Source organism: Centruroides vittatus, unplaced genomic scaffold, assembly GCF_030686945.1.
Source record: "Centruroides vittatus isolate TY-2023 unplaced genomic scaffold, ASM3068694v2 contig_1799, whole genome shotgun sequence".
In the NCBI taxonomy this organism is placed as follows: domain Eukaryota; kingdom Metazoa; phylum Arthropoda; class Arachnida; order Scorpiones; family Buthidae; genus Centruroides; species Centruroides vittatus.
This window is the reverse complement of record NW_027121100.1, coordinates 17,681-138,447: the sequence shown is the minus strand read 5'-3', so window position 1 is coordinate 138,447 and position 120,767 is coordinate 17,681. Positions and strand designations below refer to the sequence as shown.

General features: G+C 32.3%; 7 protein-coding genes across 8 annotated transcripts; 4 read left to right on the top strand and 3 right to left on the bottom strand.

The window, feature by feature from the left end:
• Positions 1-4,299: 4,299 nt before the first annotated feature.
• LOC136969496 (clavesin-2-like) lies at positions 4,300-11,408 on the bottom strand. The gene is made up of 5 exons (XM_067263665.1): positions 11,254-11,408; positions 9,303-9,536; positions 9,024-9,217; positions 7,065-7,175; positions 4,300-4,516 (listed from the first exon to the last, which is right to left on the bottom strand). The coding sequence occupies exons 1-5, from the start codon at positions 11,336-11,338 to the stop codon at positions 4,334-4,336; spliced, it is 807 nt and encodes a 268-aa protein (XP_067119766.1). The 5' UTR covers positions 11,339-11,408; the 3' UTR covers positions 4,300-4,333.
• A 6,788-nt stretch (positions 11,409-18,196) lies between these two features.
• Positions 18,197-24,819, top strand: LOC136969494 (clavesin-2-like). Its single transcript, XM_067263661.1, has 5 exons — positions 18,197-18,347; positions 20,831-21,067; positions 21,151-21,344; positions 23,836-23,946; positions 24,611-24,819. The coding sequence occupies exons 1-5, from the start codon at positions 18,257-18,259 to the stop codon at positions 24,791-24,793; spliced, it is 816 nt and encodes a 271-aa protein (XP_067119762.1). The 5' UTR covers positions 18,197-18,256; the 3' UTR covers positions 24,794-24,819.
• Positions 24,820-28,747: 3,928 nt separating this feature from the next.
• LOC136969492 (clavesin-2-like) lies at positions 28,748-50,614 on the top strand. The gene is made up of 5 exons (XM_067263659.1): positions 28,748-28,944; positions 43,111-43,347; positions 43,431-43,624; positions 49,591-49,701; positions 50,411-50,614. Exons 1-5 carry the CDS (start codon positions 28,854-28,856, stop codon positions 50,591-50,593), a joined length of 816 nt encoding a protein of 271 aa, XP_067119760.1. The 5' UTR covers positions 28,748-28,853; the 3' UTR covers positions 50,594-50,614.
• LOC136969493 (alpha-tocopherol transfer protein-like) lies at positions 40,854-87,500 on the top strand. Its single transcript, XM_067263660.1, has 5 exons — positions 40,854-41,015; positions 82,003-82,239; positions 82,323-82,516; positions 86,487-86,597; positions 87,290-87,500. Exons 1-5 carry the CDS (start codon positions 40,925-40,927, stop codon positions 87,470-87,472), a joined length of 816 nt encoding a protein of 271 aa, XP_067119761.1. The 5' UTR covers positions 40,854-40,924; the 3' UTR covers positions 87,473-87,500.
• Positions 54,496-60,250, top strand: LOC136969490 (clavesin-1-like). The gene is made up of 5 exons (XM_067263656.1): positions 54,496-54,611; positions 57,555-57,788; positions 57,889-58,082; positions 58,574-58,684; positions 60,063-60,250. Exons 1-5 carry the CDS (start codon positions 54,512-54,514, stop codon positions 60,240-60,242), a joined length of 819 nt encoding a protein of 272 aa, XP_067119757.1. The 5' UTR covers positions 54,496-54,511; the 3' UTR covers positions 60,243-60,250.
• LOC136969495 (clavesin-2-like) lies at positions 67,532-75,295 on the bottom strand. Of its 2 annotated transcripts, XM_067263664.1 has the most exons (6): positions 75,257-75,295; positions 75,053-75,164; positions 72,228-72,464; positions 71,951-72,144; positions 68,174-68,284; positions 67,532-67,759 (listed from the first exon to the last, which is right to left on the bottom strand). In XM_067263664.1, the coding sequence occupies exons 2-6, from the start codon at positions 75,138-75,140 to the stop codon at positions 67,577-67,579; spliced, it is 813 nt and encodes a 270-aa protein (XP_067119765.1). In that variant the 5' UTR covers positions 75,141-75,164; positions 75,257-75,295; the 3' UTR covers positions 67,532-67,576. The 2 variants fall into 2 exon arrangements, with proteins under 2 accessions (XP_067119765.1, XP_067119764.1); XM_067263663.1 differs by lacking the exon at positions 75,257-75,295 and having other exon boundaries at positions 75,053-75,198.
• Positions 87,501-116,148: 28,648 nt separating the features above from the next.
• On the bottom strand, positions 116,149-116,904 carry LOC136969497 (uncharacterized). The gene has a single exon (XM_067263666.1). The coding sequence runs from the start codon at positions 116,902-116,904 to the stop codon at positions 116,149-116,151; it is 756 nt and encodes a 251-aa protein (XP_067119767.1).
• Between the last annotated feature and the right edge of the window lie 3,863 nt (positions 116,905-120,767).

Here is a 120,767-nt window from a genome sequence, read left to right as displayed (position 1 = left end):
TTCCAACGCTTATTAATACAGTTACGTGATTAATACCGCATTCATTGGTATAGCTTTAATTGTAACACAAATTACACTTACTTACGAAGTGGTTTATTTCACCTTCGCTCGATTACTAAATTTCACCTGGAATATATTAGCTTATTACTCAAATTTTAATCTTCCTCCTATATCATTAAACAAAATAAGCTATTGAGAAATACTTCGAATGTAATGTTCCTAAAAATATGTACGAATGTCCGAATGTCGAGCAGGGAGTCCTGTTTCGAGAGGTCTAAAAAGATGAATTATAAAACATATTGATTAAGCAGAAACAGACTAAACTTTCCATGAATAATTTTTCTGTTAGGAGCCTGTGTGCAAATATAATCCACAGACAATGTGTAAAATAAATTTACGAATGACAGATTAGATATTCTGTTTGTTAAGTCCACTATCTATTACTAATTTATCAGCAAGTCACATTTAATATTGATTTTATTATTAAAAGTATAATGTTTAAAGAACTAAAACATGCTTAGATCAAAACAATACGTAGAAAAAGTATAAAAATTAATTTTTTAAATGAAGAATATAAAGTTTTTGTGTGCGATGAATATTGTATTATATTGTATTAATACTATATAATTACAAATTTAAAAGATAAATATTTGCATGTTTTACTCCTAGATTTCGAAAAGTAAAAGACGAAAATGCAAACAAAAGATATAGAAAAAATAAATACAAAACAAATGATGAGTCATATGCAAAAGAATTATTGTATTTTAATGCAGATTTAATTAATTTTAAAATGATTTTCTTAAAATTGCATTAATGTGATACTGAAGGAGTGATAAATTTAATTATCAGACTGAATAATTTAAGTTAAAATCTTCTAGAATACGGTTAATTTTGTAGTTTTCCTAGGGATTTACTTTATCTCACTTTTTATTTTTAATTTTATATATAATATATAAGCATTTTGATATATCATATAACATAGTATTTTATCAGTCATTCCTATGTTCTAAACACTAGAATCTTTCAACTATTTTAATCTTACAGCACACTTGAACCTATAATTAAATTTCCGCGACAGAAATTTTCACGGAAAAAATCACGAGAATTAAAGTTTTGTTTGTAAACATTCCATCGCCATATTACTATAAAACAATATTGTTGTTCTTTAAATTAGAAGCATGTAACAATAATAGTTATTTAAAGTATTTTTTTTTTACATCAGAAAAGCAAATCATAATACATTAAATCTTAATTCGCATTTAAAAGTGGCACGATAATTGCCCTTAGAAACCACCCCAATATCTCTCTATTTCTAAGTTAAAATAATTTGAACTAAATATGGACAATTATACATACATTTTTGATTTTAAATAATTTCATTTTAAATATAAATAACCCGTTATTATTCACATACAATTTTGCGTATGAATAGATATACATTTTACTGTATTATGTATGCGTTTATTCATTATATCAATGAATAACTCGCATGATCAATTTAAGCAGGTTTTAATTTTGATATTTATACTTATTGTTTTTGGGCTTATTTCCTGGGTTTTTGGGCTTCTTAAAAAATTTTCTCTGCACCCCGATTGAAAATCACTGTTTCAGAGACTTGGACTGAATCTCTTACATGTCTATTATCACTACTAAATGGCTTGATTATCCAGTAAGTATTAAGTTTACTAGGTCAAGTATCTTCTTATAATTGCATATAGTTACAATTAAAAATTTTTGTAAATTTAATTAATCAAACTCGACCTATGAAGAAACAAATATACTGATTAATTCAAGTAAACGTTAACGTTTTATATAAAGCCACAATTGTAAGTATTCTATAATTGTCACCAATTATTTAAAAAAAAAGTCGATTTACGAAACATCTCACAAAAAAATATACCTTACACAACAGAGTAATCATGTGATATTCACCCACTTTATAATCACTCTCCAGTTTATAATTATTGGTTTAGAACAGATTAATTGAAATGATAATTTAATTTAAAATAGTAACACTATAACAAAATTTTGTTTATAATATTTTTCATTGATCACATGTAGATTTTGCAATAAATTTTTTTTCGGACTGTTAATACGTTACAAAGAATATCTGATACGGAAAAATTAACACGAGTATGTGTGATGAAACAAAAGTTTATCAAAAGCCCGGAATGAGGAAGTATGAGATAAATTTAGAGAAGATGTTCTCAGTAAGCATTTGATAATATTATTGTAAATTAGTTTAAAATAAAATTGGCATAATATAGGCCTATATATATATATATATATATATATATATATATATATAATATGGACGTTTGTTTGTTTGTTCGCTACGCTCGCCTATGCTGTTCGACCAATTGCTAAGAATTTCGGCAGTTAAATTAAAATACTTCCAACTTAGATAATGTCCTACAACCCCCACCCAAAATTTTCAATTTGATTTGTATGTATCCATCCATTTCTGTCTAAATTTGAATGCTGGCTTTACATGTAGCGCCATCTGTTGGAAAAAAGGAACAAATTAATAAACTAAATATAATTCTTACGAAAAAGAATATAATTTTAAAAGATGCATATTATAGTCACCGAATTACTGCGACAATGATATAGAGCGAAATAGACACCCCATTATGCTATTACTAAGAGGTAGCACATAGCAGTTGTCTGCCTAGAGCGTAGTAGTGTTTTACTCAAGTAAATCTTATTTTTCCTATTAGAAATAGAGTCGTGCCGATTATGTATCTAATTCATTTCAGGGCAAAATTTTTAAATTGAAATAACGTGATTTGCGGTACAAATCAAAAGTTCATATATAGTTAATCTGCTCTTATTTCTCTTACGATTTCACACGATTATCTAACAAAACATATCTAGCACTTTATTAAAAACTTACTTTTGATATTTATACTGTTTTTATATTAAATTAATAATTCATTGCTGAAAATGATTTATGCTATCGGCATTATGAAATTAATTGTTTAATTAAACCCATCTAAGAAATAAAGAATCAACCAACATAATTTTATTGGTTCAGAATATCGCAAAATCTCATCCTCTAAGAAAATGTCCGTTGATTTCTTATTGCATATGTACATCCAATATTGATATGCATTTAACTTTATAATATACTAACAACACTGAGAAAGAATTAATATATAATTTCATTCAATAATTTTTTTTTCAGATATATGATGCAATCATGTATATGTTACCGGCCGAACTAGATTTCAGGCCAAACTAGTTTGTCCTAGGCCGAACTGATTTAGAATTAATATTCAAGTATATTAATGGTTAAGATAAAATTAAAAGGCAATCAATTAGATAAACAATATTTATTCTAACATAGTCTACTTAATTATAAAAAAAACGGTAATGATTAGAAGTGACACTTGTACAAAACTATAAAATAAAAATAAGCTAATCAGTTCTTATCAGTTTGTATTTTTTTTAAGCCATGCAATTTTAAAAGTAATTAAATTTCGAAAATATTTTCAAAAATTCAAACGAAATAATAAAAATAACTTTTAAAGTCAAACTAAAATTAAAAATGAACTTGTTTGTGTTTCTTAGTGTAACATATAAAATATTTAATCTTTTTTTTATTTTTACAGGGTGGGTTAAAGTGTACGTAGGTAACCCCAATGGTGGCGCTTCTGACTGTTCGTGCTCCCGACGGACTCCTCCCGGAGAGGAGCCGCCGGCAGGTCTCCCAGTGTTTAACGTCACTAGTTATTGATTCACGGTAGCTCTTGAACAAAAGAAAAAAAAAAGGAAACGTTTACTAAAAATGTAGTTAACCTAACCAAACCAACCTAACCGAAGCACCGAAATTAACCACAGGGTGTACTGTCGTGGCATTTCGAATTACACAAAATCATTTTTTTTTTTACACTGGCGCCTATTTGTAGTACATAAATCAGTTCGGCCTAGGACAAACTAGTTTGTCCTAGGCTAAACTAGTATATCCTGACACGCGTAGGATAAACTAGTATATCCTGACACGCGTAGGATAAACTAGTTTCGCCTGAAATCGGGTTTGGCCAGTAACATATATAATGAATTCAAATGCTCATTTTTCTGGAATGTACTGTACATGATGCATTTAAATAAAAAAATTCAAATGTTAGAATAGACTTTCAGAGATGGCATAAATGCAACAGAAATGCACATATTTGGCTTTTAGGTAAAAATAAAATTAAATACATCGTAAATACCTTTATTTAGGATTAGAATATCAAATTTACATATACATTATTTAATAATTCACGATAATTATTTTTATGTAATTATGCAGCGCGCGAAATAAATTTTATTTTATCTACAAATATTCTTAACTATTGTCCTCTTCAGTCCAATATTTTTCGTTTTCTACAAAAAATTCTTCATTTTCTCTTAATCTTCGATTGCACTCAGCCGCATCAAAGGGAAGCAATTCTCCACCAAAGTCTGCTGGTAGATACTTAGGATCGATTAATTTATGAAGTTCTTTCATATCTGAACCATGAAAATTAATCTAGAAAGAAACAGTTTTTAATTCCTAAACAACATAAATATAAAATAATATAAAACGAAAATATTAATCTTTAATATTTGCTACATTGAATCGTTATCGTTGATTTATTTATTTATAATTAATTCAATCAAGATGTGCCTATAGAATAAAGTTGGTTCCTCACTTAAACATTAAAATGTAATGTTTAAAAAAAGTTTAGTGAGAACACAAAATAAACAATACGTAAAAGTTTAAATACCGTATAAATACAGTGTTTTGTGCTGAACTTATTACAAAAACCAAGTATTTGAAAAAAAAGCATTATACATCTGATTTTTGCAAAATTTTAAAATTGTTTACTTGAATTAATTTTCTAACTCCTAATACTTCTTTGCAGTGAAATTTTTATCGAAAATGTTAAGGAGCCAATTTAAATTTTTACGAATGTAGATTACAAGCATCAATTATTAGATTTTTTCAATTACTTCATTCAGTAAGAGATGAAAAAACAACACAACAAATTGTTGATTATCCATTAGGTTACTACTAGTATTTATTAGTTAATCTACTGTCTGATTTCATGTCATCTTTTTCCTAATACAGTCAAACCTGTTTTTATGCGGGGGATAGGGACCGCATTAAAAAAACGCATAAAAAAATCGCACGAAACTTCATGAGGGGCTATAAAAAATAGTTTTCGCAACACAATTAAAAAAATATTTTTTTATGCGGTCAATAGGGACCGCATAAAAGAAGTCTCACATAGAAAATAACTGAAAACCGTACAAAATAGAATTTATTGACAACAGATGTCAGCACTTGACTGCATCGTCTGGTCTATCGTCTGTTTTACATATTTTTGTCCAGGTGGTGTTTTGTTGACTTAAAAAGTAAATTATTTCATTTTTCGCATATTCATGCAATAATATTACTATAATAAGTTTATTTAGCTATAATAAGTCAACGTGAGACATGACGAATCGCACGAGACTAGTCGCCAACTATACCGCACAAATAAAAAATCGCACAAAAAAAACCGCGCAAATTAAAAATTCGCATTAAAAAAATCGCACAAATTAAAATCGCACATAAAAAGAGCGCATAAAAACAGGTTTGACTGTACTGTACATTTTATCATTTACAATAGGTATAAAAAACATTTCTAAACTGTTCTCTGAATGGTCAGATGCGCTGTAGGAGCCATATATCCAGAATACGCCAGTATGTGCGACCTACAGTTGTCATAGGAGCGTTTGCCATGGGATAATTGCAACTATATAATAGCAGAAATAAGAAAACGTTTACGTGGCCTGTTTGTTCAGGCGGAAACCCCTACTACCAGTAATTTGTTTCTTCCTGGCTCAACTGTTCAGTCATATGATATTGCTGAATTTTAATCTTATCCAAATAAAAACATGAGATGTAAAAATCTTGCACATAAATAAAAAGTCAATATATACATAACAGTTAAATTTTTAGTTGGAGTAAATTTGAGCTTTTCATAGTCTGGAGAACATTCTGAATGAAAATCATTCGTTTCGATGCAATTTTATAAATACAGGCATAAAATTAAAATTACTTTATAGAGAGCACAGTGAACGTTGACATATCGAGAAATTTCCGGGTCGATATGTCAACGACCCGGAAATTTCTCTAAACCTCAGTGATAAAGAAAAAGGCTTAGGTTTAAAATCTGAGCTTTCTACAGCAAGTAAATTTTTTCTTTAGGAATGTCTGCAGTGTCGAATGAAGAAGAACTAAATACAGCATTTTTGGCGAATTTCGCACTTTTCAATTATTTATATTTCGACAACCCCTTTATGTAAAATCCAGAAATTTTGCACTATACCCAAGAAAACAAGTGTCTTTCTAACGAGATATTCAGAATTACTATAAGCATTTAGGGTGCAGAAATTCACAACTATGGTTTATATATATATATATAAGTAGATCTAGATATTATGACAGAGTAGAGTAAATGATGGTGATAAATGCTTTGAAAGCTGTGTGTGTAAAAATAAGTTTCTTTAGAATATCCGACAAATCTGTTGTTTTCTTTTCATACCAAACAATAGTATAACCAGCAAAAAATAGCGTTTTCCGAAAAACAAATTCGAAAAAAAAAATATATAATTTTCTGTTAATTCACCATCTCGCCGTTACAGGTGTGGTTTAGTTTGTGAAGATTACACAGATGAGTCCTTTAATAGAGCTTACTTACTCTGTTACTTTTCACCAATTCTATGCTAGACTCATTATTATTCAAACCTCTAAAGTAATATATACAAAAAACAAAAATCGTCCGCTAATCATAACTATAGATTTTCGAGGCTTCAGTAAATATAAATATGGGTAAAACATTCTGCAAATCAGAAACAAAAACACTGGATTTCTTCACTTATTTTCTACAGCAATTGCGCCTAAACAACACACCCACAAAGCATGGCTTTTAACTAACACAAGGGCTGACTGCTATTTCAATCTCCGATTTTGACAAAAGTTTCTTCGATGAGTGGATTTTGGCCGGAAAATGTGTCATTAAAAGAGTAATAATAATAATAATACTTACGCGCTTTTTCAATTTGTAGGGTAGAAATGGATATAATATCGAATACAAGATTTTCATATACGTGTTAACGTTGACAAAATGAAGTGAATTGTACCGGAGAGGAATGCATTGCTGAAAACAGAAGAAAGTACATGTTTAATATAGTTGAAATATTTAAATGTGTATTAATATAATTTATTGATTCAGAATTTATAATAGATTTATTTCAGTAATAATTTGTAATATACCAATCTTTTGTAAGAACGTTGTTCGTAACTTGACAATAGTGAGAAAATCAAATGGTTAAAAAGTGAAAAAAATCTCAGTGAAATGACAACACATATTTGCGACTAATATCAAAAATATTAAAATGGAAAATTAATTTGAATTTAATATTTATTGTAATCTGATAATAAAGTGAATATTAAATGAATAGCAAGGAAAAATTTGAATAATTTTCACTTCTTCCATCATAAACATTTAGCTTAACAGCATAAGAAAATAGTAATGGCATTGTACAGTGAATAAATATGTCAATTTTTTACCTAATTATCCAACAAAACAACTCACTGCAATAAAAATCGTTATCTATTTAAATCCACTGGAACACTGAGACTTAATAATACTTTCATTGATAATAAAATGTTTGTTAGACAAGAAAATATGAAAAAATTACGATGAATTTCAATGATGGAATAAGAAACGAAATCATTTAACAATTTGCCAAGCGATTCATTCCTAGAAGACTTTGTATAAGATAATGACTTCTGTTTAGGAATTACACAGGTAAATAGAACCAAAGAAGTTTGGGAAAGGGCGAACTTGAGTGCAACTACCAGCGTGAATACTTGTGTTTACATACACAAGTGAGCAAGTGGGTGAGACCATCGCTCACCAGTGGCGATGAGAAAACCACTAGTCTAACGGTGAGTGAATATACAGCGATTAACTATATAAAATTTTCATTACTTTGCCTTTAATTTCAAATGTTGAAAACTTTCGTTGAAATAAATGTAAAATCAGTTTTCTACCTAAGAAAAATTTTGGCAATGAAACTTTTTACAAAAAATATCAAGGAACCAATGTCAAATTTTATGAAAGACTATAATACAAGGTTCAGTAGACTTTCTTTCAAAACTTCATTCAATGACAGAAACGGTAGAACAACACAACACTGTTAATGATGTGTTAGACTATTAATGTTAAATGTTAGACAATTATCAGCTATTTTATTGCCTGTACTTTGATTTACCTCTTCTAACATAATACTCCTTATCACTTTTTTAGTTATAACAACATTATCCAAACTCTTTACTACAGATAATTTTATCAATTTGTTCTCGCAATAAGTACAGGTTGATCACAATTAAACAATCTGTATTCACCGCCCCCTGGACAAATATGTAGCAGTTCAAACTGAACCTAGTAATCTCTGCTGATAGATAAAGATACGCGAATGAGAATATCGAGTGAGGAATTTAGTTTCAAGCGCACTGTTATAAGACTTGTGGCAATATGAACGTCAAAAGAAGCCTCGTAAGTATAAACTCCACGAAAGAAACGATAGAGCAATTGAAGCACACGTAAATACATACTGCGTTTAAGATATTTAATTAATGGTTGAATATTTTCAGTAAATGCATAATTAACAACAATAAAGTATCCTTTTGAATACAACTAACACAATAAGAAGTCATAAGAATTATGATTTAGAAAAAAATATACACGTATTGTATTCATACAATTACTTTGCTCTCAGTAAATAATTTTTGTGATATATAAAAGTACTTCGTCGTGCATAAAATGATCTACAGAAAATTATCACCACTACAATTCGTGGATAAGAAAATTTATCCACGTCTTACAGTACCATTTTCTCTCATAGTACGTATACAATTTTTCAATAACAATTTTTTTTTTACAATTTAATATATTTATGTCGTGTTTTAGTTTTTAGCTGTTCATAATTTCTATACTTACGAACATGTTCGAAACTGCTAAATACGCATTTCTTGGAGTGTACTGGATAATATGTCTCCAGGATAGTTCTTTCGTATCTATTAAAAGATGTTGTCCATATACTTGAATAGGATGGTCATTTAGTTGAAAATCAAACATGAGCAATATTCCTCTTAAAACATCTATTATTCCCACTTTAGATGGATCCCAATGACCTATATATAGATAAATTATAAATTAACGTATTGTGCACTTTAACAGCTAAAATAATAATAATGATAATAACAATTCGTAACTCACTGTATCTTCCCATTGAAATTACCATATTTTCAGTCTTTACACATGTCATCATGTTCTTCTCCATAACAAATTCTAACGCGGAAGGCTTAAGATTTTTATAAACGATTGGATTTTTTTTCCTTGTAGAATAATATGTTTTGAGTAATGTCAATGCCCTTTCTCTGTCGAATTTTCTTGCTCGTAAGAAACTCAGAAGAAATATGTCGTCAGTTCTACATTTCAGATGTTTTTCTTCTTTTATGTTGAAGAAATAAAATGAATCCATATTAGTTTTGTTAGTTTTGAATTTTAAAATAACGATGAACTAACATAAACAATAGTTAAATGTTAGTTTACATATGTATACAGTATGTACAAACACGCGAGGGATCGATCTTTCAAGAGCATGCTTCCCGGAGTGAATTCCTACGGGAAGCAGGAACCTACTTAATTGTTTGACACGAAAGACCGTAAAGATGTACCAATTCAACATCTAGAAATTTCATAAAACATACTTATTCATTCATTTTTCTTTTTCTGTTTTTCTTTTTACGTCACTATAGTCCGTGCATGGAAAGAGTAGACAAGTGTCAGCTTGAACTGGAAGGGTCTGTGGTGGGAGTGAAAGAAATAGACATGTGGAATTTGACACGTGGATCTAAATAATTATTTCCAGCATTTACATTTTGAAAACATATAATATTTTATTATATTATTACAAATATTATTTTACTATTACTATGTAAATAAACTTTTATTATATAATATATTTTACATTATACAAATTTAGATGTAAAGGTATAAACGCTTATAAAACAAAAAGTTATACGAGAAGCTATAAGCACAACCTTGACAAATCTACACACGATTAATAAAGTAGATGCATATTAATATATAACAAAAATTTATGTGGCTGTTGTACAGATTGCACCCTATGAATATCTTAACTCGGGGGAGCGAGACGAGTTCAACGATACTCTACTTTTGGACCGGAGACGAAAAATAAGAAAGTAATCATATTACGATAGCTTGCCTTTCTCAATGCATTCTACGTCATTTTAGCGTTTTCCACTAGGTGGCGTCTGATTGTTCTTGCTCTCGATAAACTCCTCCCAGAGGGCAACCACAGGCAGGCCGCCCAGTGTTTAACGTCACTAGTTATTGATTAACGGTAGTACTAGAACAAACGAAAAAAAAGGAAACATATACTAAACTACAAGCAGCGCCACCTAGTGGAAAACTCAAATCCCGAAACTCCATAGGTTGCAATCTATACAACTTCCATTTATGTTAACATGAATTATACATTAATATGCATTCACTATATTAACCGTGTGTTGAGTTATCAATATCGTGTTTATAGCCTGTTGTGTTTAAATTTTTGTACGCCTTTGCAATCTTAACCCATTCTTTTAAAATAATCGAAATATAAAAAGAAAAATGCGGTGCAAAATAACAAAATTCATTTCTGAAACGATTTTGATCCTTATTACATGTGATGCGTTTAAAAGATTACTGTCTCCTTTATTAGTAACAAAACGTGTTTAATACACAATCAAGTTTTTAGCCATGATTTAAGAGTCGGAAAAATAACTGAATTCTATTTTGAATGCAACACTAGCTAATGCAGCAAAACAGAAGATTTTCTTAATGCGAAGTGTATTTTTATCTGGAGTTTATGGAGAAATTTAATAACGTAGTTACATTATAATGCAAAGCTTTTCTAAATACTATAAATGTAAATAATTTCGCGTGAAATTAATTTCTGTTGTTATAATGTTTCACTGACTGTTTATAACTTTTAATTTATAAATGGACGTCAATGTTGACATGGAAAAAAGGTACCGACTCTCTTGTCTACTTGTTATATTATGAAATATGATTAACTATAATTATAACTTAAGCTCGAAAATTTAAAGTATTATGCCAAATATAATTTAACTGATTTAGAAAAATATAACTACATACTTACTTAGAACATCTTTCCTGAATTCCTCTAATATTTCCTCATTCCAATTGTAATCAAAATTTTGATTAACTTCATCAGATGTATTCATTGCGAATTTTAACTATTCTATACCTTGGAAAATGTTAAAATTCCAATTTTCGAAACAATTTAAATATCCTCGTTGAAAAGCTGACAATACTTAGCGTAATCCTTTACTTACGATAATTTTACACATAAAGACATACTCGTACTCTGTTTATTGTGTAAAGTGAATGTTTAAACTTACTATTGCGTTTTATATATTAATATTATCTCACTTTGATATTGATAACATCATTAGTTCAACTTTGTAACTAGAACACTGACCTTTACACATCTTTACATTTATTGCTTAGTAGCAGTCGACGTTTTTTTCACAACTATCAGTATTAGAGATAAATCGTACTTTTACGCCAATGAATTATTCGACAGAATAAAATTCGTAAATCAATTTAGAATTGTTAATAAAAGGTCATATCGGTAGTTAATATTTTGTCATTAAAGTAACAACTTGTGAATAATTCAGAAGAAGTTAATCACAAAATATATCCGTAATGAACTGTGTGCTACCTCGCGTGACAGGAAAGTGTAGGAAGAGTCAACCCGACTGGGAAAGTCGATGTCAGATGAAAGGGGTGGAGTGAAATGCGGATGTTAACACGATTTTCGGTTGTTTTATATGTATATATATATGTATATATATATAACAGACAAAATCTTTTTAATATATGAGCCAAAGAGAACTCCACATTTCGAATTTTTTAAAGTTTTAAAGTGTGAAAGCATTTTATATACTTCTAACTTTTTACATTCATAATAAGTTTTCCTAATAATAAGAATCAATACCACTTAATGAGAAAATTTTATTGGCCATCGAAAAACATTTTATTTATTTCAGAAGCCGTTCTAAGTAACTCCATACTGTAACGTTAATCCGCCAGCTCACACTGCGATTGTAATGCTGCAGTATGCGCTGACCAGTGTTTTGGACCAGTGTAGCATTACCAGTGTAGCATTAAATAATCTACTGTTTTCTCCAAAGAAAACAGTAAATTATTTAATGTTATCTCATCACAAAACGTAAGTGAAAGAAATTAATTAGTTACAGTCCAACTGCAGCAGATGTAAGTATACTTATGGAATATTATTTGTTTGAACCATTGTTTTAATTTTGGTGACAATTGCTTTTAGAAAAGAGAAAAGTTATACCGTTATATCAAAATGGATAAAAGTAATTTTTTTTTTAAATTCCTATTAAACATGATTCTTATAAAAATTTAACAACAAATCGACAGGATGGGACTCAAATACAGCTGACGTAAAAGACATCGTATATGTTTCTGAATAATCAATTTAAACAAAATTATTGCTATTCTGTTGCTGTTAACCGTAGTAACAGTAACAGAATAGTTATTATTCATTTGTGCAAAAAAATTTAATAAAAAAATGGGCGCTAATGTGAAGACTTAATTTGATGTTATTACGTTTTTCACTTGCCAAATCGATTCAGTGATGTTTAACATTAGCTGTAATTCTTATAAAGTTGTTTGCACTGATACAGTAGAGAATCGAAAATCGGAATCAATTGGGGACTGGGGTTGTTCAGATTAGTGATTTGTTCCGATTACCGATTATGTACGAAAAAATATATTAACCTGTCCGACGTTCAAATTTTTCTCCGTTGCGTGTTACTTCGTGTTAAATTTTTCTCCGTTGCGTGTCGCTTCGTGTTGAATTTTCAATCGACTTTAAGCCTAACGAAAATTTTTATAATAATAATCGAGGCTATCGTATCGTTAAAAATTATTTCTTCATTTTGTACAAACAAAATAAATATATTGAAGAATATAAAAAACATGAAAATTATAGTTTAGAAGTAAATCTAGTATCAAAAACGTTCGATTCAGCGCGACACAGTCCGACTGAAAATCGTTCCGATTACCGGGGTTCCGATTAACGAGTCTCTATTGTATTTGTAAAATCTGAACAAATAAAGAACTTTCAATGTAAAAATGCTGTTTTACCTCTTTACCAATGATTTCTAATTCACCCCTATCTGATGTATAGCTGTACCATAGAGCTCATTAGCAGGACTAAATCTGGTGTTTCATTTATGTACACGAGACATCATACAAGTGTAAACTGAAGCACAGTCTGACTTCTGAACAAGATAATCGGGATTCAATACCCTGGAGTAACCGAAAAAATAATTTCTGCTCATTATAATGAAGGCAGCGTGAACAGCCTATATCATAATGAGCAGAAATTAAAAGATAAGATCAGTCGAGAAGTTACTGTACACATTATAATAAGTACAGATATTTCTCAGCAAAATAAACAACTGGAAGACGACACAGACTGAACAAAGATAGCTTGCAGGATTTCCAGTTGTGATACCTCATAACAATACTGTCCGGTATCAATACAGATCCTGGTATAGATACTTTTGTGGTATTGGGACATCCCTACCCATACCAGTGTCCTTTCCTAATGAGTATAACCTTTCTCGTTATCTTCAGCGGGCTTGCCGAGTATCTGATATCTAAGTGCTATCTAGCTATATATAGCTCCAAGCTTCATTTTTTTCGACCCTTTTCCCAATTTAAATATCCTTTGGGAGTTAACTTGCTGACAAACCACAAAGGTTCGGTAACCGGAAGAAGAATTTTTACGTCCTCCTGACCGAATGCGGGTGGTTATCTTTATTTAATTGTACGTGTTTTTTGCAGCTGTAAGCGGTTTACGACCGCACCGCACCAGAATCGTATTTTTTTTTTTTTTTTTTTTTTAACTCTTTCCGCCCTGTGGGCACTAAGAGGGCCTCTTTTAGTAGGCCCATTATGGGTTCGGCCAGGCCCACAATGGGGCGACCGGGTGGTGAGGGACGGGGCCCGACATATCCGAACGGACCACCCCCCGAAAAATTCCTGGGGATTTCTCGACCCGTTCGGATTCGCAAGAATCGTATTTAATGGTCCACAAGATTCCTTTTTTTTTCTCTCGACTCTCAAAATAATATTTTAGAATGACAATTATTTTTCATATCATAGTGACATTCTCTCAGACAAACTCATTTCAAGTAATCAATCGCAATCTGAAACTCGAGTATTTACTACCCTCCTTAAAATTTATAAAATTTATAATAATAAATTTATATACTTACTGAGTATATCGTTTCTAAATTCCTGTAATATTTTTTCATCCCAATTGTAATCAATGTCTTGGATTACTTTCAACACATGTGCACATTCTATTCATACAGTATTCTTATCCTAACACATGCTAATTCATAATTTCTACAATTGAATTTAGAATCCTCTCTAATACTTAACTGAAAAGAACGTTCCAGATAACATATATAAAATATTTAAGTTAGATTCACGACATCGTACACTGAAATTTGCAGTCATTGTGTGTTTTCGATTTGTTCGTTTACCGATATAAACCTAGCCTCAATCTTTGTTACCCTTTCGATCTTATTTTTGTTTCGTAATTAAATATGTTGACAAGCGTATAAAAATTATATAAAATGAAAAACAGATAAGATTATTAAATTTTGAACCTTGAACTACTTGCAGTGGATATTCACTGTGAGGCGTAGGAGTTTATGTTTCACATTGACACGAAAATTAAAATGCAGTGATCTGCTTCTAACGTTCTGTTTAAAGCAGTTTAAAACCAGCAGGTTTTCATGAAGGATGTGCATCAATATAACTCACAAAATCGTGAAGTATTTCCGGCTTCCTCGAAATATCGGAATTGCTGAGTTGTACATATTTGAAAAACACATGTTTACATTTAGATGAGATAATTTAAATGCGTATGTGGCATGGCAGATTATTATTTGTTTGTAGAGAAAATAAAGCAATTGAATTTCAATGCAACTGTGGAAATGTTTTCAATGTGTGGAAACAAAGGAAATGTTTTCAATGTGTGGAAACAAAGGAAATGTTTTCAATGTGTGGACACAAAGGAAATGTTTTCAATGTGTGGACACAAAGGAAATGTTTTCAATGTGTGGAACAAAGGAAATGTTTTCAATGTGTGGAAACAAAGGAAATGTTTTCAATGTGTAGAACAAAGGAAATGTTTTCAATGTGTGTAACAAAGGAAATGTTTTCAATGTGTGGAAACAATAGAAATGTTTTCAATGTGTAGAAACTAAGAAAATGTTTTCAATGTGTGGAAACAAAGGAAAGTTTTCATTTGTTCGAATTATCATTTTTCAAATTTAAATTTTGATTCCCTAAGTTAAATCATATGATTATAACTTTTTGCTATAATAGAGAACTTTGAACTATATTTATCATTATTAATAATCAATACGAAAGTGCGATAAATGTGAAGATATAAAATAATCAACGGAGAATATGAAAAATATGCTTATCATTTACTGAATGAAAATTAATTAAAAAGTCGCTTACAATAGGCTCTATACTTTTCTGTTTGTGAAATTTTACAGAAGCTTGAATTATTTTAGCCCTGTTTACAACGAAAACAAAAGCGTTTAGTAAACAAGTGATGAATAATATTCAGAATGAGGATATCAATGGAGATAACAAATATGCATGGAACGAAAAGGAATTAGAGAATTTTAGAGATATGGTTCTTAGTGCGTATTCTCTAATTAGGTTTTTATTATTCTTTCTTTTTTAAATAGTACATTAAGTATATGAGACGATGAAATATTAGACTGTTTAAATGGATGATATTATATTATTATGAATTCTTATGCAGATAATTAAATAAATTGATTCTTTATTAGGATTTATAACTTTATAAATGAATTTATAAAAACTTTGTCACGTATTATTAGTATAAATTTTTGGAAAGTTTAAGAAATTTTATAATTAATATACTTTTATTATATTATGATAAAAATAATAGCAAAATTTTCGTTAAAAAGAAAGGTAAAGTAGAATTAAACATTTAGTATCGAATTAGTAATTTATTGGAAAATTTTAATTGTTTTTTTTTACTAGATAACGCCATTTTACTGTTATCTCGACAGCCGCAGTTTATATTAATGAATGCATCTTATCAGTTTATATGATAAATTATTTTTATGTAAAAAATATTTCATAAATTTTATTTGCAAAATAAAAGTCAATACCATTACAGATTTCTCTATTACATACCATCGTTTAAATATTTTTATACTAGTATATTTATTTTAATTGAATTATTCCATTCTAAGTACTGAACATTTCTTAAAAATTTCGATGAATTTTATACTCAACATGAGTGAATGTTCTGAATAGCATAAAATAAAAAACATTCATACTGTAATATTATTGTAACATAACGTAGGCCCAGGTGGACAAGTGGTCTTCGTACCCTGAACACTGGAGTTTGGTCGTGTGTTCGTCCCTCGCTCGGACGGGCTGGCCACGTGGAGCTTTGCAAATTTTCTCCGCGTCTGTACCGCCTGAATAGGGCTAGTTTCCTTACAAGACCAACCAGAAGTCACCCCTAGGCAAATCGCCCAAGTGTTGCGTTGCCATAATCTTAACAAACAAACAAATAACATAATGTTAAATTTTTCATAAATTTTATAAAATATATATCCACTTTTTCTATTAAAACAGCATATTTCATTTATATTATTTCTGTGAGAAATAAAATATACTTTAGTCATCTGGCGAGAACAGGCGGAAGGTGAAGCTGGACACGTAGAAGCATCAGACTTTTCTCCCCGCATGTTTATACCAAAATAGGGACCAGTATCTCATACAAAATCCCGGTTCGCTTAAAAATGTAAATATGAACATACAGGCGAAAAACGTAGTGAACTATATCCAATTCTATGGAACGAGTGAGGAGTAAGCTGATTTGACATGTAGCAAGCTCATATCTTCTCGCTGTAATTAGTCTCTTGTTGCTGAACTGTATTCATATTTTCCTATTTCGATGACAACTGCCGTTTCGACATTAGTAATTTTCGTTGATTCTGGTGAAACCGTGTTGTACTTTATATTGTTCTATACTGACACAATGAAGTGACGCAATTTGTAACTAGCGTTCTAAATGAATAAAAAGATAAAAACCTGCCAAGAGTTTCAAAGAAGTCACTTCATTATGTCAGTATTGAACAATCTTTAGAATTAGTTTGGTTTGTTTGGTTACGGCAATGGGACACGTGAGTAATCTGCCCAGAGGAATACATCCTGGAAAGACTTTTATGGGAAGCTGGATCCCAAGTGTTACTAACGTGAAGAAAACCCGTTAAACTGCACGAGGCTAGCCCAATGACAGCAGTTAGTAGGACAGCCTAGAAATGAGAATAACCAAACAAACAAACATACTCGTTATTAAATACTGTATACAGATATCAACTATTCAATAACAACAAGTAAAATTTCTTCGATCCCTTAAAAATATTTTTATGTTTAAGGAAAATTCTTTAAAATTGAGGAATATAAACTTTTCGTTTATCTAATTCGAATTACATTTAAATAAAAAACAAGTTAATAAGAAACAACAGAATTTGGATGCAATATTGTTTATTTATCACGGTAATTATTTTGTATTTCATTACTGATAGATCATGTGATAAAATTCTCTTAAATTATATAAACATATGTCAATTTTATTGCAAATTATTCTTCATTAAGATAAATGTGAAACACTCCATTGTTTAAACACGTTTACAATTTCATGCTCTGTTGTATAATGGATTGGTATAGAAGATCAGTATACTTTCTAATACCGATGTACTGTACATATGTGTTGTAAACATCGACTGCTACTTAGTTATATATACTATCAATGTTTGAGGCATTGTATTGCATTTTATCAAGTTAAACCAATGGAGTAATAGATAAAACAATATCAAATGAGTAAAGTCTAAAGATTTATCTGTAATACTTTCATAGTTAGATTATTAAATGCCAGTTTTCTCCAGTTGTAATCACGTATATATTTTAATTACGTACATTATTAAAACTGTCTACGTGTTACGAGGAATAATTAATACGGATAAATTACTATGAATACGTCTGATGAAACAAAAGTTCATCAAAAACCTGATTACAGTTGGGACGAGAAAGAGTTAGAGGAATTTCGAAAGGATGTTCTCAGTAAGAATTTCGTATTATTATTTTAAATCTGTTAAATTATACTTGGCATAATGCTATAAATTATCATACATCAATTATAAGTATACTTAACAATATTTCCATAATTTTAAAGGGTTCAGGTAAGACTCCAATAGTGTGATAGAATTTAATACAGATGAATTAAGAAAGTGTTAAAAAAATAGATAAATGTTAAAAAATATATATATATATATATTCATTAACATTCATCTATTTTATATATATATATATAATATATATATATATATATATATATATATATATATATAGAGAGAGAGAGAGAGAAAGAGATAGCGCACTTTAGTAACATGCACAGTGACAGAGTGATTAAAATCAGTGTCAGTGTTACTTGATTGTGGACTGGAGGGTGAAGTTTCCGAGTATTCATTTTAAATAAACCTAAATAAAATACCATAGAAGGTTCTCTGGCAGCTCAATGAAATATTACGTTGCTTTATTCGATCAATCCCATCAAATCCACTTTAGCCATTCTAATAATAATAATTATGTTACACAAAACTGTAATATTATGTCTTAATTTTTACGTCTTTAGGAAAGTCGAAAAGTAAGTAAAGAAGCAATATATATCAGCAACTAATTTCAAAACTAAGAAATCTGAGTTTTTCGAATATTCTTCCACAAAAAAAGCCATGTGATTTATACTGGATGTATTAGAATGAAGTTTTGGGGGATTGTAGAGAATGAAATTTTGAAGGTTTTGATATCAGGAACCCATAGCCGGAAATGTGATATAAAGTTTCTACAGCAGTTTGCACTCTGCGGTCGGTATGCTGAATGAAACAGCAGAATATAGTATTTATGACAAGGTCTATTGACAAAACAGTAGAGTACAATCAAACTGTACATCGAATCAGTGCCTGCACTACTTTTGAGTAAATTTTTCAATGTGACGACCACCAACTTTGTTACATCATGTGCAACGACGAACAATGTTTTGTCCGACTCCTGTGAGATGCCACGCTCCCCTCTGATGGTAGTAAATGCTGTAAAGATGCGCTGCATGAACTCGTGAACTGTTCCTACAGATATTGCGTACACAAGGGACTTTACATAACCTCAGAGGAAGAAGTCAAGAACAATAACATGACGTCAATGGACAGAAGGGTAGCTACCAAAGTGAAGGGCGGTCAAGCACTTCCCACCGTTGTAGAAACTTTATATCACATTTCCAGCAATGGGTTCCTTATATCAAAACGTTCAAAATTTCATCCTATACAATCTCCCAAATTTTTAAAACGTCATTCTGATACACCCTGTACAACTTTCAAGAAACCTCACATAATTATTTTATAAACACAAATTAAAATAACTTATAACTGATATATCAAAATTAAATTTATATTTAAAATATTAATAAGTTTTTCAAGGTTACATATCTACTTCTATCAGCACGCATTGTTCGTTTTATATGTTCGTATCAATAACTTTAATCATTGCATAAGATAACTCAATATATTAATTAAAAAAAAGTCAACCGAAAGTGAACTTTATAGTTCACTTTCGGTATTAATAATTGAATTTAAGCAGTGAATATTTCAAATATCACAAAAACACAAAATTTATTTCATGGTAACAAAAAGTCTTCAAATTATTCATTGATTGAGCTTTGTTTTTAAATATTATATCAGTATATATAATTTGAATTCTGATCAGAGATAAACGTTATCCTCATACACAATTAATAGAAGAAATATCAGAGATGACCCTGAAATTTTATGATAATTCAGAACAGCTTTCAACTAAAATTTAATATAACAGTAAAACAGCTCTTCGTCGTTAAAAATACTTCAAAGGATTTATCGTAATTATATCAGTAAGTAGAGTTTATAAATAATGTTATATTAAAATTTACAAAATATAGAACACTTGCCTTGAATCTGAATTATCTATGTTGAACTATTCACATGCAATACTTGTTGTTTAAAAATATCTAAAATTTATTTTGAAATATCTACACGCTACGAAACCTGAACGTAGTTCAGTTACAGAAAACTAAATGACGTAAAAGACAGTATATGTGAAACCAAACTGATTGACCCTTTTATGTCGAATACTTAACGGATTTCTACCTTGTCTACTAATAACCAAGTGGATTAAAGGACTAAACACTGATAGTCGCGAGTTTTGCTTAACCATCGGGACAGCCCCTTTAAACTTTCTGTATTTTCTTTACTTACTAAACACTTCAGTTAGAGTTTTATTCCTGGAAAGCTTCCTCCCTTCTTACGTCTTGCATATGTTGCGGTGGATTATTTCATAAAATGAAATCGACGGATTTTTAAAATTTTCTTCATTTACAATATTACATTATACAGGAAGTAATAACTAAATATTTAACATATAAGAAATTTACCGCCTTTTTGGTAAACATTTCACTATGTTTATTTTAATTTTTAAATTATTAATTCTAATATTAATATTGTTTCATTTCATGAATATAAAAGAGGAAAAAGAGCTGAAATGTAAAACTGACGACATATTTCTTCTGAGTTTCTTACGAGCAAGAAAATTCGACAAAGAAAGAGCATTGACATTGCTCAAAAACTATTGTTTGACAAGGAAGAAGAATCCCATTGTTTTCAAAAATCTTAAGCCTTCAGCTTTAGAAGAAATTCTACGTATGAACATGTATTCATCCGTAAAAACTGAAAATGATATGGTAATAACATTTTTTAGTTTCGGTAAGTCACAAATTGTAGCTGAAAAGGTACACCATACGTTGTTTTTTACGTAATTAATTAAACTACAATTCATTCGTATACAGGTCATTGGGATGCTGAAAAAGTGGAAATGCTGGATTTGTTAAAAATCATGTTGTTAATCCTTGACTTTGAACTAAACGATCATCCTATACAAGTAAATGGACACTATATTTTAACAGACGCCAAGGATATATCGTGGAGACATATTATTCAGTACACTCCAAGAAATATTCAGTTACTGGTTTCCAGCATGTTTGTAAGACTAAATTTATATATAATTATACATATAATCGAATACCAATATTCAAATTATAGAAAATAATTGCTATTGAATAATCGTATACGTATCATGAAAGAGAATAATACTGAGAGACTTTGAATAGTGTTGTTGTTCCACAAATGCAGTGGAGATATAGACGGCTAAGAGTTATATTGTCGTATCGCCAGTTTCGCAGGAAAACGATTGATTTAGCTGAGATTGCGCTGTTAACTGTACCCGTGTAACAGCAAATACGAAATAACAACAAAGTTAATACAAAACAGTTAATGGCGCTGCAATAGTACGTAACTATGACACCCCAATTTCTTTCGTACTAATTTTTTGTATATGCACTACCCATTTGAACTAATGAATTTCGTCACGTGTCTGATCTATCTTTTATTGTAATGAGATGCGTTTGAAATGTACCGATCCTGTTACCTCAGTAAGTGTAGTGGATTTGAATGACTTTTTACGATAATGTTTTATCTGTTTGGTTCATATCGCATTGGACATCATAATGTGACGAAATATATATTTTTCTAAATTATCTAATACGTAATTATGGGGAGGGTGTTTTGTTTACCGGAAAGATACGATATTAGATTAGAGAAGACACGTAGCTTAATACCACATATTGTTTAGTCTCAATGCATAGTGAGATCTACCGTGTTTTTTTTAATACTGTATTATCAGTACAAACAATACTATCTGTATAATCATTCTTTTTCTAGAAGTACTACCACGGAACATAACTATTCAGTTTCGTTGAAGGAAGCTGACATTATATTGCTTGTGTTAAACGAATCTGAGAAATATATGTTAAATTTAATTTATCTTTGCCATATAACAGTAAAACTTTTCGTCGATCGTTCTTGATAAATTTTAAACACAAAGCAGATGACACAGACGTGTCTATTTGTGCTATATATGTATGTATATATAGGCATTCATTCAATCACTTTTTGATAATAAATAAATGATTATAAAATCGTATTAACTAGTGAAATAAGCAAAGGTGCTTATGCCACTACTGAACATGATATTACAAATAAACTTTTATTTTATAACTAATTGATAAGAGACTCCAAAAGAGTCCGAAAGGAATTTCGGGTGTATTGTATACGTTTTAAATTCAATTATTGTAAAAAGTCTCTATTCGTATAATATAATCGAGATAGGGTGATAATAATAATGATAATAATAAGTTGAGAGCCCAAACGGTTTTAAATTGATAGTTGAAATTTGGTAATTAGTAAGGGTACGTCTTAAGAATGCACAGTAAGAAGGGATTTTTGGAAATGCTCTCCTGCGACGGGGAGGGAAAAGGTTAAGTATAACCTTAGATGCGGTTTTTTGCGTTTTGCAAGAAATCGAACACATTTTTAACTTCATCTAGAAATTCTCTAATTAACCTCAGCAGTGGGGGAGACCTAATTGTTTCACCCGATGGAAACTAGTACATCGGCTTTATTACCATAAAGGTTATCTTACATAAGGTGTTTATCACACCAAATGACCAATGTTACATATTTTTGAAATGATTTATTCTTCTATTGTACACAATTTAGAGGATTTTTAAAATATTACATTGAACATTGGGTATGATAATCTCTTACGTAAGATAACCTTTATAAATCATACAATATAATACAATAGATGGGTTAGAAGTACGAAATAATCTAATGAACTTTATATTTGCTGTTGTTATTACTTGCCCGAGCAACCCAGGGATCATCCGCTAGTTTAGACATAAAATAAAGTGAAAGTTTTCGCAAAGTCATATTCATTAGTGCGATAAACCTTAAAATTCTAATAACCGGTTGAGGTATCACAAAAATTTAATGTAACTAGGAACGAAAAGCAATGAGTAATTTTCTAATAAATCTCTAATGCAACAGCACTCGAAAATTCATTCTGACATTCGGATATATCGACTGAATTTTCAAAGGTTAAACCAATTTCCGCTGCAAGAAACGTACTATCAATAGAGAAGATAAATGTATTTAGGTCTGAGTGAAAGTTCCTGCCTGTTATTGATGTGGATTTTTATAAATTACTTCTGAAATTTTGTGGAAATCAATTTGGCTTTTATTACGGAGTAGTTTTCTGAATTTCATCTAAGAATAAACATTTGAACACTAAATTAAGACATGGATTCTCGCCTGTTAATAGATTACAAAGAAAATATTAGTAAATCTTACGCTATTCTTTATAATATTGCCGAATATAATCTATGAATCTTTGTAATTCGAACATATAAAGTTTTAAAGTGAAACACGGTTGCCTCGTTACTTTAAAACGAAAATATAAAAAGACATTTTGTAAAATAAACAGTAACTGGAATGGCATTTATCACTTACTTTATGCACAAAATTTCTGTGATACAGATATTTAATAATAAAAAGCTGTTAACAGTAATATGACTTATTGATCTGCATTTTATATTTTAAGAAATATTAAACATTTCTTTTGTTTTATTTTTTAGAAATGCATTCCTGTCCGTTACAAAGGAATTCACGTAGTCAACACTAACAAGATATTGATATTTTTGTATCAAATAATTTCTCCATTTTTACCTTACAAACTAAAAAAGCGAGTAAGTTTTTCTTAAAAAGTTTGATATTTTAAATATAGTATGAGCTAATGAATTAATCACAAGGGCTAAAATATATGTTTTGATTCTAATTGGTTTTGTATTATATATTATAATGTCTAATAACCATCCTACATTATACGGGTCACAAGCGAGGCTGAGTTAAAACAACCAATCAATACTGATAATTACTCGTAGGTTCGTGTCTCACTAACGCCTAGCAACATGGTGTTTCCGGGTTTTCTTCACCTGTCTAATACCTTAATAGCACCACTTTTTCATAGCCTGTCCTACTCTGGCAGTTTGCATCGTATTATCTTACTAAAATTAATTTATTTTGAAGAAAATTTGTAGAGATCTGATACAATTTTACGTTGTTTAAATGTTTGTTTCTTCTATAATAAATTAAGTTTAAACCTGCTTTATATACTTTAAATGTTTTGTAATGTTTATTTTACAATGTGTTTATTTATTTTTTTCATATTTCCGTTTTAAAGTAACGAGAGAACTTTTTCTGTTGCCAATGCATTACGTTAATTAATGATAATTACATAAATAACTAGTTACTCGATAATGATATTTGTCTATATGTATTAACATATATATACACTGTTGTTTTCTATTTGATTTGTTTTCGGAATAAATGTTACAAACTGTTTCTTTGTAGATACATCTTCATGGTTCAGATATGAAAGAACTTCACAAAGTAATCGATCCTAAGTATCTACCTGCAGAGTTTGGTGGCGAATTACCTCCCTTTGATTCAACTGAATACATTCAACAGTTAAAAGACAATGAAGAATTTTTTGTAGAAAACGAAAAATATTGGACAGAAGAAAATAATATTTAAAAATATTTGAAGAAAAAATTAAAAAATATTTTCTACGTCGCGTAATCAGTGAAGAATTAATTATTATAAATTATATATATGTATTTGATAAACATTAATTCGCTCTTCTGAGTTAACAATGAATGTTTGATAAGTTTTTGTTCTTTCAACGCGTGTACAAATTAGAAAAGCTTAGTATTATATGTAAGAAATTATTTTCGTATTTAAATAAAAGTACAAGTATTATTCATTGTAAGTAGTGCCATCATTATTTATTTACATACATACTTTTTCTATGTTCTGAATATTCTTCACAATTATGTCTTTCCTCAATATACATATATTCTGTAGTAAGAGGTAAGTGTAGATTGTACTTGAAATACATGTAATCCCCAATGATAAACATCGATAATGTTTATATTTCTGTAATAAGGTAATCTACAATTTAATTTTACCGCTAGTTGTTCAATCTATTAATAAGAAATCGATATGAACTGGTAGACAAAACATAAATTTAAAATAAATAATAAAAGTTAAGCAATGTTCAATGAAACTTTCAGCTTGTCATTAATGTTTCATTATTATCTAAATATGCCGTTTAGATTAGTAATGAGCAACCTTTTCTGGATGAGGATCGAAAGTTTACGTTTCCGGAAAAGATACACTCCGTATGGTCCCAGCATTTTTTAACGAAGTTGCAGCGTTTAAGTCTGCTAAGTAATAACATACAATAGAACCAGTACATTAAGAACTAAAACAAGTGACGATAACGATATGTAAATTATTACAATCACTCAAATTGGTTTTTTTTACTTTATAGCATTAGAATTCTATTTGATTTCTATACTTAGTTTATTTCTTTTACAATAATTATGTTTAAAATATGCTTTTCAGATACCGTTAAAGTGTAAAACATTTGTAAATATACTAGTAAATAAAAAAAAACACACAAAATAATTAACCCAACAAACATAAGAAATGATTTAATATTATTCTTTAATTTTCTGCTTGTTTCTTTCTATTTTTTTTACCTGCTTTTCGTTTTTGTTGCATTTTTTAAAAATTGTAATGGTGTATAATATTCATAATTTTATTTAGTGATGTCTTTTTATAGAAGTTTATACGCTAAATAGATTATATCTTGTTAATATATACATTTTTTACTACACTTTTGAATATGTATACCTTCGATATTTCTTAGAAGTGACTCTGTGATAAATTTATTATTTGATACATTGCTACATTACAGTTGTCTTTCTGATGATAGTTTATACCTTGGAACTAAACATTCTTTATTTCTATTTCGCGAATAATTTGTAGTTTGTCTATAATGTATGAAATACAGTTTTATTATTGTCGGAGCCCGGGCTTGACGAAAAATTTTATTGAAAAATTTGTCGAAAGGGAAAAATCAGAGATGATTAAAATTTTTCTCACTGACTTGCTTCCTTGTTTGAGATGACACATCGAATGTGTCACCTTGAATCAATGACTGAAATTCAACTATCGGACGTCTGTATGATAATTCCTATTGCTGTCATGGGAAAAATAATCCACGAAAGATCCCCGAGAAAAAAGAAGATTACGTATTCTTCTAGGGCCTCAACATATCGTTGCTTTTTCATTACTACCAAATGCTTGTTCTTATCTGCCCTGGTAACTATTAAACTATTGTCCGTCAACCATTTTTTCGCGTGTTTAATATCAGTCCCCTCTTTACGTTTCCCTGCGCACTTCTCACTTCTGAATGCCGCTTTCCATTTAAAATACTCTTTTTCGATCTCATCCATACCCAGGAGCCCCGTTTCAATCTCAGCTATCATGCCTCGCCAGTTTCTATTATTGTCAGAAGCATAATTAGGTCCTTTTTCAAGAAGGCGTTTGACATCTTGGGGGATTTGGACCTGGTCCCATAATATGTATGGGGTTGGCTTCATTTTATTCGATTTTTTATTCGGTTGCTTTAAACATAACCAATGTAGCTTCTTCCTGTACTTCATATTTAAACGCCTCTTTATCTGGTCAGTTAATTCGACCACCGTCAAATTGATATTTGTCATAGCATTCGGGTCCTCCGTAAACATTTGTCCTTCCAGGTCTACCAGATCCTTAATAACCCTATAATTCAAGTTTTTTGTATTCCTAATTGATTTATTCAAACAAACAATTCTTACTTTTCTCGCAAAGATATGCATTCTTCAGGAATCCTGATCCGAAATATCGACATTAGAAACATGCCGTTTATCCGACACTCTTTAAGAATTCTAACTTGGAGTTTAACTTCAAGTTAGAATAGTAATGGCGCCACCGGCCTGTTTTTATAAGAGATACAGAAAGTTAGCAGTGAAAATTGTGAAGTTAATTGTGAAGGTCTTTTCTAACAAATTCCCGCACTATTCTGGTAAGTTTGTGTTTGGCCACGGCCAGCATTTGGGCCTTTGACCAGGCTGCTACTTTAGTAACATCAGCTAACGAATAAAAAAAATCCGTTAATCTGAAACCTCCTGCTTCTCTTGTGAATAGAGGCAATAGAGGTATTATTCTGCCCAGTCCTCCAACGTAAGGGAATTCGGCGCTGGATTTGGGTTTGGGTTCGGGTTTCCTGCCCCAGTCGCCTCACGACAGTCGTCCTCCATTAGGTCTATTTAGCTAGGTCTATTAACTAGATCTATGTAGGTCTATTTAACTAGGTCTGATAGATTCTATTAGGTCCCTACTTCTACTACTCCTTAGTCGACTCAAATCGATCTTTCCTCGACTGTGGCCTTCTTCGCCTTATCGATATCTAGAAAAAGTCGAACCGCACTCCTGAAAAACCAATATGTGAGCTGCGGAAGGATCGGAAGAAGTCCGACTCCTCCTTCAGGCAACAGGTCGTTGGCCTACTCACTTGGCAAGAATGGCTGTTAGGTTTGTTAAACGTTACACGAGTGGAGAAGGGCTGGAGCCGTCGATAAGGCGTGGACGACCGTCGAGTAAAGACACCATTTTTAACAACAAACAAGATTTATTAAAATCGACGAAAAGTTTAATTACAATTCTAAGTTCTCTATGCTAAAATTCTAATTCTCAATTACGCGTAGGGAAAAATCGAGAGAGAGTTTACATAAATCATTTTCATAACTCTTGGCAAAGTCCGTAGACAACGGCATATCCAAAATGAAAGGCACTAGGTCAAAGTTTCTGTTCAACGTAGTTTAAAACCAACAGGTTTTCATGAAGGATGTGCATCGATATAACTCAAAAAATCGTCAAGTATTTCCGGCTTCCTCAAAATATCAGAATTGCTGAGTTGCACAGTACATATTTGCAAAACACATGTTTACTGAACACGCGGTTTTATAAACATACAAATGGCAATCGGTCCATACACTTTACAATTCCAAATTTAGCCTTTAATATACAAATATCAGAAAATATCCTCTTATATTCTTACCCTCAATATTAAAATTTTTGCCATTTTATAATAGATAAAAATATAAAAAGCTGTGCAGTGGGAGAGATTATTAAAAGATTGATCCCACCAACTTGAAAATACTGTAATTAAAAAATGAATTTAAACCATAATTAAATAATATACAATATAACTTATATTTATTTTTACATGTTAGTTTCTACTTCATTTACTGTATCCTGTTACTGTACTATTTCTGTGTTTAAGAATTAAGGACACCATCATGTTTACATTTAGATGAGATAATTTGAATGCGTATATGGCATAGGAGTTTATTATTTGTTTGTAGAAAAAATAAAGCAATTGAATTTAAATCAACAATAGCAAATGTTTTCATTTGTTCGAATTATCATTTTTCAAATTTAAATTTTGATGCTAGAAGCTAAATTATATGATTATAACTTTTTACTTTAATAGAGAACTTTGAACTATATTTATCATTATTAATAATCAATACGAAAGTGCGATAAATGTGAAGATATAAAATAATCAACGGAGAATATGAAAAATATATAAAAAGTCTCGCTTACAATCGTCCCTATACTTTTCTGTTTGTGAAATTTTACAGAAGCTTGAATTATTTTACCCCTGTTAACAACAAAAACAACGGCTTTTAGTAAACAAGTGATGAATAATATTCAGAATGAGGATATCAATAGAGGTAACAAATATGAATGGGACGAAAAGGAATTAGAGGAATTTAGAAAGATGGTGCTTAGTGAGTATTCTCTAGTTTGATTTTTATTATTTTTATTTTTAATAGTACATTAAGTATACAAGAAAATGAAATTGAAGAAATTTTATAATTAATATACTTTTATTATATTATGATTTTAAAAAATAATATCAGAATTTGCATTAAAAAGAACAGTAAAGTACAATTTTAGAAAATTTATTAATTAAACATTTAGTACCCAATTAGTAATTTATTGGAAAATTTTAAATGTATTTTTTTACTAGATAACGCCATTTTACTGTTATCTCTAGACAGCCGCAGTTTATATTAATGAATGCATCTTATCGGTTTATATGATAAATTATATATTATAATGTAGCCTTTGTTCGAAATTTAACCTTTAATATACCAATATCAGAAAATATCTCTTTTATCCTTACCCTCAAAATTAAAATTTTTGCAATTTTATAATAGTTAAAAATATAGAAAGCTGTGCAGCAGTATAAACCACTGGAAGACGACTCAGACTGAACAGCGATAGCTGGCCAGATTTCCAGTTTTGACACCTGATACCAATACTGTCCGGTATCAATACAGATCCTGGTATCGATACTTTTGTGGTATTGGGACATCCCTACCCATACCAATATCCGTTACGTTGCCATAACAAACAAACGAATAACATAATGTTAACATTTTTATAAATTTTATAAAATATATACCCAACTTTAGTATAAAAACAGCATATTTCATACATACTATTTCTATGAGAAGTAAAATATACTTTAGTCATCCGGCAAGAACAGGCAGAAAGTGAAGCTGAACACGTAGAAGTATCGGACTTTCTCCCCGCATGTTTATACAAAATTAGGGACCAGTATCGCATACAAAATCCTCCTAGGAAACACACCTCTTCGCAAATCCCCAAGTAATACGTTGCCTTTTACCAACAAACGAATTCAACCTTTAAATGTCATGGTAATAAATGTGGCGACCGTGGCACATGAGATAACTGAAATATCTCGCCTTCCCATATATCTTGCAATGTTTGTTTTATTGTAGTTAATGTTGCTATATTAGTTCAAACGTACTTTTCTCTTCTCAAAGAGAAGCAGCAAGTATATTTTACAAAATTAATAATGAATTCAGCCATTAGTGATCTAAACATTAGAGAGAAAAAATCTAGCAACGAGTTGCCTAACTTTACTGGCGACATTTGGTAGCGCCATCTGTTATCCATTTCATTTTTAAAATTTTTATATTTCTAACTATCATGAAATCGCAAAAAGCTTAATTTTGAGGGTGGGAAGAGTTTTACAAGAAAATGTAAATGCTAATAACGAGTAAAGTCGTCATTCAATTTCACCCTACTGGAGATACACACAACCCCCTTTATCTCCTGATTCCCTCGTCCTTTATCAACCGAAATTTAATATCATAAAACCCCATAATAAGTAAATTTTCCCACAAAATTTCAGAATTTTTTCGACTAAACACACAGGCGTCATTAAGCTTCAAAGAGGTCGAACAAAATCGTGCCCCACACACCACACATACACACACAAACACACTAACATCCATACATACAGAAATAACCCCCTACATTTTTGCACTTCTCGACGTTTCAAAGTGTCCTTGTAGAAAAATGTAAATAATTGCTTTATCTATCAAGTTTTTAATTTTTCTATGAAATGTTTTTCTTGATATGTACTGTACAGATGAAAAAGAATTCAATTATAAGACTGACGATATATTCCTCTTAAGTTTCCTGAGATCAAGAAATTACGACAAAAGAAGTGCTCTGAAATTACTGAAGAATTATTATGTAGTTAGAAGTAACGTAAATGAACTGAAAAATTTAACACCGTCATCATTAGAACATGTTCTTAAAGCTAATGCTCTCTCTCAAGTATTTACGGACAGTGGAAGATTGTTAGGATTCGTTAGAACAAGTAAGATCGTAGCATATTTTACCGGAAAATAAAAATTCTATTGAAATAATATTAAATGGGTTAGATTTACCTATGGTATACAAAATGGCCGAAATTACCAATCTCAAATTATTAGAATAGGTTAGGTTAGGTTAGAACGTGCATCCCCACTGTTTCTTTTCTTCTGTTTGCTGGAATCAGAGACGAGCCGTTATTCTGTATACCATAGGTAAATATAACCATTAAATATTATCTCCTGTGATAGCAATACAATGTATTCATTCTTTGATACACAGGCCACTGGGATATAAGAAAAATTTCTCCTATAGATTTAGGGAAATGCATCTTATTGCATTTCGATTACTATTTAAATGATCATCCTCTTCAAGTAAATGGAATTTCTGTGTTAGTGGATGTTAAAATGTTTTCGTGGAAGCATGCAATCTGCTTTACTCCAAGAGTACTGAATATTCTTGTAACATGTTTCCTTGTGAGTATATGTTTAAAATATTTAGTTACAATTTATGAATGTTAAAGAGTAATTATTTGGGTATTACTATGTATTTTTCGAAAACTTTCTGTTTCGGCTTAAAACGGAAACACAAATTTGGTGACATGCTTCTTACCTTCTGCCAAAGCAGTTTAAAAGACTTGCAAGTTCGGTGGAAGACTTGTACGTCCATCGCCATAATCGACAAAAACACTCGCATGCGTGTGTTGAACATTTGATTTCGCTACGATATCATGCCAGTTGTAAAAAATTTACTTTAAAAAATTGTCGTAGATATCAATGTAAATTAACAGCAATCGTAACGTCGAATGATATGTAGCGCAGGATCTGCTTACAGCATGCAATCTGCTCATTTACATAAAGAATTTGGACTTGAAATATCTCAGCACATGGCATAATTTTGAAATTATATCTATCTTCTTGAGACTGACCTTGCCGAGTTGTACATATTTTGCAAAATATCATATCTAGTGGTCATTCGGTTGCTTAACCTTACAGTTATAACGATATTTAATACCTGTCCACAATAACCATTAGTAAACTCTTAGTCGTTTTAAACTCATTATTTACAATGATTAATATAAACAATAAAATAGTGTCGTTGAGATTACGTGATAATCTCAATTTATTCGTTAATATGTTATAGTTTAGAGAAAATGTGGTTTCTGTAAACTACCACGACATGGTCAAGACTCCAATATTCCTTATGCAGCCGCCATTTTGGTTCGTTAGTTCCATGAAATGCCATAGCTTTCAGACATTTTACAGGCAATATATTGCACGTTCGTTCGGAATTACTTATATAATTCCTAATAGAGTTTTTTTCCATTCAGATGTTATTCTAACATTTACTTCAAGGCTCTAACTACATAACTTTGAAAATAAAAAGAAATGTCAATGGTTCGTATAATACAGTTTGGGTAACATATTAGTAGCAAAAGTAGGGAAAAAATACTAGGACCACACAAAAGTATTTCCTCATGTGGATGTAGTGTTTATAGACCTTAGTGAATACTTGCAATAACAGCGACCTCTGGAAACGATACTCGACTAACAATTTATAAAATTATAATAAAAATAGATTATCATTTTCATTTTAATTATGAAAACAAAAAGCCAATTTTATCTATTTTAATACCACTGATATTGTCATTCTACTTTCTTCAAGAATCTTAATTATTTCATGATATTCTTGCAAATTTCTTTCAGATGTTTAGATAAAACAAAATCCGTGCAATGGAATATAACACTAAATAAAAGGTATTTCATTAGAATGTAGTGAGGACGTACAGTACATAGGTAAACTATTATGCCAAAAAATATCTGTCAAATTGAAATTACCACAAATTGTCAATGAAGGGGGTCAGAGGGTCAATAACTGTGTTAAAATGTGTATAAAATAGAATAAATTCTCATTTTTAATTTTTTTCAGTAGCATAAACAGAGACTGGTACAAATTTTTAGGGAAGTAACTTTAATTCTAATACAACACTATTATATTGATACACTGTGGAGAACGTAAATGAATCACATAGGAGAAATGTTATACCTTATCAACGTTGATTTTCTCAGAAAATATAGACGTAACTGTAACTGTTTATTACACTATGTATTGTACTGTACATCATTGTGGTCTCTGTATTCATAACTCCCGCTTAATATAAAGATATAGAGGGTTGCAGATAGGATTGAAGGAAGCAAATTACATTCTTAGCTATCGATCTGTCATTCTTTTAAGAATAAGTGAAGCATGCTAATAAAATATGAAGATATTGCTAAAACGAGAATATAATGTAGGAGTTCACAAAATTTACAAAAAAAAAAAAAAAAAACAACTTACAGGAATTTAAGAAAGTCGCAGATACTCAACTGTTCATCAACATCCGCATATAACATGTTTCATTATACATTGATAAAACCGCCGAAGATATAATTAAAAAGAAAAATTGAAATACATTAAAATCTTCATTTATGTGACTACCTTCGGGTGCACATAAAAGCATACATATATTAATAAGTATTAAATAAAAGTAAACTATTAACAATAAATATGCAGTTTAGATGATATACTAGATAGTAAACTTAATATGAACTAAAAGTAAATTGTTTTGATGCAGGAAATAAAGAGTAATGTTTCTTTTCTTTTTTTTTTCTAGAAAGTCATGCCTGTGTCGTATAAAAGTATTCATTTTGTCAATGTCAACAAATATGTTTTGGCTATTGCAGCATGCATATTGCCGTTCATACCAAAGAAAATAAAAGAAAGAGTAAGTATCTTTTCGAATCTTGTTAAATAGCATTGAACTATTATCACCTTCCAAGAATAGTAGTTTAGCCTTAGTCAGTTACGTCACAAAAGACGGCAAGGCTGCAAGGGGTGCAGCTTTGTTTGAATGTTTGAAAACCAAAGACCAATTTTCAATTGTATGTATAAAAATCATATTATTATTGTGACATCGTTACAATGCCCAGCTCCAATGTTTAATCATATTTTAATTTAATAATTCGCGTGACATTTTTGTGTAATTAATCGGGCTCCCAGCCATTAAGTTTTTCATATGTGCATCGATATTTATTTACGTAAATTTGCTTGGACCAACAGTAAGGCTTTTGTGAAATTTGAATCATCAAAGTTATGTAACGAGAGGAAAATGATCTTTTATTATGGTCCTGCATGCCCGAGCAATTTTTTTGATTTTGCAGTTTCATTATTATAAATACTCAGGTCAATAAATGCACATTGTCGTTACTAAGACCATTGTTTTTATCACACTCTCTCAATTGTACGCCCAATGAAAAACCCGACCGCTCGGCTGGCCTGAAACTTCATTCATGATCCTGCTTAAAGATGTTCAGTCAAATTAATGTACGTGCAACGATTTTAAGGCCCAGAGTAGAGCTCGAAGCCTTTTTCTGGGACGATGCTTATTTTTTCGGCTTATTATCATGGTAACATTACTTCGTACAAAACATCCTAAAATTTCAATCTGTGTAATGTACACTTTATTCACATGTTGAGTCTTACTGTCAAATCTGCTTCCAGTAGCCTGGTATTATGCCACAACTTTTACTTATTACCCCACTACAAACCTAATTATTTTAATAGGTGGTAGGTGGTTGTCTAATTATTTTATAAATTTTATTCAATGTGGAAAAAGTTAGAATATAAAAGTAAAATTACAATTTTCTTTTAGTTACATTTTCACGGTTCGAATATGGAAGCTCTTCATAAAGAAATTGATCCAAAGTATCTTCCTGAGGAATTTGGAGGAACGTTAAATCCGTTTGATTGGTCTGAATCTTGGCAGATGTTAAAAGATAATGAAAAATTTTTTATAGAGAATGAAAAACACTGGAATAATAAAAAAGAAAATTAAATTTTATTTAGAAATTATAAAAAAAATATGTAACTAATTCGAACTCTCATTTTACACTTCTTATAAAAATTATTTCAGCTTTGGCTCATTCTTATGTACTGTATTTTATGTTACAAAATTTAAAAAATTAAAAAGTGCTCCTGTAATTTGTACTAATTAACATTTGACTAATTTCATCATTATTAGATTTTACGAGGTGTGGCATAAAAGTAATGAGATTGGCATCATGATAGCGATTTGGCAACTTGTATATAAAAGCTTAGTAGAAGATGCAAATCGAGACCAAATATGAAAAGCTTAAGACAGGTAGTACAGATTAATATTTATCAGTGGCGTGCCGTCATTGGAAGCGGTGGAAGCGCTGCTTCCACCTTCCAATGACCTTCCCTTGTAGTTTCTAAAATGTAAATTTTCATATTTTAACGTACAATACTTTGAATTAATTAAAATTAATATTTTATTATAACTGCATCATGTATCTTATTAGAAATTTCTATACTACATGTGAAAAAAACGACAAGATTGCTATTGTATATTCGAATATCAGTGGCAAAATGGAAGCGCTTACGAGACAGCTTTCACGGCGAGAATAACTGAATGGTTTAAAGCAGTCAGAGGGCATTGGCGCATATGCTTTACAGAGCACCAACCTCAGCCGGTTTAGCTGGTGGAAACTACACACGTGTGACGCTTCCAACAATTCTATCCCTTAACCACTGGGTAGGGAGCTAGTTTACTAAGAGTATTCAATATTATTTTTTATGTACGTTTTTTTGCAAAGTTATATTTAATTACAGTATAATTAAAAGAAAATTATAATTATATTGACAGATTTTCAGACAAAATCTTTAGAATTTTTATCACTTTTTTAATAATATTAAAATTATTAACAATTTTTCCAAGCGTGTTTTAATTCTTTAAATTAAGTAAATTTTATGGGAAATTTTTTGATTTATCTAAATTGCGTAGTGAATCTCAATATTTATATTCGTGTCCGGACTATACTGACAAGTAACTCTTAAACATAAAACATATTATAATTAATGTCGATCCGAACAAAGACGTACTAAAAGAATTATATGATTTAATATCATTAATTTTTACGGTTCCATCTACCAGTGCGTCTGTTGAGCGCAGTTTTTGGACCACGGAGCGAATTCATACATGGCCAGGAACACTCGGTGGGAGGAAAAATTGTCGTCGCTAGCGTTGCTTTCGAAAAAAGTGCTTTTAAATACGTTGATGGAGTCGACGACCAGCGACTTTTATAATAAAGTAATTAACGACTTTGCGGAAAAAATCGCCGAATAGAGTTAGTTTATAAAAAATTAAAAAACAAGTTTTTCTATCACTGTTTGTATCGTATCAATTTGTATTTTAGAACTAAAATACATAAATTGTTTATTTTTGCCATTTCTAGTATTTGTTTAAAACATCTATGGAAATGTCATGTACCGGACAGGTCTGACCCGTCACGAAAGACGCGAAAAAACGGTTAATTTAGAGAAAGAATTCATTAGTTTAAAAAAACATAGGTAAAAGTCGTTCATAGTCGAACACCCATTGTTTATATCAAACTGCCAGTCAGAAACGATAAATTGTGGAAGGAAGTCGTCCTATGAATCGTGAAAGATCGAATTCGTCTTCGATTTTGACTTTTCTCGCGCTCCAGGCAGAGTCTCGTTACGCTCAATAACGAGGGACCAACCACTCGGAAAGGTGATTGAGGGAGAACGACCAATCAAAATGGATGAAAGAAAGAACGGAGATTGATATAATCTCTGACAATCGAGGACACCTGGCACTCGGTTAACGTTACGAATAACCAAAACGCCGTGTGTCAACGCGCAAAAAAAAGTCTATTGTGCCAACCTGTCACCTGTGCCACTTCGGACTTAGACCGTGTCCCAGACGCAAACAGAGGAAGTCTCCGCGTACCCTACAGACTTGTAAACGCCATTGTCCCGGGGCCATCTTCGATCGACCATCAAAGAACCACATCGAGCATAGGATGTCCGAACGGCTAATTGTCCTAAAGCAGCGGTTCCCAACCAGTGGTCCGTGGACCACCAGTGGTCCGCAAGAGCTAAAATATGGTCCGCGAAAGATTTAAAACTTTTATTTACTTTAAATTATTATTTCCATATTGATACAAACTGAATTTAATTTATACTAAGAATGTTATTTTATCTATTATAATGGTACTGTTAAAGCAAAAGTCTTGAGTTCAACGATTACTTATATTAAAAGTTTTGATTAAAGTTTATTTTTCTTAAACCTTGTGGTTCCTGCTAACAACAATGAAATCAGAGTGGTCCCTGGTCAAAAAAAGGTTGGGAACCGCTGTCCTAAAGCAAACTATTTTGTACATAGTATATGTTTATTTTATGTTTCTTTTTTGTCGGTTTTTGTCAGATACGTCTCTTCCGCCACCACGCACGTACGAATGGATCCTAGGCCATCACTGACACGCAATAGAGAGGTTTCAAGGTCGCATGTCACGTGATAAAACACACGTTTGCTCCGCCCATTCGTCATTTTTGTGGTAGTTTTCGCTCGCTTAGCTTGCACGTGGTCTGTTATTCGACGTCTTTTTTTAGTTTAAACGTACAAAAATACTGCAGTTTTATTATCATGGATTAAGTTAAAAAAGATTCTTTTTTTGCAGGCTATTCTAGCAGTCTAACAGGACGAGATGCAGCTCTGTACGAAGAGAAAATTTCGTTATGTCAAGGCGATCCATACGAAGCCAGTTTATCAGACTTCGTCGTAGATCAAGAGTTGTAGCCGAAAGTAGAATTTGGTGACATTATAAACTATTTGGTTTTGACAACAAATTTCTACACCCTGTCACAAATGAAAGCTTATAAAACTTTAGAGGCCCATAACTATTTAACAAGTGGCTGGGTTTCTCCTGATATAAGAGTAAAAGTAATGAATAACACGAAGTAATATTGCTCGGAAAGATATGTTTTCTTTTGTTTGTCTAAACTCGTGTTTTTACGTATTTCTTAACTAAGAATTTTTGTCTGAAAGTAAAAGTCTAATTAAAAACAGTTGTGGAAATTTTTTAATTCAGATTGTTCAGTACCTTTATTTTCTAGTTGAAACTAGCATATAATAAGCCTACTTGCTTTTAGTTTTAACGTGTAATGTTTATAAGTTTGCACTAGCTAAAGCCTGAAGTTACATTAGTTATTTGTTTATAAATGCACTATACCTAACTAAATTAATATAAGCAAATGAATAAACTCTTTAAGTTTTAAAATATAACTTAGTGTTTATTAACGTAAATATTGAAATGAAATGTTTCTGACAAACTTTTGTATTGATATTCACTTTATACGTAACGAAATTTTTCCGGTTAATTCTCGAGAGCCATGCAGTTTGCCTTCGTCGTGAAAGCTCCTCAGTTTGGGATCCTTGATGACAAATAATGCCGGGAATTTTAAAATATGATGTTCCTTTGTTCTTGAGTGAACTAGCATTACACCCAATTACACAAAAATCACCATAGTGATATTCGCGACGAAAAAAAACAACACGAACTGCAGTTAAAGCGTACGTGAAGACACACAAAACGTAAACAAGTCACAAAGATGGCGCTGGACAATTGCGCATGCTCATGACGTCATGCGTCATGTCGTGATGTCGACATGAAACCTCTATTAACTGATTGCCCCTGGAAGTCGGCTGCTTACAGAAACACAGCTTCCCTATCATCAAATGTCACGGCACGCCACTGATATCTATATATGAATTTCCGGTTTAAACAGGAAATCACGTTACTTCAATTCAAATGTTTCCCCTAACGGGGTTACATAGAGACAAATACGACTCTATTGCAAACAGGTAAAGTAAGACGTGCATGGGAAAGACACCACAAAAAGAATTGTGACAAAAAACTGCAGCCCGGTGTTGTGATAATGTTACAATAACTAATCACTCTTTAGAATTAGTTTGGTTTGTTTGGTTACGGCAATGGGACACGTGAGTAATTATTCAGAGGAATACACCCCGGAAAGTCTTTTATTGGAATCTGGCTCCCAAGTGTTACTAACGTGAAGAAAACCCGTAAAACTGCATGTGGCTTGCCCATTGGCCACGCCCAAACCTATAACAAAGTAACTACCAGTGTTCGGTGGTTTTATTCATTTGACTACTGGCGGGCACTTATTAACAAACAATTGTTCAGAAATGAAAAACAGTAGTAAGTGCTATGTACCACCTGTCGCAGTAATCAAGTGAATGTAATATAGGGTTTCTCAAACGGGATCCCGGAATTCCTGTTATTTTTTTTAACCCGGGAAATATCTCGGGAAATTTTTCTTATCCCGGGAAATCCCGCAAATTCCTTAAAAATTCACTTTTTTTCCTTATTTTGTGTTAAAGTTGAGGAAATTTTGCAAATAGAAAATATAATTAACTCATAGACTGTCAGAATACATTTGTATTTATTGATTTTAAACCTACTTATTAGTTTTTTTAATTTTTACTCGTTATTGCACGTCACAAACGGACAATGATCAATACGTAGCTTATTTGTGGCAGGACTCTCAAAATTCTTTACTTCCCAGAACCTGTAATATCGGTAATAATTGTGCTTATGTTGTCTTAATTTTTAACCATGCCCAGTAGCTTCAATAACTGCGTAACGCCAAGTTGTGCAAATTTGACCAGAATACAAACGAGTACGAAGTCTGCAAGTATGAAGTTTTTCTTCATTACCTGATTATTAAAGACAAACGAACTGCCGAATTATTGGGCTATGATGTTTCTATTAAAGCAGTCAAGGTAGACAAATCAAGAAAACTAGAGAACAAAAGAAGTACTACTATCTCGAAAACGAACTAGAAATCTTCCAGGATACAGGTGAAAAACACATAATATTTGTCTTCTCTTAAATGCATTGAGCACGATTCCAATCACATCAATTAAATCGGAAAAGGAATTCTCGGTAGCAAGACTTTTCATAGTCTTGCTACCGAGTAATGAAATACTAAAATAAGAATTAGATTGAGTGATCGGAGTACTGTATTGAGCTTCTTTGCTTTTTAAAGTCTTATAAAAATTTACAATATTTTGTATTATATTTTATTTAAAAACCGAAAATTACCTTCTAAGTTAGAAGTTTGATCTAAGTTCTTTTTTTTTAAACTCAATTCAAAGCATTTTCTTGTTGTTGTATGCAATTTCCAGAAAACTTTAATCAATTTTTTCTATTTGTGAAAATTTCTACGTAATTCAAAGGAAATTTTTAATATATATCTTACGCAGCGTAATTAATATGATTTTGGAGGTTCCGGAACGTATTGAATTACTTTAAAAGACGAAAAATAATATATCATTTGATTTCGTGATAATTTGTATAACTTAAAAATAATTGACAGAAATTTAATAGCTTTTTTGGAATGGGAATACGAATTTACCTAAGTTATAAGTATGTAAACGTAATTGCCGTGTTTCGCAGCAATTAGCAGAACAGCCAAGAAGTAAGAATAACCAAACATACAAACAAACAAACTCATTATTAAATATATAGATGTCAACTATTCAATAACAAGAAGTAAAATTTCTTCTATCCCTTAAAAATATTTTTATGTTTAAGGAAAATTCTTTAAAATTGAGGTATATAAACTTTTCATTTATCTAATTCGAATTACATTTACCGAACAAACAAGTTAATAACCAACAACAGAATTTTGTACGCAATATTGTTTATTTATCACGGTAATTATTTTGTATTTCATTACAGATAGATCATGTGATAAAATTCTCTTAAATTATATAAACATATGTCAATTTTATTGCAAATTATTCTTCATTAAGATAAATGTAAAACACACTACTGTTTAAACACGTTTAAAATTTCATGCTCTATTGTATAATGGATTGGTATAGAAGATCAATGTACTTTCTAATACCAATGTACAGTACATGTACGTTGTAAACATCGCCTGGTACCTATTTATATATACTATCAATGTTTGAGGCATTGTATTGCATTTTATCAAGTTAGACCGATGGAGTAATCGATAAAACAGTATCGAAAGAGTAAAGTCTAAAGATTTATCTGTAATTCTTTCGCAATTAGATTATTAAACGCCAGTTTTCTCCAGTTGGAATAACAAATATATTTAAATTTCCTACATTATTAAAACTGTTTACGTATTACGAGAAATAATTAATACGGATAAATTACTATGAATACGTCTGATGAAACAAAAGTTCATCAAAAACCTGATTACAGTTGGGACGAGAAAGAGTTAGAGGAATTTCGAAAGGATGTTCTCAGTAAGAATTTCGTATTATTATTTTAAATCTGTTAAATTATACTTGGCATAATGCTATAAATTTTCATACATCAATTATAAGTATACTTAACAATATTTCCATAATTTTGGGAAATTCAGGTAAGACTCCAATAGTGTGATAGAATTTAATACAGATGAATTAAGAAAGTATTAGAAAATAGATGAATGTTAATATATATATAGAGAGCGCACTTTAATGACTTGCACAGTGACAGAGTGATTAAAGTCAGTGTCAATGTTACTTGATTGTGGACTGGCGGGTGGAGTTACCGAGTATTTATTTTGGCTAGACCTAAATAAAATACCATAGTCGTCTGGCAGCTCAATGAAATATTACGTTGCTTTATTCCAGTGTTTCTCAAACTTTTTGGACCGCGACTCTCCTTCTGTACTTAAAAATTTCAAAGGACCCCCGAAGAATAAGCATGTGTCAAAAAACATCCCGGAGGGAGGGGGTTAGGCTCGTATTTAAATATTTATATTATTTTTATTATTTATATGTGCAATTTATTTAAGTAAAAATTATTTTATATATTTTTTATTTCTATTATTTCTAAACATGAATCCATAGTAAATTTATAAAATATTTGAAAAAATTGATCTGGAATCAATTTTTCAGCGACCCCCCAAATATTTTTCACGACCCCCACTTTGAGAATCACTGCTTTATTCGATCAATCCCGTCAAATCCACTTCAGCCATTTTAATAATAATAATTACGTTACACAAAACTGTAATATTGTGTCTTAATTTTTACATCTTTAGGAATGTCGAAAGTAAAGGAGCAATATATCAGCAACTGATTTAAAAACTAAGAAATCTGAGATTTTCAAATATTCTTCCATAAAAAGGCCGTGTAATTTGTATAACTTTCAAGAAACATTACATAATTATTTTATAAACAAATATTAAAATAACTTATAACTGATGTATCAAAATTAAATTTATATTTAAAATATGAATAAGTTTTTCAAAGTTACATATCTACTTCTATCAGCACGCATTGTTCGTTTTATATGTTCGTATCAATAACTTTAATCATTGCACAAGATAACTAAATATATTAATAAAAAAAAGGTCAAGTTTTATAGTTCACTTTCCGTATCAATTGTTGAATTTAAACAGTAAATATTTCAAATTTGACAAAATAACAAAAGTTATTTCATGATAAAAAGTTTTCAAATTATATATTGTCTGAGGCTTGCATTTAAACATTATATCAGTATATCTAATTTGAATTCTGATCAGAGATAAACGTTATCCTGATACACAATTAATAAAAGAAATATCAGAAATGACCCTGAAGTTTTATGATAATTCAGAACTGATTCCAACTATAATGCTGTATAACAGTAAAACAGCGCTTTATCGTTAAAAATACTTTAAAGTATTTATCGCCATTATATTAATAATTAGAGTTTATAACTAATGTTATGTCAAAATATGCAAAATATACAACACTTGCGTTCGTTCTGAATTATCTAAGTTCAGCTATTCATGTGCAATGGTTGCTGTTTAAAAATATCATAATATTTAACATTTATTTTGAAACAGATATACGCTACGAAACCCCAACATAGTTCAGTTATAGAAAACTGAATGAGAAAAAAAAGACAGTATAAGTGTAACCAAATTCATTGATTCTTTTATGTCGAAAACTTAACGGATTTCTACTTTGTCTATTAATAACCAAGTGGATTAAAGCACTAAACACTGATAGTCGCGAGTTTTGTTTAATCATCGGGATGGCCACTTCAAACTTTCTGTATTTTCTTTACTTACTAAACACTTCAGTAAAAGTTTTTTTCCTAGAAGATTCTTTCTTTCTCTCTTCTGACGTCCTTCACATGTTGCGATGGATTATTCCATAAAATTAAACCAACGAATTTCTTTAAATTTTCTTCATCTACAATATTATATTATACAAGAATTAATAAATATTTAATATATAATAAACTTACCGCCTTTTTTGTAAACATTTCAGTATGTTTTAATATTTAACATACTGAATAACAACATTTTAATATTTAAATAATTAATTCTAATATTAATGTTTCATTTCATGAATATAAAAGAGGAAAAACATCTGAGATGTAAAACGGACGATATATTTCTTCTCAGTTTCCTACGAGCAAGAAAATTCGACAGAGAAAGAGCATTGACATTGCTCAAGAACTATTGTTTGACAAGGAAGAAGTATCCCATTGTTTTCAAAAATCTTAAGCCTTCAGCTTTAGAAGAAATTCTACGTATGAACATGTTATCATCTGTAAAAACTGAAAATGATATGGTAATAACATTTTTTAGTTTCGGTAAGTCACAAATTGTAGCTGATAAGGTACACCATATGTAGTTTTTCACGTAATTACTTATACTACAATTCATTCGTATACAGGTCATTGGGATACTACTAAAGCGGAATTATTGGATTTGTTAAGAGTCATATTGTTAAACCTTGACTTTGAACTAAATGATCATCCTATACAAGTGAATGAATACTATTTTTTATTAGACGCCAAAGATATATTATGGAGACATATTATCCAGTACACTCCAAGAAATATTCAATTAGTGGTTTTAAGCATGTTGGTAAGTCTGAATCTATATATAATTAAATATTTAATTGGATACGGATATTGGTATTATATGCAATAATTTCCATGAAAAATCTTATGAGGAATCATGAAAGAGAATAATATTGAGAGACTTTGAATAGTGTCGTTGTTCCACAAATGCAATGGAAATATCGACGGCTGAGAATTATATTGTCGTATCACCAGTTTTGCAGGAAAACTATTAATTTAGCTGAGATTGCGATGGTAACGGTACCCGTGTACCTGCAAAAACGGTACTCTTTTGTATTAACAATAAATTTAATACAAAAGAGTATTTGGTTGTGTAATAGTACGTAACTGTAATACCCCAAATTAGTACGAAATTTTTTTCGTACTAATTTTTTGTATGTGCACTAGCCATTTGAACTAATTAATTTCGTCACGTGTCTAATCTATCTTTTATTGTAAAGGCATACATTTGAAATGTACCGATTCTGTTACCTCTGTAAGTGTAGTGGATTTGAACGATTTTTTACAGTATTGTTTATCTGTGTGGTATACGAGTATATTGCATTTGACATCTTAATGTGATGAAATAAATATTTTTCTAAATTCACTAATATGTAATTATGAGGAGGGTGTTTTCTTTACCGGAAAGATACGATATTAGAATAGAGACAACACGTAGCATAATAATATATCTTGTTTAGTCTCAATGCATAGTGAGATCTACCGTATTTGTTATTAATATTGTATTATCAGTACAAACAATACTATCTCTATAATCATTCTTTCTCTAGAAGTGTAAATAGGGAACATAACTATTCACTTTCGTTGAAGGACGGTGACATTTCAATACTTTTAAGCTAGTCAGTCATGAAGACTAGAATTATATTGCTTGTGTTAAACGAATCTAAGAAATATATATTCAATTTAACTCATCATCGCCGTATAACAGTAAAATTTTCGTCGATCGTTCTTGATGAATTTTATAGACAAAGGATATGACACAAACGTTTCTATTTGTGCTATATATATGTATACATATTCATTCAATCACCGTCACCTTTTGATAATAAATATGTGAGATAAGCAGAGGGTCAGGAGTTTATCCTCGCTGACCACTTACACTGCACGGGTTGGTAAAACCCGATCTCGTTGTCGTTTCGGATGGCTAGGAGGGCAAAATGCGAGTTGGGAGGTCGTCTGTAATTCGACAGGTTGGATTGACAGAGACAGGTTAATGAATAAAACATTTATTGGCTAACTAGAATAACATACAAGGCGATTACAACTATTCTACGATACCATGCGATTAAATGCGGTTATATGCAAGTGGATATAAAGTTCTAAACAAACAGGAGGCTATGAGCTAAGCCTATTGCCGTTGCGGGAGAGAGTTTACAAAGGTCCTAACAAAATACCTCTTCGTGTGAGATTGCACGATATAATTCGATGTATGGCGGTCGCCGACGATGTGGAAGAGTTGCTGTAGGTCTACTCCGACGGGACTTCGTTCCTGGGCGTGGAGACGAACACAAGTACAATAATAACTTCCTATGCGAGGGCCCTAAGTTTCCGGTGGCGCGAGCTTTTATAGTGTTAGTGTGGGAAGCGGTCGGTTATTGACGATGACTTGCGAATTCTTAACAGCTAAGTGTCAACTTTCCCACCTAACTGTTGATAGTTACTGAAGACTTCTGCTCCGTTTCTCCGCGAGGAGTTTTTTCTATAAGTGATTGTTTACAAAATCCTTGAACAAAAAAATTAAAGTTTTCTTTCATTTACACAAATTTTCCCGCAAAAATCTGCGGTCTCACAAATACATGATTATAATATCATATTAACTGGTAAAATAAGCAAAAGTGCTTATCCCACTAGTGAATATGATATTACAAATAAACTTTTATTTTATATCCAATTGATAAAAAACTCCAAAAGAGTCCGAAAGGAATTTCGGGTGTATTGTATACGTTTTAAATTCAATTATTGTAAAAAGTCTCTATTCGTATAATATAATCGAGATAGGGTGATAATAATAATGATAATAATAAGTTGAGAGCTCAAACGGTTTTAAATTGATAGTTGAAATTTGGTAATTAGTAAGGGTACGTCTTAAGAATGCACAGTAAGAAGGGATTTTTGGAAATGCTCTCCTGCGACGGAGAGGGAAAACGTTAAGTATAACCCCAAAGAACTCGACTTCTACTGTATTATTTTAGATGCGGTTTTTTGCGTTTTGCAAGAAATCGAACACATTTTTAACTTCATCTGGAAATTCTGTAATTAACCTCGGCAGAGGGGAAGACCTAATTGTTTCACCCGGTGGAAACTAGTACATCGGCTTTATTACCATAAAGGTTATCTTACATAAGGTGTTTATCACACCAAATGACCAATGTTACATATTTTTGAAATGATTTATTCTTCTATTGTACACAATTTAGAGAATTTTTAAAATGTTAGATTGGATATTCGGTATGATAATCTCTTACGTAAGATAACCTTTATAAATCAAATAATATAATATAATAGATAGGTTAGAAGTACGAAATAATCAAATGATCTTTATATTTGCTGTTGTTATTACTTGCCCGAGCAACCCAGGGATCATCCGCTAGTTTAGACATAAAATAAAGTGAAAGTTTTCGCAAAGTCATATTCATTAGTGCGATAAACCTTAAAATTCTAATAACCGGTTGAGGTATCACAAAAATTTAATGTAACTAGGAACGAAAAGCAATGAGTAATTTCCTAATAAATCTCTAATGCCACAGCACTCGAAAATTCATTCTGACACTCGGATATATCGGCTGAATTTTCAAGGGTTAAACCAATTTCCGTCGCAAGAAACGTACTATCAATAGAGAAGATAAATGTATTACGTCTGTGTCGAAGTTCATGCCTGCCATTTAGGTGAATTTTTATAAATCACTTATGAAATATTGCTGGAATTGAACGTGGATTTTAACACGGTATTTGAGAAAAGAATATTGTATCAATTAGAATGCCAAACCAGAGATTAATGTGTTTTATAACCTAGAAAATGCGATAACACAATTGTGTAGAACAGAATAACAAAATAGTGTCAAAACTTGTGGTGAATGTAGAATTTCTTCACTCTTTTTGACATGCGTTTTGTTGTATGACAAATATACACATAACTACACACGTAACTACAAAAGAAAAGCGGACGCGTTTTGACTTACTTCGAAATGATCACTCAAATATCTTCGCGTAATATGAAAATTATGCATATGATATAATGACTCAAAATATTAACCATTGTTATGCACTTTTATAGGTTGGCATATCTGTCAATATGTAGTGGTTTCTTTAACGATATTTTCCAGAGAAAAGAGTAATTACTCATGCATTTTCTATGTCATGTACGTACATATTTCTTCAAAACCTAACTTTCCCGAGTTTTAGTCGTGTTGACATTTAAAAGCAGTGGTTTTTCGCAACTTGTTCGTACTTGTGTAGCATTAAAAAAGTATCGCACTGCATGTAAGAATTATTACGATAAATCAGTTATGTAGGCTGTTAAACAATCAGGCATTAGAAATTCTGAACTTATACGGCTCTCTCAATGCGTATTGAGAAAGCCGTATATGTTGAACTTTTGCCCATCAGTGATCGAATGCATAAAATCTACAAACTCTGGTATTTTAAACGGGTTATCCACGTAAAGCTCTCTGGATTTTCTTCACGTCTCTATCTTTTAAAGAAGAGCGAATTTCCTGTAGAAAGTTTTTCAGGGACGCATCCGCTTTGGTATATCACCCATACAACAATAGAGTTGCTCCTATTACCAGCCAAATTTTTGAGTAAGAAATAGATAGTCGACATTTCATTTGTACCAATCAAACGAACACTGGTTGATTAATTGGAATCAGCAAAAGAAAATTAATTTTCAGTAAAGCTATTTAATTTCACATCGATGAAAAATGTGACTGTTGTAATTTATATTATGTTTTATTATTTCATAAGAAATGATCAAGAAAATCGCGCATGAACTGTTTTCTCGCAATTTTTAGCTTAACAATTCACACCAAATCAGGAGCTGGTCAATATTCCATAATTACAAGTTCTCGCTGTTAAAATGTAGAATATTTGCTCGCTGCAATATTACGATTATTACAGAAAATCAGCGGTTTCAATTCTGATTCTGATGTAGGAATAAATGTTCTATAAAGTAGTGCAAAAAATCCTGTTTTTCAGTGTTACACCATAAACACAAATCCAATGTTTCCTTATGCACTTCCTTTAAATATGAATCATTAAATGCCTTGAACGTAACATCTACTACTTTTTTGTTCTTCAATTGTATTGTTTCCCTGGTATAGTTTACATTTGTTAGGTGTTTTTCAGCTGCTACTACTACCGCGATTGTAACGGTTAGCTCGGAAATAAAGCTTCTTTCACGAAATTTTCTTTTACATGTTCTGAAATGAACCACATTAAGATTTTTATGGCTTTGAACTGACTGAAACAGCCTTAAATAAACAGAATAATCTCATTTATTACAACGACTTCAGACCTTATTGTTCACTTCTATTTAGAAATAGTAATTAATGTTACGTAGTATAAATCTTTAAATTAGGAAACCAGAATATACAATTTTTAAATCAACATTAAAAAGAACTGCATATCCGAATATTGATAAAATATTATTCAATACTAAATGCAGATCGAACAATTTTATACATTTTATGACAATTTCATGTAGAAAGAGCTAGATAAACACGTAAATTTTAAATTTTCGCTGTTCTTTCTACATTCTTTCTTGTCTCACAAGTTTATTTAACAGGATATTTTGCATGGATATTTCAGAATTATTTTTTTAGAGTTTTCAAATTAAAAGCTTTGTAATGAAAGTTGAACGAATATCTTCTTTACATACTTCATTTCCTCTAAGAATAGAACATTTGAACACTAAAGTAGGACATGGATTGTCGCCTTTTAAACGGTTTGGCCGCAATCACTGGGTCCTCATTATTTATCTACTACATAAATCGCGGTTAGATTTTTATATAAAATTTCTTCAGGAGGTGGATTTCCTTGGCGTTGTTTCAATTCCGATATTTAAATGAACGAAAACTTAAAACTACAATTAATTTAAATCAGATACATGTATTTACAATTCGAGTATCGTATCGGCTTATGGAACGTTAATGCATTTCGGAGTCATTATAGTTAATCACCTAGTCAGAACGTTCTGTTAAACAAACGAGACAATTTTAATAATTACCGAAATCTTTTTATAAAAAGAAAAAAATGTAATAGTAACAATAAAATATTTAAAATTATTCATTTCGACAGTTACGAAGGGAGATAGTGATGCGATGTCGAAATAATTCGTTAAAAATCTATTCCGAAAGGGAATTTCGAATTCGGTATAAATTTTCTAAATGGCCGCATTGGCGACGAAATTAAATATCGAAATGGAAAAGGATTGTCATTAATTGCCGAACAATGGTTGTTAACGGCCTGAAGATTTTATTTCTGGAAGCTTTCGGAATATAGCTGGCGACCTTTTCTAACGCCACAAACGAATAACCCGATTGGCCGAACGACTCCTAGAACAGAGGAGTAATGGAGAAGAAAAACATACAATGTTTTGCCGAAGTTCCTTTAGAAATTGACTCTTGTCGTCTTTGCAACGCATTTTAAACCACGGTTCAGCCAGCCAACGTCTATAGGCCGTTGAGTTGTTAAACGTCGTTTAACGTAAACTCTATCTCTGCAGTCAACTGATAATGTTTTAAAGTGAAACACAGAAGCCACGTTATTCTAAAACGAAAATATAAAACGAAACTTTGTACAATAATCAGCAATTAGATTCTCATTTATTACTTACTTTATGCAATATATTATGCACAAAATTTCTGTGATACAGATATTTATTAATAAAAACCTGTTAACATTAATATGACATATTGATCTGAAATTTATATTTTGACAAATATTAAACATTTCCTTTGTTTTATTTTTTAGCAATGCATTCCTGTCCGCTACAAGGGAATTCACATAGTCAACACTAACAAGATGTTGATATTTTTGTATCAAATAATGTCTCCATTTTTACCTTACAAACTAAAAAAGCGAGTAAGTTTTTCTTAAAAAGTTTGATATTTTAAATATAATATAAGCTAACGAATTAATAACAAGGACTAAAATATATTTTATGATTCTAATTGATTTTGTATTATTTGTTATAATGTCTAATAACCATTCTTCATTACACGTGTCACAAGCCATGGCCGATTTAAAAAACCAATCAACATTGGTAATTAGTCAAAGATTCGTATTTCACTAACGCCTAGCAACATGGTTTTTCGTGTTTTATTCACCTGACTAATACCTTAATAGCAGCCACTTTTTCATTGGCTGTCCTACTCTCGCAGATTGCCCTCATCATTGCATCGTATTATTTTACCAAAACCAATTTATTTTTAGGAAAATTTGTAAGAATCTGATAAAGAATAGTTGTAATTTTCCGCATTTTAAATGTTTGTTTTTTAATAATAAATTAAGATAAAAACTGCTTTATATAAGCTACTTTAAATGTTATGTAATGTTTATTTTACAAGGTGCTTTTTATTTTTTTTATATTTATGTTTTAAAGTAACGAGAGAACGTTTCCTATTGCCAATGTATTACGTTAATTAATGATAATGACATAAATAACTAGTAACTCGATAATGATATTTGTCTACATGTATTAAACGATACTTTATATATAAATATATATATATATACACCGTTTTCTATTTGATTTGTCACGGAATAAATGTTACAAACTGTTTCTTTGTAGATACATCTTCATGGTTCAGATATGAAAGAACTTCACAAAGTAATCGATCCTAAGTATCTACCTGCAGAGTTTGGTGGAGAATTACCTCCCTTTGATTCAACTGAATACATTCAACAGTTAAAAGACAATGAAGAACTTTTTGTAGAAAACGAAAAATATTGGACAGAAGAAAATAATATTTAAAAATATTTGAAAGGAAAAATTGAAAAAGATTTTCTACGTCGCGTAATCAGTGAAGAATTAATTATTATAAATTATATATATATTTCATAAACAAATCATAAAATTGTTTAAAATTAATTCGCTCTTCTGAGTTAACAATGAATGTTTGATAAGTTTTTGTTCATTCAACACGTGTGCAAATTAGAAAAGCTTAATATTATATGTAAGAAATTATTTTCGTATTTAAATAAAAGTACAAGTATTATTCATTTTAAGTAATGTCATCATTATTTATTTACATACAGACTTTTCCTATCGTTCGAATTTTCTTGATAATTGTACCTTTTTGAATATGCATACAGTATATTGAGTAATAAGAGATAAGTGTAGATTGGGGATTACATGTATTTCGAGAATAGTGATAAACATCCGTAATGTTTATATTGCTGTAAGTAAGGTAATCTACAATTCAGGTAATCTTCAATTACCTCCGACATTGTAGATGTCGGAGGTAATAAGTACGTTTGTAGTGCGGATAAATTTGTTTTTCATTATTTCATCTTATTCAGTATATATCGTACCTCAGCATTTTTATTCATCATTTAATGCTCAATGACCACTAAGACGTATGGAAAAATTCTAAGAATTACTAAGATATGCATGTTTAACTTTTTAAAACTTACATAAGTGTTATCAACGTATAAAACATGCTGTAGCATTTCTAACGTAACAAATTTAAAAGCGTGTTTTAAATACACCTTTAAACATATATGCCACAACACGCCATTTTATTACTTCACTTAATGTGCAAAATTTTATTTAATTCGGTGAAGTGGTTACTCTGCACAACGTGTTTAAATGATTTGTTCTTTTGATTCACTGAAAAAGAAGGTTGCTAGTTTCGCTTGCAGCACTTTAATAAGCATTTCCAAGTGACCATTATAATTAATTTAATTACAAATTTAAAAGTAAAAATAACATAAAAGATATTATATCATTACATATCCGACTCAATAAAATGAATGTAAATGTATTTCAGAATTTATTGATCAATCAACAAATAAAAATGAATACCAAACGAACAAATTCTATGTATTTTCAGAAAACTCAATTTGTATAGATTTACATTGAAGTACGTTAAATTATAATAAATTTAGTCGATGTTTACATAAGTAAATTGGGACATTATTCCTGCTTCTTCTTTTATATAATGTAATGAATTCCTATAGAAGTTGCTGACAATTTTTATACAGATAATTCAGAACGGCGCTCATATTATCTCTTTACATAAAGAACTGAGACTTGACATTGTACTGTACACATTCACTTGTTAATAAATTAAAAGCAAACAATGTCAAACTACTTTAATATTTATATAAATTTTTACATTTACAAAATTAATAATATTAATGCATTTTTATTCATCATATTTCATGATTTGTGAAATACTATTTAATTGCGAATTTCATAACAATGAAAAGTATCAGTTATTGTGAATGCCGATGTGATAATACTATATTCAAACATACGTTTGAGAGACGAAAGATACACCCGAACGAAATAACTGTAGAAAATGTAAAACACAAACAATGTAGAAAAAATCAAATATTGAGAGTACTTGATTGTGGGTTCGCGCTTCTCTGGCTACCCGGAGAGCTTTCTTGTAGTCACAGGTTTATTCAAGTGTATAACAGGTGTAGGGCAGAGGGCGCCACCGCAATTTTGGCGCGCTGACCGAACTTCGCTTTCGGACGATGTCAAGGAGAGACGTTTTTCTTTTTGTTCCGTGCCGACCTAACCTGCTGTAAATAGTACTGCTGTATATATCTAGCAAACGCGACGAATAAAGTAAGATATTTCGCCAGGATCAGTGTCTTCGTTAATCTTCACGGACGAATAAAGGACTCGGGACACGCCGCCAGGGTCGAAGCGATCGTCGTCCAAGGTAGAGCCAAATCCGAACCAATTCCACTGAAACGCGCCGACGAATTTTAGCCACTTCGCTAAACAGGTAATACGGTTAATTTCGCATAGAAATTCCTACAAAAAGACATTTCGCACTCGACTGAATATGTATTGTGTTACCTTCTACCACTAAATTCAATAAATCATTGATTTTCCTATTGCAATAACACAAAATAGACAGCCGAAGTGAATACTGTATTTAAAAATGCTTCTTCAATTTATATCAGAAAATAGTTAATTTTATCCGTATAATGTTAAACTTTTGTTTCACGATACAAGATATATAATATACTGGCAGATAAGCCAAGTGTTGCCCGGGCAAAAAATAAAAACAGACGTTAAGTTCATTTCATACTTCTAACCTTTATATTATATTATTTTATAGTATTTACAAAGGTTATATTACGTAAGGGTTTATCACCTCGAGTGCCACTCTCACACATTTTAAAAATTCTTTACATGGTGTACTGTAGAGGAATAAGGAATTTTTAAAATCTGTTAGATTGGTCATTCGGTGTGATAAATTCTTATATAAGATAATCTTTATAGTTATTGGATGTGGACACACAGACACTTGGCAATGTTCATCTTTGTTTATTTTAGTCGAGACTTACACTTGTGTTTTTTGTGCAGGTTTCGGGCTTTTTTAGGCTCCTCCTCAGCCAACTAAAATATAATACATACAAATAAATATAAATTATTTATACATAAAATCTTTTTGCACAAATACAAAATCATATTTACAATTATTCTGAACGTACCTCGGGATCACAGATCTTAAAAATTTTTTTCTAAAAATTTTTAGATTGTACATTTTCACATAACAGATGGTCCGTTCTGGATTCTGACAGAAGACTTGATAGAACTAAAACTAACATAATGAGGGTTAAAATCCGTATTAATCAATAAATTTCTTACAGACAGTCAAAACGTACCTTCGCGAACACTATAGCTAGGCACCTGAAGGGTACTTTTCATAGCATTTATCTTGAGTGAAGTATAAATTTTTTCTACAGAAATCTACAAGGCTAGAACAGATGATGTTCGGTAGAATATACTGGATAAAGACGTGTTTGAATATGAACGTACCTTTACGTCTTTTAGTATCGTGCGCTGTCCGTTCTCTGCGGGTATCCCACATAACTTCTATTTTCTTGTTGGTCTTCTTTTCACCATTTTTTAATTCGTGGTTTCCTTAATAAACCATCTTTTTGTACCAGTTTGTTTTATATGGTTTCCGTGGACAGTAAAAGGTGTTATTTTCTGACGGGCTTTTGTATACGTTTTCTCCTCTTCTATAATTACTGGACCGATATGATTCACATATCACTATGTGGCTAGTACGTCACCTCTTGGCTAGTTATTATTGACTGAATTGGAATTCAATTTTATATAAAATGTTTATATAAACCAACAACAACTACCGACACGGTTTCAAAATACGTCTTTATAGTTATATAAATCAAATACTATAATATAGCAAGCATTAAAACAAAAACCATATAAAGAGTTCGTATATGTCTGGACGAACTGTTTTACTACTACCTACTTCAGCCAGTGCAACTACATATGCAGGAAAAAACATTATGCACATCAATGTGTTTATTGCTGTAAATGAATTTTATAATAATAATTCAGTGTGTGAAACTGTATTAAAACAAGTAGGCTATATATTGTTATATATTTTTATATTACCATCAGTCAGTATTCAGACAAGAAACCAATAAATCAAACGAACAGTAAAATTTGCAAATCTTTCTACTTCCTAATTCCTGTACTTTTGATTTTCACATTGTGATCTAGAGTTAAAAGTCACTGTGAGATAAATAACATCATCGATAAGATAAGTTCGAATAAATAAGATTAGGCTTATCTAAACGTATATTAATCGGTCATAGTTTATAACCGGTTCTGTCTGTTCTCTTCTAAATGCAACTTACAAGTAAATGACTTTTAGAAACAAAGGATTTTAATATGCAAGCAATGAACATTGTTCAAAGTGAGGGTGTCAACACATCAATGCAGTATTCATGGAACGAAAAGGAACTGGAAGAATTTAGAAACATGGTTCTTCGTAAGTATTATGAATCGTAGGGTATTATTTTCTCTATAATCTATACTAACTATAGCCTGGAATCATAGAGATTTCTACTGTTATGCCAAAAATGTCTGCCTGTTTTTATTTATATTGTAATATGCATATTAAAGAATGATTATATATATTATTATAACTCGAATTAAAGTTGTAAGACATTTTGATAGCGTATAAAAAAGAACAAAGATGTAATATAAAGTATATTATAAAAAATATGTAAATACTGTATTAAAAAACACATAAAAACTCGTATATACAAAGTTAGCATACTAATATAAACAAAGAATTCAAATAATTATATGGTTGAATTTAATTTAAGTTCGCTATTTTTCATTCGATAAGTAAAATTAGATTTATATTTAAATAAACTTTTATATCACAAGTTTAAAGTTCTCCCTGTTCAAATTTATCTTTTGAAATGTCATTCAATTTTTGCTTATCATAGAGCTGTTTTCTTTTTTGCTGTTATGCTATTAAATTTTGATGGTGAAAAGTAGAGGGATGGAGAAATAGAAGCGGGTGGTGTATCATATTTTGAGTCAATTCGAACTTAATAAAGATTTTAATTGTTATTAACATTTGCGATTTATTATAAAACTTATCTCTATCCTCAAAATTAAGCATTCTGCCACTTTATAATAATTAATAATGTAGACATTTTTTAATAAAATTTCGTAAGAGATGGAGCTACCTGAATTTTAAATTTATTTTCAGGAAACGTTAAGCATCTGGTTGCAGAATTTGTGTAGTATTATTTTCTTCTCGTTTGGTTTTAATTATTTCGAGGTACTTACGGCTTTCGAAGTGCCTTTTCCCAAACTTATAAAAACCGCTAATGACTTGTGACTTGTGATGGATTTTTTCATTTTATTTTATTTTGTACTTACTGTAATTAACTCTAATGTGCATTTCGAACAAATTACTTGTCTCTCCTCAGGTGGATGAAACATCATGAACAATGATCAACAAGGAGAAAAACACACCTAAAATGAAAATGCTTTTTGTGCATCGGTAAAATTATATATGACAATTTAGTAATATTATCAACATTTTGCATCAGTTAACTCGTTAAATTATTAGAGTGAATGTCATAATAAATCTGTTGAATTATTTATAAATAAATTTACATACTTACTCTTATACGTGATAAAAAAAACTTATATAATCAATAATTGCTTGTACAAAGACAGATATAACCATTGCAAAGTATAAGAGGTTCAGCCGAAGAATACTGCATTCCCCCCAGTCTCATCATTCCATTAACCTTTCATAAAGTTTCCTTTGACTCTGTTAGTGAAAAACCAAGAGACATATTTTTATACCATTATTATTATTTATTTTAATTTCAGATTCCAATGTTATTATTTCAAAGTGTCCTAATACACTTTTTAAAACTATACTTCCAATTTTTCAAACATTAAATTTTTTGGTTAATGTTACCTATGGTTCCAAGATGGCGGCTCGTCTGATTCCAGCAAGGAAACAATAGGGATGCACGTTCTAACCTAACTTAACCCATTCTAATAATTTTGTTGGTAATAATTATGGTAATTTATTAGAATAGGTTAGGTTAGGTTATTTTGTATAAAACTGAAAAGCTCTTCGATTATAAATATTTCCTTTTCTAGAATCTCTTCTATAAAATTCAACTTTCTTTTTCATTATTCCAATATTTTTCATTTTCAATGAAAAATTCTTCATTATCTCTTATCAGTTGATTAGATTCAGACCAATCGATATTTAATTTTCCTCCAAGTTCCACAGGAACATACATTGGATCAATCTCCTTAAAAAGGCTATCCAAATTTGATCCATGGAACCAAATCTAGAAAAAACATAATATTACTTACAATATTCCAAATTTATGAACATGTTCAGTATAACTTCAGTTAAATTTTAAAGTAAATTACTAGTCACAAAATTATTGGAATTTTTTTAATAGATTCTTTTATATTAATGAATACCTTCAAGTCTTATAGTATTGAAAGAAGTAGATAGCAAATAGAATAGTTATGTGAAAATTTGATTAATGCATTTGATATTGCAATTATCATAAGTTAATTTAACGTTTATTTGTACAAATTTTTTAACGATCATCTGCCAATAAATAAATATAACAATTTATATTCGAACAAACATTCGGATACTCTTGTCTATCATTTCTTCCTGGATAACCTTGCTGGAATCAGACGAGCCGCCATCTTGAAACCATAGCTAACATTAACCAATTTATTATTATTATTATTACCTAGCAGTATTATATATTCATCGTGACCCATAGCTTTATTTGATCGTATCGTTAGGATGACTGATTTGTACCAAATTTTCCATAGTTGCCATCATGGTGTAAACATACTCTACCTTATAATCAGGACAACTCAACCCATCCATAAGTTTTCGGGCAATTCTGGGCATTCTTTGCTAGCAGTATATAAAGGCGTGTCTTACTAATATTGTTTCTAAATTGTCGTGTATTCAATTTATCAAGTGTTTGGCTATAGTTCCATCTTTATCTTCTTTAATTCATAAGAATTCCAATTTAGTTCTCATCAGTATAAGTGAGCAATGCAACGCATAATTACACAAAACATCACAATCGCGGAAAGAGATGTTACTGGTTTTCGTTTTAAAACATTTTTTTCTAAGAAGCTTCTGACTCCATGAATTCCAGATCCACGTTTGACTTTTGACTTTATCTAGATTAATTTAGAAAAATACTAACTTGTCAGTGTTGATTTTATTGGCTTTCTGCATTTACGTCATAAGTTTAAATTGAAGAAAAGTTACACTGAAAAGATTAAAATAACTGGTTTCTATTAATTCTTTTATAGAGAAGATAAAAATTATTTTAAACATTGTTTTAAGCGCTTCATAAATATTTAATGTTCTTAAGAAAAGACTAATTTTTTATGTTGTTCTCAGGTGAAAAGAACTTGAATTCTAGAACTGATGATATGTTTCTGTTAAGCTTTCTAAGGTCAAGAAAATACGATAAAGCTAACGCTTTGGAATTACTCAAGAATTATTATGCAGTTAGGAGAAGCGTAAAGGAATTGAAAAATCTTCGACCGTCGGCATTGGAACATGTTTTACAATCGAACGTCATGGCTCATTTGTGTGTTGAAGATGGCAAGGTATTCGGATACGGTAGAGCAAGTAAGTATTACTCTGTATTACTGGATTCCACTAAAGTTACTTGGATAAAATAATGTTAATAAGTATATAAATCATATTAAATGTGTATTTTTATTTACAGGCCATTGGGACACATCAAAAATATCTGCGATAGATTTAGGAAGAGGCATATTAATGCATATCGATTTCAATTTAAATGATCATCGCCTACAAGTAAATGGAGTTTCCGTAATTGTGGATATTAAAACGTTATCATGGAAACATGTAATCTGCTTCAGTCCAAAAATAGTGAGATATCTTATATCATGGTTTTGTGTAAGTATGTTAATGAAAGTTTTGAACGTATTTTACATCATATAAACATTGTAATAAATAGAAGGTCGTTAGTCAGTCGCGCCAGTATCCGCAAATGTCCAGTAATGCTGCACCTTTGAAAACAAGCCAATTATCCAGAATTAAACATACAGGAAATCAGTCTAAATACAGTATATTCATGCTCTATATTAACTTCAAATTAATTGGACTGCATAAACAAGTCGTAAATGTATTGCAGCTATGCTGATACAAAATGTAAAACTGTTCGAAATGTTTCAATTTTATATGAAATTCAGCAAAAATACAAAAAGAACTTCCAAGAATGAATTTTAACGAACAAACATCCATTTGAAAATTTTGTATATTTTTATATATTTTACGAAACGACATTATAATTAAATGGTAGAAAATATCTAATTTAATAATGCATAACTTACATTATTAAATTTAAATTAAATAAATAAAATGTTTATGTTATTGTTTTCTAACAGAAAGCCCTGCCTGTGTCTTACAAGTGCATACATTTTATTCGTGTTAATAGCTACCTGTTTGCTATTATATCCGTGGCATTTCCATTCCTACCAAAGAAAATAAAAGAAAGAGTAAGTATTCTAAGTAATTGTCTAAAACTCCTTTTAAAGTGACTTCATGTTAAAACTTTATATATCTTTTTATGAATAACGACACACTTGTAATAACACTAATAAACACCCATGAGTGCATAAACCCTTTGAATGTTAAACAGACATACAGTGGTTATGAATCGAATCTGCAGGATTTTCTTCTTGAAATAATTCAAAATAGCATTTTTGCAGCAGAAAACTCAATGTGTTCTGTGGTTTTATGAAATAAAATGACCAATTACGGTTCAGCCAATCCTCATAAAATATGCATGGAAAATAATAAACTTTAAAATATTGGTATATAAAAGGGATAAGGTTGATAAGATGGAAATAGTTGCCAGCTTTTTTGAATTTATGTATCTACCCATGGAAGTCGCCAGAGGGCCGGAGGGGCAGCTGCCCTCCCTAGAAATTCGAAAAAAGTTATTTAAATGCTAAGTTTTAATTAAAATAATGTTAGGTTTCTTGTAAGTTAAAAAAATGTTTTAATTAAGATATTTCTTTTCCGTACATAGTAAATGATTAAAACTTTATGAATCGTTTTTATTTTACCTACATACAATTCATATCCTCTATCAATTTACATCATCTTGCCCCCCTGGCGCATTGGCTGGCGTCGTCCTTGTGTCTACCCAAAGTTTTTCATATCTGGTTATTATCAGCCGTAGGATTTTCTGAGATTTCGCTGAAGCATTCATGGTGATTTTGTTTCGTAAAACCGTAGAACAGAGCAACGTATCTCCTTCACTATGGCTATTTTGCTATTGTATATAAGCTATTTTGATGCAGGGAATTTTAGTGCCACTGAACTGTTCACTCTCAGTACAACATTACAGGAAACAATACTTTAGAAATCAATGTAAAATTTCACAAACATCCTAGCAAAATTGTTTTTACCTGGCATAGTTTTTACACAATAAATTATTCTATTCAGGAGAAGAGTTTTTGACAATCTTCAATGGTTCTTTGTATTTTTAGCGGTGTAGAAAATCATTTATTTATAAACAAATGCTACAGAAGAAATGATAGACAAGAGTATCCGAATGTTTGTTCGAATATAAATTGTTATATTTATTTATTGGCAGATGATCGTTAAAAAATTTGTACAAATAAACGTTAAATTAACTTATGATAATTGCAATATCAAATGCATTAATCAAATTTTCACATAACTATTCTATTTGCTATCTACTTCTTTCAATACTATAAGACTTGAAGGTATTCATTAATATAAAAGAATCTATTAAAAAAATTCCAATAATTTTGTGACTAGTAATTTACTTTAAAATTTAACTGAAGTTATACTGAACATGTTCATAAATTTGGAATATTGAAAGTAATATTATGTTTTTTCTAGATTTGGTTCCATGGATCAAATTTGAATAGCCTTTTTAAGGAGATTGATCCAATGTATGTTCCTGTGGAACTTGGAGGAAAATTAAATATCGATTGGTCTGAATCTAATCAACTGATAAGAGATAATGAAGAATTTTTCATTGAAAATGAAAAATATTGGAATAATGAAAAACAAAGTTGAATTTTATAGAAGAGATTCTAGAAAAGGAAATATTTATAATCGAAGAGCTTTTCAGTTTTATACAGAAATAACCTAACGGAAGCTATTCTAGTACATTAGCATAATGTTTAATTATTTAACTTATTATTATATGTCAAATACTTTTCAATAAGATCGAAAAGTAACATAAGCATAACTTGTAAAAATAACTTAAAATTAATTTTAAATATTTTAAACGTTTAATTTTGAAAATTTAAGAATTAATCACTTTCTAACTGTATACTACTGTCAATATATTTACTTATTTTTATCCATGTATATGATAAGTTAAAATTCAAAATAAATAAAAATTATGCAAATTTAAATTAATAGTATTAAGAAATGGTATGTGCAGATAGAAAAGATATGCTTATATTAATTTATTGATAAATGAGAGTTTATCTTAGTTATATTTTCTTATTATAAATCAATTTTCACAAAAGATTTAGTTTCATATATGCTCGTTAAAAACGAACGAAAACCTTTAAGAAGCAAACGAAAATATTGTTCAGAGTGAGGATAACAATGCGGATAAACCAGTGTACTCCACCTGTTCCCTACCACAAATTAGTGGGCGATTCAAGCTTTCATGATGGGTTTTTTTGGATGCTGAGGCTACTTTTCGACAACCCTGTACAACGTTTCATTAATGTGGTTTTACAACCGGAGATGAATGCAACTGACCCGTAAGAGCTTTCGTGTGTGAATTGGTAATCAAAGATTATAAAATAAATTATTCAAATCCTCACATATATTTCTCTCTTTATATAATAGACAAAAAAATTACTAATTGTGACATCGTCACAATGCCGGGCTGAAATTTTTAATCATATATTTAATTAATGTAGTTTATATATTATTTAAATATATGGTCTCCGCCTCAAATTAGTAATGGCTTGCCCTTGTACTGTACATGATATTTTTTCTATAATAATAGTGTCATGCCCATTATATATCTAGCTTCTTTCAGGGAGAAAAAATTTAAATTGAAATAATGTATATCCATAACCCTGGCCTCCTACAACTACGGTTTTAATATCTATCTCTTCTTTTCACTATTATTTGACATTTTGTAAGAATGTGATATAAGAGGCTTTCGAATTCTGCTTTAATTTGATGTTATTCTTATTACGTAATCGAAAAAACTTTTGTTCACAACAGATTTATATGTTTTCATTTTTATAAAAAAATAGAGGGAAATATCCATTAATAACACGACAGGCAGCATTAATAATATACAATATAAAATACAAAACATGAATACTTTTTATCTCTTTTCTATCTATAAAACATATTTTATACTAAATGTGAGAGAATCAATTTCATTTTGCAATTTCTACTGCACACACCCAACAATGGACTAGAATTTCTGCTCGAGTGTTACTGGGTAGAATAGACACAACGTGCCGTGTCATATTAATAATGTGTCCTTGTGTTCAAGTCTTCCTCGTGAGCTTTGTCAATAAATGGTTAGCTATAACGATAATGTTACGGCACGAGTTCATTGTTTATCGACATTCAGAAATGAAATTTTACAATTGTAATAATATTATTACATAATATTATACATATATCAATTTGTTATTGTAATATCGAATAGAATTCAATTTCAAATAATAGAAATCGAATCTATCCAAATAAAATACAACAAATAATTGATTCTTATGCAACAGAGTGCGCTTCAATTTTCTAAATGGAAAGAAGAGAATTCACCACGAATGAAAATAGCCACCGCAACTAACGCCAAACCATCTCGCCAGAGGGCGGGCAAACAACCAAGCAGGCAAGCCAGGAAAGAATTTGCTCTGCCATTCTATAGTAAACTTGTTGCAGTCTGCAAGTGATCATTGTATACCAAAGATCGATCGAATTAAAAGAATTTAGCAGACACTTTAGTAATATTTACTCAAGAAACATGATACAAGTTGTTTTTACTGCAAGATCTACAGATTTAAGACTAGGAAAAGAGATATGTCTGAGCTGTTTGCTATCTTCATTTACGTCAATCGCAAATATCTATGGATGGGATTTTTTTATGCCTTGCTCCTGCTTCGTAAAACCTAAATCTTACTTGCTCGAACTTTCGAAGTTTTACATTTCATTTATTGAAATTATGCATTGGATGCATTCCTTTCTCCTCGTTTTTATGACAATTCCTTATATTTCTGATAAAACACCTTGCTTTTCATGGTTTTCGATTGTCAATAACGACATATATTTCAGAGTAGCTCTCGCCCTGCTTGCTTTGGTTGTTGCTATAATATTTAGTATTGTCAAAAGAGTCAAATTAAGTACAAAGTTAAAGTTAAGAAAGTCGTATCGTTTCCCTTCAGATAAATTATATGAAACTGTCAGTAATGTGCGACTTTTAGCAATAATTTCTTCGCTGGGGTTTACAATAGTGATTGAATTTGTAGTCGTTTTCATATTCTATCCAGTGTTAGATAAAGGAAAGTCTTATGAATATGAGCCACTTTTCTGCTGCATTGAAGTTGGTCTTTCGACTATTTTACTTCTTGGTGGCATAATATTTTGTTGTATGTTTATTGTCTTGCTTATGCTTACTTTAATGGATGCATTCGAAAAAGTATCAGAAGATTTGTATTTGTTAAAAAAGCACAGTCCAAATTTGAAGTTGGAATTGGAAGTAATTATAGTACAACACGACGAACTTTGGAATTTTGCTAATCAACTCAACGGTCGATTCAACGACGTATTATCTATTTCATACAGCGCTATATTAGCAGAAACATGTCTCCTTTATTTTATTTTCAGCTTTACCACAATGGAAGTTCAGTACAAGATTTTGATTTTTTCACTCTGTGCTGCCGTTTCATTATACTGTATTTTAATCGGATTTTTGATGTCTGTCTTCACATCTGCTGTAAAATATTTTTATCGTAAGTTCGAACATTTACAATATTTACAGGTTTGCTATATTTTGTTATTTTTTTCAATTCAGATGCAAACGTCTTTTCAAGATATCAGGAGATTTGCTGACTGCGATTTTACATTGGAACAAAAATTAAAGGTTTAAAGCTTTAAATTTGCTACTTTACCAGTAAAACATTTATTACATTTTTGTGTTAATTATGGTGTAATAATAAAAGTACACTTATTTGTAGATTTTGAATTTCATGAAGAGATTTGGCAAACAATCGCTGTGTTTGTCATGTAGAGATTTCTGTAATGTTACTAAAAAGTTTCCAATTAAAGTAAGTTGTGCAAGTTAATGTTGTAATATAATTCATGTAAAAATTCCAATGCAGACAGTTGCATTTAATTAATTTTTTTTAAACATTTCAGATGGGAAGTTCTTTATATTCTATATTCTCCGGACTTTTAAATATAAAGGATGCTTCGACACATAGAAATTAATGATTACACAAATTGTTTTAATCAGAAAGTGACCTGAAATAATAATCGGAGTATAATATGAAAAAAAATTGTAGACTGACAAGTCCCACTGTCGTCTGTTCCTTTTTAATCTTGAAACAGAGTGAGGTAGATGAAAGGTAACTGGGAGTAAGGTCCGATTTACTACACTAGAATATCCAATGGAAACTGTAAGTCATGTTATTTCAATTCAAATACTTTTCCCTAAAAGATTATAGATAGATGACCCGCACGACTCTATTGTTAAAGAAAAAGTATGATGTTCAGGGCGTGCCACTACTAATTTGAGATGGTGATCGTATATTTTCACTTAAATAAATTAAAAATGTGATTAGAAATTGCAGCCCGGCTTTGTGTGACGATGTTACAATAAATAATTGCTCGTTAGTATTTAATCTACTACTTCGTAATCATTAAAATGTGTGGAGATTTAAGATTATTGTTCCTATAATCGTTTTATATTAAATTTTAACTTTCTTCTTTCATACTATTTTCAGTAGAGTCAAATTATTTTCTAACCGTTGAAGTTGTATAAATATTATCGTAAATTCTGTACTAGAAACTGCGTAATCGAAAGCAAGGTGCTTTTCTGTAGAAGTTTCTGAGCGAAATTCACCGTATTCCGTGTTAGAAACTTGAATAAACCCGAAATATCACGTGGCTCATCAGTTGCAGAGGCAGGAAAAAGGACCAAGTATTATCAATGTTTGATGATGTTTTGTACATAACTAGTAAAGAATCGTAATTGTGTACAGTCTGACGTGATTTGTTTCCGGTATACGTACTGTACTTAGTTTCTCAAACATACGTTTGAATATTGTATTATCTTTAAGGCATCTCTAACGTTAGTGTATTTATATTATTACTTTCAGAAATGTAATAGTTTATAAAAACATTAAAGTGCTTTGAAATTGTTCGCTTTTAAATTATTAACAAATAAATGTGTGGAATGTCAAGTCACAGTTCTATATGTAAAGAAATAATATTGACGCCGTTCTAAATCTTTATCACATATGGAAAGTCTCCATACCCGATAAATATCTATCAATTTCTTGACACAGTTAGGTATAGATTTTTTAGGTATTCTAGCTTTTTCCCAAAATATGATACACTCGCGTATTACAAGATTTATGCTTTCACTCACAGTTAGTTTAACTTCGTGAATGTTAAAAAACAAAACTGCGAGTACTTGACGATTTGACGGTAATTTTGCAGCCGTGATTTGGTGGTTTATCTCTCCGACTAAGAAAATATGTTTTTAATGCTTTGTAATTTCAATGACATCTTCGAAAAAAACTATACGTTTTAATAGCCGACAAATTGTGTTAGAATGGCAAACAAAGCGAATACGTGCCACTTCTCTAGCACCATATGTATGGAAATGATTCGATGCAAGTCGGCACGGGTTCTAGTGATCAAAATGAGCTGAAATTTATTGTGGGAGTATTTAAGGGTAAAATAAACAAAATTAGGCCCTATGCGTTAGAAAAAAAAATATTCGAAAAATAAGGGAGACCCTAATATACGTATTCAAAAGTGTAGTCAAAAATATATATGTTAACAAGATTTAATCAATTTAGCGTATAAACTTCCATAAAAAGACTTCACAAAATAAAATTATGAATATTATACACCATTAGAATTTTTAAAAAATGCAAGAAAAACGAAAAGCAGAAAAGGAAAGATAGAAAGAAACAAGCAGAAAATTGAAGAACAATATAAAATCATTTCTTATGTTTGTTGGATAAATAATTTTGTGTGTTTTTTTTTCGATATTTACTAGTATATTTACAAATGTTTTACACTTTAACTGTATCTGAAAAGCATATTTTGAATATAATTATTGTAAAAAATAAATTAAATATAGAAATCAAATAAGATTCTAATGCTATAAAGGAAAAAAAAAACAGTTTGATGTGGTTGTAATAATTTACATATCGTTATCGTCACATATTTTAGTGCTTAATATACTGGTTCTGTTGTATGTGTGAGATCCGCCAGGGTGGTAACCGTGTTTTATATCTAAAAACCGTCCACTGCTTATTGGGCTCCGATCGCAAGTCGGCCTCTCTAAGTCGGCTTCCTTAAGATTAATTTTATTTTATCAGAGGATTGCGAAAACCCCTGAATGACGTTTTCTCCTGACACCAGTTAACCTAGGAAATTAGCGGGTTAACGTGCTTTAAACCTCGCTTTATTCTTCCACTTAACTATCAGGCGTATAATTTAGAGCAGGACTTGTATCGTATCTAATCTATGTGGAGAACATCTATTGGAGTGTCCGTCTGGCTAACTCCTAAAGCTTTCATGGAGAACACCTTGTTAATCCTTTCTCTACCGAGGTTCCCGGTGGACTCGTAACTATTCATTGGAGAATCCAAAAGGACTTCCTTTTGCGTTGAAGGTCTTCAGCGAACTCCGGGAGAAGCCTTTTCTATAGCTCTTCTTCACTGTGATGGCTGATGGCGAACTCCTGGAATATCTATTAGAGAACCCCTCCGGCTAAACCTGAAGCTTCAGGCGGACTGTAAATGAGTTTCATGGAGAACACCTTGTTACTCCTTTCTCTACTGAGGTTCCCGGTGGACTCCTATTTATATTGAAGGACCAACTCTTGTTTCTACTTCGAAAGCTGTGGATGAACTCCTAGATTTGGGCGCGCATTTCGATAATATTCCTCAGTTCCCCCCAATCAACTCATTACACTCTTACATCATAGCGGGGGTAAAACAAAGAGTAAAACTGCTTGACGTGAACATGACAAATTGACGTTAAACGATCTTTAAATCCGAAACTAACTTACTTTTAAACGGAAATTAGGTTAAAAATTCTCTCTTTACATAATTTAAGAATTTAAGATATATCTTTTCTTTTTAAAGTCAAATCATTACAATATTTGGTTCGGAACATAATTTAACAACAGATTGTATAAAAATTAGGACCATTGATGTTCAATATTAACAGTTTTCATGTAAAAGGGGGTTAAGATGACATCATTGTGTTATCAGTCATCACATCAATTTCTGTCAACACTTCCTTCTAACAACTGCGTAGTTGTCAAGTTAAAATAATTATTCCAATAATACTTCAAACAATAATTTTAAAATAAATTGAATAAAATGTATTATTTTTTACTAAAATTTTAAATAATTACAGTCCCGGAAATCTCACATATGTTATTACTTCAGACTTAGACGCTGCAACTTCATTAAAAAATGCTGGGATCATACGAAGTGTATCCTTTCTGAACGCATAAACTTTTGACACGCATCCAGAAAAAGTTGCTCATTACTAATCTAAATCACATATTTCGATGATAATAAAGCATTAATGACGAACTGAAAGTGTCTTTGAACATTGCAACAACATAATCTCATCGCTTAACTTTTATTATTATTTTAAATGTATGTTTTGTCTACCAGTTCATTTTAATTTTTTATTAATAGATTGAACAACTAGAGGTATAATTAAACTGTAGATGACCTTACTTACAGAAAAACAAACATTATGGATCTTTATCACTTTTCTCGAAATACATGTAATCCCTAATCTACACTTACCGCTTATTACTCAATAGTCTGTATGCATATTGAAAAAAGATACAATTATCAAGAAAATTCGAACGGTAGGAAAAGTCTGTATGTAAATAAATAATGATGGCACTACTTAAAATGTGTAATACTTGTACTTTTATTTAAATACGAAAATAATTTCCTACATATAATATTAAGCTTTCATAATTTGCACACGTGTTGAATGAACAAAAACTTATCAAACATCCATTGTTAAGTCAAAAGAGCGAATTAATTGTAAACAATTTTATGATTTGTTTATCAAATACATATATAATTTATAATAATTAATTCTTCACTGATTACGCAACGTAGAAAATATTTTTTAATTTTTATCTTTAAATATTTTTAAATATTATTTTCTTCTGTCCAATATTTTTCGTTTTCCACAAAAAAGTCTTCCTTGTCTTTTAACTGTTTATTGTATTCAGTTGAATCAAAAGGAGGTAATTCGCCACCAAACTCTGCAGGTAGATACTTAGGATCGAATACTTTGTGAAGTTCTGTTATATCTGAACCATAAATAAATACCTGCAAAGAAACAGTTTGTAACATTTATTCCGTAGGTAAATCAAATAGAAAACGATATATATATATAATACTGTTTTCATTTTGGTAAGACAATACGATGCAATAATGAGGGCAATCTGCCAGAGTAGGACAGCTTGTGAAAAAGTGGCTGCTATAAAGGTATTAAACAGGTGAAGAATACACGAAAAACTATGCCTAGGCGTTACTGAGACACGAAACTTAAACTAATTACCAATGCTGATTAGTTTTTTTAAACCGGCCATGGTTAGTTACCCTTGTAATGTAGAATGGTCATCAGACATTATAATGAATAATACAAAACAAATTAGAATCGTAAAATATATTTTAGTCCTTGTTATTAATTCGTTAGCTTATATTATATTTAAAATATCAAACATTTTAAAAAAAACTTACTCGCTTTTTTAGTTTGTAAGGTAAAAATGGATAAACTATTGAATACAGAAATCTGAACATCATGTTAGCGTTGACTACGTGAATTCCCTTGTAGCGGACAGGAATGCATTTCTAAAAAATAAAACAAAGGAAATGTTTAATATTTGTCAAAATATAAATTTCAGACCAATAACTCATAGTAATATTAAGTTTTTTAAAAATAAATATGTCTATTACAGAAATTTTTGGCATGATATATTACATAAAGTAAATAATAAATGAGATTCTAATTGCTGATTATTTTACAAAGTTTTTTTTTATATTTTTGTTTTAGAATAACGAGCCAACAGTGTTTCATTTTAAAACCTTATGTATTCGAATTACAAAGATTTTTTGATTATATTCAACAATATTATAAAGAATAGCGTAAGATTTTTTAATATTTTCTATTGAATCTATTAAAACAAGAAGACCGTTTTCAATTTCTAATTTTGAAGTACTGAATTATGAAACAATCGGATTAAATTGGATCGAAGAAACATGGCAGCGCCAAGGAAATCCGCCGCCTGAAAAAACTTTATATAAAAATCTAACCACGACTTACGTAGCAGATAAATAACGAGAATCAGTTCAAAGACAAAAATATTTATGTGGTTCATTTCAGAACATGCAAAAAAAAATTTCGTGGAAAAAAAGGTTTATTTCCGAACTACCCATTATGACACTTGTGGTACTAGGAGCAGCAGAGAAACATCTGAAAGATGTAAACTCTACCAGGGAAACAATACAATTGAAGAACAAAAAAGTAGGAGTTCAAGGTATTTATTTGTTTGTATTTACAGAAAGTGCGTAAGGAAACTTTGGAGTTGTGTTTATGGTGTAACAAAAAATAAACAACAGAATTTTTTGCACTACAGTAGAGAGTCGTAAAGATGTTAATCGGAACCCTGGTAACAGGTACCGCCTGTAATCGGAACGATTTTCAGTCGGACTGTGTCGTGCTGAATCGAACGTTTTTGATACTAAATTTAATCTAAAGTATAATATTCATGTTTTTATATTCTTCAATATATTTATTTTGTTTGTACAAAATGCAGAAATAATTTTAAACGATACGATAGCCTCGATTATTATTATAAAAATTTTCGTTACGCTTAAAATTGACGAAAATTCAACACGAAGCGACACGCAACGGAGAAAAATTTAACACGAAGCGACACGCAACGGAGAAAAATTTAACACGAAGCGACACGCAACGGAGAAAAATTTGAACATCGGACAGGTTAATATATTTTTTCGTACATAATTGGTAATCGGAACGAATGACTAATCTGAACCACCCAGTCCCAATTGATTCCGATTTTCGACTCTCTACTGTACTTTATAAAACATTCATTCCTACATCACATTCAGGATTAAAGCTCTGATTTTCTGTAATAATCGTAATATTGCAGAGAGCAAATATTCTACATTTTAACAGCGAGAACATGGAATTATGAAATATTGAACAGCTTCTGATTTAGTGTCAACAATTGTGAAGCTAAACTATTGCGAGCGAAAAGTTCATTTTTGATCATTTCTTATGAAATAATAAAACATGATATGAATTACAACAGTCACGTTTTTGATCGAAGTGAAATTCAATAACATTACTGAAAATGAATTTTCTTTTGCTGATTCCAATTAATCAGCCACTGTTGGTTTGATTGGTATAAATGAACTTTCGACTCGGAAACTCGACTTGTTATAGATACAACTCCATTGTTGTATGGGTGATATACGAAGAGCAGATGCGTCCCGGAAGGACATACTAGAGGAAATTCGCTCTTCTTTAAAAGAAACTGACGTAAAGACAATTCATAAAACTTCACGTAGGAAATTCGTTTAAAATATCAGAATTTATAGATTTTATGCAGTGAACCACTGGTTGGCAAAAGATCAACTTATACGGCTCTCTCAATGCGGTTCGTTCAGAATTTCTAATCCCTGAATTGGATAAACAGACTGTTTAACAGCCTACATAACTGATTTATTGTAATAATTCTTACATGCAGTGCGATACATTTTTAATGCTACACGAGTACGAACAGGTTGCGACAAACACTGCTTTTAAATGTCAACACGACCAAAACTCTGGAGGGTTAAGTTTCGAACAAATATGTCCATAACGTAGAAAATGCATGAGTACTCTGTTCTCTAGAAAATATTGTCAAAGAAACAACTACATATTGGATGATATGTCAAACTATAAAGGTGCATAAAAATAATCAATATTTTCAGTCTGACATGTATAATTTTTTTATTACGCGAAGAAATTTCTGCGACCATTTGAAAATAAGACAAAACGCGTCCGCTCTAAAGTTACGTGTTTATATTTTGTCTTAGAACAAAACGTGTGTCAAAAACAGTGATGATATTCAACATTCGCCACAAGTTTTGACAGTATTTTATAATTTCGCTCTACAGATTAAAATGTGTTATCGCATTTTCTAGGTTATAAAACACCCAAATCTCTGGTTTGGCATTGTAATTGATATAATGTTCTTTTCTCTAACACCGTAATAAAAGCCAAGTTCAATTCCACAAAATTTCAGATGCGATTATAAAAATTCACATCAATAGACGGCGACGCAAACGTAAATACGTATTCTTCTCCAATGAAACTATGTTTGCTGTAGCGGAATTTGAATTAACCAGTGAAATCTCAGTCGGTTAATCTGATTTTCAAACTGAATTTTCGAGTGCTGTTGCATTAGAGATTTATTATGAAATTACTCGTTAATTTTTGGTCCTACTTACATTAAATTTTTGTGATAACCTAACTGGTTGTTTAAATTGTAGGAGCTTTTCACATCACTGAATATGATATTATTATCATTTATTTATCATTAAAAAGTGACTAAATACGTATATATATATAAGTATTTATCATACAGCACAAATATATATATAGTATTTATCATACAGCACAAATGGATAAGTCTGTGTCATCTGCTTTGTATATAAAATTTATCAAGAACGATTCAAGTTTTACTCTTATACGGAGATGATGAATTCAATTTAACATATATTTCATATATATTCTCATATATTCGTATAACACAAGCAACATAATTCTAGTCTTCATGACTGACTAGCTTAAAAGTATCTAAAATGTTAGCTTCCTTCAACGAAACTGAATAGTTATGTTCCGTGTTTACACTTCTCGAAAAAGAATGATTATACAGATAGTATTTTTTTACTAATGATACAGTATTAATTTAAAAAAAACCATTGTAATTTTCATTATGCATGGAGACTAAGCCACACAGATATAACATTACCGTAAAAAATCATAAAAATCCACTACACTTACAGATATAACAGTATCGGTACATTTCAAATGCATGCCTTTACAGTAAAAGATGGATCAGAGACGTGGCGAAATTCATTAGTTCAAATGGCTAGTGCATATACAAAAAATTAACAAGATAGGAATTAAGGTTTTAGTGTTACGTACTATTGCGCAACAATTTACTGTTTTGTATTACCTTTGTTGTTATTTCGTATTTGCTGTTACACGAATACCGTTACCAGCGTAATTTCAGCAAAATAAATAGTTTTCCTGCGAAACTGGTGATACAACAATATAATTCTCTGCCTTCGATATCTCCGCTGCATTTGTGGAACAACGACACTATTCAAAGTTTCTCAATATTATTCTATCCATGATACGTGTAAGATTTTTGAATGGCAATTATTTTCTATAATTTTAATATCCGTGTCCAATTAAATATTTAAATGTAGATTTAGTCTTACCATTATGCACGAAACTATTAACTGAATATTTCTTGGAGTGTACTCAATAATATGTCTCCACGTTAAATCCTTGGCGTCCATTATAGCATAGTATCCATTTACTTGTATAGGATGATCATTTAGTTCAAAGTCAAGGTTTAACAATACGGCTCTTAACAAATCCACTATGTTCACTTTAGTAGCATTCCAATGACCTGTATAGGAATGAATGGTAGTATAATTAACAATGTCAAAAACAACGTATGGTGTACCTTTTCAGCTACAATTTGTGACTTACCGTAACTAAAAAATGTTATTACCATATCATTTTCAGTTTTTACAGTTGAATACACGTTCATACGTAGGATTTCTTCTAAAGCTGAGGGCTTTAGATTTTTGTAAACAACGAAATACTTCTTCCTTGTCAAATAATAGTTCTTGAGCAATGTCAATGCTCTTTCTTTGTCGAATTTTCTTGCTCGTAGGAAACTCAGAAGAAATATGTCGTCCATTTTACATTTCAGATCTTCTTCCTCTTTTATATTCATGAAATGAAACAATATTAATATTAGAATTAATGTTTTAAAAATTAAAATAGACACACAGAAATGTTTACGTAAATGGTGGTAATTTTAGGAAGAATGTAGTATTGCAAATGAAGGAAAATATAAAAAATCCGTTAGTTTAGTTTTAAGGAATAATTCGCCGCAACATGTGGACGAAATAAGAAGTAAAAAAGCCTTCTAGGAAATAAACTCTTATTGAAGTGTTTAGTAAGTAAAGAAAATACAGGAAGTTTAAAGTGGCCATCCCCATGATTTAGAAAATCTCGCGACTAACTAATTATCAGCGTTTAGTGCTTTTGTTCATTTGGTTACTAATAGACAAAGTAGAAAACCGTTAATTATTTCACTTAAAAGTGTCACTCAATTTGATTTTACTTATACTGTTTCCCCCCCTCACTTACATTTTTTTTCTGTAACAGAATTACGTTAGGGTTTCGTAGCGTATATGTGTTTCAAAATAAATGTTAAATACTATGATATTTTTAAACAGCAACCATTGCAAATAAATAGTTCAACTTAAATAATTCAGAAATCCAGACCAAAGACAAGTGTTGTACAGTAGAGAGTCGTTAATCGAAATCAATTGGGGACTGGAGTTGTTCAAATTACTGATTTGTTCCGATTACCGATTATGTACGAAAAAATACATTAACCTGTCCGATGTTCAAATTTTTCTTCGTTGCGTGTCGCTTCGTGTTGAATTTTCGTCGATTTTGGGCTTAACGAAAATTTTTATAATAATAATCGAGGCTATGGTATCCTTAAAAATTATTTCTTCAGTTTGTACAAACAAAACAAATATATTGAAGAATATAAAAACATGAAAATTATACTTTAGAAGTAAATCTAGTATCAAAAACGTTCGATTCAGCACGACACAGTTCGACTGAAAATCGTTCCAATTACCGGCGATTCCGATTACCGGTGTTCCGATTAACGACTCTCTACTGTATATTTTGCATGTTTACATATAACATTAATTTTAAATTCTAATTATTAATATAACAGAGATAAATTTTTTATAATATTTTTAATGATAAAGCACTGTTTTACTTTTATACAGAATTTTAGTTGGAACCGTTCTGAATTATCATAAAACTTCAGGGTCATTTCTGATATTTCTTCTATTAATTGTGTATGAGGATAACGTTTATCTCCGATCAGAATTCAGATAATATACACTTATATAATGCTTAAAAAGAAGCCTTGAACAACAAATAATTTGAAAACTTTATATAACGTGAAATAACTTTTGTAATTTTGTGATATTTGAAATATTTTCTGTTAAAATTTTTCTTTTAATACCGAAAGTAAATGATAAAATTTCACCCATCCTTTATCAATATATTTAGTTATCCCTTATGGAATGATTAAAGTTATTGATAAGAAGAAAAAAAACAAACAATGTATGAGGATAGAAGTAGATATGTAACCTTGAATAAGTTACTCCCATTTTAAATATAAATTTTGATTTTTAATGCATCAAGGTCATACTAAAACACTGTGTAACTTTGTGTAACGCTGGGTGTTTATAAGTGCAAACGTGTTAGGATTATTAATATATATAAAATAAAAACATTTAATATTTTATTATATTATTACAAATATTATTTTAATATTACTATATAAATAATGTATTATTATATAAAAAATTTTAACATTATACAGATTTAGATGCAAAGGTATAAGCGCTTTAAAAACGAAAAGTTACTCAAAAAGCTATAAGCAACACCTTGATAAATCACCACATGATTTATAAAGTGGATGCATATTAATATAGTGTATAATAATAAATTATGTTAACATCAATTATACATTATTATATATTAATACTCATTAATATGCATTCACTTTTTTAACCGTGTGGTGAGTTATCAAGGGCGTGTTCATAGCCCGTTGTGTTTAAAATCTCGAACGACTTTGCAATCTTAACCTATTCTTTTAAAATAACCGAAATATAAGCAAGACAATCCGGTGTAAAATAATAAAATTCATCTCTGAAACGACTTTGATCCTTATTAGGCCTACATGTGATGCGTTTAAAAAATTACTATCTGCTTTATTAGTAAGAACACGTGTTCAGTACACAATCAAGTTTTTAACCATTATTTAAAGTCGGAAATAATAACTGAATTCTATTTTGAATGCAACATTTTACCTAATGCAGCAAAGCAGAAAATTTCCTGAAAGCCAAATGTATTTTTATCTGGAGTTTATGGAGAAATTTGTTAATCTGGTTACTTTAAAATTGCTTTTCTAAATTCTATAAATAATGCATATAATTTCACCCGAAGTTAATTTCTTTTTATTTATAATGTTTCACAAATGACTAATTGTTTTAAAAGCATAATTGAAAATGCTATAGCTGCTTTTTATAACTTTTTATAATTTAAAAATGGACGTCATCGTGGACATAGGATGAAAGGTACCGACTCTCTGGTCTACTCGTTATATTATGGAAATATAATTAACTATAATTATAATTTAAGCTCGAAACTTTAAAGTATTATGCCAAATATATTTCAACTGATTTACAATTATATCATTAAATACTTACTTAGAACATCTTTCCTGAATTCTTCTAATATTTCCTCATTCCAACCGTAATCAGGCTTTTGGTTAACTTTAGTTTCATCAGACGTCATGCTAATTTGTCACTATTCGTATACCTTGAAAAATGTTAAATTTTTAATTTTCGAACCAATTTAAATAATCCTCGTTGAAAAGGAGGCGAGAATATTTAGCGTAATCTTTTACTTACAATAATTTTACAGATAAACACGTACTCGTTCTCTGTACAATGTGTAAAATGAATGTTTAAATTATATTATTACGTTTTATACATTAGCACACACTGATATTGATATCATCATTGGTTTTAACTTTATAACTAGAAAACTGACCTTGATACATCCTTACTTCATAGCTTCATAGCAGTTGACGTTTACAAAGTTTATCAGTACTAGAAATAAATCGGACTTTTACGTCAATGAATTATTCCACACAATAGAAATTTGTGTTCCAATTTAGAATTGTTAATAAAAGGCCATGTCGATAATTAATGTTTTGTCATTAAATTATCAATTTATGAATAATTTAGAAAAAATTATTCATAAAATATATCCGTAATTAATTGTGTACTACTTCACGTGGTAGGAAAGGGTAGGAATGAGTCAGCTCGAGAGGGAAGAGTCGATACCAAATGAAAAGGTTGGAATGAAACATGGGGTGTTGACACGTTGATCTAATCTCTTTCGGTTATAATTATATATATATATAACAGACAAAAACGTTTTAATACGTATACATTATTACAAGTTGTTTTTCTCTATTTTTATCTTGTTGTTGTTGTTTACTGGTTTCTTTATTTAATTAACCCTGTGTTAGACAACAGTTTACTGTATTGTTGTTTTGAGAGGATTATAACGTAGACTTGTTAAATTTTTGTAAGAAATTCGGAAATACAACTTCTGTCCTGAAAGTTTGCAAACTTTCCAAAGTAAAGGGTTGTTTGCATTTAACTAGAAGTTAATCAGTTTTGTCGACTTCGTAGTAGTTCCCTCTTCAGTCTGTAAGAAATATTTAACATTTCTTCCATGAAAAAACGCTTCCTGAAACACTTCTTTTAGGACATGCGCATCTCCTCTAGCGAATTTTTCTTATTAATAGCGTGAAAAACTTTAAAATGGCGACATTTTAATTTGAAAAGCAAATATAAATAATTTTAAGTTACTGTATTGTATTAGCATATATATCTTGCAAAATAGCGATAAAATTTCTTAATAATTCTCTTTTGACTCTGTGAAAATTTATTGTAAAGTTATTAGAGTTCAGTGTATGAAGTAAATTAATAGCTATATGTAGCAGTGATTTGATACACTTCTGAAAAAATTAATTGCATTAAACTAGAAGCAGGGGCCGCTCTAGAGACAGGCCCTACTTCTAGTTTAATGCAAACAACCCTTTATTTTGGAAAGTTTGCGAACTTTCAGGACAGAAGTTGTATTTCCGAATTTCTTACAAAAATTTAACAAGTCTACGTTATAATCCTCTCAAAACAACAATACAGTAAACTGTTGTCTAACACAGGGTTAATTAAATAAAGAAACCAGTAAATAACAACAACAAGATAAAAACAGAGAAAAACAACTTGTAATAATGTATATGTATTAAAACGTTTCTGTCTGTTATATATATATAATAAAAATATAATCGAAAGAGATTAGATCAACGTGTCAACACCCCATGTTTCATTCCAACCCTTTCATCTGGTATCGACTCTTCCAGCTCGAGCGGACTCATTCCTACCCTTTCCTGCCACATGAAGTAGTATACAATTAATTACGGATATATTTTGTGATTAATTTTTTCTAAATTATTCATAAATTGATAATTTAATGACAAAACATTAATTATCGACATGGCCTTTTATTAACAATTCTAAATTGGAACACAAATTTCTATTGTGTGGAATAATTCATTGACGTAAAAGTCCGATTTATTTCTAGTACTGATAAACTTTGTAAACGTCAACTGCTACGAAGCTATGAAGTAAGGATGTATCAAGGTCAGTATTCCAGTTATAAAGTTAAAACCAATGATGATATCAATATCAGTGTGTGCTAATGTATACAACGTAATAATATAGTTTAAACATTCACTTTACACATTGTACAGAGAACGAGTACGTGTTTATCTGTAAAATTATTGTAAGTAAAGGATTACGCTAAGTATTCTCGCCTCCTTTTCAACGAGGATTATTTAAATTGGTTCGAAAATTAAAAATTTAACATTTTTCAAGGTATACGAATAGTAACAAATTAGCATAACGTCTGATGAAACTAAAGTTAATCAAAAGCCTGATTACGGTTGGAATGAGGAAATATTAGAAGAATTCAGGAAAGATGTTCTAAGTAAGTATTTAATAAAGTAATTGTAAATCAGTTGAATTATATTTGGCATAATACTTTAAAGTTTCGAGCTTAAATTATAAATATAGTTAATTATATTTCCATAATATAACGAGTAGACCAGAGAGTCGGTACCTTTCATCCTATGTCCACGATGACGTCCATTTTTAAATTATAAAAAGTTATAAAAAGCAGCTATAGCATTTTCAATTATGCTTTTAAAACAATTAGTCATTTGTGAAACATTATAAATAAAAAGAAATTAACTTCGGGTGAAATTATTTACATTATTTATAGAATTTAGAAAAGCAATTTTAAAGTAACCAGATTAACAAATTTTTCTATAAATTCCAGAGAAAAATACACTTGACTTTCAGGAAATTTTCTGCTTTGCTGCATTAGGTAAAATGTTGTATTCAAAATAGAATTCAGTTATTATTTCCGACTTTAAATAATGGTTAAAAACTTGATTATGTACTAAACACGTATTCTTACTAATAAAGCAGATAGTAATCTTTTAAACGCATCACATGTAGGCCTAATAAGGATCAAAATCGTTTCAAAAATGAATTTTATTATTTTACACCGGATTCCCCTGCTTACATTTCGATTATTTTAAAAGAATAGGTTAAGATTGCAAAGGCGTTCGAGATTTTAAACACAACGGGCTATGAACACGCCCTTGATAACTCAACACACGGTTAAAAAAGTGAATGCATATTAATGAGTATTAATATATAATAATGTATAATTTATGTTAACATAATTTATTATCATACACTGTATTAATATGCATCTACTTTATTAATCATACGGTGATTTATCAAGGTGTTGCTTATAGCTTTTTGTGTAACTTTCTGTTTTAAATGCGCTTATATTTTAGCATCTAAATCTGTATAATGTTAAAATATATTATATAATAAAAGTTTATTTATATAGTAATATTAATATAATATTTGTAATTATATAATAAAATAATATATATTTTATATATATTAAAATTCCTAACACGTGCGCACTTTTAAACGCAGCGTTACATAAGGTTACACAGTGTTGTAAGTATGACATTGATGAACGAAATTCATAGATAATACTCTTTGTAAAATTAATACATATGTGAGGGGCTAGCCGCGTGTACCAAGTTGGGAAAGTACTTATGTACCGTTTAATCGGCAGCTGATGTTTTTATCAGCTCTCGGGTTGTCAAAACTGGATGGCGTTTATGAGTGATATTTTAAAAGGTGGAGACGTACGATCGTAGAATCTGATCTCCTGTCAAGGTCTGACACCAGACAGTCAATTTCGCAGGCTATCACGCGTTTAGTTATTTAGAGATATCTGTGACAACGTCCGTATTATATTATAGGAGAGTTAATTTGACAAGTGGAGCGTTACGTGAGTGGTAAATCTTCCGAGCTCAATTAATGACACCATGTTAAAACAATAACAATATATTTAATAAAACTAAACTAAATGAATGAATACAAGTAAATACAAATGATATACAGATTAATGGAATTACAAACGATACCAAGAGATACAAGAGATACCAAACTATCTATCTTATATACTGAAACTTATCTCGCGTAGAGAGACAATTCTAATGATGCCTCAATTCTAATGATATACTACCTTAGGAGCACTTTTTTTCTATTCGTTTATGTTCGTTCAATTTGAGGAGAATCTTCTGTTCGAACCTGTATGGCCTATGACACTCTTCTTATGGTGCTTCTATGGCTAAGACTCGTTGAACTAGGCGAGTATGGCCAATTCGGGCCTTCATTATGACGAACTGCATATGGTTGTTTCGTTGGAGAGCTACGACGACTTACAATAGTAATAGAGCAGACCTTCTACCTGGCAATAAATGTCAGGCTTCTGGTGCTCCACTTTATTTTCAGACATTCTCTGTTTCGCTCACTGCTTTACAGAGAGTTGGATACACTATTGCGGTCGTAGCCGCTACATTTTATTTTTTTGCCGACATATATTCGTATTTTGTTACATTCAGTATATTACATATTATTGAAACAATTAACATAATATGTAGATTTTTTATAGTTCCATGTTGGCTGTTTTGTACTTTTTGTACAAACATTATAAATAAAAATAAATACAAATACAAAATGTAAAATATATGTGGAGTTTTTTTTTTTTTTTAAAGTTAATGATATTATTAAAGTGTCTACATATGTTTTATGTTTTATTTAAAAGTACTTGAGATATTTTAATTAAGGTTTCAGAGATAACCGCTATGTTTGCTTGTCGTATGTTGGCACTTCCTATTGTCATCGTATTTTCATATTACCACTATAGTATCGAAACGTTTCTTTACCTGTACTAGTATCACTGTCACTGTCATTGTCACTGTCACTGTTACTGAGTAGGTACCTCTACAATTTAACACTTTAATTTGTAGAGCTTTCACTTATAACACAAAAAGTATCACTTTCTTGTAGTACTTTCACGTGTAGTTTCTTAAGTCACTGTACAACCATTCCTCTTGCTCCTCCGTCGTAATTCCCTATTATTTGTAACACTTGTAGTACTTCAAGATTATTTTGTTTTTCATGATATCATCTCATTCATACCACTTATTTCATTATCACTTTTTTTTCGTTTTGTGTGTAAAATTAGATACACTTGTAGTACTTGTAGTACTATTGCCTGTTGTTTCTGTTAGTTGTACTATTGTTACTAGCACTGTCGTCGTATTTCCACGTTTCATTACTTCTTCGTGATGGTATATGGGACGATTATATTCTGGTTTTATAACATATTCTTATAAAGTTTATAAAGTATGTATAAAGAGTGACGTTATTGATAAGACTACTCTTTTTTATTGGCCAAGTATAACCTTCTTTATTGCTTATTGTTCGTAGCTCGTTTCTAATATTTTCATATTTAATACACTCAAATAAAAGATGTGTCGGAGTTTCTCTGTCTCCGCATATTTTACAAGTGCCATCGTTATTATGATGGAATTTATTGTGGTACTCTGCAAAGTCACCATGTGCAGTCATAAATCTTGTAAATTTATAATTTATTATAAAGTTCTTATTTTTTATTCGCTGGTGAACATCAGGTTGATACTCAAAAAGTTCTCTTCCTTTTGTTGATTCTGTCCATCTCTTTTGCCATTTTATTATATATTTGTTCTTTATTTTCCTTTTTACATATCTTTCAGATAATTTTTTGTATACTACTTTCATGTTTGAGCTGCTTGCCTCTTTTGCTAGGCTGTCTACTCGTTCGTTTCCAGGGTCGCCCATATGTGCTTTTACCCAGCTGAAGGATATATTGTTTTTATTTGCTAAGATATATTTTCTAATGTTGTCGATGAGTTCGTGTTTGTTTTCGTCGTCATTCAATGTTTTTAATACAAAAAGACAATCTGTACAGATTGTGATTGTTATATTTTTCATGTTTTTGCTAATCCAGCTTACAGCCTGTTCTAAGGCTACGAGTTCTGCCTGATAGTTATTGCATCTTTTATCTAGTTTGATTTTCCTGTTGTATTGTTCTCTATTATTTGATATATATATGTATGCAGCTCCTACTCCTTCTGGGGTTCTCGAGCCATCCGTATAAATTCTATTTTTAGTTAATAAACTATATTCTTTTATTTGTATCTTTTTCCACTCATATCTTAGCTACGACGACTATCCCGAATGGCTGGAAAATGTCCCTTTTATAGAGACTGCCAGTACCGTGTTCAAAGGCCGCTTCTGACTTAACTTACTAGTCGTCCGTTCGGAAGAAAGTTCAACTTTCCTTCAAAACGAAAGTATTATACATCCTTTGTGTAAATTATCAAAGTTATAAAATATTAATTTTGTATTCGAAATTAAAACGTTATTTTTCACGAATAATTTCTGTAAAGAGACAGCGAGAAGGGGTCTCCACATAGAGTAAAATATGGAGTAAGTCCCAATCTGAATAACTGACAGTCGTTAAGGGAAGAATCAAGACTTATATTTTGCGTGCTAATAGAAAACGTCTAGATTCATCAAATATGAGGTATCATGATCATAGAAAATTTTGTAAACTGTCTCTCTCAGATGTGGAAATAGAGATAAGTTAGATTTAGATCCCACTAAGTAATATGTAGCATTTATTCTTGAATTGATTGTATTTCCATAGTTTGTTAAATTAAATTTTATTTGTTATTGTTTAAATTTACATCATCTCTAACTCAAATTCATTCAGCGCCTTCCAAACTTACCCAACGTCCCTCCAACTCGTTATTCCGCGAGATAGATTTAAATACGCGTGTTATACCGTGCGTAATAAGATCGAATAACTGGTGTCAGGAGATAACGTCATCCAGGGGTTTTTGCGAACTGATAAATAAACGTAATCTTAAGGAAGCCATCCTGTACTTCCGAGAAGCCGACCTAGGTCAGAAGTCAGTAAGCGGTATGGAAGATAAATTCGTATTTTTCATACCCCGGCTAATCTCACAGGAAGTATACTAACTAAATATGTAATAGATATAAAAATTACCACCATTTTTGTAAATATTTCTGTGTGTCTATTTTAAGTTTTAAAGCATTAATTCAAATATTAATATTGTTTTATTTCACGAATATAAAAGAAGAAAAAGGTCTGAAATGTAAAACTGACGACATATTTCTTCTGAGTTTCCTACGAGCAAGAAAATTCGACAGAGAAAGAGCATTGACATTGCTCAAGAACTATTGTTTGACAAGAAAGAAGTATCCCATTGTTTTCAAAAATCTTAAGCCTTCAGCTTTAGAGGAATTCCTACGTATGAACATGTTATCATCTGTAAAAACTGAAAATGATATGATAATAACAGTGGGTAGTTATGGTAAGTCACAAATTGTAGCTGTAATGGTACACCATACGATGTTTATGACATAGATAATTAAACTACAATTCATTCTTATACAGGTCGTTGGGATGCTACTAAAGTGGAAATATTAGATGTGTTAAGAGCCATTTTGTTAATCCTTGACTTTGAACTAAATGATCATCCTATACAAATAAATGGACACTATCTTTTATTAGACGCCAAGGATGTATCGTGGAGACATATTATCCAGTACACTCCAAGAAATATTCAAATAGTAATTTTAAGCATGTTGGTAAGTCTGAATCTATATATAATTAAATATTTAATTGGATACGGATATTGGAATTATCGAAAATAATTGCCATTCAAAAATTATACACGTATCATGAAAGAGAATACTATTGAGAGACTGAATAGTGTCGTTGTTCGACAAATGCAATGGAAATATCGACGGCTGAGAATTATATTGTCGTATCTCCAGTTTCGCAGGAAAACTATTCATTTAGCTGAGATTGCGCTGGTAACGGTATCCGTGTACCTGCAAATACGAAATAACATATAAAAGAGTAAATGGTTGTGCAATAGTACGTAACTCTAAAACCTTAATTTCTATTTTGTTAATTTTTTGTATGTGCACTAGCTATTTGAAATAATGAATTTCGTCATGTGTCTGATCTATCTTTTATTGTAAAGGCATGCATTTGAAATGTACCGATCCTGTTACATCTGTTAGTGTAGTGAATTTTTATGATTTTTTACGGTAATGTCATATCTGTATGGCTTAGTCTCAATGCAAGAATAAGAGAGATCAGAAGTTGTTGATTTTTAGTTGGAGAAATAACATGTATGGCAGAGAAAGGGTTTCTGATGTTTTTATTATTTTTATTAAAGATACTAAAAATGGGAGAGAGGCTCTTAATGTGTAAGATACTATGTATAGTCTAGCGGAAAGTCGTTCGGGCTGGGCCCCTCATATTGTGATAATTATGAAAGTGGGAATGATTGTGGCTTCGAATAAAATATAACATATTATTAAATTGAAACTGTGAGATCTACCGCATTTTTTTATTAATAGTGTATTATGAGTACAAACAATACTATCTGTATAATCATTCTTTTTTGAGAAGTGCAAACACGGATCATAACTATTCAGTTTCGTTGAAGGAAGCTGACATTTCAACACTTTTAAGCTAGTCAGTCATGAAGACTAGAATTATGTTGCATGTGTTAAACGAATATGAAAACTATATGTTAAATTGAATTCATCATTGCCGTATAACAGTAAAACTTTTCGTGAATTATTCTTGATGAATTTTATACACAAAGCAGATGACACAGATGTATCTATTTGTGCTATATGATAAATATTTATATATACATAGTTATGTATTCAATCCCTTTTTAATAGTAAATAAATGATAATAATATCATATTTACTGGTGTGATAAACCCCTACAATTTAAATAACCGGCTAGGTTATGACAAAATTAAATGTAACTAGGACTAAAAAGCAATGAGTTATTTCATAATAAATCTCTAATGTGACAGCAGTCGAAAATTCATTCCGACACTCAGATATATCGGCTGAATTTTCAAAGGTTAAACCCATATCAGCTGCAGGAAACGTACTATCAATAGAGAAGATAAATGTATTTACGTCTGTGTCGAAGTTCGTGCCTGCCATTTAGGTAAATTTTTATAAATCACTTATGAAAATTTGCTGGAACTGTACGTGGATTTTTATAACGGTGTTAGAGATAAGAGCATTGTATCAATTAGAATGCCAAACCAGAGATTTCGGTGTTTTATGACCTAGAAAATGCGATAATACATTTGTATTGAACAGAATAATAAAATACTTTCGAAACTTGTCTCGAATGTCGAATTTCTTCACTCTTTTTGACACACGTTTTGTTGTCTGACAAAATATACACACGTAACTATAAAATGGTGGACTCGTTTTGTCTTATTTCCAAATGGTTACTCAAATTTCTTCACGTAATATGAAAATTATGTATATCGGACTGAAAATATTGACCATTTTATGCACTTTTATAGGTTGACATATCAACTAATGTGTAGTTGTTTCTTCGACAATGTTTTCCAGAGAACAGAGTACTTATGCATTTTCTACGTTATGGACATATTTCTTCGAAACTTACCCCTCCAGAGTTTTGGTCGTGTTGACATTTAAAAGCAGTGTTTATCGTAACCTGTTCGTACTCGTGTAGCATTAAAAATGTATCGCACTGCATGTAAGAATTATTACGAGAAATCAGTTATGTTGTCTGTTGAACAGTTTGTTTATCCAACTCAGGCATTAGAAATTTTCAACGAACCGCATTGAGAGAGCCGTATAAGTTGAACTTTAGCCCATCAGTGGTCGAGTGCATAAAATCTACAAACTCTGGTATTTAAAACGGGTTATCTACGTAAAGCTTTCTGAATTTTCTTCACGTCTCAAACTTTTCGAAAAGAGTGAATTTCCTGTAGAAAGTCCTCCAGGACGCATCTGCTCTTGGTATATTACCCAAACAACGATAGAGCACCTATTACCAGCCGAGTTTTTGAATAGTAATTGGATAGTCGACATTTAATTTGTAACAATGAAACGAACACTGGCTGATTAATTGGAATCAGCAAAAGAAAATTTATTTTCAGTAAAATTATTTAATTTCACGTCGAAAAAAAAAAAAAAATGTGACTGTTGAAATTCATATTATATTCCATTATTTCATAAGAAGTGATCAAGAACATCGCGCATGAAGTTTTTGATCGCAATTTTTAGCTTCACAATTGTTGACACCAAATCAGGACCTGCTGGTCAATATTTCATAATTACAAGTTCTCGCTCTTAAAATGTAGAATAGTTGCTCGCTGAAATGACACGATTATTACAGAAAATCAGCGTTTTTAATACTGAATCTGATGTAGGAATAAAAGTTCTATAAAGTAGTGCAAAAATTCTTGTTTTCTTTTATTTTTTATTTTTTCTTTGTTACACCATAAACACAACTTAAAAGTTTCCTTATGCACTTCCTATAAATATGAATCATTAAATGCCTTGAACGTAACAGCTACTAGTTTTTTCTGCTTCAATTGTATTGTCTTCCTGGTATAGTTTACATTTTTTAGGTGTTTCTCAGCTGCTCCTAGTACTACAACAGTAATAATTAATAGCTCGAAAATAAATCTTCTTTCACGAATTCTTTCTTTTTTGTGTGTTATCAAATGAACTATATAAAGATTTTTATGCTTTGAGCTGACTCAGACAGCCTTAAACAAACAGAATCATCTCATTTATCACAGCGACTTCAGACATTATTGTTCATATCTATTTAGAAATATTAATTAATGTTACTTAGTATAAATATATTTAAATTAGGAAAGCAGAACATACAATTTTTAAATAAACATTAGAATGATCTGTAAATTTTAATATTGATAAAATATTGAATACTAAATGCAGATCGAACAACTTTATACATTTCATGAAAATGTTATGTAGAAAGAGCTAGATGTCACGTAAATTTTGAATTTTGCCTGTTCTTTTTACATATTTCGTTGTCTCAAAAGTTTATTTAACAGGTTATTTTGCATGAATATTTTGGAAATATTATTGTAAAATTTGAAATTAAATGTTATGTAATGAAAGTTGAACGAATATTTTCTTTACATACTTCATTTCCTTTAAGAATAAAACATTTGAACACTAATGTAGAACATGAATTGTCGCCTGTTGAACGGCTTAACTACAATTGTTGGGTTCTCATTATTTATCTACAACGTAAATCGCGGTTAGATTTTCATATAAAGTTTTTTCAGGAGGTGAATTTTCTTGGTGTTGCCAAATTTCTTTAATCCAATTTAATCCGATCGTTTCATAATTCAGTAGTATCAAAATTATAAATTGAAACGAGTTTTCTTGTCTTAATATATTCAATAAAAAATATTAGTAAATCTTACGCTATTCTTTATAGTATTGCCGAATATAATCTACGAATCTTTGTAATTAGAAAATATAATGTTTTAAAGTTAAACACAGTTGCCTCGTTATTTTAAAACAAAAATATAAAAATACACTTTGTAAAATAAACAGAAACTCAAATGGCATTTATCACTTACTTTATTCGATATATTATGCCCAAAATTTCTGTCATACAGATATTTATTAATAAAAACCTGTTAACATTATAATGACATATTGATCTGAAATTTATATTTTGACAAATATTAAACATTTCCTTTGTTTTATTTTTTAGAAATGCATTCCTGTCCGCTACAAGGGAATTCACGTAGTCAACGTCGACAATATGTTCAGATTTTTGTATCAAATAATTTCTCCATTTTTACCTTACAAACTAAAAAAGCGAGTAAGTTTTTCTTAAAAAGTTTGATATTTTAAGTATAGTATGAGCTAATGGATTAATAACAAGGACTAAAATATATTTTATGATTCTAATTGATTTTGTATTATTTGTTATAATGTCTAATAACCATTCTACATTATACGGGTCACAAGCGATATCTGTATTAAAAAAAACCAATCAACGCTGGTAATTAGTCTTGTGTTCGTATCTCACTAACGCTTAGCAACATAGTGTTTTTTTCACCTATTTAATATTTTAATAGCATCCACGTTTTCATAGTCTGTCCTACTCTGGCAGATTGCCCTCATCATTGCTTCGGATAATCTTACCAAAACCAATTTATTTTTAGAAAACTTTGTAAAAATCTGATGAAGCAGAGATGTAATTTTCCGTATTTTAAATGTTTGTTCTTTTTATAAGAAATTAAGTAAAAACTCCTTTATATACTTCAAATGTTATGTAATGTTTATTTTACAATGCGTTTTTTTTATTTTTCTCATATTTCCGTTTTAAAGTAACGCGAGAACTTTTTCTATTGCAAATGCGTTACGTTAATTAATGATAATTACGTAAATAACTAGTTACTCGATAATGATATTTGTCTACATGTATTAAGATATTATTTATATATATATATATACCGTCTTCTATTTGAATTTTCTACAGAATAAATGTTACAAACTGTTTCTTTGTAGATACATCTTTATGGTTCAGATATGAAAGAACTTCACAAAGTATTCGATCCTAAGTATCTACCTGCAGAGTTTGGTGGCGAATTACCTCCTTTTGATTCAACTGAATACATTCAACAGTTAAAAGATAATGAAGAATTTTTTGTAGAAAACGAAAAATATTGGACAGAAGAAAATAATATTTAAAAATATTTGAAGAAAAAATTGAAAAAGATTTTTTACATTGCGTAATTAGTGAAGAATTAATTATTATAAATTATATATATATTTGATAAACATATCATAAAATTGTTTAAAATTAATTCGCTCTTCTGACTTAACAATGGATGTTTGATAAGTTTTTGTTCATTTAACACGTGTGCAAATTAATAAAGCTTAATATTATATGTAGGAAATTATTTTCGTATTTAAATAAAAGTACAAGTATTACTCAATTTAAGTAATGCCATCATTATTTATATACATACATACTTTTCCTATCGTTCGAATTTTGTTCGTAATTGTATCTTTTTTGAATATGCATACAGTGTATTGAATAATAAGAGGTGAGTGTAGATTGGCGATTACCTGTATTTCGAGTAAAGTGATAAACATGTATATTGTGATTAATGACAAATCAATGTATATTTTGCTACACATCCTGGCAAAATATACAGTTATTTCTAGAATATTGTTTTCTGTAATATTTTACTGAGTGTGATCAGTTCAGTAGACACTACAATTCCCTGTATTGTGTAAATAGCTTATACACAATAGCAAAATAGCCATAGTGAAGGAGATATGTTTATGTGTTTTACGGTTTCACGAAACAAAATCACCATGAATGTTCGTGCAATATCTCAGAGAAACCTACGGCTGATAATAACCAGATAAGAAAAACATTAAAGCTAGTTACATAAATTAAAAAAAGCTGGCAACTATTTTTATATTAGCAAACTTATAATCCCTTTTATATACCAATATTTAAAGTTTATTATTCTCCATGCATATTTTATGACGATTGCCTGAATTGTAATTAGTAATTCTATTTCATCAAACCACAGAACACATTGAGCTTTCTCATGCAAAAATGCTATTTTAAATTTTTTTAAGAGGAAAATCCTGCAGTTTCGTCTGTTTAATATTGAAAGGCTTTATGCACTCATGAGTGTTTATTAGTGTTCTTACAAATGTGGCGTTTTTCATAAAAAGATATATAAAGTTTTAACATAAAGTCACATTTAAAAAAAGTTTTAGACAATTACTTAGAATACTTACTCTTTCTTTTATTTTCTTTGGTGGGAATGGAAATGCCACGGATATAATAGCAAACAGGTAGCTATTAACACGAATAAAATGTATGCACTTGTAAGACACAGGCAGGGCTTTCTGTTAGAAAACAATAACATAAACATTTTATTTATTTAATTTAAATTCGATAATGTAAGTTATGCATTATTAAATTAGATATTTTCTACCATTCAATTATAATGTCGTTTGGTAAGATATGTAAACAGTACAAAATTTTCAAACGAACGTTTGTTCGTTAAAATTCATTCTTGGAAATTCTTTTTGCTTTTTTGTTTGTAAATCTCTAGATTATTGCAAAATCTAGAAATTTGCTTACACATTCTAGAATATTTGATATCTTGTAGTGAAGTAATGATGATCCACACATATTTTCGTTTTATATATCAAAGCGTTTAAGGTAATTTTTTAGAATTCTTAAATATATTTTAAAACCCTACGTTATGTGCGCGGGGTGCACGTGTAGTCCAGTCATTTTTAAATTTGCGTACTTTTTAATCTATTAAATGCTGAAAAATAATGTCTTTAGTTTATTCCTTCAAAGTACTGAAAATCGCATTGAAAAAATTTCAAAATTGTACGAAAAATTGAGAGTGTCATTACTTATGTATTTCGTGTAATCGCGAAAAAAACTTAGTTACAAACATTATATTTAGAACAATATGTTATTAAAAAGGAGATTATGTTATTTTTATAACTAACACACAATTACAAAATGTACGAAATACATATAGAATACGATATGTAGTATACGATTTGAAAAATATAATACAATCAAATAATACATTACAAATACCATGATAATGGTATGATAATACCATGATAATACCATGATAATACAAATACAATCTAATATAAGCGAAAACATACGTGTTATTTCATATTATAATAATTTCTGTTATCAATTCTAATGATATGACTGACTTAATTAGAAAGTACAGTTGTACAAAAAATATTTAGTACAAAACGTAATAATATGTCAATTGTCTGTCTTATATTATACTAATAATGTTATATTATGGTCTAGTTAGGACTTAGCATATTGTCAGCACTTCTAAGTAGACTTTATTATAGTAATAACTCCTAACGCTAATTATACGTAAGTCTTTCATACTTAGAAGATCTGACAATATACTAAGTCCTAACTGGACAATAATATATCCGAAAAAAACTTTAAATTATTATATCGTAAATGATTTGCACAAACAGCATCCCAGTAATCAATCAAAAATATTTATAAGTAAATACAATTGCAATAATATACGAAGAGTATTGTAGAAATTTCAACGTTTCTACAATGAAGCACAAAGCAAAATACTAAATATTTAAAAATTTTAAATGCATTTCCAATGAGAGCTTCAGAAAAGGTCAATCAGTCTTTATACGAGCATACAGAGTGATTGAAATACGATGAGGGTATCGAATTTCAAAGATATAAAATAATATGTATAAAATATAAAATTTAGAAATAATTTGAATTTAATTTAATTTTCGAAACATGAGCTACACACACAAACCATATGCTCCGGACATATCCATTTTTTGCATTTTTGACGCCATCGTCTGGTTTTTCGATCTTGCCTTCTACTACATAACTGACATCGACCTACAGTGCTAGATGGTCTTGATTCTGAGGCCGTCTCGACATCTGTGTGTTTTTTAAGCAGCAAATTTGCTTTGTTTTTAAGATCTCGTGATAAAGATTCGAGGTTAGATCTACGTTCTATTTGTGGTTTTATTAGCTCCTAAGCTGGATTTTCTAAAAATTCTGATGGTTTGCATTTTTCTTGAGAAGCAAATTTATGTTATTTATATACGCAAAAGGCGTTAATCGCCACAATATTCAACAAATTGTAGAACATGGTCATTGGCCACCTTCTGGTAATTCTGGCCACGTTGTTTTTTCCACAAAGTTGGTCCACAAGGTCTACTCCAGTTTTACTCATATTATAAAAAGTTACAATTTCCGGTTTTTGTGCTTCTCCTGTGGTTTCGTCTAATTTGTCATCGAAATACATTGATGATACCATAACTACAACATTATTTTTTTTTTGGGCAATAAGACATCATAGTGCAATCGATTTCAAATCCGAATATTGAAGAGTTTTTTGCGCGATTTCTGTTTGGTAAAAATTCTCTTGGAACCTCCGGCCTATTTGCCTACATACGTGAGTTTTTAGCCTTAAGTGTTTTTACTAAAGAAAGACTAGAGAACCAGTTATCTCCAGTGGTATTTCTGTTCGATCTCTGAACAGGCATTATTAATTGCTCAACAATATCCTAAGCAGTATTGCTTATACAGTAAGGCTCGTCAGGCTGTGTCCCTACGTAAGGCTCCAAACTTATTGTGTAAGAGGTTTTCACATCACACAGGGCAAACATTTTTCGCCCATACTATGCTGGTTTTTAGGGAATGTACTGCCGAAATGAGCATTCGCCCCGAAAAGATAGGAGTTTCTCATCTACCATAAGGTGCTCACTCGGTGTGAAGTATTTTCTAAAGTTAGATACAAACATTTAATGCATTTTTATGATTGGAGCCAATTTATCTATTTTTTTCTCTCTACTCTCTGTCGTGAATATTATTATATCGAATACATCGTAAGATAAATCTAAATCTTTTTTCACTCATGCATAAGTAGCAAGCTTCTATCCCGCTCCTCTTTGAATTGTCCCACATCTTGTTCACGTTTTTTACGGAGCACCGTAAACTCCCTATCAGATACAGTAATCAGACAAATGCTTTTATTTCTGTAGAGTTAGTATCCCTAGCACCCCTTTCTCGGGCAAATGTTTTTCTAATGTTCATAATATATGTATTTGTACAATCAACAATTAATTTTATTATATTGATATCAAAAAATAAGTCAAATATGTCAATTTCCTTCTTACAATTACGTGCCTAATTTTTGGGGCCAGGTAAATGTGTCACGTTGTTCACCGATCTAGTCCAAATTCGTTTCGATGGTGTTTGTTTATACCATTTAGTATACTCATCTTTTCGAGTAAAATATCTGTCGTTTACAGACGGCTGAACTCTATCCTCTTTGTCTTGTTCTAACTCCTGCCTGGAAGCAGTGTTGTGGTCACTCTATGTTACTACGTCCACTTCCCCACTATCGGACTCGTCCGAGTCATACATTTCTTCCTGGTCATCGTCGTCCTCCAGCCAGTTCAGCAACTGTTCTGGATCCCTTGGCGGTTGGGTTCTTGCTCTCTTGCTTGAAGTTTGTGCCACTGTAACTTTTATAAGAATAATGCATAGTAAAACAAACAGTTTATATATGAAAAATGTGTAGTAATTTGTTGTTACGTATTAGTAAACTGTAACAAGTTTACATTCTGTAACAATGAATTTTTAAAACCTATTACAACGATTTTATATCACGTGTACTGTATGTAATTTTACTTGTCTACAAATAAAACATTTTTTCTTAATTATAAATATTAGATTAATTTTCTATATGTGTTACTTAGATATGTCTATATTCTTTCAAACGGAAAAAAACTGCAGCGTTTTAAATCGATGGAGAGCGATTAAAGAACGTATACTTTTGAACGAACATTGTCTCGTGGGGGCGTGGTTGTTTTCCGAAATTTAGGTCAAGTGTCTTTTTGCTGAGGGGACAGTCACTTTCTAAAAATTTTACTTTATTGATAATTTATATTTAATTATATTTATGTTATTTACACTAATATAATAACAGTAGAATGTATAATCAATTATTACCCTATTAAATGAACAATTTTATCATTCGTATAAAATAAGTATACAAGTACTGCAATAACCAGACATACTTAATTTTTTAAAAAGAGATTTGCAACTGAATGGTCGTAAAACAAGCATATTCGTTATGTAGGATATATTGAAAATATGGAGAAAGTCTAATATGCACTAGTTAAAACAGAAAATTATGTTGAACTTTGACCTAATTAGACAGAGCCACACAACCTCCTACAGGTTAGTCAGGAAGGGAGAAAAAGTAGAAATATTTTTATTAAAATTAAATCAAAATACATGGGGTGTAAAAAGAATGTGGTAGGACAAACAAGTAAAAAAAGTGTATATACAAGAAAATATAAGATCACGACTTACAGGAGGTCGGATACGACAAGGATCAGGTAGTGATCAAACAACACGACATGGGCGCAAAGCCTGCCATAGAAAAAAGTGGACAAATTTACAAGCAGAATAGCTCACGGTAAAGCTAGATGTCGTGACAACGAGAGATAAATTCGGCCGCGACTTGAGCACAGAGCCTGGCAATAAACACAGAGGAACAAGTCCGAGGAGTAGTCCAAGATAAGAGTCCTAATGGGCTGTGTGGTTACATGGTCAATCCAGAGTAGTGGGTTGATGGCGGCGTGAACCAGCGCTGTAGCGTAGATGGTTGCAGTAGATCTCTCGGCTCCACCTGATGCAGTCGCTGACCATGAGCATCGTCATCATCTCGGAGTAGTTATGGCTGATTCCCAAGCGTTGCAGAACTGCGATGTTTTAGGATCGAAACCACCGAGAAATACCACGATAAAGGCGTCACAAAATGTGTCGTAGCCTTGCTGTCTGAAAAATTGCATTAGTGCAAAATATTTACTAACTTTAGTGTCCCTGGCGATGCTAAAGGCGCTCTGCCCGTTCTCAAAGGGGACGGCAACGTCGACTATGGTGGCAGTTTTTGCGGTGTCGTTAATTGCCACAAGGTCAGGTCAGCATCGGTCACTGAATCCAGGAATGCGCTGGTTGCAGAAAATCTGTAAGTCTCTGTTGTTGATGGCAGGTCTCAGACGGTCTAAAACAGCATTATGACGCTGGGTGACGAGCCGCAAGTTGGGGTGGCAGTGATTAATCACATGCGCCAAGGTCTCGGGAAGGTGATTGCATTGCCTGCACTTTTTGAACCTGTTACCAAATCGACAATAGCCATGGAGGGGCACGATGCTGAGGCGGGCGCGGTGTAGAGCAATCAGCTGGAAAGACGTTCTTTGATTCGGCTTTTGTAGAAAGCAGTTCAGCAGGGCGAACTTGGCCAAGTTGGTTAAAACTTTTGTGCAGGCTTGACGAGAGATAGGGGCTTCATCATGGGTGGGCACAAAGGTGCCATCTAGAAAAGACCAGGAAATATTAAGGTACTTCCGCAGGCGCCAGGTAGCTGACCTTAGGCAGGTCCTGGCCGAGGTAATGTCTTTTGAGGGGAGGTCGAGATCTCCTTTCATAGATCCGTCCAGAAAGGAGCAGAGGTCTTCATTGGATAGCTCACAATTAATTTGGTGGGCAGCGACGTTGTGGAATGTGCCGATGGCGATGGCGGTGACTGTAGGGTCATGGGACTTAAAAAGGAAAGCAGCATGTGTTACCTGGCAGATGTCTGCAAGGATGCTGCAGGGAGTGATTTTCGCAGTGGGGACGCACGTTCTAACCTAACCTAACCTATTCTAATAAATTACCATAATTATTAACAACCAAATTATTAGAATAGGTAAGGTTAGGTTAGAACAAGCGTCCCCACTGTTTCCTTGCTGCAATCAGACAAGCCGCAATTTTGGAACCATAGGTAACATTAACCGAAAATTTAAATATTTTTGTAAGATATGCAAAATCTTTACCACAAGTTGTGAGTGTTTTAGTTTTAGTTTAGTTTTAGCATCGACATTAGATCGATTTATCGACATGTTTCTTATTTTATATTTTGTTAACAGTTAATGAGTTTTTATGTTTAATAGTGAAGTTTGAATGTTGTTTAAATAGATAATGAAACAGTAAAGTTATGATTTACATTCATTATATTAAAAAAAATAAAGCAGTAATTAAAATTTAATTTATTATAGATAATTTAACAAATATAAATTATTATTAAAAAAATGGAGGTCACAAAAAAATTATCAAATATTTGGTGGATCGTGAGTATAAATAGCTTAAGAACCACTGCCTTAGCCTGTCAGATGTTAGTCTCAATATCCCGAAAAAAATCGCTGTTGCGTAGACCAGTGGTTCTTAAATTGTTTTGTTGTTACTTATTGAAAAGTGGTTTAAAAATTTCGGTAAACGTAATTCGTACCTGCGCTTAAATCGTATTATTGCATTTCTTAACATCTATGAGTAGATACAATACTCTGCCATACTGTTTGAATGCAAAATTACGAAATTTTTAAAAATTATTCAAAAAGTAAGGTTTTTCGTCACCTTTTAGTAAAATTTTTATTTTTTAAATAAGAGTTTTGTTGAAATAAACGAAAATTAGAAGTTATTTTCTTTAATAATAATAAAAAAAAATTAAAAAGTCAATTAACTATTTATGTACGGTACTATACATATTAAGATGTTTAAATTTCTTTTCATTTCTTAAAATACATCTTTTCTTATTGTGTTAATGTTTACGAATTTATAAATAAATTTAATTTATAAATAATTAAAAATTAATAGAAAAAAATATATTTTATCGAACTATTTGTCAATTCTCAATAAAATACCGTATTTTTCGCAATTTAAAATGTGACTTTCATTAAAATATAGGCTGAAAAAATTGGCTTTGTCTTATATATGAGGTTGCAATCTGCCATAGACTAATGAATTGCTAAAGACAGCCTTTAGTAATCTACAAGTAATTTCTATCTGGCCCAACTCTTCAACTGGAATGTGTTTTTTAATGAAATCTATTATTATATCTAACCAGATTTTATGCATTCATGTTAAATAGTTGAATGTGGAATTTTAACTGTATATTACGACGTTTTTTAATGTATCTTTTACACCGATAAGTAAAAGTGTGTTTCTAGTTTTGATTTTGTATCCAGAATACAGTAAAAAGAAATATTGAGACCGAAGAAGTAGGTTGACAAACATATAAATTGTTATTTCTTTAAAAATACTCTGGGCTGAAATGGGGGTTTGCCTTATACGCTATAAAATACACGGTAAATAATTTACTACTATCTATAATAATAAAATTTTTATTAGTTAAAATAATGTGTAAATTTTGTTATTATAGATATTCTTCTCGAATAGAAAATTTTCAAGAATGCCAATATTCATCTTCACTGAAAAATAACCAATAAATTATGATTAGATGACCGAGCTGTCTCCGAAAACGGCATTTTTCTTTGCAACCGAATCTTATTACTGTTATATAAGTATGATTTTAACCAATATTTTATTAATAACAGAAATTAAAAAATTTACATAAAAGAAATTTTTCCATATTCTTATTTTAAAAATGAAAATATTTCATATGAGACATGTTTCCCATTAAAAAATACGTTTATAATGAGTTATAGGCAGCAAATATTATCGAGGATGATTAAAATCACGCTAAATTAGTTTAGAAAAAATTTAATTGTAAAATTTTTAAAGATTATTTAAAATTATATTTGTGCGTAGACACGTTATAATTAGGTAATATATTTCAAAATTTTAGAAAATTGACTTTAAAATATTATAAATTAGATTCTATATATTTTATCATTGGTCCAGATTTAACCTGGAATTGTGGATTAAAAGTGACGAAAATTCAATTAAAATTGTTTAACTATACTAACATGTATATATTTATTGAAAATGAAATTAAGAAACGAATAAGTTTAAGTGGAAAAAATTTTCAAAGGCAAATAACCTCATAATTCGAGAAACGAATGATAAAGCTCAGCCTCATAATTATATTCTTTCCCTGGATGCGAATAATCTGTGCAGATTTGTAATGAGTTCTTATTTACCTATAAATCATTTTAGACGGTTATTCTAAGCTTAAATAAATTAGTTAGATATTCTTAATATGCAGGAAAAGTAATATTGGTTATATTTTATAAGTGGATCTTAAATAACCTGAAAATGTCCACGAGAGACTCAATGATTTACCGTTATCTCCAGAGCTTACCAATATTCCATATTATTTATTATTAAATTATTAAATATCAGTATTAACTAAGTTATACTTAAAATATAATAATAATAATAAATTAATTCCTACTGTTTCTGACAAACATAACTATGTACGATACACTGTAGAAATTTAATTTGATTATATGTTTATCATTAATTATGTTTTTTATAATTGCCATTTGCTGTCTAAAATAATGTTTTGTTAGAAATAGCACTTGATTGCGTTTTCATTACGCAATTCTTCTCTTCAGTCATGCTTCTCAGTTCCAATAGAGTAGAAAAGGCAGAATACAGAGTCTTTACCACCTGAAAATAATGATAGAATAAATAAAACATTTTTATTTAAAATCGAAATACTATTTTATTACAGCAATAAATATGAATATGCTGACTTTAATGGGAAAGTCTTGTTTAATAAAGAAAAATCCTCCGATAGAAATTCCAAGGGGTAATTTTCCAAACCTCTTCATGAAATTGAGAATCTGAAAATTAGTTTATGTTTAAAAATAGTAATTAAGTAGAAATAATAAATTAAAATACCTTTAGTTTGTCCAGTAAATTTAGATTTGTTGATGACAATCTCCCTCCTGATATGAAATTGTTGTACATCTAAGAAAGCAAATATGAATACGGTTTAAAGTACATCTCACTACATTATATGTTCTAGGCATGTTTTATAACATATTTTATAACTTTTTAACTTTGATTAAGCGCATGTATACATACGCTTAATACTGGGGCGTATACATACGCTTACAAATCCTAAAAGATGGGTATAAGTGATGAACTGAAGGAACTTATTAACTCAAAATTCATATCGTAAACATAGAATTTGTAAATTACAGTACGTATCTTAAGGTTATTTCCTGTTTAATACATTATAATACCGTCTCTAGGAAAAGTGATATGGCAAGATAAAGTTTGCAGTTATAAGAAAAAATTAAAATGTTTAATTTAAATGATTATCTAAAGTGTTTATTAAATACATGAATTGAAAAACTAGATAATGACAAACAATCGAAATTAAGGCGATACGAAATTCATCATACACTATAAGAACGTGTTAGCTGAATGACCTCGGTCGAAACAGTTTTTACTAGGCCATTTTGTTAAAACCCATTTTGTCTAGTTAAAACTAGTTTCAACTAGTTAAAACGCGTTTTAACTAAAAACGGGTTTTTACTGTAACATATACATATGACAGAATCATTATATTAAGTGGCAAAATAGAAAAAGAAATCGGAATTGAATCCAAAGCATAAAATGTCTTCAATTTTATTTTTTGAGAAAAATCTTTTATTCTAACGTCTACTTAAAGCAAAAACTTTCAAAACTTTATTGATTTTCGCAAGAATTGAACTCTCATTCTTCACATGAAAAATACTGAAATCCTTGCATTTTACCGATTGACCTACTGCCTGTTGATTTCAATTTTCATTACAAACTGCTAAAACTCAATTTAAAGTATTCATAATTAGGTTAATGTTACCTGTGGTATCGAAGATGGCGACAGGGAAAATTTTTTCCCTAGATACTAGACGGCGACAGAGAAATTTATTAATTTGCATAATGCGACAGATAGTACGGGGTATACCCCCTAACGTTTAGATCACTCTGTATTCTACTTCGAGATTATCCATTGTTAATCTGCTTCCAGATTATCACTCGAGAATCTGATTCGTGATTACCGGAAACGCGGCCATCTCGAACGTAAGGAAAAAAAATTTTTCTGTCGCCGTCTAGTATCTAGGAAAAAAATTTCCCATCACCATCTTCGATACCACAGGTAATATTAACCAATAATTAAATTTAATTAATGAAGTAATATTTGAAAAACTGTATTAACATCAAGTGTATATCCGCTACAAGTTTAAAGAAATGTATTTGAACTTGAGTGGATAAATAAATAGAATTTTATTAACAATTGAAAATTTGAACAAGATATATAAATACATAGGGAGAGTGTGAACTAATAGTAGGGATTTAAAGAACCTACTGATGTCATAAAAAACATCCAATAGTGTTTTAAAAAATTTTACAGAAGTCAAATCGGTCAAATAGAAGTTTAGAACGATTTAATTAATTTGGTAAAAAAACTCGCATTAAAAATGATAACGTGATTAATTATGTAATTAAAAAATCGTCAAAAAATATTTTTTGCGGTCAAAAAAATTCATAAAATTTGTATAGGCGATAGATAACGATGTATATATGCTGATCCATATATTTTTGGAAAAGTTATGCCAGGGCCCTATATTTGAAGACCCTTAAGGCCTATGCCCGAGTTGTCTCGGGTTAAAGATACAGAGAAAAAAAATGTTAATTTAAAGTATGTTCCAAAATAATTTGAAAGAATTGAAAAGGTTGTAAGAAGTAGAATTAATTTAATACCTGAAAAAATATTTGTGTTATAGAAAAGACGAAAAATATGATATAACAGAGGAAAAGGTGTAGTGTATTCATTTAATTGTAATTGTAACCCAAAGAAAACATATATTGGAGAAATAAATAAAAATAAAAATAAGATTACGTGAACATATCGGAGCAATTAAAGGAAAATATGCAAATTCAGCAGTTTCTGAACACTGTAATACAGAAGGTTGGAAATCGATTTAAATACAGTGAAAATATAGAAAAAAGTAGAAAATAATTATAGAAAACAATTATATGAACACATAAATATAATTATACAAACTGATATGATAAATAAAAACACCGGACAGGAGATCTAACAATCATGGAGAAGCGTTATAGAAGGGGGAAAGAAGAAAGAAGTAAAAAAGGAGATATCGGAATGAATTGGAATATAGATGAAATGAAAAAGAATAATCAAAGATGTAAGTTGTTGATGTAAGTTTTAAATAAAAATTAAATTTATAAATTTAATCTGATTAATTATGATGTATAAAAAAATAAGAAGGCGTATTAAGTTATATGGTTAATGTGGATCACGAGTTTATTTGGTATTGTGAAAAAGTCCGGAAATATAGAGTTTGTAAGAATTTTATTATTTTATTGTTGGGAAATTATTGTGATTAAATTAATTTTTAATTATAATTGTACGAAAAAAATTTTAATTGTTAATTTAGAAAGTGTCTTTTGAATGCCTGCTTGGGAGGGAAGAACAAGTCCGACACACAACTTTAAAGTTTATATGTTCAGGTGAACTACATAAATAATATTATTTCTGATCTATAAGACTAAATATCTGCATCCATAATTCGAGTATAATAACTCCTTTTAATTGATAAAAAAGTTCTAGTATACAAGATAAATTTTAAAGATTAATTTTCTTTTAATTTAACGTTCCTGTGATTGTTTGAGACAGTATGGCCAAAGGCACTCTTGCCACAGTTATATATAATTAAATTGTAAAAACTAAGACATATTGAATTGGTTTGCTTAAAGGATATATTTAATTCCTGTTTTGTTTATTTTAGAGTTATTTGCATTTACTACACTAATTGCTTTCGTTATTATTATCTTTTAAACATGAGTTATAAAATTAATAATCAATAAAACTACTTTCTATTAACTTCGTTAAAACAAGCATTTCTTAATTAAGCAAGCATTAATTACGCGTATATTTGTTTAATAAATGCTTACGATAAGAAATATTTAACTTAAAATACAGTTACTTACATAAATGAAATAGAATGTTTAGTACCTTTTATGTAAAATTAATTATTAAATTTATTACATCAATACAATTTTCTATTAAATTTTCTTTAAACATCACAGAATTTATTTTTATAAATATATCAAAGAAAGAAAATACTTTACCATTAATAATACTTACCGACGCAGTTAGCTTCGAAATAACAAAGGAACCAACAATGCAAACTATGAGAAACACACCAAAACCTATTGCAAATATGATTTTTCTGTGTGACGAATTTAAGTTCTTCGATTTATCCTTCGTCTCATTAAACACAGCTAAATACAGAAATAGGCAAGTTAAATGAGTCAAAAAATAATACACAATGGCAAATAAATCGCTCCAAAGTAGATTAATTTGTTGGAAAATTTCCCATAATTCAGTGTGTTTTTGTAAGATGGTGTCTAACTTTTTTTTCATATTTGGAGAGTTTTCTTTTATTAAATCTAATTGTTCTTGCCAATAACCAAAACTTTTAAAAATTCTTAAGAAGTACGCGGTTAAAATGCACAAAACAAAAAATGCTATTCCTACAATATATATGTGCCACAATAAATAAAACAATGTACAAAGTAAGCTGATAGTATAAGAATTAGATTTCTCTCTAATAATTGGATAATATTTTGTATCTAAAACCAATGCAACTAATACAGTTATATAAAAGAAAAGCATGAAACATATCAAAATTATCTTTTCTGTTTTCAAGAAAAGAGTTTGCTTACCACGATAGTGAACACGATATTCCTCCATGTCCAGTTTCGTTTTTCTGCAATAACTAAACAGAACAGAATATAAAGTCGATAGTGATAATCTTAAAGCCGATTGGAAGTATAAATTTCTGCCTGGATTACTCATCGCTTCACCACATAAAGCGTCACCATTAAAGGTAATAATAAAACTGTGAATTAGAAAAATCCATAACATCAGTTCTATTCCATTTGAATATACACCAAACCAAACACTGGTCTTGCGATGGTGACAACTACATGGTGTTACAGGCTGCATACCAAACACCCTCCCAACTGAAATTATAGGATCGATTGCACAAATTATGTTTTCTGAAATGTCATTTTTCTTATTAAAAAGTATCACGGATGATTCTCTTTCCATTGTAATTTATTACAATCGATCTTGAAGGAATTAACTCTATGTGCTAGATGAATATACTGTAGTTCGTCTAACTTATTAGTAGAATTTCTTCAACTGCAAACAATAGTTAAATATCGTTTTGTAAGATAATCACAATAACGTATTGTTAGAGAGGAAAATGGCTAATTAATTTTGATGCCAGACTTTGTCTAGAAATTTGCTTGTTATAACATCAATTTGAGTACTCGAATTCCTCGTTGTCTGGTTTGTTTACTTTACAATTATGGCTTGTGTATTCAGGCACGTTTAGATAATAGTGTTCATAAATGCCAGGAATACTTTGTGTAAAAGTAGCTAATGGAATTATAAAGCATGCGTACTGTACACTTACTAATAATATAAGTTTGCGCGTGTTATGTAAGGAGCATAAATCAAAGAGAAATATTAATTCTTGTTTTAGTACAGGTACACTACTGATTTTCCGGCACCCCTGGTTTTATAGCCTTCACAGATTAACTATTATGTTGGACCAACCATAGTCACGTATAATACTAATTCAACACACCTCTAATTTACTAATTATACATTTTTCTTGTGTCTAAATTATACGATGGGCTACTTGAAAGTTGAATTAAATTAATTTTATATATTAACATGGAAAAATATATTAAAATTTGTCAGATCTTGTTTTTCTTATTTAAAGTACTAATTTTCCTATAATATTCGTATGCGCACGAAGAATATTTTCTGTTTTCGACAAAAGTCAATTTCCTGAGTGTTCTTGGCGCCATTTTATAGATACAGTTAGAATTGATATTAATAAAAAGTAATAAAAACTTACAAAATGTAAGACAAATTAAATAAAATAAATTTTGTAAATCTACTTTTATTTTCTGGGTGTTAGAACACAGAAAACTATTGTTATCATTTAAAATTTTTACTTTCTTTTGATATCCTGACCATTTTAACATAACATAGGTCACATTTCAGACTGTTTTAATATAATATTGTAAATGTTTCATATTCCACCCTTCGAGTTCTTGGAATCGTGAAGTTTTAACACGCATGCAAAAAACATGCAAAAAAAAACTGTAATTCGAAATATGTATGTAGGCTTACATGTGTGTTTGTGATAGTATCCATTTTGTTTAATATTTCAGAATGGGGTATAGATTAATTTTAAGAAAATAATTTTAACTTAACAAGGTAGCTAGTAAATGTGGGTATTAATACTTATAAATTTTGATTATGAAAGGACGAGTGGGTTGGGAAAATAAAGGTTGTTTACCATATCTGGAGAAGGGTCGGTTTTAATGAAAATTTTACTTGTTATTAACGTTTATAACATTTTTAGAAAACTCATCCCTACCCTCGAAATTAAGCTTTTTGCTCGGAATTAATCATATAAAAATATTGTTATAACAAAATCTTATAACATATGGTGCCAAACACAGTTTATTGTACAAAAATTCATACCAGGCAACAATAAATCACAATCCTCATTGAACGTTTTTAGATCATCTATATATGTATTATGGAGGCACAAGTATGATTGTTAAGAGTGATCTTTTTAGTCTTCACAATCATAGCAATGTTCGTTGTTTTGTAGTTATATCTGTAATACAGCCTGAATGCCACTGGTAAATTCTTACTTTCTCTCCAGATAGAATATCTTTAACTGATTCATTACACAAAATTAAGCAACTAATTGAAAATATTATATTAATATTTATTATATTAATTACATATAATTACAAATATTATATTAATATTATATTATTATATTAATTATTAATTACATTAATATTATATTAATTATTAAATATTATGTTTTAGTAGTTTCTTTCATAACCAAACTAAGTAACCATATTTTAAGTAAAAAATTAAATACAAAACATGGCCGGCGTTATTCATATTTAATAAATATAAAATATAAATACGACTTTACAAAGTTGGAACTTTGTCTTGTCTTTACTTCTGCCGTTCACACCATCAGCAGTCCTTTAGAATTCACAGTCTCTCGGAGACTACCTTTCTTTTGAGGCTCCTGCCTCCGTAAAAGAATGTAAAACAGGTAAAAAGCGTCCTCTGGTGTTATTGCCACAATTAAAATACCTGTTTTACATTCTTTTGTGAAAATTCGAACCCACCGGAATTTAGCCGGTAATGATACATCCCTTTCCGCGCGAGTAGAAGGAAAAGGGATATGAGTCAAAAGATAGAAAAAATGAATCAGGAGGAACAAGAGTCGAAAAACGCGGGTTGGCGAACCTGGAACTCGTGACCGAGAGAATAAAAGGGCGACGACGGAGAAAAGGGGGGTCGGTTACGTCTAACTCTTAGCCTGTGCGCGTGCGGAAAAAGTCGAGGGGAACCGCCGGAAACCTACGAGATCGTATCGTCTGTGAAGAGCGACCCGGATCCCGAGGTATGACCCGAAGTTTTGTAAACTCTCCCTCCGCGAATCCGAACTCAGGCGACCGACGCTCGCCGTATCTGTAATCGACCAGTTAGCTTTAATAAATCTTTGTTATTGTTTTATCCGTTGTAATGTCCTTTATTCGAATGTCATCATCCGCCGCTCTACCGTCGAACCCATGCACTTCCTCCACTCGCATCCACTCGCGTAACGCGTAACTCCTCCGAACCGCCATCTTGACGTGGGCAGGTCTCACGGACCTGTTAGCCGACAAAAAGGGGGAACGAGAAATCGGCCACCTCCCGGCACCCACAAATTGGTTTTTCAGGAGTGGGGTTCGACTCCTTCGAAATATCGATAGAGCGGAAAGGATCATATTCGAATAAAAGGGACCATTCCAGTCGAAGTAGGGACCTAAGTCATAGAACTACTTCCGATACTGTTCCTAGTCTGTTTTCCTAAGCTAATTAAACCTATCGCAAAAAATGGAGGGCAATCCACAACCCGCGGTAGGGCCAGCTCAAGCGAATCCGAATCCAAACCCCCTCACCCTAGGAGGGTTGGGCGGAATCATTCCACTCCTGCCCGTATTTTCCGGAGAAACGGGAGGTCTCCGAATTACGGATTTTTTTGACTCGTTAGCTATCTAACATAATCGCATTCAAAGCCCTTGACCGATATCAAACGGATAGGTAGGGTCTCTACCATACAAAAGGAAGAATGGGCTCTCATTCATAGAAGCGTGAACCGAGGTGTTGTACGCGAAGAGAGCGTAAGGTATCCACTCGTCCCAATCGTGTTGATCTCTGGCTACATAATGTGCTAAAATATCAATTAATGTTTTGTTAAATCTTTCCACAACGCCATTACTGGCAGGATGATAGGCGGTGGTGAGGAGCCTGTTTATGTTCAGGAGCTTGCATACTTCGGTAAACATTTTCGAAATCAGATTCGGAGCTCGGTCCGTCAGTAAGTGCGTCGGCGTCGAGTGACGTAATATAATATTGGTAACGAAGGCTTTCGCGATCGTCTTACTACTAACATCCGGTAGTGGAATAGCCTCAGCATACCGGGTAAAGTGATCGACGAAGACTAAGATATATTTATTCCCCGTAGTGGTGCGCGGGAGTGGTCCAACAATATCCATAGCGGTACGTTCAAAGACGTGTGAAAGGGGAGCAAATAATTGTAATTCGGCTTGGGCTCTGCGTCCGCGCCGACGATGTTTCGCGCAGCTTAGACAGCTTTGACAATAATTTCGTATCTCCTTGGTCATTTCCGGCCAATAAAACGACTTAGCTATTTTAGAACGCATCTTAAGTTCTCCCAGATGTCCAGCGATGGGATTATCATGGAAGGTATATAGGAGATAATCCTTAAGAGCGGCTGGGACAACAATTTGTTCCCACCAGTCGGACTGTCCTTTATTGGTGCCTTTGTGGCATAGGGCGCCTTCTTCATTGAGATAGAATTCGTCTAAGGTAAGGCCGTTCCAACTTCCTGAGATTGCTCCGTCTTGCAATTGTTGGATAAGGGGTTTCCACCGCGTATCTCCTTGTTGCGCCTTCGCTATTTGCGTCAGGGAAAATATAGGGTCTACCTCCTGGATTTGCCGAATAGGGATGCGGCTAAGAGCATCTGCATTTTTATGCGACTCTCCCGCTTTGTGAACCACGTCAAAATCGAATTCTTGGAGGAAGATAATCCATCGTGAAAGCCGCGAATTTGTAGTTGAGTCCTTACAATCTAATAACCAACGCAGAGGTCGATGATCCGTGAGTATCGTAAATTTTCGTCCATATAAGTAAGGTTTAAAATATCTCACAGCCCAAACAGTAGCTAAACACTCCTTCTCAGTCGTGCTGTAGTTAAGTTCGGGTTTTCTCAGTAATCGACTTGCATAAGCAATCGGTTTCTCTGTGCCATTTTCCTCTTGGGATAATATGGCTCCTAAGGCAACATTCGAAGCATCTGTAGCAAGGAAAAAAGGCTTCGAAAAATCCGGTGATTTTAATAATGGAGTGGAGGTTAGAATTTGCTTTAGCGTCTCGAAACTTTCTTGTTGAGCCGGGCCCCATTCGAAAGAGGTATCTTTCTTCAATAAATCCGTTAAGGGTTTGGCGATTTTTGCATACTTGTCCACATGTCGACGATAATAACCAGTTAATCCCAAAAAGGATCGAATTTCTCGCTCATTTTCGGGCCTAGGGAAGTCTAAGACGCACTTTACCTTATCGCTATCTGGTTTTATACCCTGTTCGGAAATTTCATGGCCTAAAAATTTTATTTGCCTCTGCAGAAAATGACATTTTTTTGGTTTTAGCTTAATTCCGGCTTCGCCTAATCGTTGGAATATTTGTTCCAAGCGTTTGAGGTGAGTAGGGAAGTCGGGACTGAAAGTCAAGATGTCGTCCATGTAGACGAGGCATGTCTTTCCCTTCAGACCATGCAGGACAAAGTCCATGGTTCTTTCAAAGGCTGCAGGTGAGTTACGGAGCCCCATGGGGCACCTGTTCCATTGATAGTGGCCATCAGGTGTGGAGAAGGCTGTTTTCTCCTTATCACATACACTCAATTGCCAAAATCCTGAGACTGTGTCCATGGTGGAGAAATATTTTGCTTGGCCCATCAAGCTAAGGGATTCCTGCACTAAGGGCAGTGGATATGGATCTACTTTAGTGATTTTGTTTAACTTGCGGTAATCTATAACTAATCTCAAACCGCCTAGTTTTTTCTTAACGAGAAGCGCTGCTGAACTCCAGGGTGATGTAGAATGTTCGATGATGTTATTCGCTAAAAGTCCATCGATTATTTCATTTAATTGCTGCCGTTGCGCATATGGAATTCGATACGGGGGGGAGTAAACGGGCGCCGCATCGCCGGTATCAATTTTATGTTGCACAATATCACAATACCCCAAATCGTAATCATTAACGGCGAAAACGTGTCGATATTTATATAATAAGGTTAAAAGCTCTTGGTGTTCATCTTCCGGGATATCAGTCCAATCAAATAATTGGTTAAATTCGGCCTCTGATAATTGTGCCGTTTCTCCTTCTCGGATAGTCCCGACCGGGTCTATTTCCTGGACCGCCTCGAAATACGTGCCTACTTTTTCTCCTTTCTTTAACGTTATCGTTTGGTGGGTCGAATTGCGGAGACGGATGGGTACTTGTCCCTTTTTGTTGGGTGTGACCAATACATCGGCTCCGAATATTCCTTCCTGGGCAAGGGGAAGTGTCTCAATTACTCCCATTTTATTACTTGGAATGCGACGTCCTCGGATGGTCGCGCTTACGATATTATCCGTCATGGGGGGAAGTCGGCACGGTTCTATTAAGACTACCTCCTTTCTTCTTCTCCGTTTACCTGTCCTTGTGATCCCTTTTTAGATCTTATAGCCGCAGTTACCTGGGCCTTTTCCCTCGATTTATTCCGACTTCCCTGGACCTGTCGGTTACGCGTTGTCGTTTCGTCGGGTAGTTCCGTCCCCGACTCATCTCCGGACATCGTGGAGTTTAATAACGTTACTACCGTAACAGGAGGTATAATCAATTCTCCTTTCTTTAAGTTGATAAGAAAGCCCTTATCAGCGATCATATCCCTTCCAATAATGCCGTCGCAAGGATATGTAACGTCTATATCCACTAGACAACACGCAAAGGGGAACTGCAGGTCGCCGATTTCGAAGGTAGGGTTCGCAATACCGTAAGTTTGAATGATATGACCGGTAGCGCTTCGTAAATCGGTCTCTTTATGGTGGTCGATGTGTATCCTTTCCTTCATTGTTTTGGCAAAAGCTTTAGACAAGAGGGATACCTTAGCTCCCGTGTCTATCTGTACAATGGCCGGGCTTCCTCCTATATAACATTCAAAGGTAGCTTCGCTTCGAATATCGGGATAAGTAATAGCAGTGACCGCTTGAGCCTGTGGTTTCCCGATGTGCGGGTTTCGCTTTTTGTCCTTTTCGGGAGTGGATTCGGCACGAGAGGGTCGTCGCCGGTTATTATACGGGGATCGCTGGCCCTGGACGCTTCGTACTTTTCCTCTCCACCTGTTGGGTTTCTCCTCTCTAGCACGACCCCGATAGCTCTCGCGCCCTTCTTGGGGCCTCCGCATGCTCGACGTCGCTTCGCGTACGCATAGGAGCATCGCTAGGATTGTTCTCTCGGCGATCGGAGGGATTCCGGTTCCGATAGGGTTGATTATTTACTATCCGTTTGATATAGTTACCAAGCCGGTGGAAGTGCGTTATGATATAGATGACAATTTTGCCTCAGAATTACAACAACGGATGAAATTAGCACATCAAACCGCTCAACAGGTGGCCGAACAGGCCGCCGAAGCTCGACAAGAACGACACCGGCGACAAAATAAACCTCCCTGTTATAAGGTGGGAGACAGAGTTCTATTAAAGGAAGTCGTTACGCCAAGAGGGTTAAAGCAGAAATTAGCACCGCGATGGTCTGGACCCTATCGAATTATCGAAGCTCTCGGTCCGGTAAACTTTAAAATTGAACATTTAGAAACCAAACGTAAGATGCATGTCCACGCGGATCGAATCAAACCAACAACCGCCCGCGAGGAAGTTCACCTGCGGCAAACGCAAAATAATGATCAGCTCACAACCTTGACCGCACCCACTGAGCTTGATCCATCCCCGTATCTCGACCCGTGGGACGAATTTATCTTAACCTCTATCCCTACTCAGCCCCCTTCGGGAGAAATAGTAGAAAGGGAAAGGGAAGAGGACACCGAGCACGAGGACTCAGAACGCGAACAATCGGAAACGGAGGAACCAGAGAGTACGCCTCCATACGCGCTACGTAGCCGCGGCCCGGTCCCCGAACAGCCATGGGTGATGCCGCGGCCCAGTCGAAATCGTAGTCGCATCCCTCGGTTCGTTTCACCGACGACTAGTCTACCGTCATCCCCTGAGCGCAGGGAATGAAGGCTAGCCATCCCCAGTCAGCGGCCCCAGCGGAACCAAACACTGGCTCGTCCTCTTCTCGCCGCCGCCCTACCGACAGAAACCGAAGCCGAACGGCCACTTAAGAAGCACTCCCGTTTGTTTGGATACTTCCGGATCCTACATTGTAGTCAGAAGACATTGTCTCTGTACATTATATTATTTTACATTACTTTGCTTATAGTACATTATTTACATTATATAGTATGAGTATTTATCTGTACATATAGTGCTCAATAAATTGTGCCTTATATTAATCCACCCCTTCGTTCCGTGTTCGTTATTTATCCGGTTGTATTCGGGGTCGCTTAGTCTTTCGGGGTTATATTCGGGGTCGCCCCTAACTGGAATAATTAGTTAAAGGTTTCGTAACCTACTATGATTTGGTTTTCCTGTTCTTTGCAGAAACCAACCTAAAAGGGTATAATGCTGTTCCTGCCACTAGGCCTTCTTATCTTAAGTAGCAGCTATACGGCGCTGCATTCTCCCTCCGACCCAAAGACCTTTACCAAAGGCGTCCTTTTCTTACATCGGGGCAACTTCCTCATCACGGCAAGTCACTGGACCCTCGTCACCGATATCACATTTGAACCGTTGGAGCGACAATTGCAATTTGTCTCCGAATCGGTAGCTTATTTGAAAGCCTGGATTCAACAACAAGAACAGCAAGCACCAAATCAAACCGGAACCGAATGGAAACTTCCCACGCAAGGCCTCGAATTAATACAGGCCTCCTTCCGGAACTATCAACGAGAATATCAAGAACTCCTCGCGTTAATCACACTTCGTCCTGCTCCACAAAGGAAAAGAGGACTCATAGACTTCGGAGGGAAAGCTCTTAAATTCCTTTTTGGAACAGCCACCTCCGAGGAGGTCGAAACGTTAAATACAGAAGTCGAGACTATCAAACGGCGGACCGAAGGAATCGTTCACCTAGTACAATCCCAAACTACCTTGATACAAGACACGTTAAACATAAGTAAGCAAAACAGACACCAAATTTACGTTCTGTTTAAACGAGTAGAAAGCTTTGGCGAGTTGATCAACCTATACCGTTTCAATCTCGCCTATGAAATTATCTTAAGAAATATTGAATCATCCCTCCAAGAGTTACATTTCCAGCTGTTAGAACTACGCGAAGCGATAGATGTCCTAGAACAGAAGCGATTGAACACCTACCTTGTTCCTCGCGAAGTTCTCCTACGTACTCTCCGAGATATACAAACGAAACTCCCCGACGGCTACGCCATGATCGAACCTATAATACCAGATACGCTCTTCAAGTACTACCAATGGATCACTACCATTGCTGTAGCAGTACCGGGGAAACTACGAATTTTCGCCAAAATACCTTTAATCACTCCTAGTGGATATTTCGACATGTACGAAATTGTACCGTTTCCTACTTACATCTCCACGATAAAAACTTTTATTCAATTCCGTACTGTGTACCCCGTCATTGCGTTATCGATGGATCGACAGTCTTACATGCTGCTACAGCGACATGAGTTAAGCACCTGTACAACTGCCCACTTCGCCATTTGCTCCGTGGATCTTCCCATCCTTAGGGCTCCCCAACAAAGTTGTGAATACGCCCTCTTCAGCGGGATCGAACTACAGGTCAAGGAACTCTGCAAGCGACAAATTATTCATAACTATGCGCCAATTTTTAAGAAATTAGACCAACCCGGAGCGTGGGTCTACTCCACTCCTAAGCCTCTCACTCTAACTATTAGATGCCCTAATAGGTATCAAAAGACCCCTTTTTCCTCTACAACCCAAAAATTAAATAATACTGGAATCATCAGTCTCCCAAATGCTTGCACTGGCTACTTGCCCGGAGTTATCCTTACCTCACATTTCCAAGGCCAATCAACTATATCACTACAGTGGACCCACCAATTGGTCATTCCACCCATCGACCAGATTATCAATCAAACGGAGATGCAACTCCTATTGAACCATTTTAAGAACCCCGCAATGCAGGAAAAACTCTCATCCACGACGGACTATGACATCCAGATGGCTGAACAATCTCTCTCTAACGTCAAATATGATCTCAATCATTTGTTGCGAATGACAGCAACCCCCGAGCCAGCCTCCTATATGCACCCATCAACTATACTTGCTAGTTGCCTTGGTGCTGCCGTAATTCTGATTGGCCTCTTCTATACTTTCCGATCGATTATACGCCGCCGACAACAACTTCCGGCGGGCCGACAACAATCGCAAGATACTCGACCTGAAGAAATCCGTCTTCAAGAAAGAGAAACTAACCCGCTTCCGGGAAGCGACACACCCTTACAGGAAGCACCCCGAAGCGATCCCACCCACCTTCACCAACGGGCCATTGTTCAAACCTATTAACACCGCCATTTTTAGATCCTTTGTTCAACTTCTTCTTTCGAAGTTTTGTCCTTATTATAATCCATTATAATATATCATCTTATATCGCATCTTAACCTATATTATTACTTACTATTAGTCAAATATTATATTACTTATATTTCGTTATATTAATATCGTTCGAATTTTATTTAACCATGTTAACCACCGTTTTGAATTAGACCAACGTGTTAGCTTATCTCATTTAGATTTAAGTTAGAATTTTATTATCCTAGCGACCTGAGGGAGAGTAACCCCAGTTATAACTTTTTGTAATGTGTACCTCGATCCGAGAACAAATCATCTTTTCATTTCAAATACTGTTTTTAATTAACTTTTGTGAGTACCAATAGGACGACATCCTCGCCGCAACGGACTAAGACTATGACGACCCTCCACCAAAATTAATCACCGCTCCGAGCTTCATACCCGACGACACCGCCACACTACAACAAAACGATATCAAGACACCACTCACCGGAATCCTCCAGCCCTCAAGTTCCTGTTTAACTTCGACATCTGTGCCAGACATAGAACTATTACCAACACAACCGAACTACCAGTAGATACACTACTTGTTGCTGTAGCCCGAGGCGAACCCAAAGTTTTCACATAACGCGCGAGAACAACGAACACTCAAGACCTTGAACTTTACTCTCGTGCCCAAGTGACGAAAGAAAACTACGTCTGCACCACGTGCCAGCCAGGAAGCAACCCTACTTCCGGGAACACCGTTGTTATTTACCCACTCACCGTGGTCGGTTTAGCATAACAGCTTATTGTAACGCGCGCCGATTAATCCTTGATTGTCGCGTAATCATTAAATTATCAATGTCGCCAAGTAAATCGTGGAAAATTTTTTTTCACCATGTCAATCATTGTCGCGACTGAGTAGCATCGTCCGCTTCTTGATTCGTCGGTCTTTCCGGATGTCTCCCGTGACTCTTGGATCCTTTTATCTTCCGTTTCACGGGTTTGGAAGGTGAACAAAAGGACGTCTCCCGTCGAGAAGAGGCAGCCACTTAAATTAGTTCGTGAGCCTCCTATCCGTTTTACTCCGGATATTCTCGCGGATATTGTTCTAACATTATTTGTCGATGAGGTTCAGGGTTCAACCTGTTAAAAAATCGAACCTGCCTTCAGGGACAGCTTCGATTTTAGAAAGCCCAAGGTGGTGTGAAAATTCGAACCCACCGGAATTTAGCCGGTAATGATACATCCCTTTCCGCGCGAGTAGAAGGAAAAGGGATATGAGTCAAAAGATAGAAAAAATGAATCAGGAGGAACAAGAGTCGAAAAACGCGGGTTGGCGAACCTGAAACTCGTGACCGAGAGAATAAAAGGGCGACGACGGAGAAAAGGGGGGTCGGTTACGTCTAACTCTTAGCCTGTGCGCGTGCGGAAAAAGTCGAGGGGAACCGCCGGAAACCTACGAGATCGTATCGTCTGTGAAGAGCGACCCGGATCCCGAGGTATGACCCGAAGTTTTGTAAACTCTCCCTCCGCGAATCCGAACTCAGGCGACCGACGCTCGCCGTATCTGTAATCGACCAGTTAGCTTTAATAAATCTTTGTTATTGTTTTATCCGTTGTAATGTCCTTTATTCGAATGTCATCATCCGCCGCTCTACCGTCGAACCCATGCACTTCCTCCACTCGCATCCACTCGCGTAACGCGTAACTCCTCCGAACCGCCATCTTGACGTGGGCAGGTCTCACGGACCTGTTAGCCGACAAAAAGGGGGACCGAGAAATCGGCCACCTCTTGGCACCCACACTTTTCCGGAGGCAGGAGCCTCAAAAGAAAGGTCGTCTCCAAGAGACTGTGAATTCTAATGGACTGCTGATAATGTGAACGGCGGAAGTAAAGACAAGACAAAGTTCCAACTTTGTAAAGTCGTATTTATATTTTATATTTATTAAGTAACCATACTTCCAAGAAAACAATTATAATTACCTAATATCTTTATGTAAACTAGATGTTGGCTTTCTATCATCTATTAAGGATAAAAACTAAGTAATTATATTGCCTATATTTTGGAATTGTGTTCAAACACACTTCTCAATTTAAAAGATATTTAAATTCTCACGTTAAAAATATAATTAAATATATTATTTAATATTTTGTTAATACGTACGACAACACTATATGACTGAAATGGTGCGGTTTTTGTGTATACTTCTGTTTAGACTGTATTGTGATTATCTATTTATATTATGATATCAGGAAACGGCTTAGAACCATGCTTACGAACAAATTAAAATGAATTGAAAAGGTGGTAATATGCTAATATGAATGGAAATAAAATTACGAATATCATCTCTATTTCTTAAGGTACAACATAGCAAAGATAGTAACTTCAATAGTCAACTTAACGAAAGATTTTCTTATATATATTATTTGATTCAACTCAATTAATGATATAACGTAAATTACAAATAGAAATTTCTTATAGGAGAAATAATAAATTGCAGTATCTCAGACTTATCCATCGTACGGATTAATTTGGAATTGAACAAATGATTATTCTATCGAATTTACTTACACGTAGAACCAGCAAATTACAAGCGATACATCTTATTATAATTCTTTCTTTCAATTGAATTATTTCAGTATTTATATCAATGAAGAAGAAACGGAAATCGACATAAACCGGTGAATGTTAACTATAATAAACAAAGAACATCTCAATACTTCAATACAGCAAGATAGTGTCTACATGTTATATCATTACCGGCTGTATTATATAATCAAATTAAAATCAACATTTTTGAAAATATCACATATCAAACGAAGTATTGTTCAATTGTCCTCACCTTTCCTTTCTATAAATTGTCTAATTTTCTTCCTGTAGTAGGGAGAAAACTTCGAAAAATATATAGGTGTTGTTCAGGAAATATCACCGACCTGTTATTTCAGGTTTGACAGTTATTGCGAATATATTTTTTCTTCGAATCTTAGCATAAATAGGAGTTAAGTTTGAGTAACCACCATCAAGCTTTCTTTTCGTAAGAATCATCGATACAATCGAATAGCAACATATTTAATCGCAATATCGAAGAAAAATAAATCGCAAGTTTATATTTATACAGGGTGGGCCAGCGAAAACGAAACGGCAGAGTGTTCGTGTTCGTCCAAGCAAAGCGCTCGGACAAGTCGATTTTACTCTCGCGGGGACATCTTTTGCAATAAAGTTTTTGCGATTCTGAATATTAACTAAACAAACATTTTTTTCGAAATAAATGTTTGTTTAGTTAATACAAAATAAATGAGTTTTTAAAATTTTTTGTTGTCTTTTGTATTCAGAATCGCAAAAACTTTATTGCAAAAGATGTCCCCTCGAGCAAAAGATCGACCTGTCCGAGCGCTTTGCTTGGACGAACACGAACACTCTGCCGTTTCGTTTTCGCTGGCCCACCCTGTATATGTATTTATATACATTTTTAAAAAAATTAATACTTAATGTAGCTTTAATTCAAAGGCAGAAGAACTCGAGGCGTATTAATCAATTTCGAATGTTTCAACCTAAAAAATGTTGCAGGGTTATATGATAATGAAATCCTATGTAGACAGCAGGGGTATGCAAACATATCTGATCTTGATGATTTTGGAATAATGAACATTTAAGATCCGGAAATTAAATTCAACGTGTTTTAGGAAAAACAAACATGTTAAATTTTGGGTTAATTTGTACCTAAGTAATTCAAGATGGCGGCCTTACCTGTTGCGACTGGCGATGCTCCGGACGGCGACTGTTGCCAGCGATACGTGATCACGTGATCCGCTACCGTTCGGAAATCTCGATACTGGAGACTGTAGAGGGCGCTTTTCGAAATCTGGCAATTTTATTATGCAAATCGCTTCGTTCCTCGTTGATTTTTTCCTTGCGATGAAATTATGCAAATTTTTGTTTTCATTCGCAAGGTTGTGGCGTATGCGAGATGTTTTTGTTTTTTGGTTATCTAGAATTTTCCTACTGCTCTCTTTACGGTACGTACCCCTTTTTTTCCCTCCTTTCGTATCGAGGTTTATTCCTGACGTTTTGCATTTTGTTTATTTCGTTTTTTTTTGGAAATTTAGAAAGAAAGAAAGAAAAAAACCCGAGAATAATAATAATGTTGACCGAAGTGATAATTTCGAAAGAATTCTGGACTAGGTGTGATTCGGTAATGTTTTTTGAATTGCTTGGAAGTAAATTTAACGATTTGGGGATGGACGAGAGAATTTCGTCCGACGTGAAATTGGCCATAAAACTAGGATTGCAACACGTCGACGCTGTTTGTACTGCTTGTTCCCGTGCGTCGAAGTTGGTGTACCATGCCGACAGGAACTCCGTGGCTATGAGATGCACCTATTCATCTTGTCAACTCCAAGTTTTACCTCTTCTCCGCCGAATGGCACTACAGAGTGCTAAGAGACGATGTTCTAATCATAGGCCGGTCCATCGCCCGGTGGGCACCGGGCGCTTAGACGTTTGAAAGACGTCCCGAGAAGAAGTGCTCTGGCTCTGGCTCTAGCTCTGGCACAAGGCTAGAAAGATCGAAGGTCGGTCGCCAACCCATGTGCCTTACTTGCTTTCCTTGCCTTCCTTGCTGTCATCGCTTTCAGGTACGGCCCTTTAACTTTGACATACGTTTTGGGCGCGACCTAAGTCGCGCCTTAGAGTGCTCTACCAAAGGGGAGGCTACTCACGGAACAAGCGGCAGGTTCCCCCTCAGGAAGGGGAACCCTGTCCGGCGGTGACACCGGACTAAAGGTTGAATAGACCCAGAACAACATCCATCAATTCCTTTAATGTTTCATATTCTCCTTTACTTGCTGCCAGCGTTCTAAGTACTTGGTCTGCGGGCTTTGTCCAGTCGATGTGACTAGCCCTCCTACAGACGTCTTCCGTGTTAGGGCACTCAAGTACAAAGTGCCTCACATCGCCGCGCGGGCACCCACAGGAGTAGCAACCACTTCCACGTCCAAATCTGGACATGTAGTGGGGAAACATCCCATGTCCCGTAAGGATTTGGGTCAGCTTCCAATTACAGCTGATCGCAGTTAGGCCAACGTCAGACACAAAGGCGTAGGTTGACCTACCTACTGTACTGAGGTTCCAGCACTCTTGCCAGTGTGTCATTGATTGCTACAGTAGGGTACCTTTTAAGTAACTTGCTGGAAAAGCTACCTTCTTCGTTACAAATGAGCCTCTGGCCCCGCCTTAGCCAGTTGGTCAGCACGCTCGTTGCCCGGGATCCTGATATGGCCTCGGACCCAGCACAGGGCAACGTGCTGTTCGTGCCTTGCCCTCAGTACCCTACCTCTGATCTCCAGTACCAATTCATCTCTATAATACCCGTCACTCAAGGCCTGAAGCGACGACTGGCTGTCTGAGTAAACCGTGACCGGCTCAGAACCCGGATGCCTAAGGATCCACTGGGACACTCCCAAAAGAGCCACCAGTTCTGCCTGGAACACGGACGCTTCCGCGTTCAGTCTAACTGACGAACTGTACACTAAAACTCCGTCTTTGTACACGCAATATGCGGCACCTACTTGGCTACCGTCTTTCGAACGGTCGGTATAGATTTCAATACTGTTCAAGGTTGGTTTACCGACATCCCAGTCAAGACTAATCCGAAGGCTTGGATAAACTCTCCAAATGTCTGACCGACATGAGAGTTGATTGGCTGGGAACATCTGAGAACAGTGTTTCGCCTCTAATCCTTCTACTGTAGTCCGGAAGAAGGCCGCCTCCTGGCTGACCATTAGGGGCAGGGGGAGCAGCCCGGCTAGGACCAGGGCCGCATTTGTGAACACGGTTCTGTAGGCTCGTGTGACTTGTAGGGCAGCGGGTCTCTGGATGCTAAGTAGGGTTCTACTTTGCTTCACATTAGCTGAGTCCTTCCACCAGATGCCACAGGCGTAGCAGATCATGCGCTCCAGAGCCATTTTATAGATGGACCGGCTCGCTTCACCACGCAGCTTGTAGTCTTCTCTGGCCAGTCACGATAGTCCTGCCATCGTGAGGTTCATCCTGTTCCGGACGTACCTCAAGTGTAGCGTCCAGCTAAGGGTCTGGTCAATGAAACACTGAGATACTTTAGCTTGCTCACCCTTCTGGTGGGGTTCCCCGCATCCGGAAGATTGGCTGCCTGGCCAACGTCCCAGTGTGGGCCACCGTCAGGGCATCCGATTTCTCAAGGCTGAAGGACAGTTTATGAGACTGTCCCCAGCGAACAAGCTGCTCTATCACTTCGTTGCCGCGACATTCCATGTCGCGTCTGTTCGTTCCTGCAACTACTAGAAGCAGATCATCAGCGTAGGCCTGCAGCTGGACATTGTCTGGCATGACAAGTCTCAGCGCCGTGTCGGCAAGGACGTTCCAAACGAGGGGCCCTATGCATGAACCCTGGGGACAACCCCTCTCCAGCTTCCTAACATACCTTGTCGAGGGAGTCACATACTCGACCTCACGGTCTCGAAGAAAACTTCGGACTAACAAAAAGAGGGTGGTGGGCAGGGCTGCTCTCCTGAACTCACTCACGATGGACGGCCACCAAACGTTGCCGAAAGCCCCCACAACATCCATCGAAACGAGCGACGTGTGGAGGCCCTGCCGGCTGTGCTGGAGGATCAAATCCACTGCACAATGCAATGCCCTGCAGGTCGACGTATCCGGGCGAAATCCATACTGCTGCGAGTGTAGAAGCCCCTTTTGTTTTAAGAGGAAAAAGACTCGATCTGAAAGGATTCTGTCCAAAACTTTCCCCAGCACTGGCAATAGGCTAATAGGTTGGTAAGTCTTCGGTTCGTCCTTCGGACACCCACTCTTGTGAATCAACACAAGACACGCCCATTTCCACTGCACTGGGATGTGACCCAGGAGTAGACACTTCTGATAAATGACACGAAGCAGGTCAGGCTGTGTCTGGTATAGAGCTTGTACTATCTCGGCCGTGATCTCGTCGATGCCTGGCGCCTTGCCTTTGTTGAGGTTGCCGATGGTGTGGGCCACCTCAGCGTCGGTCACCGGCAAGGGTATCTTGGCCTCAAGAGTGGGGATGCACCTATTGTAAAAAAGAACTCTTCCGCTTTTGAAGGCACCTTTAGGGGTAAGTGCGGACACATTTCTTGGGGGGAAGTGTTTTCCTTCGTATGGCACTTGCTGTGCTTGGAATGCACGCTAAAGAACGCGACTTTTGCGTGCTCTCTCAGTGCTCACACATCTGTTGATTGGGCAAACTATTGTCAAACGGACGAAGAAAAGAAGGGTTCCAAGCCGAATCGAAAACCGGTCAGCAAGTTGTCATTGCCGAAAAAGAGAAGCGAAAATGACAGCCTTCGTGCAGGTGAGTAAAATGTGCTTTTTTCGTATACTTAGTAATGGTAGTACTAGTTTTTACATGCAACGTACATTTTGTTTAGTTAGGCGTCGGGGTTTTTCCGAGGTAGTCACGTGATCGCGTCTCGCTCACAACAGCCGCCGTCGGGATCACATAATCGCGTCTCGCTCGCAACAGTCGCTGTCGCAACCGATTAGGCCGCCATCTTAAATTACCTAGGTACAAATTAACCAAATTTTGTAATAAAAAACTTGGGCTTATCTTAAAAAAGAAGAGATGGGGTGAAGCCTTATTCCACCACAATGAAATTTTATACATAAGAAATTTTTATTCTGAATATAGGTAGGTGTATATGTTTTAAGGATATACAGGGGGTGATCGGTTAACGAACAAGTTCAGATAACGAACACTTTCGCGAAAGATTTTTACGTACAGATAACAAACACTTCACAGAACATGCAGAAAAAGAAGCAACATAAACTAGTGAATATCAATTGTTCTTTCCTTGTCTCCAGGTGACAACTCAAAACCGTTTGGAGCTCTGAAGATATCGATATCGACGCTCAACTCGATACCGATCGAGTATTATTCCTTCGAATTTTGAAACTCTCCCTTGTAATCCCATCTTTTTGTTTACCTTTCTGACAAATAATTTTTTATAGTCTTTGCGAGACTGTCAGGCAGGTACTCGTTAAGTTTTGCTTCAGTTTTTATTTACGAAAGGCAATAGTTTAACTGTCCATCGGATAATAGTTAACGTTTTAATACCAAATTTCGAATTTTATCAGGGCCTTGCATTTAAATAATTTTTTGTGCGCTAGTAGATTTCTGTTATCTGAATTTTTGTAAGTGCTTTTCGAATTTATTATTTAAAAAAGAAACTGATAATATTATGGAGCATAAAATGAGTGGAGTGACAAGAACCATGCTCACTGTAAAAATCAAGGAAGAGATAACAGCCAAGGTAAAGAGTGGGCAGAAGATTTCTGATGTTGCTAGGCAGTACGGCATGAACAGTAAACACAAACTCAGCTACAGTAAACTCACAAACTGAGCTATGAAAGATATATCGAGAAGTCTCAAGCAATTAAAGATCTTTTGAAAAAGTGTGAAGATTTCAGAACAACGGGCATCTAAATGGCTTCCAAACCAGAATGAGGATAATAGGCTTGGGGATCTCTACAATTACGATCCTATTAATTACTTCTGAAAAATCCTGAAAATGAGAGAATAACTATCGACATTACACAAATGTTTTAACCCCCCCAAAAAAACATGACTAATAAAAATGCAAGACTGTGGTGTATATATATATATATATATTATTACATATAAATAAACTTAGTAAGAAAGTATATATTTCATATTTTTGGATCTCCAAAATGAAGTAATCGAATTCCCATAAAAACCGATAGTAAATCGATAATCGGTTAACGAACAATTCGGATAGCGAACGAAGTTATGGAATGGATTATGTTCGTTAACTGTATTGAAAAAAGCTTGATAAAATTAACAAATGAAAAATGAAATCTAAATATTCTGTATTTTGATATCAAGAAAGGGGGCAGAGCAAAAATCATCTGAATTCGGGATTAGCATGCTCAAACCACCACACAAATATTGTACAACATTGTCAGCTGTGCGATGATTTTTCATATCTGAATTACTTACAATCAGGTAAATATTCTTTATTTTATTATCATCATTATTATCAACTAGCAGATAAGCCCGGCGTTGCTCGGGCAAAAAAACGACATATTAGTTTTCAAATGAAGTATTTTAATTTTATTCCACAGTACTTCTTTATATACGATGTTAGTTGTTTTCCCTTCTTTGCTAAGAATGGCCAAGTCTTTAGCAGAACTAACTCTGGAGCATGCAACATAAAACTGACCATGCGAGAAACAATTCTCTCTCAGATCTATTCCAGCTTTTTTCAAAGTTTGCCCTTGTGCTTTATTAATCGTCATAGCAAAACATAATTTTACGGAAAAATTGAAACCTCTTGAATTGGAATGGATAATCAGTTGGAATTAAAGGAATGCAAAGAATAAATGATGATTCACCAACGCTACAACCAGTAATAATAGTTGCTTCAACCACATTCTTATGTAGTGTTTTCACTTGTAGCCTCGTACCGTTACATAGTTTTGGAGGATACAAATTTCTTAGCAACGTGACAGGAGCTCCAATTTTCAAAGTTAATTTATGGAACGGAATACCAGAAGGCTTTAGAGTATTTAGAAATTCAACGGAATAATTTACAGTTTCTTCTTTTCTACAACTGAATCTATAGAACTATACGTCATTTCATCTGCGTCTAATTTTTGTAATAAAAATTGATTGATTTCTTGAGCTCTATCGTTTTTTGGTGATAAAATTCCTCGCTCCTTCAGCCATGAAATCGGTTTCTTTCGCAGATTTACTAAGTCTGGATAGATGTGTTCAGTTAACGCTTCCAAATCGCCA

Coding starts and splice junctions, on each gene's coding strand:
- LOC136969490 (XM_067263656.1), top strand. CDS start 54,512: ATGCAAGCAATGAACATTGTTCAAAGTGAGGGTGTCAACACATCAATG. Junction 57,789..57,888: donor ATTCGGATACGGTAGAGCAA/GTAAGTATTACT, acceptor TTTTATTTACAG/GCCATTGGGACACATCAAAA. Junction 58,685..60,062: donor CAAAGAAAATAAAAGAAAGA/GTAAGTATTCTA, acceptor TGTTTTTTCTAG/ATTTGGTTCCATGGATCAAA.
- LOC136969492 (XM_067263659.1), top strand. CDS start 28,854: ATGAATAATATTCAGAATGAGGATATCAATAGAGGTAACAAATATGAA. Junction 28,945..43,110: donor ATTTAGAAAGATGGTGCTTA/GTGAGTATTCTC, acceptor TGAATATAAAAG/AGGAAAAACATCTGAGATGT. Junction 49,702..50,410: donor CTTACAAACTAAAAAAGCGA/GTAAGTTTTTCT, acceptor GTTTCTTTGTAG/ATACATCTTCATGGTTCAGA.
- LOC136969493 (XM_067263660.1), top strand. CDS start 40,925: ATGAATACGTCTGATGAAACAAAAGTTCATCAAAAACCTGATTACAGT. Junction 82,517..86,486: donor TAGTAATTTTAAGCATGTTG/GTAAGTCTGAAT, acceptor TTTATTTTTTAG/AAATGCATTCCTGTCCGCTA. Junction 86,598..87,289: donor CTTACAAACTAAAAAAGCGA/GTAAGTTTTTCT, acceptor GTTTCTTTGTAG/ATACATCTTTATGGTTCAGA.
- LOC136969495 (XM_067263664.1), bottom strand. CDS start 75,140: ATGACGTCTGATGAAACTAAAGTTAACCAAAAGCCTGATTACGGTTGG. Junction 72,465..75,052: donor ATTCAGGAAAGATGTTCTAA/GTAAGTATTTAA, acceptor TGAATATAAAAG/AGGAAGAAGATCTGAAATGT. Junction 67,760..68,173: donor CTTACAAACTAAAAAAGCGA/GTAAGTTTTTTT, acceptor GTTTCTTTGCAG/GTATTTATTTATGGTTCAGA.
- LOC136969496 (XM_067263665.1), bottom strand. CDS start 11,338: ATGAATACATCTGATGAAGTTAATCAAAATTTTGATTACAATTGGAAT. Junction 9,537..11,253: donor ATTCAGGAAAGATGTTCTAA/GTAAGTATGTAG, acceptor TCAACATAAAAG/AAGAAAAACATCTGAAATGT. Junction 4,517..7,064: donor CCTACAAATTGAAAAAGCGC/GTAAGTATTATT, acceptor GTTTCTTTCTAG/ATTAATTTTCATGGTTCAGA.
- LOC136969497 (XM_067263666.1), bottom strand. CDS start 116,904: ATGGCTCTGGAGCGCATGATCTGCTACGCCTGTGGCATCTGGTGGAAG.
- LOC136969494 (XM_067263661.1), top strand. CDS start 18,257: ATGAATACGTCTGATGAAACAAAAGTTCATCAAAAACCTGATTACAGT. Junction 21,068..21,150: donor AATAACATTTTTTAGTTTCG/GTAAGTCACAAA, acceptor ATTCGTATACAG/GTCATTGGGATGCTGAAAAA. Junction 21,345..23,835: donor TACTGGTTTCCAGCATGTTT/GTAAGACTAAAT, acceptor TTTATTTTTTAG/AAATGCATTCCTGTCCGTTA.